The sequence below is a fragment of the Solea senegalensis genome, linkage group LG3, assembly GCF_019176455.1.
Source record: "Solea senegalensis isolate Sse05_10M linkage group LG3, IFAPA_SoseM_1, whole genome shotgun sequence".
Classification (NCBI taxonomy): Eukaryota; Metazoa; Chordata; class Actinopteri; order Pleuronectiformes; family Soleidae; genus Solea; species Solea senegalensis.
The window spans coordinates 28,515,854-28,641,885 of NC_058023.1; the positions used below are offsets into that span (position 1 = coordinate 28,515,854).

The following is a 126,032-nucleotide window of genomic DNA, read 5'->3' on the forward strand; positions in this document are numbered from 1 at the left end:
AAAAAATAGAATGATTTTTTGAATATACAGTTTATTTTTTACTGAACCATTCAACACATCCTGCAGTTCCATTTTCCACAACAAGAGCAAACTCTAACCTGTTCTTTATACATGTACAAATATTGCATTTATGCCTTATTCCAGATTTTTTTAATACATCTGATTCTTTAAAGTCATCCACTTTACAGTTACACTCTTCTCACTTAGTCAAACATAGCCCAAAACACTGCAGATCCTGATATTCATGATGTATAGACAACAGCATATCAACACAAAACTGGAAAACTATGGTAAAAACACACTGTACCTCATGTCCTTCAGAGGAAGCCGGGGAACAAGAGTGTCCTCCTTACGCGAGCGACGCTGTCTGATATATAGGTGCAGGGAGGAGAGACGCCAACAAGGATGCATTTTTGCCCTCACTTGTTTTTGTCATAAAGAAAAAAAAACGGTCTTGTTTTGTTTCCCATGTGCCAGGTTTGACTTGGAGCAGAGGAGGGAGGCACACCTGGGTGTGAATGTGCACTGTCTCCATCCAGCAGCAAATAACGTTGACAGCAGTTGTGAGCGACTGTCGGTGCTGGTGCCTGTCATCGAGAACGGGACGCTAAAATGTCATGTGATATTTGAATAAAATGACGTGCAATGTCTTTATTTAAGATTGAGGAGCGTGTACATTGTACAATTCTGTGGATTGATAATTAAAAACAATGCAAATGGTTAGAAATTGCTTGAGTCCATATATACAGGCTGCTTTTCAGATAAATCTCCAACAAGGTTAATTAAAATCCCAGGAGAGTATGTCGTGGCATCACCTCTATTTGTTCAAAACAGAATTCTTTTGTGAAATGTCGTCTTTTTCTGACTCCTTATACAATGTTACACCTGGAATACCAACGTAGAGGCAAAAAATGTTGCCTCTAAAATGGTATGTAATAGTATGTAACTGTAATATGGCAGATATTGGATGGGAGCCCATCTTTTGATCTCAATGGGACCAACCTGGTTAAATAAAGGTCAGCCGTGGCTGCGGCGTCAAAGGTGATGTCCTCAGATTTCTTGTTCGAATGTCGGGCAACCACAATTCCTTCCACTCTTCCCCAACGTTTAGGAGACAGCACAGTCTGACACCCACGTGGGAAGAGAGGACTGAGGTGGCATTAATAACAACAGTGCTTCTTGTCTCTTGTGATGGCATCATGATGCAGAGAATGAGATGAGATGCTTTTTAGAGACTAAAATAAGTGAAAGTAGAACAAATAGATGCATTTTCTCCTCCTAATGTTGCAAAAACAGTGTCTGGAGACGTGTGTTGACCCTGCACGTGTTTACTGTATGTGTGTCTGGTCAGGGACATGTAATACCAAATGGTGGTGATTTCACAGGTAAGTGGCATATAGTGTGAACAGTGGGGCAGTGACTTCTGACCCTGCTACATGACTTGTGGTGTATTTTCTTAGTAAATCCATTTTAGATAAGCATCATTAGATCGTATCTACGTCCCATGATGAGTCCAAAGATGACAAATCTACTACAAATTGACAGTGTTTTCATGTCGGTTAAGGGGAGAATTGTGTTGCAATCTCCTGCTCCCTCATGGATCAGTGAGCCAGTTAATTGTTTTTAGCAAGTTGTACATGTTTTGTTTGTTTTATGATTTGGTTAACCTAACAATAAACTGCTTTATAGTCATTGAATTTAACATGAATTTAAGGCGAGCCCCTCATTTACATAATTGGAGTTGTAACAGCTTGCATAGCCTTAATTAGATTCAATTAGATTACATTAGACACATTTTAGTCGCTGTTTTTTGGCTCCGTACTTTAAAAGGCCTGCTTACATCCAAGGTTTGATACTAAAAACTCATTCTCTCATTGATTCAGACATTCTCTGTAAATGCTTCGCACAGATACATGAGGATGCATTGTCTGTCTTTCCAAACAATGACACTGCAACATCACATCCTACATCTGTCAGCCCTTAACTCCAACAGCAGATGAGAGGGAGTGACTCTTTTGACTATTTTGAATGTGTGATGACATCAGCCTGCTGGAGTGTGGATTGTGTGTTTTGGTACGCGCACACGTCGGTTGAATGTAATTTGAAACGTTATACAAATGTGCTTGGTGCAGCCTGCAGCGAACAGCTACACGCAGTGCAGTTTGATGCTGCCACCTTGTGGTGTTTGCCTTTACAGTGCTGTATTGACACAGAATGACTCAAAGTGCATCACAATAGAGCAAATGATGAAGTCCTGGAGCATGCAAAGCATCTCATTATACCTCTGTATATGCCTGTAAAAGTATGTTTAAAATCTACAATTGATCTATTTATTGTTTAAATTATGTTTCATTTCATTTGTATAGATTTCTCTGTATTATAGCGTTGGAAAATTAAAATATGTGAATGCTGAAGTATTTTCCACCATAAAAAAGATATATAATATTGTATAAGTGACACTTTTTCACAAAGGGATCATGTTCATTTATCTTATATCAGTATACACCGCAACACAATCCTTCCCTGTTCAAATATATCTCTGTTTACGTGTCATTATTTGTCCAAAATCCACCCTGAGGAGCATGCTGAGGAGATGCGGAAGGTCCAGCTTTATTAAATATTCATACTTAAGCCTGTGGGGGGGATGTCCTCCTCCAGAATCCAAAATATAATATTCATGTTGTCCTCTTCCCTTTCCTTCTCCCGTAACCTCAATTCTCTTTTGTTGTTGGAAAGTGGGTCAAGTGAAGGTCTCGCAGGGAGCGACCCCGCAAGCTCGGCCTGTGCTTGTGCAAATAACCTTTCAAAACAATTGCACCATAAACACCCATGAGGGTGTCCCGCTCGCTATATGCAAAGCACAACATCCCAAACAGATAAACACACATCCACAATGTCAAATTATTGTCGTCAGCATTGTTCAGGCGAGTCGCTGAGGTGTCACGATCACTCAGTTTCTGTTTTTGGGGCATCTGTATCCCTGAATGGATGCGTGGGACTCCCTTTCTTTTACATAATTGCTCAGTCACTTTGTTGACAAGCATTTTGAAAAAAGAAATCAAAAATGTGGTTTTACGCATCAGACTGAAAGCGCCAAACACTCGAGGAAAGAAGAAGTTTAGAAACCATTTTCATGAAATAAAGGGGAACTGAGCCCGACTATGTTCTCTTATATTCGCAATAAAATAGGGAAGATTGTCTTTGTATTATGGGCATTTTGTAGCATGATGATGAAAAGTAACAAAGTCATTATTAAGGTAATGGAGTGGAATGGTGGTAAAGGAGTAATGTTCATGGAGAAACTCTATTTTTAAATGATCCTATTTCACTCTCCCCCCACATATTCCATTTTCTCCCATTCCACTGTACATTATTAATAAAACAAAAGTCCTTATTGGAAGGACGACTTTGTTACGATGACTTATTGGAGACACATCCATTCATGTTAACGCATCTAATTAAACTAAAGGTGGAGCAGGGCGAAGTTTCACAAGGTGTTTCCTTGCCTGTCGGTCAGGTTTTTCAAGTTCCACCAGACTCTGCAGAACAGCAGGCCGCAGGTTGGAACCAGGTGGAAGTACATGGAAGTGAGCGTAGAAGAGAACGCACAGGACGCTTTGACCTTGTGTATAAACGTCACGTTTATGGAATTGTAGGTGGCACTGTTTTTAGCTGTATGAGTGCAGTATTGTGTCCTTTCTTCAAACATTAGCGCCTCATGTGTTGGATTCTTTATTTTTAAACACATTGCCAGAGACTATTTCCTACGTTTAACACCATTCTTGCCGTGTTTGGTGAATGTGGAGAGATTTTCACAACAGGTGTATAGCTGTGACCTTTGAAGATCAACAGGAAAAACATTTTTTACCCCCTCACTGCAAGGACCCCCAGCAAGAGAAGGAAACGTGCTGTAATGCATGCAGTTTGTTATTCGATTTGTGAGGTTATGGGAGAGATTATTTCATTTTAAACTCCTCAATATGCAAATAAACTGACAAAAATGACTTGCTGGTAGAATAACATACTGTATCATACACATAACGTCTGATTCATTACACCTGATTCAAGTGATTTTGACTCTGATTCGAAACACACTTTGCATGTAAAAGGGATGAAACTGTTTCAGTCTATGATGAAAGAATGTATTTTAAGTTTAAAATGTGTTCAAAAGGCGACATTACTTCTGTCCTGGTGAGCATTTGCAACAAACGTCTTTTTATCCCTTGTTAAAGACTGCTATCCTGCAAACAACACCCATTTATGAGCCTGACTGAGCATGTCACCGTATTGCAAAATGCCTTTGGGCAAATTATTACAATATATACAGTCCCATGCATGTTTGAGGCTACTTATACTAGTGTCTAAATATGCACATTTCATAATTATTGAGCTCTATTTGTTGTAAAGTGTAAAATAATGAAGTCTATGGCTGGAAATAGCTGCACACTGTCATATAATAACAATAATAGGGTTTTATTTTGCAAACACAGGGATTCCTGTGACACATGATTGCAAATGTTCACTTTTTAGTAAAGGTCAGACATGAATCCCTGATGTTATAATAACAATCTTAATGTCACTTCACTTTATTTTTAGTTTTAAGTTTACATGTTAGATTATTTACATGTAACTTGTTTGAATGAACTAAAATACACGTCTAATATATTAATTCAGTGATATAGTTAATTAGTTGGTTCTGGTAATTTTTCACTTTTTAAACATTTATATAATGTGATATATGTTGGAAATGGAACAAAAAACAAATTTGTATTGCAATTAATGTGTTTTTTTTTTAAAGTTCATATGTTGATTTGAGTGTAGACTTAGTTTTGCATTAATTTTCAGTTCAATAATTCCTCTCTCATGGAGCAGAAGTGAATGAATTTGGCAACTTGCACCTTTAGTTCTTATCTCCTCCCATTCTGCACTCGCACACATTCCTGTCATAAAAGCCACGGGCGGAAAGGACCGAACCATCTGCTTGGAGTCTGTCCATGTAACTGGAATTTTACTAAGCAGAATTCACTCACTTCACTTCCCACGAAAATGCATCTGAATATGTGACTTCAATTTATAAAATATTCTCACCGTATACCGTGTCAAGAATCACTCTTGGTAACTGTGTGTGTAAAAGTTGCGGGAACGCGTGCCCCCGTTCCTAGAGAAAATGGTCTCGCCCTGACACTGCCATGTTGGATGGAACTGGCTCTGAGCACTTTAGCGGTCGGACTTCCCAGGAAAGTTTTTAGCATTTTCTGTCCCCGTTCAGTCGCTGCATAACTGGGCTTAATTTAAAGTGGAGCGGGAAGTCGCACGGGTCCCACACGATATAGCTTTTCCCTTTGACACGCGAGTCTTTGCGGACTCCCCGGGATAAAACCATACCGGTGTGAGCGGGGGTCGTAAGAAGGCCACGGATGATCGAGGGATTGTTTATGTATCATTTCGGCTCCAGCATAACGAGTTAAGAGTCGGTGCGTTCTTTATTAATTGACCAATAATGAGTGGACATCTGCCGCAACGGCGGCAAACAAATGTCGGGTCCATACTACTGACACCGCAGGAAAATGAATGCATCTTCAACCACCTTGGCAGGAAATGCATGGTAAGTTTTTCACCCTCCTCAAACTGTTGTATTTTTTTTCTTTGGTTGGCAGCTAATACACCGCCGTGTTTCCTGCCCTGAGTCGGGAGAGCAGCGCTAGCTAGGAGTTAGTTGTCGCTTCGTGTTTGCGGCATTCTGTTGTGATTTCGGAGCGAACGATAACGTTTTTTCTCAAGATGAAGTTGTGACAGAACAGGTCGCGGTTGTTTTGACAGCGAGGGCGACCAGGCAGGGCTCTCTGGGGTTCGAGCACATTAGCTGTGCTGAACGGAACGTCCTGTTTGGGACAGTGACATTTGGGCAACAGCAGAAGTTTCACTCCTGCCCCAGGCCTCCTCCACTGGCACGCCTTTAACTCACAGCCTGACACACCTGAAATCACTAAGGAAGTCCTGACATTCCTCTGTCACCCACCTCAGTGTGGTTCCTGAACAGGAAAAATATCAAAACATGGCAAAAGTTATGCAAGAACGTGTTGACAGATAAACAAATATGTATAAGGTGTCAATGTCTTTCTGCACTGTGTTGGTTACTAACATAGAACCAGAGACAGGTAATAACCCATGCAGTCACTCCCAGAAATACCAACAAAATGGTTTTATTGATAAAAACTGACCATCTTTATGCCCCCAAAACTTCATTTAAGCACTACTTGAATCCAACTCCCAATGTCTCTCATTGCAATTGTCAAATATAATTCTCTTATGAGGTATGAGGGGGTGTTTTAGTAGAAAAATGTTTGTTTTGCGTCCTATATTGAAATAAAATGTAACCATATAATAAAACATGAAGTACTTCACCAAACAAGTACTACAGGAGGAACAGCTGGCATTATTATTATTATAGTACATCTTTAATATATTGTACGTCGTTAGTACTTTCCCTAACTTTCTTTTGAGGGTGCTGAATTTATACAGTTGCATACTTTGTACGTCTGTGACCAGGTTATTTAGCTGTCTCTGTGAATGCTGCAGGTGCTCATGTCTGCACACTCTTCTTCTCACAATGATTTCTTGCAGGCTGTACACTGAGAGGTGTAATTCTGCCCTTCACAGTTTGTTGTAACTTCTTTGTCACACTCTGTCGTTCCTGTAGATTATTAAATGTTGAGTCCTCTATAGTTTAAATATACAAGTTACTACATCCTTAAAATCAAGAGGACTTTGTGACCTCCCATGGAGGTCTGAGGTCTGGAGGTCTGACCTAGCCTAACCAAAGTAAGTCCACAGCATGCTAATGCTAGTAGGGGTTTTGAGGGCTGTTAAATCCATCAGCATGAAGCAGGGCTGGACAATGATGTTGTTTTTTTTCCTTTTGCACTGGCATTACATAACTCTTATGAACCTTGGTTGTTATCGGGAAGTGCGTCCACTGAGTGGAATGTGCCGAGCACACTTGGCTGAGGACGGCGTTGACTAGCCAAACGTCTTCCTTGTGCAGGACCTGCCAGTCCCACGACACGGTTTGATGTGGAGCAGTCTGCTGTACCAGTGAAACTACAGTGCTGCAGCATCATGACACAATATTGTCCCATATAGTCTGATGTGACATAAAACCTACACATATTTTGTCTCATGTCCTCATTTTGGTAGTCTATAGCGGAACAGTAGAGGAAACTGGTCCTCATGTTGGGTTTATCTTCCCTCTGGCTGGCAAAATAAAGTATTCATGAATCATTTCAGAAAGAAATGACAGTATTTTAATTCATTATTAGTATCTAATTAATGTTTGTTGTTTCAACACTCGCAGTGTAGATTTAATATAATAATGTTCGTGAGTGCCTGCCGTCTCGTGTAGCATAAGCGGTTGTCTCTCACTTGTTGTTTTGAGTAATTTACATTCAGCAGACAGACGGGTCATTACCCTTTGTCTCATGTTATGAATTCTATGTCGTGTGCACTATCACCACCTTTAAATCAGCAACACACTTGCCAAATGTAAGGTGTTCATGTATAAGGGATGTTGCTTCATCAGCCCATGTTCCTCAAGGGAGTTTCAGACTGGCATTAAAGCATGTTTCACTTTCAAGTCTCATTTGGAAATGAGGTCACTTTTCCTTCTAATGTTTGCCTGATACCTGTCCTTGCCCTCTTGTCTGGCAAACATCACACAGTAATATCGGTTGCGTTGAAGATCGCCACACCCTCACCTGTTACTGATTACCTTAACTACATAGAATGGGGTTTAAAGTTTAAAGCCGTGTCTGGTTTTTCTGCAAGCATACACTGTAGGTCCGTGCACGTTAGACGAATATTTGCAGATAATTGGAATGTTGGAAAGTTACTTCCCCATTGTGATCATAATGTACATTTTAATGGTACCTTGTAAAGGTGGTGTGATCATGCTCTTGATACTTGTGAGGTATCAGTATGTCCATGCATGTTTTTGGAAAGACTCATATCCTGTCCCATGACACAGTATGTCAGGCCTGTGTGCAGTCATGTGGTTCGATGTCCTGCCTCCCCCTTTGACACCTAACGCATACAGGTCTCTGACTTGTGTCCTCCTACACCTCTGTAACCTGTTTTAAAAATCCTCTGACGACACTTCTCTGGCATTCAGGCAATTGTGTCACGCCGACATGTGACAGAGACGAGGAAACTGGAACATTCCTCGCAGTCCCACGCTTTACACATCTTTGCATGCAGAGTGAGTTTAGGAGACAGTTAATGTGTGTGTTTGAGAGAGAGGGAGAGAGAGGGAGGGGCCACTGAAGGAGGAGAAAATTGGAAGAGCTGGACATTGTGTGTCTCCCTGACCGGTCTAATTAGAATGCCCATCAGTGATTCAGTGGCTTACTGAGTGATTGTGTGTTATGTAATGTTCTCATTATGAGTGTAAGAATCATGGAGTCACCCTCTGTCATTTATTTTCTCTGCTTTCTCTGACGCAAAGTTCTCTTTGTGCAGATGAATTGGACTTAGCTGTAAAAAAGCCTAGTCTTTAAAAGTAACGGACCTCTTTTTTACCATACTTCAGTAGCTGTATTGAGAAGCATGCACTTAATGCAGATTTTCGGACATACTCACATACAGTATGTCACCCTACATTCAACATGTGTGTGAATGTAGGGTAAAATGAGAGATTCACACAGATATTTGCACAGTGGCCTTTGCTCATTGGTTTCACATCATTGGTATTCCTTACACTGTTTTCACCATCAGCAACCGCAACAGCGACTGACTGGGCAGAAGGTGGAAGAGATCCAGTTCACAGTATGTGTGTGTGTGTGTACAGACTGCCTGATCAGCAGTCCTGTTCTACAGGAAGTCCCGTGGTCGGCCTCCTCTGGTGATTTGTGCTGGAGAAGTGGAACATGACTCCTCTTTTCCTGCACTTCTCCTCTTTTCTAAATTTCTCTCCTTCCACTGTACATTTGAAGTCTCACCTTGGCTCTTTTTGTACAATCTGCCACCCCCCTCCTGTCACTCATTGCCCTTCAGCCCATCTTCAGCCCTGTTGTGCTTGTACATCACTTCTCTCTTTTCTCCCACCACTATTTCTTTTTCCTGCTCAGCTTTCTTTGTGTCAGCCAGTTATCCAGCGTTGTGTTCCTGCCCACTTTGACTTGCTTCCTCTCCAGGAGATCCTGTGAAGACGTGTTATGATGTTTATTTGTGCCAGGATGGAACAGCTTGACAAAATGGTTGATCGGTGATGAGAGACGTTCATATTTCATCAAGGATATAAGGCTAACATTATATTTCTATTCCTTCTTTTGGTGTCTCACTCAATGTTGTCCCTTTTAAAATAAACAATTAATGCCCTATGAAGTATTTAGTAGACCCATACACATCCATGACGTAGCATTGTTTTTCATCAAATCAAGGCAGATAAATTATTTTTTGGCTCATTCACCCATCTTTGCATTGTCATGTTTTGGTCCAAAATAAACTTTAAAAATTAACCAATGTATGTATATATGCTCCCGTAAATGGAATATATGACGTTTAACTTGTGGCTCCTATGTAAACTGTAGGTTCTTCTAAACAATTAGCATCTTACCTTTTGTGTTGAGGTAACTATAAACCTGCTTAAATATCAAATATCACTTCCTTATTTCTATGTCAGTAAAAAACAAAGAACACTATCTTTATATTCTTGTGTATTTCCTGAACATGTGATTGCGTCCTCACTACAAATCATTAATACAGATATAGAGACATGGGTGTGGGTGCACTGTAGAAAGAGTATTTGTTCTCGAGAGAGTGTATATGTAGGTCATTTTAGACAATTTGATGATGCCATAGACTGAGCTCCGCTTCCTGCTGCTTTTGTCCCTTTTATGAATGATCAGCGCTCCAGGAGCAGATTAAACCCTAGGGCCTCATTGCTGTTACACCTGCTGATACAGAGAAATTAATGTTATCCTTTTGATACTGGTATTTTTGATATAAATACAAATTTAATGAGCTACCAAGAGAACTAACATACACGCATCATCATGCCTTCTGTACAAGTGCTCACATGCTTCCTTCATCTCACATAGTCCCATAGATGTGCTCATTGCTCATTGTGACTGTGCAACCAGTTGAGCTTAAAATGAACTTATATAACGAGCCATGCTGCACATAGAATTGAGGAGAATGCACACTTTCTTCACTCTAGTGAGATCATTTCAATTGAAGATTTGTTTGTTCCCTGAAATCAGTATTTTAAAAATAATGGTGCAGATGTAGGGTTTAAGATCGTCATTACTTTTCCCACAAAGTGTAATAAAACCCTTCCATTTGATGTTTCTTTCCAAGTCAACCAAACCCTAAATTCGCTAACACCCTCTTTGTTTGTTGTTGTTTTTTTTGGGGGGGATTTTTCAGCATTTAGCCTGCTGCAGTGGCTGTATTATCCTAGGGGTCAAGAGTCAACAAGTGGTCTGTTTTATCTGCAGGTGTTTTATTTCCTCTAGCAGTTAGCTTCTCGTATGTGGGGTTGTCTCTCAGCAAGCTTAAACCGAAAGATTAACCGCTGGCTTACAGTCTTTAACATGATTAGATTTGGGCCTTGTCTAAGGTATGTCTTCTGAGGGCCCTTCTAACGTGTACCTATGTACATAGCAGAATTCTGCTGCCAGTATGACCTTTATAACCAAGAACAGAAACTCCTCTAAATGTTTTAACAACTTCAGCTGATTTATGTTGCTCGGGTAAAGAAAGTAGAACAACAGTGTTGATAAAGAAATCACCAGGTATTTGGCCTTATGGTGTTTGTTTGTTTGTGGTAATGACTGTGAAGGTCGGCCCCTCGGTGTGAGGAAACCCTTGGAGCAACATGTAAAACCAGTGGGAGCCTGATCTGCTCTTGTGATCATAGATGTGTCCTTGTGCTTGCTGCAGGGCAGGTATGTTTACCGGAGGTTGACCAATTGTGGATTTTTTTAAAAAATGGAATAATTTGAAGCATGAAAGAGCCAATAGTTGATGATGAATCAACTGTTTGCCCACTACCCCCCATTCACAAAAGAAAAAATAGCTGTCAGTGTTATGATATTCCACGGAAAAGGGACACAAAAGAGAGTAATGATTGCAGTGATAAAAAAGGAAGTGTATTTCAGACTTCTCCAGTGACCAAATGACTGCTAATTAGTAGTGCATGTGTTTCCACAGCAGCAAGCATTTGATTAGTGGACTACATGTGTGTTTGCAGAAGAACTGGAATTTCTGTGGGTCACTGAATGCACCTCATAGCTGCTCCTTTTAAACTCATCAGTCTGTGGACTTTGCATTACTCTCACAAGCTCTCATCAGAAGAAAATCAATTTGTGTGTGTGTGTATACACATTTTCAGTAATATTAGCCTTTAAATATAGCCATTGTTCCATAATTTGTGCCAAGCCTGCTTCTAGCCAAGACTGTGGGGCTTCCATGCAGAGCGGTGAGTCACCATATGACAGGTGGAGGCTATCGGGCACTATCAGAGCCAGGGTCCATCAATACCGATATATGGATTTAAATGTTTAATCGGCGCTGATTCATTAGCTGAAGGGAGGGTATGTGCTTATATATTATATACATATTGGTAGGGGGCTCATATTTAATTGCTTGCAACCATAGTCGAGGGTGGTTAGTCCTCGCTGACTTCCTGGACAATGTTCGATTGCATATTTCCTGTCAACTGAGTCAAATATGACGTACTATAACTTCAAAGCAGATGTTGCAGTAGCTCTCACGGCTTTGCGTCAGTGCAGAGGATGTGTCCTTTCTAATTTCCACATTTCTGTGTTGTTGTTTGCCAAATGTTTTTAGACACGTTTTGATTGTGGCTCTCCTTTTTCAGTGTCACTCAGTCTGTGGTCAGTGTGGTTATTACACTTTTTATGCAGCTCATGAAATGGAGGAAAATAATTCTTGTGACTCTTTTCTCTCTTGTCTCTTGTCCTCCCTCTCCCTAGACATTGTCTTCAGCAGTGGTCCAGGTTTTCACATCTGATAGGAACTCCAGTTGGAACAAGAGATGCTGCGGAGTGGCCTGTCTGGTCAAAGACAACCCGCAGCGGTCGTATTTCATCAGAGTCCTCGACGTCAGGGTAGGTGAACGCGCGGCAGATCAGAACTTTGATCATGAAAACAGTATGAACAGCTGTGGTGAACCATATATCCATCATGAACTCGTCTGGATTGCAATACAGTAGAGTCAATTAATTGTATTCTCTTTTGTTTGAGCTCACGTTTTAAATTTTTAATTCACATTTCTGTCTTTCTTCAGGATGGTAAGATGACATTTGAACAGGAGCTGTACAATAACTTCAGCATCTACGTCCCCAAACCCTACTTCATCACATTTGCTGGAGATGTGAGTTACCTGCCGTATAACTTTTCACATTTCTCATCTTTATTCACTAATTTTTCTGTATGTTGTCGTATATAAGCCTCAACATTATTTGCTCATCTCTGATTGTCACATTAGAGTCAGAACTTGAGTGATTTCCTTAAGATATTCCCACTTTTTGCAATGACTCCTCTGTCCTTTAGTGTCACTTGTACCATAAAGTAAGTTTTAAACTCGTCTCTCAAGGTTTGCCTCCATTCCTTTGAGCAACACTGTCTGGAAACAAAGGGCTTGTGTTCTTTTCAACAAACTAAGTTCTGGCAGGAGATCAGTTTCTCAGATTCTCAACCAAGTAAAACCTTTTATTTTGTTGGCATAACAACGCTCAACATAACATGACATTTCAGACACTGATGACATCTGTTCTCATCATGTAAGTCAGTATCGATTTCTAATCTGAAGCCCTAACCCATGATAGGGACCCCTGTTTTATTTGTTGCGTAAGCATCTTCGCTAGAGCGTGCAGTGGCTCAGACTCAGCAGACCATGAGGTATGTGGTGGTGCTGCTGTTGACGAAGCCTGGATTGTTAGGAAATAAGGATTGTAAATTCAAACACGGCAACCGAAATAGGTAGTTTTTGGCAGTTGTTGATAAACAACCAGACTTTACAAATGTACGCATGTTTCAGTGTTTCGTGTGTTTGTGTGTTTACAGACATGCCAAGTGGGTCTGAACTTTGCCAGCGAGGAGGAGACCAAGCGTTTCCACGGCCATCTGACAGAGCTCGTGGGAAGACGACAGAGGAAAACTGGTACCAATCTAAGTCTTGCCGCTGACCTAATCTTCAAACCCACCCGCCGTCTTAATACGACTATGTAAAAGTGACTTGTTTGGTTAGATATTAGTCTTGTGTTAAGCCATAACATAATATCACTGAGGTGCCGTATGAGGTTTTTGGCTTGAAATCATCTGGGTTGAGCACAAGATTAAATAAAGGTCTAAACCTGTCACTTTTACATTCTGCTTCCACACAGAACTGGGCAAAAGAGATTGGAATCTCAATACATAAAGCAAATGTATTCAATTGAGGCACTCCAGTCGATATGCTGGAGCGTAGACCACTGAAAAGGGGCTTATGTTAAATTTATTTGCCTGGTTTATTGATTTGATTTTTACTACTCCCTCTTCCTCCTGCCAGTTTTCAAAACTCTCCCTCAGCTGAGTTCTTACCTCTAATGACAAACCATACCGTCACTATTCAGAATCATTTTAACCCAGCTCTGACACTGTGAATCAGTATTTTAATAATAATCTGGAATACTGGAACTGTACCTGCATAAACCTGAGATATATGACGATGATGATTGCACTCTTTTGTGCACATACTTTGACATTTAGCGTGTACTTTGTTTTACTGTATGAAGGCACTCTGCAGCTCTAATAGGTGATTTTAAGTTCCCACTTTGAGACAAAACAAAACTGTTTCCTCTTCCGCCTTCTATCTTATCTGTCCATCTAAGGAAATGAGCTGTGAATGTCCTCAACGTAATCTGTTGAAAACGCGTAATGCTATGCAAAATCACACCTCTCACTCCTTGCCACTCTTTCCTTAACTTTTATCATCACCTGCTTGATTCCGAGCGTCCGTCTTCCTTCTTCCTCCTCTGCGGATCATTTCCTGACCTTTTCACATGGATGGTTCTCTGTCATCTTTTCCTCTTCAGTCCTCTGCGCTGGGTCACATCTTCTCGACGAGGCTTCTTTCCTTTTGACCGTCGTCGTATCGTAATTGTTCTCTGGACAGTGTTTTTCATCACAGACGTAATTAAACATTATGTGTGTGTGTGTGTGTGAATGAATGAAAGAACCAAATGTGTTTTGCATTACATGAATGCATTAACAGAACTTCTTTGCTTGGCCATTTTCTCTCCGTAACTTTCCGTCCTCCCGGCGTTCTCTCTTCTGTACGTCTGTGCTCTCGTGCACATTCTCTCCTCACTAACCTAACTCACAACCGAGTGCGGGTTTGTAACGGTTCATCTTTTTTTTGTCTTGTGTGTTTACAGAGAAGAGACGCGACCCTCTAAATGGTACGTTTGACAATATTTCCTGACATTAACTTCAGATGTGAACAGAGGAGGCATGAAAAACCCGATACAGAGAAATCTCTGTGTGTCATTGTGTTGGTATGTCTGATGGGTGGAGTTCAAGGATCATTCAGATTTTTGTATCATTGGCAACATTGGTCTGTTATTGTAGAAACGGTGCACCGTATGTAGGAAACACCTTCTGCCTGGCATCCATCAAAAAGCACTTGTACACCAGCAGTTTATAATTAAATTAAGTGAATAAACTCTTAAAAACTAAATGTTGCTGTATGCTATATGAGTTGCTCTTTCACAATGGAGTGACACAAATGAAATGGACGAGCAGGCGAGGAAATGCACAGCAATCAATCAACTGTGGACACGAGCAGGTTTCATATACTTAATCTACAAATCCATTCATTCGGAGAGTCTTAATCTCTGAGTTGCATGCCCGTGAAGGCCCCTGACTCTGTCACTCAGGAGCTTAAAGAGCCAGAAAACATTTTTTCTTTTCTTGGCATGATGGTGCAAGATGATGCAGTCTAGTTACAGGAAGAGCGGAGCAGCAGATGAACCAGTTTTGCAAAGAAGCGGCATCGTTTGACATAGCTCGCTTGGGGTGTGCGTGTATTCCAGGTATTACTCATATCTTGGGGACACAGTCACATTATGGAGACGTTTGTCAAAAAAACAAGAAAATGATTATATTTAAAGTGAAGACATGTTGTACGGTTAGGGTTAGGCCAGTTGTGGTTATGGTTTATGTGGTCATGACATGCTTAGCCAATAGATATTTGGTGAAAATGAAAAAAGACAGGTGTTTTTACACCAGATTGTGTCCTGCATTAGTCATGCGTGGATTCAGCTTCTCTACAAGTCCATGTTGGCCTGTGAATTTGTTAAATTCCAAAGGAAATCATCCTCGTAGTCTCACGGGGATATCTTCTCTTCTCTTCTCGTCTTGGTCCGTCACATTTCCATTACTGCGTCACACTGTCATCAACTCTATTCTTAGCTGTCCTTCTCTTCTGCTCTTTTCTCTTTCTGCCCTTTCACCTCACCCCCATCTCGTCATTTGTACCCGTTCACCCTCTGCTTCTCATTTAATCTGTCTTAATTTCCCTCTTTTCTCTGTCTTTCTCTCTCTCTCTCTTTCTGTTGCTCTGCTGTTCTCACCCTTCATTTCACCCCGCAGATTCATCATGTTTCAGGAACCACTGAGATTATCGTGGGATTATGCCATGGGTAGATTGTCATGGTTACGTAATAAAAAATAAAAAAAAAACACCCAGTGCTAAAGCCAGGACACAACTTGCTGGGATTAGATCCTGTTTATGTGTGTTGCAGGGAGTGGGAGGGGATAATAGTGGAGCTGGGTGGAGAAATGATTATGGCGAGCCGGTTCGATCATGATAATCTAATCGTGCAACATGCTGAGATGGAGAGCCAGGGGGATAGCAAATGATTGCAGGGGAAGATATAAAATATTCAGAACTCAGACACACTCTGATACAGCAGCGAAACGGAGACAGGGAGAGCCGGCGACAGAGAAATTAATGGAAGGAATGTAAGAGGAAGAGTGAAGCTCGGGCCGTTGGCTGGCAAAGTGTTGGCTGTCTCTTTTCTCCTCAGATGGCATTGCTGGACGTCTGCCTTCGCAGCTCAGACAGTGTGTGTTTCAACTACGCCAGATGTCCCAAGATGTTAATTCAGTGACTGCTGAGTGCTGCACCAAGTCCATCACATTCTGGCTTATTTTCTCATGTAGGAAACAGTGGAGAACGTCTTTTTTGGGGGGTGTCGGCGCAGTGAAGAAACCTTTTTAACCAAAAAATACTGGATTTAAAATTTATCCACTCAGGATTTGTTTTCGAGGACATTTTTCTTTTATGAAGCAGTCTGACTGAGGACTTTCTGCACATTTCTTTTGCATGAGACAAAAGACCTTGGACCCACTCAAACCGCTTATGCCCAGCCATCAGCAACAATGATGTTCTGCACCACCTTCCTGTCTGCTCCCTCTGAAGATCTTAATTGTGAGGGTGGTGGTGGAGGAGCAGCAGCAGCAGTCGTCGGAGGTGTAAGTTCAGGCAGCTGTCTGACTTCCCTACACTGCCTCATACTCCCGCAGGACGACTTGTACCCGTCTCTCTCCGACCAAACCGCCCGCCTTTCGATTTGCGCCGAAGAGCAAACTCGCAACCTGATGGACAAAATGCTCCTCGATGCCGGCGCGACCACCTGCGCGGCGAGAGGCGAGGGCAGGTGTATTTGGGACAGGGTGAGAAGGAGGCGCAGTCGGTCAGCCTCGCCTTTGCCCAGCAAAACTCCCAAAAGTCCTTGTAGTCAGAGAGTCAAAGGTATGTGTTTTTTTTGAGTGAGGTGCAGTCTCAGAATCTAAAATACGGACGGGTATGGACATATTTGTCTGCACGTGCTTGGTTGCAGGTCACAAGTGTGTTGGCACATGAGACCCCTGAGGTATTTGTGTTGTCACTTTGGTGTTGGATTGTTTTTCTGCCGTTCATGCCGGGGCCCTGGTGTGAAACAGTTAAATGAGTGTAGCACTGTCTTTTTCCTTTATTTACAGAGCTGATTTGTTTCGTATGAATGTTTGAAACACGACGCCATCTGTAAATGAGAACTTTAATGAGGTTGACAGACAGTCTTTGTTAAGTATATTGGGTTACCGAACTGACAGAACGAGTTTCTCAACTCATTTACAGTCCTTTTATATCCCAGAGATATTTGCCAATGTTTTGTTTATAATTTCGTTCACTCATTCTGTGTCAATACCCCGAGTGGCAGTAATGAGATAATCCCGCAAAGACTCGGCCACTTTCACACCATTAAATCCAAATAGTTCCATTTCTAGTTGAGCCAAACAGTCTGTAATAGCCAGTAAATAATTGGTTATATAATTGACTGGACACAGCTGGCCCGATGAATTCCAAACTCTTCTTTCTTCTTTAAAAAGCAGTATTATTTTTTATGTTTTATGACTTGTTACCACTTTATTGTCCTCACTATAAGCCACACTTTAATGTGGCGAGATATCTGTAGTCGATGTTTTGAATTGCACGCGTTGTGTTCTATAAACTCTTAACTGTACCGCGGCCTCTGTCGCTCTCGCAGGTCCCACATTGCCCATGGCCACGGTGGACATCAAAAACCCGGAGATCAACAGCATTCATCGCTTTCACAACAACTCTCAGGTGAACAACCTTGTGCACTCGTCCTTCCCCAAGAGGGAGAAGAAAGTCAAGGGGAAGAAGAAGAAGCTGACCAAGGCAGACATCGGCACGCCGAGCAACTTCCAGTGAGTCAAGTGTGGTTGCGTTAGTCATGAGTTTAGTACATTTATTTACACCATTTTAATCTCAAGTGTTTGGAAAACCGTGTTCAACAAAGCCCTTACTCTCCCTTATGATATTGGCGGTAGTATTTTATCAGTGTTACGAGAAAAGAACGGGTCCTGAACGTCGCTAAACATTCTCATCTCTTCTTTTTATCGCCGGATAACAATCTTGATTTTGTTCCCGTGAACTGACATGACATCAGTGTGTGTGTGTGTGTGTGTATTTGAATAAAGCGGAAGGGAAGCCAGATCCAATCTCTTGTGGTCAGAAGAGCTGCAGGACACGTGTTTTATACCAGGCGTGAACAGTCCTACTTAACACTGTGTCTACATGAGACCAAATCTCCCAGGATGGGCGTAAATACCAGGTCTGAATGAGGCACAGGGCAGCTCATCCCTGTGTGCATTTAAAGTGCTGCAGAATCTGTGCGCGATATTAATCCAGGCCGCTGTTCCTCACAAGTTAATCCTATAGAATATATGAAAGATTATTAATATAGACCAATCCATGATGTGCTTTCAGGAACGATGTCAGCTTATGTTTTGTTTTTTGTTTTTTTTGTTTCTTTCATCATAATATTAGAAGGTCATCACTGCATGGTACCACATGTTCTACTTCTTAACCTTACGTGATCTCACGTCCGCTCTTGTTTTTGTTTTTGTTTTTTGTTTTTTTCTCCCCCTCACAGGCACATTGGACACGTGGGATGGGATCCAAACACAGGCTTTGATGTAAGCAGAATTCACATAATCTAACATCGGCACTTGTTTGCGTGCGAGTCGACACACGTCTCAGTATGTGACCCTTTTTGATTTTTGTTTTTGTTTTAAAACCTAAAAGCCCCTGAGCTTCTCTGTTTGTCAGACACCATCACCACCACCACCACCCACTTCCTTCTCTTCCAGACAGATTTTTTTTAAATTTAGTAACGGCTATAAAATATTAAGCCAAGCTGCGCGGTCAAGTCGCCATGAGCGTTACACAAGGAGATTTTGTTGTTGTTGTTGTTGATCTGCATAATCCATAGAGTTGTTCCAAAGAAGCCTCATCAGCAGTGATGCTGGATGCAGGAGTTTGAGATCCCACAGGTCAGAGGACTTAACTCTGTTCATGAATGAATGAAAAATATAATTCAGGTGATAAGGTAATGCTTGCAAGGGCAAGGTCAGTGGAACAAAGACAGTTTCTCACCTCTCAAATCCCCGTCAGGTTCAAAGCATTCACAGGGGTAGATTTTGCTTTGTCAAACCTTTTTATATTAAGTATTTTAAAGAGATAATCAAACACCAATTTGGATTCACGACATGTTCTCATGCACCACCGCACAGCTGAGCTAAAGGTTAATCTCTCAACTTGTGCACTGGAATGGCCGGACCTGTTCTGACATGTGTTCAGATCCAGGTCAGTGAAAATATGTCTTTTCCCAGCGAGCCGAGATGTCACGTCACTTGTACCACTAGGTGGCAGCATCGTAGCTCAAATTCTATATTTATATAATGAGTGCAGCAGGTCTGATGAGGTTGAAAATTGTTTAATTTTAAAGGACTAACACTAGTGCGGTCATTAAAATGGTGCCAGTTTAAATGCAGCGGAGGAAAAATGAATAATAATCTGAAGGTGTTTTGGGCCCTAATGTAATTCATATTGCAGTATTATTATTATAGAGTCTGTTTGTCTTTGTACTTCATTATCACTGCCTGACTGTATTTACCGAACGTCACGTCTTCCTCCTGTGTTTACCCTGCAGCTGAATAACTTAGACCCCGAGCTGAAACACCTCTTTGACATGTGTGGCATCTCCGAGGCCGAGCTGAAGGACAAGGAGACCTCAAAGGTCATCTATGACTTCATTGAGAAGAAAGGAGGTGTAGAAGCTGTGAAAAATGAGCTACGGCGACAAGGTGAGGCACATGTGGATTTATATTGTGACAATTCCAACTCCCCCTGATCAATAAATCCATTTCACGAAGGAGAGGATCTCCATCTGCCAGTGGTGCATTTCAGTTCGGTGTTGAAGAAAATGTGTTGTTATAAAAGACATGAATGGTTTGAACAGGTTGATTGTCAAGCTAACGGGTGCGATGGTTTTTATCTGCAGGTCCACCCCGGTGGTGCGGTAGGTTTCTATGCATGACCTGCTATGACAGCTCATGACTGACTGCATGTGGAGTGTGACTGATATGTGACCTAGAAATGAAATAATACTGTGAGACTTTGCAGTTCATCACGTTTTGGACTTTAACTGAGTTGGATATGCCTTTTTTTATATGTATACACATATATATATATATATATATATATATATATATATATATATATATATATATGACCTGACTGTCATAAATGCAGCGTTTCTCTGCCACACTGCTTCAGTTTTGGGCCGAGTTATGAAGTAATGGTCATGCGTCTGTTACCTGTCTGCTGTGCAACTCCTCTCTCAAGTGGCTGAACCACACCTATAAAACTCTTCTCATGGTTTGCTCTACTGTAAACACTTTGCATGTGAACTGACACCTTTTTTTTTTATTAACCAGCTGTCGGACTCAGTCAGAGGACACTGGAACCAAAATACTTTATATTATATTATATATATATATATATACACAGTAATATGTTGAATATTAAAGTTTCAGCTCATTAATGTTTAATTTTTGTTGTTGAAAGTAGGAGTTGAGGCATTTATTTTGTTTCCCTGGCAGATTAACATTACACAGGAGAAGGCTGCCCCCCTGTGGCTTAATTATTTAACTGCATGGCTTGATACATGCAAGATTTGGGGAAACTGACGAGCATTTTTGGACAGATGTGCTGTCACGTCTCCCATCTTCTCCTCACTGAAGTCAGTTTTATATGAATATAAACCAGAAGAGTAAACTTTAAACTTCCTCCAGGCTTCAGTCTGAGCTCAGTGTTCCTCTCTGTGTTTGCTGATCATTGATTTCTGTTCAAACTTTTAAATATTTGTCCATTTTGTTTTTTTCCTCTGTCCCTCAGCCCCTCCACCTCCTCCATCTAGAGGTGGCCCTCCTCCGCCACCCCCTCACCACAGTTCTGCACCTCCGCCCCCTCCCCCTGCGCGAGGACGAGGTGCCCCGCCGCCGCCCCCTCCCTCCCGAGCTCCGGTCTCTTCACACCCTCCTCCCCCTCCGACTCGGCCGGGCATGTCCGCTCCACCTCCGCCTCCGCCAAGCAGAGGCTCCCTCCCGCCCCCACCTCCGCCAGCTCATGCCTCCATTCCCGTGGCGCCGCCCCCGCCGCCGCCTCCTCCTCCCATGTCCGGTGGCGGTGCACCGCCTCCTCCACCTCCTCCTCCACCACCACCTGGCCCTCCACCTCCCGCTCCGCCGATGTCCACAGACGCTAACGGGGGCGACGGCAGCCTGTCCTCAGGTGGAGGCAAGTCTGCGCTCCTGAGTCAGATCAGAGAGGGCACAAACCTGAAGAAGGTGGACCAGAAAGAGAGGCCAGTGTCCAGCAGCACTGGCGGCGGCAGAGATGCACTTCTGGACCAAATCCGGCAAGGAATCCAACTTAAAGCGGTCAGTTTTCATTCATCACACGTGTTACCTTTGAGTTGAACTGAATCCGCTTCTGTAATTGTGGCTGATGGAGCTGTTTTTGTTTATTTGCAGAGAGAGGACAATATCGAATCTTCTCCTACCACCGCGGCCCCCTCAGCGGGCATTGTAGGGGCCCTGATGGAGGTGATGCAGAAAAGAAGCAAGGCTATTCACTCTTCAGGTGCGTACAAAAACAAAAAAAACTCACCTGCTGCTGAGCTCACACAGCATACATAATATTATATTAATATTATCAGAATCGATTTATCTGTTGATTGTTTTCGCGATTAATCGAGTAATCGCTTGGTCCATAAAACTTTAAAAAATGTTGAAACCATCTTGTTTCAATCATGAAAAAGGCTTCAAACTGATTAATCGAAATAAATAGATTCATTTAGTAAACGATCAATTGAGTAATTGTTTCAGCTCTATACCTGAAATCAGTTTTTTTCTGGATTTGACCAGTATTTTTTCCAGTAACTGAATATTTATATGAACAAAAGAAAGTAATTTGTCCATTCTCTATAACCTAACACTGTTATTTCCAAAAGATAAACACATTTCAATGTAATATTATTCATGTTCTCATGTGAAAAAAAAGAAATCTCACACCATAATCTCCTGTCACCCATCTCTCGCTCTCATAGAGCACAGGACGAATGACCTCTTTAAATCTCATCCCATTGTACATTCACAGTTCTTGTCCAGTCCACTAGATGTCACAGGAGACTCAAAACAAACAGAACTGAGAGCATGTTTCCACCTGCAGAGCCAGCACAATTGAAACGATGTGAAAGAACTAATAAACTGAATAACGTGATAAATCAGATTTGAATAAGCAAATGACGGCAGTCGACTATGGCGGCTGTAAACCCAACAAACGGAGCAGTACTTCTACTACTTGATTCTTTCTGTGATGTACTTAAGTGAAATACAATACCTGAAGTTCTATTTTCCTACTTCCTCTCCGGCTTTTGCTGAATTTACGTGGCTCTGCCGCGCGTATCCACTCCGACCTTCTGGAACTGAGCGAACCCAACACGCATCCGTTACGCAGACGTTCACGACCGGTGAAGTTTGACACGTTGACTAGGACGTATCGGCTCCGACGCTGGATCAGCGACATGACGCGACCGTTCCGCAGCCAGTCTATTTTGGGGAGTCGGACTGTAATGGAAAAAGACGCAATTGCAGTAAAAACCAGGCCTTTGTCTCATTAAGTGTGTGTCAGATGACGCTTTCTTTCCAAAATACAAATCAGACTTTCATCACTTCCTCATCAGTCTCAAACGTCCTTGTGATTTTTCTATTTTTAAGCCTCAGACAAAATAAAAAAAAAAAAGTTCCCTTCCTCGTTCGAATGCAGTTATGTCACTTAAAAAAGTCACGGGAGACGTTTGAAAGTGAAGGTCGACGACCTCTGTGCATCTCCTGCTGTTTCAGTTTATCGTAACGAGTGTCAATGTTGTCTTTCCTTCCACAGACGAGGACGACGACGATGAAGACGATGAGGACTTTGAGGATGATGATGAATGGGAAGACTAGTGATTTTTTTTTTTTCTTTTTTTCCCTGCCCTGTCCTAACTCCTGGATGATTACGACACTAAAAAAAAAATTGTCTTTTTAAATTGTTCTATCAATTTGCTGTATATTTTTGTTGCCTTTATGCTTTTTTTTTATGATTAATCTGTGCAATACCTCATTTAATCTGTAAATGTTTGTCACTTTCATATCTTAGGTTGAATGTTCTTCTCCTTTCTCTGTCTGTCTGTGCGTCATTTCTGTCTTTCGCTAGCAAAATGTCTCATCTGTCATTTTATCTTTGTCCAGCTTTTTTTCCATCTCTTTGTATCGCCCTCTCTTCCTCCCACGTCCCCTGCGCTTTGATGTTAATCACCTCCATCTGTCGGTTCAGCCTCTCATCGCACATGTCCCTCCCCGTCGCTGTCCTGCAGCGTCCATATCAACATGTGCAATTTCACAATCTCTTCGGTCTTAGAAAATTAATGTTTTTTTGTTTGTTTATTTTCATCGATTGAGGGGCTTAAAAAAATGCGGGTGGCCACATAGAAATCACGCCTTCATCACGGGAAGAAAGGCAAAAGTGAACTATTTTCATACCCTGTTGCTCTGTAGTTTATTTTTACTTATTCAAGAGGATCCTAGTTTAGCGCTCATATTTTCTTATGACAAAGAAGAAGGGTGAAAAGAAAAAAGAAAACGCTCTCGTTAGCTTCATTCTGTCAACTGTAAATTTGAGAGTTGTTATATTTTTGCACAGATTGAAAGTGGAGACTCATTATGAATATGCTTTAAGTAAATGAGGCAAAGTAGACTTTTAACCGTTAAACACGCCCACACTACGTACAGTAAACACATTGTTGGCCGGCGATCTATTTGAATGTTAGTTCATTTTCTTTTGTTATTGTCACACATTTTTTTTTTTTAACAGTAGCGTATTGGGAATCAGGTTATAATATACATCGTGTAAATCTTGAGGAATAAAGACATTTCTTTTTTTAGTCTCACACCTGATGCTTATACTGGGTGTTTTGTGGTTATGGCTGCGCTGCTGAGCAGAAACGGTGGCACAAAATGTGGAGTTCTTCCTCCTTTTAGACGCTGAGGTGTTGACAAATGACGGGGTCAAGTCATGGCATTATCCAACGAGTGCATTAAGGTGTGTTACATAGTTAATCCCTACAAAGCCCAATAGATTGTGCTTTTTTAAAAATGGCATAAATAAAGATTCATCAGGGAGTTGTTAAACTCAAAAAAGGTTAAAATATTGTTGTTTTTTTAGCAGTTCCTTTATGTGGAGACTCTGCACTTAAATAACCAATCTGCATTTTCTCTTTTAAAGAAAGCAAAAACAGCAGCTTCTGCAGCCGTTCATTCTAAAGTCTGCTGGAACAGCAGCTGGACCTGAAAGAACACGTACACATTTAGTGTGAGAGGTAACCAGAACAGGAAATAAAAGACGGGATTGTGTGCTGAAATGTCTTTTTTTTTTGTTTGTTTTTATATTGTTTTATAATTGACATTTTTGGTCTCCGAAAGACAAGTTGCCACTAGTTTGATGTAAGAACTGACCCTGTGTTGTCAAATATATTCTTTTTCAAGGGGAAAAGGAACACCTGGGCCATGTTTTCGCAGATGTTCATGTCTTGAGGTAACTCGGTTATAATAAGGTGTTCTGGACGCCGAGCCTTTTTCTCAAACAGGCTTGACAAACTCATACATTATACACTCCAATAAAAGGTTGACATTTACACACTTTAGTGTTTGTTCTTCTTTTTTATTGTGGGATTGTTTGTTCAACTTCTGTTAAATTGTCAGGGTGTAAAAATGGAGCAGGGCCTCCTTGCTCCAACACACCTGATTCCAATAAACGGGTCGTTATCAGGCTTCTGCAGAGCTTCCTAACGAGCTGATCATTTGAATCAGGTGTGTTGGAGCAGGGAAACATCTAAAACATGGTGGGTCCACAGGATCAGGATTAAGAAACACTGCAGTCGGTGTTAAGTGAGTGTGGTTATTGCTGTATCCATGCAGATTTGAGGCATCCTGTGTCCAACATGGAAATTAGGCTTCAGCATATGGGTGTGTGTGTGTGTGTGTGTGTGTGCGTGCATAGGAATGACTGGAAGTGGGCCTCATCCCCTGCCGTAGACGGCGGTGAGACGGGTGCTGGGACGGAATCTGGCAGCAGCTGAGCAGAGGATTGTCACACATGAGTCAAGAAGAAGGGAAGAAAAGAAAAGTGGGTGAGTAAGAAGGAAAACAAAAGCGCAGTTAGTTTGTCACAACCTTGTCATGTAATGCTTGTGATTCATTGTGCGCACAGTATAATGCCACGTACAGTGGTTCCCAAAGGCCGGGTTGGGACCCGCAAACGGGTCGCGGGTGATTTATTTGGGTCCCCAAACAGATTTGCAGAATTTCCATATATATGGATTATTTTTTCAAACTGTCTGTATGTCTGTCTCTTTTTTTGCTTATTTTAACCATAAAATATGGCCAGAAAATGTCCTGTGAGCATTTTTCCAGAATGACGTTCAATATCTGACAGTTAATTACAATTTACTGCATGTTAAAATAGTGTATTAACAATTTAATATGAAGAAAAACAATTAGTTTTATACATGAATACCAGATTTTGCGTGTTTATTTTTAAATTGTAACAGTATAAAACATATTTAAAATTTTAAACAAGGCGTTTCTTCCACTTTTTCCCTCTCTGGTGACAAAGACAACAATTTGCCGGCTGCATGCAGCAGCGCAAGTGAAATTACCGTAATAACCACACGTTGGCTTTGACGTGGAACTACTCAGCTTCCAGAAACCGTTGGAATTTTTTTACCGTAATTATGGTAATGTAAAGTGCGCTTGCGCGAACATGTCGTCTGCGATACATTCTGTGTTAAAGGGTTAAATTAAGTGTTAAAGATTTCTTAAAATTGCTGATTCACTCATTTAAAAATAATTCACAGACATGGCTGTACAGTAAGTTCTCGTCCTGATTTGTATATCGATTTTAGGTCACGATAGTTTGCCATTTTTAAGAAGAGGGTTTCCATAGAGACAGTTTGGGAAACAAAGGGTTATCACATAGTAAATCATAGTGTGTTATAATGCATTATAGTGTGTTGTAATGCATTGTAGCACATGTAACGCCTCAAAAACACAGCAATAATGCAGTTGCACTGTTGAATATGATGTAGACTATTAAAATAACACTGCAGCAACAACATTAGACGGCCGGAGGAAAATACAGAAGCCAGTTTTTAACATTACTTGTTAAATTATAATAACAACAACAGCAACAACAACCCCCATGTCTGCGTGATTTATTTTTAGTTCATGTCCACACCATCTGACCGAGCCTGTATCAGTTCCCTGCTGCAGAGCTTATGAAGGGGATTAGAGCTAGGTATGGGACTTTCCACTCGTGTCACACCACTGTACACAGAAAGACAAAAAAAACAATTACATTACATTTACAATACATGACATTTAGCAGACGCTTTTATCCAAAGCGCATTCCAACATCTGGGTACAAACAAGCGCAGAAGTAAGTAACAACAAAATGCATGCAGCCAGTTTTTTAAAACCTTTTACATTAGTATATTAACAATGTGGTAATAGTATGCCAGTATTAGAGTAGTAATATTGAGATCATACCATCTATTACAACAGTAATCACTAAGTAATAGCTTGGTAGTGCAATGAAAAGGATTGTTGATTGTAGTCGTGTCTTTTGTTGCTGAAGGTGAAAATGTGTTAAGTGTAAACTCTCACGTGCTGAAACCCCCCACGTCGGCTCCCTGACAAATGCTGTTGCTGTTGCTGTGGTCGGAGGCCGGCGTTGCATTTCCCGACATTTTCCCAACAGACCACAAACACCTCTGTCCATCTCGATAATGCAGTGACCACCACCCTGAGTGCACAGGCCCCATTTACAGCAGGAAGTGGCTACATTTTATGGTCCCGCTGACAGCACCGGCGGATATGACAAAGTGCATGCGCTTGAGTAGAGGAAGCTTTATTCTTAGACACTTAGCCCGAGGAGAGCGGTGTGGATAGTGAGCTGCTGCGTCCGTGTCTCTGAGCAGACCGCTGCGGGGAGTGTTCCCCGCATAGGCGTTTAACTTAGTTTAACTCCAAGCCTTTCACGAAATCTGGTTTGAGGTTAAGCGTTAATAATAAATCAAGCAATGCATCAGCATATGTGATATGGAGGTAGCAGTAATGTCAAAAAATCTATATGCTTAAATTTAAAACTCTTGTGCTCTGTGCCTTTCATTATTATTAATATTGTTCATATGTAATAAGTACTGAATTCAAGTAGTAAGTAAAATAGAAAATATTGTAAACCAGCACAAACAAAATCTTATTTTTATTGTTTTGTTTTGAGTGTTGAATGTATTGTACTATATTGTTGTCACTGATTGGGACAGTCTATCTATCTATCAACTGGACTTTGCTTTTAAAAATTGCCAAGATTTAAGAAAGTGCTGGTCCTGACACTGGTTTTGTGCCTTGTTCAAGCCTCCAACCACTAGTTAGCAGCAGTTTCTTTTTTTTACTAAATATTTACTTATTTAATTATTTATTTACTTTCACACTAAGGTTCATGCATGGGATGTCTAGAATCTACAAAAATCTAAGAGAAATTAGAGCCCTGTTGGGGGAAGTTTGTGTCTGTAAACGTGTCTCTTGTGTCACGTATGAAGTTTCAAGGCGATCGGTCAATGCCTGGTTAAGTTATAGGGCACTTCCTGTTTGGCGAATGGTCAAAATGTGCCAAACGTCCGACAGTTACCCTTGTGAAGCCGCAAAAACGTTCTGTGTCCAGTACAAATTGTTATGTTGGTACGATACAAGACCAGTTTGTCCATTTACGAAGACGTACGGCAAATTCAAAATGGCCGACTACCTGTTGTGTTGAGGCCGTGGTCCCGATTTACTTTTTTGTTCGTCTTGGGCTATAACATGTTCCCACCAAGTTTTGTGAAATTGGGTGCAACTGCATTTTGGTTTGCTCCATCCACGTTTTCACCTTAGGGGGGTGCTATAGAGCCCTGGTGCAGTGCACGGGTCTGACCACTATGACAATATCGCTTTTCCGCCACACCTGACCTCCACGCCAAGTTTCCAAGAGTTCTTATGCATGTTAACCCCCTCAAAAATAATACAGATATAATAATAATCTGAAGCTAAAGGTAAACAATAGGTTCCTCGCACCGTGCCAGGAGTCATTTTGGCCCCTAGCATTCATGCTCGGGCCCTCATCGTTGCCAACCTGGAGTCGCTGCCTTTTTTCGCCTGTGAACTGCAGCACCGTGGATGTAGGAGTGAGAAAGCACTTCCATTAACAACTGCAGATGCAGGATTAGGCCGATCGCTTCTTCCAACCTTAATCCACTCCCTCAAATCCCGACCAGTTTATGTCTAACTTTTCTTTTATCTAATCTGTCTCTCTCGACCAAGAATTCACATGGTATTTGGAAAAATAAACAATTCCACTGACCCAGTAGCAGCTACTACTCATAATCTCTGATTAGATCCCGTAATGATGTGGTGGATGCCCCGTTGTTGTGTTGCAACCGTGTCAAAGTTTACACCAGAGTGGGCAGACAAAAGGAAAACATAGTAAGTGGTGCAGGAAACACCAAAAATCTATATTTATATGTAGACATTAATGTAATCCAACCAACAACAGATCATATGTACAATTTGACAGAAAAAAAACACTGAATTCAACTCATTTTATAATACAGTTTTCTCAATTAAAAAAAAAAAAATCAATACAGTGTAAAGCTATTACCGCAGTGCAAATTTCCAGTATATGTTTCTAATGAGTAAGAAATAAAACTGTGCCTCCTCGGACGTCTCAGCACGCCATGGACCTCTTGTATCATCGCAGATGATGCGGGACGTCCACCTGAAAGACGACGACAGTGTGTCAAAGAGGGACAAAAAGCATGATGGGCGACAGCAGCGATTGAGAGTCTGTGGGCAATTTTTTTAATTGACACAGACCACAGTGTTATGTAAGCGGCGTGAACAGTTAGTGTTTTGTTGGTGCCGCTTTGTTTGTTGCGGGGCTGTGGTTAGCATGGATGTCTTTATCAAAGCCCCAGTGAACCGTTTCTATTAATATCTGCGCTAAGTGGCAGGAATTTCACAGCTACGAGGACCCCTCCATCTGAGGGCAGAGCTGATTTTCCATTCTAACAATACAACGAGCTGCTCCAAAAGCTTTAACCAAGGTAATGGTTGTCTCTCTTCACAGAGAGCAACGAGGGCCAACACTCAAAATAACAATATTGGAACGCTCGGCTCTCTGTACTGGTACACGTTCTTCTTGTGTTTATTCTGTGTTTATTTCTATTACTTTTTTACGTCTTTTAGAGTGAAATGACTTGATTGTCTGACTGTATTATTTGACAGTATGTTTTGTTCTTTAAATCTCTCTCTCTTACTCTCTGGCTGTAAAAGTATTGTAGTCATACCACAGCACAATGCTGGCTGTTGGTAAGCAGGCTATTGTCTGCCTGTGTAGACACAGAGATGACTCACAAACCACTGACTTTGTGTCATCCTCATCTATATTCAACTTCTTTCCCGTTTGCCTATAGAGGGACAATGTTTTATTGAGTACATTGTTATTGAACATAAACATGTATTTACATCAGTTTCTAAAGGCACATTTGTCAACTAGGTTAGAAAATTTTTTAATTAAATTAAAACTTTTTAAAACTTAAATTAAAAGCCATAGTGTGTCATTTTTAAAAATATGTTTGTTCACACAATATTCCGCTTATGAACTTTAAATATAAAGTCAATGTACAGGCGTGAGTAGATTGTATTTTGTGCTATCGACATGACGTGGCAGTTGCTCCAACACTCAACTTTGGCGAAGAATCGCAACGACCAATCAGCTTAGAGATTCTCCTGATGACGTCACATGGAGGAGATACTTTTGTGTGTGGGCTTTAGGACACAAGTTATCTTGTTCCACAACACCACCCGGAGCTGGACACAAGTAGGCGAGTTTTACAGTTTACTTTCGGGAGCTCCATATGGATGAGAACCTTGCAAGCTCGTACTGAGGTCAGGTCAGGATTCGCCAGAGTGATACCAACTACAGGTGTTTAGTCCCAGTTTCGTCATACAAAAGTTTCACTGGAAGTAATTCTGGACACGTTTGGTGTGAACGCAGCATTAGACCACTGATGAAAAAGTTCACACAATGCTAATGAGTCCTATCAGCTCCACGCAACTCTCTCCGCGCTTTTCAGCGCACTGCGTTTAGATCTTGTGTCGTCCTGTGACATTGGCGCACCGCACAAGGAGGTGAGTCATTGTAGGTCAAGAGGGATGGAGGCAACCAACATTGCTCTAGTAAAGCAAAATAGCTTCAAAACACAAAGATGCACCCAAGAAAATTTAAAAGTAAATTCTACTGCTCAAAGTACTTTTTTTTTTCAACAGTTTGTTGGGATAAACGCTCAGCAGGGTCTGATAGTTTTGCTTAGCATACTAAGGAAGCAGCATACAAATAATGTTACATCGTCTTTGTTCATGAAGACCCAGCTGAGGCATAGTAATCTCATCAATAACAAATCAAATACTTCCACTCACCCGTCTAAGGCTGCGGACACTGCTGTTGCGGATGGACTCCATCAGCTGGTCATGGCATGACCTCAGTGGCGTGGATGGCCGGCTACTCTCCTCCCCTCTCCGCTCCACCGACACGGGCCTCAGTGCGTTCTTGAGCTCCTTCAGGATGCCACTCGTTTCATCTTTCCGCAAATCCTTCTCCCTGACCTTCTTGCCCTTCTTCCCTTTTGTCTTCGTCGACTTCTTGCCACCGGCCTCGTGTGCCTTGATGACTTCTGCAATCATCCTGGTGGGCTTCTTCTTCTCCTGCTGTGGAGGGGGCAGAGGTGGTGGTGGAGGTGGCGGAGGAGGTGGTGGTGGAGGAGGTGGAGGTGGAGCAGGAGGAGTTTGCTTTTTATGCGCATCACTCCGGGGGAGTTTAGGCGAGGACCAAGGAGAGGCTCTGGGTGAATTGTAAGGTGATGGACTTGGTGTTCCTCGCTGTAGAAACAGGGAAATGGACACATGATCATACAGAATATCATCATATCAGTGGGACACCATCCAGTCTGCCCAGTCTCTAAATCATCAATCGTTATGGAGCAAGGTTACATACCAGTGCAGTGGTTCTGGGGTTGCCAGGTCCCTCTGTTGCTCCTTGTTGGCCCAGCAGTTGCTGCTGTTGCCTCTGCTCCTGCATCCGTTTCTGCCTCTGGCGATCCTGGTTCCTGGTAAGGATCCCTGTCATGCTCATCCTGGGACCAGGGAGGTTGAATTGGTAGCCTAACTTGATCAGGGTGTGATTTTCCCTCAGAATCTTAACCATCTCCATCTCTACCTGCGAAACAAAGTGTGAGGAAGGAAAACTGGTTTAAGCCTCACCAACCCAAGGAGAAAAGGTCTAATCTGAAGAATTGTTTTGGGTGGAGACAGGTGAGCCGAGAGAAGAGAACAAACCTGTGCTCCACACATGTGTCTCTGGTTGTGAAATCGAAGCTCAGTCAGTGTTTGGTTTCCTGGAAGTGCTTGAACCAGAGCCATTACACCCTTTCCAGTCACATAGTTGGACTCTATATTCAGACTGATGATGGACGAGTTCTCCCTCAACATCTTAGCAACGGCCAGAGCCACGGGGTCGTCAGCTCGGGTGTTCGCCAGACTAAAGACCCGAACATGTGTGTTGGACCTCAGTGCTTCAGCAAATTGGCTTAGGGTTTCCTAATATGTGAACAAGAACACATTTGTTTTATTTGACACGTGAGGACATGGAATGTGATTTGACTAACTAACTAAATCAATCGTCAGTAGCTTATAACTGATAACTGGTTCTTCCCCAGGACTACCAAATGAAGGTTGTGGGGTTAGCATTGAAGATAGTTTACAAGCTAGCTTGCAAGGCAGTCCTTCCTTTTTGTAAAACCACACAGTACTAAATTGTTCAAATGAAGCGAGGCTACTGACAGAAAACAGAAATCTTCCATTCAGACTAAGTGTTTAAGTGTATTTGTAAGTATGCCCTCATTATATACCCATCATGCATTGTTCTCAAAGTAGTTGAAACCAAGAGTTACTCAAAAGCTACGACCGCGCTAGCAAGTTGGAAGCTAACTGATATTTACCTTTGGAAAAACACTTATATAATGATAGCAGTGTAAAAAGTAGAGCTTGAACCTTGTATGTACAACTTTTAACTTCTTATAAAATGCATTGTACTTTGGGGATGTGTATTCATTTAATTAAAAAGCTAAGCTAATGTAGCTATTGACATAATTCCAAAAAAGCAAATAATCATAAATCTTATTGGACGATACAATTCAAGTGTTGCCAAAAATCAAAGAACCCCAATCAGTTTTACATAATTTTTTCCTTTTTTTGTCATTTTATTGTAAAAGGCTCACTGGTCTTTACTCGTACCTGCGAGATGTCGTCGATATTGTTAAGGTTAACCTCTGTGAGTTCTGGGTCGTCATTAAGAACTCGCTGGAGAGCGTCGTCGACAACAGTTGGATTTCCGGTCGCGTTGCTGTCAACAGCTGGAGGGGGAGGAGTCAGCCTGATAGGCTCCACCCTCTGTGGTTTTAGAAGTTTCGGGGTGTCTGCTTGTAATATTCCACAATTATTTGGGGGTTGGGGTGTTGATTTGTGATTTTGCTCTTCCTCCTCCTCCTCCTCATCCTCCTCCTCTGTTATAGGTTCCTCCTCCTCCTCAGTATCCTCATCTTCTTCCTCCTCTTCTTCTTCTTCTGCTTCATCCTCACTTTCTTCTTCCTCTTCCTCCTTCCTTTCACACTTGTTTGATTCTTTCTCATTTTCCTCATCTTTCTCGTCCTCTGCTTCACTGCTTTCCTCTGTTACACACTCCTCTTGTTCTTCATCCTGCATTTCAGAAATGAAACATAGTACTTACAAATATTCGGGGTTTCATATCTTAAACTGATGTAACCTGGGTTGTAAAAGTACAATAACAGATGTTTTAAGGCAGTTGTAGCTTTTTTTGTCTACCTTCTAGTACTCTAGGCAACTTCTTTCAAGTAATTTGTCCTGAGTTGCATCTGATAAAACTTCAAACAAGCCGTTATTGCCTCTGGCACATTTTACAAATGCCAAACTAATCTAATAAAACGCCATAACTAACCAGTTTTGGGCTCCCTCCACCTATCTCGTCCTCCAGCAATCTCTGTGTCTCAGTTTCCCAGTACTTCATGAGGGCCTCTCTGCTGAAGGTGCCTGTCGGGGTCTTGTCCGTCTGGTCTCTCTGTCTGAGTCCTATGGGCACGTTGGCATCAGGATCAATGTCCACCAGCTCCTTTTCCAACTCAGCCAGCTCCTCGGGGCTGAGAGAGGCCAAAAGCTCATCCTCATCGACGTCTTCGTACTTACTCAGCTCTCGTCTGTACCCAAAGCAGCTCATGGCCAAGGCGTGAAAAAGCACAGACCAGTCAGAATCAGTGTGAACCTACACAGACAGAACAGCTCTTGAGTCGCATATGACCTTGTGAAGACCCAAAAATGTTAAAGAGTCCACAAAATGCTGCGCTTCACCGTGAGGTAGCTGGAGATCCAAAGACATAAGTCCAATAAATGAAGCCAGAGAGGTTTTACTTGTGTCTAGTTGTGAAAATGAGGGTCTAGTCCCATCTGAACCAGAACCTGTCCTGGCTGGCTGTGTCACTGTGAGGAAGAGTCGACGTGTGTCACTGTTCTCTCCACTCTAATCTCCCCAGCTGCCGTGTGGGCCTTAAGAGAGGGATCAGAGCGGAACGTAGCAGCAAAGCGCGGGGCCCATGATGCAGCGTCTTTTTTTGGGAGGCAGTCCTCTGAGAGAGAGAGCCACAAAAAGCATGTGAGCTCAGATACCGCATGGCCTGTCAACGTAGCAGTCTGTCATTCCTGGGCCTGAGTGCCTTTGTTCATGGCTAAAAAAGACCTACTGCACCCATCGGACACACAGAACAAGAAAGTCGAGCAGAGATAACGTAACACCCAAGTAATGTCACAGGCTCCATCTCTACATGTGCATCCATTCATACCGTCAGCTGCTCGAGACGAAAGTAAATCTCATATGTCATCTCATATTAAAGAGAGGCAGGGAAGTGGTGACTGATTTCTTTCCCCAATATAGATTACCTTAAAGGAATGAGTGATTAGTTGGCTTTCTGGGATGAATCAACACGCTCAAACCTATGGTCAGTGCTTGGTTCCTTGAATCCCAATCATTTTGTCATGGGGTTTTAACCTTTACAGCTTAAGGCAACAGTTGCCATTTGGTCGTTCCACCACTTTGACCAGACTAAATTGTCCTGACAACAATTAGACGAATTGCCGTGAGGTTTTGTTATCCCAAGAGACTACATTTTAGTGGCTGGTGGGGTTTTTGGACTTTAAATCTAGCACCACATTTGTGGCTTTAAGTGAAATGTCTCAGCAACTCTTTACTGGGTTGTCATTAAACTTGGTACACACGCACACATACACACACTGCTTATTTGGCCGTACAAATAGTGTCATCTTATTCAAATGTTTAAATTCCAGTATGTCATGCCAGTGCCAAAGACGTTTTAATGGACTGATCTAAATGTAAATTGATTGCAAATGTCACAAAGCAGCCAATAAATTAATTTAAAGTGCTTCTAATTTAGTGATAATTAACAGCCATGAATACAATACAGAATAGTTGTATTAACACATGCTGCTTTGGTTATTTCAGCTTCTACCAGCCCAAAAGATCCACAAATTATAGATTGAAAACGTTGTTTTTATTATGTAATACAATTCCATATTGATAATATACAAAGTGTGCAAAAATAATTGCGAGTTGACCACTTCTATTTTACTTTAGACATGGTATATGACAAGCTTGGATCCTTAAATAAAAGAGACATTCACTGAAAGAGACAAGACGCTTCTAAAGTGACGTTAAAAAAACGTTCAAACAGGTAAATTTGTCTCATGAACACAAAAAAACATGATCCTGCAACAACATGTGACGTGGGTCATACTCTGTAGGTCAGGTAGTTCTTCAGCGTGGGGGGAAAAGGAACCGCAGCCATGGCTTTTGGGTCATTCAGCACCCTGAGGCTCATATGACCTCTGATTACCAGTCGACAGAAGTGCTGCAGAGGCCGTGGCCTGCCTGGGGACACACATACACACACACACGGACATATGAGAACTCAAGGGTCATCTTCAACATCATCTTGTGTTCCGTCTAAAGCGAACGAGTTTGAAGATTTACTCAGTATGTCAGACAGCTCATCCCACTCTGGCGTCTTCTCCAGGAGGCGACGGAGGTTGTGACAGATGTTGACATGGTTGACGTAGTCCAGGAGCAGCCTCACCACACTCCCCACCAGGTGTTCCAGCCACGACACCGACACAAACTCACAGAACTGAGGGAAACAAAGAAAAAAATCAGGGATGTGCTGTTGAATTAATTCAGATTATTTAATCTCTTTAATGTGTACTTATGTATAAAACCATACCGAGACAACATCCGGCTGACAGTAGATGTGGTAGGCTTGGTTATGGATGTCTATCCAAGTACTGTCCGTTTCTTCACTGTCGCCATGGCAACACTGGAAACACCTAGCAGAAATGAGTAGTTTATGTACTATATACTGTAGGAATTTCCTTCTTTACTTTACTCTGCGTACTTGTAAGCTCGGTATCCACGGTTGAGCAGCAGTCGCAGCATTTCAGGGTCCCTGAGACAGTACTGTAAGGCCGTGGGAAACACCGTGTTACTGATCACTCTGAAGTAACAGTTCACATCCGCTCCATAGGACAGCAGCAGCTGCACCAGCTCGTACCTGAAGAGAGATGTCATAGTTTTCTTTTTTCCCTTTAATAATGAATAAATACATGTATGCCACGCACCTTTCAGCCCGTATAGCCACTAGGATGCATCGCAGTGGGTCCAGTTCAGTTCTTGCTCCAGCCTCCAGTAACATCTCAGCACAGGTCAGGTCACCGTTGGAAACAGCAAAGTAAAGGGCAGTTTTCCTCAGGTCCCCGTAGTTCTCTGTCACCAGATTTACAAAAGATCACATGACAAATTGCTTAAAGGTCCATTGTTTTAACATTTACGAGGACTTATTGGGTAGAAACTGAATAATAGTATATTTTAAAGCAACTCCACCTTCAAATAATGTTTCTAAGATTATTTTGATGATGCATCAACATAAAATGGGGTGAATGTCACCTCTGTCAAAGGTCTGATACAGGTGCTAAGAAACTTCTGGTTTCAGGTCCGTTCCAGAAAAATAACGACAATATTTTACTTCATAGTCATGCGTCAAGTGATAAATACAATGAGCAATCGGTTATATATATATATATATATATATATATATATATATATATATATATATATATATATATATATATATATATATATTCCGCATCGACTTCAAAATCCTCCTGTTTACGTTCAAGGCCATCCACAACCTTTCCCCTCCTTATCTGTCCGAACTCCTCCACATTGCCACCCCTTCCCGTTCCCTCAGATCTGCCTCCTCTGTCCACCTCGTTGTCCCTCCCGCCCGCCTCGTCACCATGGGGAGCAGGGCTTTCAGCCGCTCTGCCCCCCAACTCTGGAACGCACTCCCACCGGACCTCAGGAACTTGGACTCTCTCACACTCTTCAAAACAAGACTAAAAACTCACCTATTCCGAACTGCCTTCCCCACTTAACTATCTACATCGTCGTTTCTTATTTTACTTTTATATATTTTTATTTAATTTTTTTTCTCGCTTAGTGTTTTTATTTATGTATTGTACGGTGTCCTCGAGTGCCCAGAGAGGCGCCTCCAAATAAAATGTATTATTATTATTATTATTATATAATATAAGCCAGGTGGAAAATGAAAGCTACGCAAACTAAAGCTCTAGTGTTCTTTTCTATTTCTAATATGTTAAAAAAATAAAACAATGGAATGATATTGTATAAAATGCTATAACATAGGCTTCTGCACCTGGTCTGAAAATAGGGTGGATCCTGCTTCAAAGTTGAGTCAACAAATTCACACGACACCACTTAGGACAGTTGTAGCAAGCAATACCGTTTACCAACTGTGGGGGGAACCCAAGAGCAAATCCTACATTGTGTTACTTTAAATTAAGTTTGTAAGAGTGTAAAATTGTCTGTCTGTCTGTCTATCTCCATCTAATATATCACTGTGTACAAGTCTGTACAGAAGTATTGCACATCCAGCACCGCCATACCAGAAATGTGCATGTGGAGGAGGGTGTTGACATCATATCCTTTCTGTAAAAGTAGCTTCAGACACTCAACCTGTCCTCCATCAGCTGCTGAGTGGACAGGACTATGGCCTGCGAGACGGATTGCTCTCTTTGCGGTGATGGGGATTAGAGTCCTGAGGGCTCTACACAGAGAGAACGAGAGTGAGGGACAGAAACAGTGAACATGCTTGGAGGAGGAAAACAGGGCAGAGAGGAAAAAAAAGAGCGTTCATTAGGGTTTTTACAGTGTTATTCAGTGGTGGAACTGGAAACAGAAGGCTCTTTGTGAAAAAGCCTGTAGTGACAACAAAGCACAGCTGTGAGGTAGATGTTAAGTAATCGCAAAAATAGATGGAAATGACAGTTAATTTGTTTTGAGCAATTTCTTTTTCGTATTTCTGGACAATATTCGGCTTTTCTCTGCATCGGAATATTGCCCACATCAGATGTGTCAACATGACTGTTTGTTCCTGTTGGTCAAATGGCGTCAGAGAATGAAGGTTAACTTGCAGTATGTGTCCTTCATACGCAGCTCTATGGATGGGCAGCTGGCAGGCGTAGCTAGCCACATTCGGGTTGGCTCCGTGCTGCAGGAGCAGCTTGACACAGTCCAGGTTTCCAGATCCTGACGCATCATACAGGACTGAGTCTCCGTTGCTGGCCTGGGCGTTCACATCACCACCTAGTGGAGGACAGGGATAACACACCACAACACAGGGAAAACTGTGTTATATCGTATATACTGTTCAAAATATCAATTTGGTGATACATTGCCTTCATTCCTCATCCAATACGAATATTGATATTTTAATTAACAAATTAAGGCACTATAAAAAAGTCCCTGCCAGTTTCACTCGCCAGGCGTCGCTACTTCCTGCCTCCTTGCGGTGGCGCTGCTCAAATTAATGAGGGAAACTTGGACGGAAATCACCTGGCTGAAGAAGAGGGAGTTTACAGTGAGATAATAGCGTAGAAAGCTACGTTAAGAGATGCCCGATCCACGTTCAACACATAGATTTTATGCACTTTGTTCTTCACGTTTGAATAAATAGAGAAATCCTGCACCACTTTTAACTTTTCACAGACATTTTGTTTTCTTCAGTCATTCAGATATCGCGATGTGTCGCTTTATGAGTGTCTTGCAATATATCGGTTATCACAGAATTGTTGTATCCATATATTTTTGGCATCGTGGACCGCGTATTACGTAACGTATCATATTGTTTCTCACCATGTTCTATGAGTATATCCAAAGCCTCAGTGTTGCCATATTCAGCGGCGATCCCCAGAGGCGTCACCCCATGTTTGCCTCGAGCAGTGACTTTGGCTCCATGTTGAAGCAGCAGCATCATGATGGCCGGACACCCCACCTGGTGTGGAAGAGACGAGCGAGCAGGCAGCATGAGACATGATCACACGTTGAGTTCCGACTCTTTCGTGCTGCACTAGACATATGTAATGCCTCGCTGTTCACCTTTGCAGCTTCATGGATGGCCGTCCACTTAGAGAGACACACCTGCTCCACAAAGGCTCCGCCCATGATGAGGGATAAAGCCATGTCGTATGACTTCTTTCTCACTGCTGAAAAATGTAGAAAATATTTCTGAACAACCATTCACTATCCCATTCACACCTACAGCCAAGTGTCCAATTAACCTAATCCCCAGTCTGCATGTCATTGGACTGTAGGAGGACGCAGGAATACCCGGAGACAACCACCACACGGAAAGTACATGCAAACTCCACACAGGAAGGCTCGGTTCAACCGGGATTCAAACTGGTAACCCTCTAGTTGTGAGGCAACAGTGCCAGCCACTGCAGCACCTTTCATTTCACCCCAGGGAAAACTTTATGAACCCAATTATTGATGAAGACAATGAGGCTTCAGCCATGCTAGGCTTTTTTTGTATGGTTTTGCTAAGAGCTAAAGCCAAATCACTACATGCTAACATCTATGCTACAATGCCAACGTTGCTAGCATATTTACAGACTTATTTTAGTGTAGTATGCTAACATTTGATAATTAGAACATTTTAATTGTTTGTAAATTAATACTAATGCCCTACTTTAATGAAATATATAATAAATCACTCGGCTAGATAATTAGTACATAGCTATGTTGGTCAGAAATTGATAATAACAAGTAATGCTAGTTATGAGGCACTGAGTGATTGAGAGTTGGTGCTGTGTGTGTCTGTGTGTCCTGCTATATTCACTGACCTTGTCAGGACCAGTAACTGGAACCAAAACCTGGTCCTCATTAGGCAGGAGCTCAAGAAGCGGGTAAGTTTAGGCAAGATTTAAGATTTGAATTTAGGTTGGGCTAAGGTCAGGGTCAGACATTAACTGGATGAATGAAGTGTCCTAAGAAGAACAGCTGTGCGAGTGTGTGAGTGTGTGACTGTGTTTTTGTATGGCTATCGTGTGAGGACGCTTTGGGAAGGTGTGAAAATTTTGGTTGGTCCTCACGTTCCGTCACCCTTTTGAAAAGGCTTTTTGAGGGTGAAGGTCAGGGTAAGGGGCTAGGGAATGCATTATGTCTGTGAATGTCCTCACTACAAATGCTGGGCAAACATGTGTGTGTTCTTGTGTATCTTTGTGAGGACCAAACCATAGGGAGTGAGGAAATTTTGTCTGTTTCTTACATTCTGTCACACCTTAAAATGACTTTTTGAGAGTTAAGACTTGTTTTTTGGGCATTTAGTTGAGGTCAGGGCAAGGAGTTAGGGAATGCATTTTGGTCTACCTGTGTGTGTGTGTGTGTGTGTGTGTGTTACCAATGAGCAGAGGGGATTCGTTCCTGCTGTTTGTACTGTGTGGGGAAGCGCCGTGCTGCAGCAGCATCTTGACATTTTCCACCAGACCGGCCTCCGCTGCCAGAGTCAGAGGAGTTTCTCCATCCTCCGTCTGCTCCTCCAGGGTCAACTCTGTGGACGTCACCACCACTACAAACACACCAGTAAGTTAAAGTGCCACACAATGCAGTACACGCACACCCAGCCTTTTGCACTGAGCCCTCACCTTGCAGGACCACATGCAGGATCTCCCGCAGAGGCTGCACCGCTGCTGCATGCAGAGGCAGCCGGGCCCTGCTGTCACTCTCTCTGAAGGCCGACACACACGCTGACAGCTCCTGCAGGGCGCACACATCGCCTGTGGAGAGCAGACAAATCACCGTACACGGAGGAATGTGTCACATTCAACTGTGATTGAATGCTTTTCTGCCTCATGCCACGACAACAACATCAGAGTTAAATAGGTATCTCTACCTGTTTGAATGGCCGACATTATTTTGTTGAAGTCTTCACTGTTTGTTTGTTTCCTGATAAGAAAGTAAAGATTTTACTCTACAATCACTCACTTGTGCAGGACATTTAGACGTTTGGACTCTGGTACCTGTTTGTGTGTAATGAACAAGGCAGCTTGTAGGCGTCTTGCATGCTCTCACGAATGGCAAATTCAATCAGCTCCTCATTTATTCCCTCTTGTTCAAAGTCATCCATTTCTGTGCTAAGGGTGAAATGATAATCATGGCTCACTGTGTAAACACAGAGCTTCCTGGATGTTTTTTATATGTCGTCGTTGTTGTTGTTGTTGTCAAAAGGTCATGCTTGATTAGTAGTATACATCTGTCAAATCTGAGCGGATGCGTGGTATTTTAATGTTAGTCTGACGGTTTGCTCTCACCTGTCGATCTGAAACGTTACTGTTGACCGATCCTGCTCGCAGGCTGTGTGTTTTTGTTTTTGCGGCGTCCTACACTGTCTGGGTTATATTTAGACGTGACCTGCTCTGAGTAGGCCTGACTCAGCTCAGCGAGTGCCCGTCGCAATTTTACTTCCAGCTGCCGGATTGGTGTGCCGTGATGTCATTCAAAACTGTGTCATTTCTCCATCTGCAAACAAAAAACTCACATTACCTGTTTGTGGGTAAAGGTCTCACTGTATTTGCAGAGTGTGACATTTTACAGGGACAAAAAAAGCGTTGCTCTGTTCCCACAGTTACTGTTTGTTTCCCAAATATATCCTTTTGATATGATAATGTAAATCAATTTGAGATAATTGTTTGTACTTGGTTTCACTTTATCTATGCAAGTCATGAGGGGATTATGCAACAAAATTTCTGCATGTCTACACACACACAGCTTTGTGCAAGTATTCTTGTAAGGACACTGCACTGTGCACAGACCAAACCTTAACCTTATTAATAACATCAGAAATAAGCTTTATTAGAAGTGGGCTTTTGCTTTAGGAAACAAAATAGGACACAGAAATGCACACGCACATGTCAGTTATTGACTGTCATTTGTCATGACTCATTACAGCTCATTAGCTATTCGCTAACGCCACTTTGCAACTTGTGTGCCGAATACAGGATGTAGCCCTAAAATATGTCATTTATCATATAAAGTGCTTAAAACATTTATTAGAGCACCTGTCATAAAAGTGAGATAACATAAATATTGAGTATATCTTTTCTAAAACGTGTTTTAGGCTTCTCTGAGAAGTCAGAAATCACATCAACATCAAGCAAGCACTAAATCTAATGTTTCTGTTAAGGAATGCAAATAAATAACTATAATTTGACATCTTAATCAAGAAATAATAACGTGCTTTACTATTTCTTTCTTTTTATTTTGTAAAACAGGGTTTTAAGTATATTTTAGCTTCTACATACTACAGCATAAAACACTAAACACTAAAGAAAATTATGTATGTAAACTTGTAAACATAATATGTATGTAAACTAAGCCGGATAACTTGTTAAACATCAGCATTTTAGCAGTGTGAGAGCAGAAAAACGGCAAAAATGTGTCCAACATGTGGCCAAATCATGTTCCATGACAATTCCCTTTTGAAAAAGAGATGAATTGTAAAAGTGAAAAGTGTGTTTTTTTTGGGAGGGTTAACCAGCTATTTATCAAAATACCTCTGTCATTATCTTACTTTCATTTTCAACAGCTGCTGGAATAACCTTGACATGTTCTAAGTGAAAAATTCCCTTGAGAGAACAAGCACCCACTTTCTCCTGATGAGCAAATTGATATGTGGGAGTTTATGGGAGGGGGTTAAAACCCTCACTCTCTCTCTCTTTCTCTCAGACAGCGTCAGTGTGTGTGTGACACAGTGACTCAGCCTGTAGGCGGCCTCTCTCCACCACGTCGAAAGACTTCACCAATCTGTCTGGAGTAAAAACAGACTGCCAGCCCACCAAGTTTCACTACATGTTTGAACATCACACACACACAGCAGAGGAAGCAGGAGAGATGAGCTCTGTCCTCGGACCAGGAAAACTAGTTTTCATGCACTGGATTTAAGCAGCCACAGATTCTTGCTCCATATGAGGAAGAAAGTAAGTAAAGTACTTTCTATTTTTTGTGCTAAAATACATAGATACAGCTATTGAACTTCAGTTTTATTATTATTTCAGTGTGTAGAGTTGGTCTACTTGTGTACTTGAATTTAAGACATTATTATTATGCAATATTTTCAAACTACTCATAATGTACGCCACTTCTGACCTGATGCTACTGTAATATCCCGGTAGAATTTTTATTATTATTAAAAATAAATGGGAATATTTTCCCCTTACATTCCCTCACGAGAGAGTGTGTTTAATGTGTTAAAATCCCATAATGCTCGTGCTGCACCATTTTAAAAAGGCAGTAACGTGAATGGGCGCACGCAGTTTACTTCCAGTCAATATACAGTATTGAGTAGTGGGCCAGTGTGTATCCCTCCCATCCCCCCTTTATTCTGCTCGGAAGCAAACACTGTGCTGCTTGTCGCACCAGCAACCTCCTTGTGTGCAAAATTGAAATATTGATTCTCTCTTGGTTGTGAATTTGGACCCTTTCACAATAAAAGGAGTAAAATGCCTCCTTTGATTAACAGTTTCGCTGTTAAATAATCATTTTTCTTGTTGTTTTCATGTTTTGTTATGTTAACAAACTGCACAGGGTGATGTTTGCTGTTTTATGTAGTTAATAGTTTAAAATCTAAACATATTAAATCATTTAAATATATCGACCCCGAACACAAGTAATCTGGAAGCCTGGAGCCAGATCATTTTTGGGGCTCATTTGACTTATGACTTATGATTATCTAAGAATTACAGTTCCTACTTTGGTGTAATTATTGAGTTACTTGTGGAGGAAATCTGATATTCAGCATAAAACTGAGCCCTTGGTGCTCTTCGATATAATTGGAAATGTATATATCGTGCTTGACGACATGCATTCTTATTTTCTTGCTTTATTGTTTCATTCAATATTCTTTTACCCAGCATGACCCTCGTTCTTTTCCCCTCACAACACAGTAAATACACAGAAAGCGTAAGTCAATAACTAGTCTGGAAAACATTTGACTCAATGCATCAGATCTTATTCTACCTTGGTGAGGAAAGTACAGTAATTGTAGCCTTGAGCAAGGGTGTAAGTGTGAATTTGATTTTCTGGTGTGAAGTGGATTAACGTGGATGTCTGTAGAAAAATATAATCCTCACCTCATGTACAAAATACACTGTAATCGTTCCCCCCTCAGATCTTGAAAGCACCTTGTCTCTTCTTGAGTCTGTTCACGAGTTTGAATCTCTGCTCTGGGAAATTTGGGACGCCGATAACTGATGATGTGAGCAAGCTGTCGCTACTGGTGAGTTCAGGACACCGACACACACTACGCAGAGTGTATACTCCATGCTATGATGTCAATAAAGTGTGAATTATGAGTAAAAACTCTTCTCTGTTTCTATTACAGAAGCAGAATATCCCCTCAGATTATGAAATTCCTATTAGTTACATTCCCAAAGAAGTGGTAGGTATGAAGCTGTGAGTGCAGGAAATATGAGATGGCACTTTTGTATGTGTATGTTTGTTCGTTCATTCATTAATCCCTGCATCTTCAGGCTGGCACGTGCTGGGTGGTGTTAAATATCTATCCTTTAGAGCAGAGTCTCCGGAAGCTGGCCACCATGTTTGGCGTCATCTCCTCCAACAAAGAGAACATAATTGTCTTCATTGCTATGCTGAAGAGTTTACGCTTCACCTTTGATCATGAGGAACTGGTGAGTATCTATCTGAGACGAGTGTCGCACATACAGTACATAATATTTTTGAAATTGTAGATCGAGTTGCCTTGACGATGAGTTATGTCACCGCTGCTTGCGTTGCGTGATCCCACAGGAAACGGCGATGCAGGTCTTCCAGTGTCACTACCGGGAAGGGAGTTTAATATCTGGCCTTTACTTCGACTACATCAAAGATGTCCTACAGGCTGCGACTGAAGAAACATCCAACTTCTCGTGCCAGCCACCACCGTGCCTTAATACTCAACAAACACCAGGTACATCAGCCTCGAGAACAGAAAACTGTTACGGAAGGAGCTACATTTCTGGGGAAAACAAAATGTAGCCTGAAACCATTTATGGAACCCACAAACAAACATACAGTATGTAGTTAATAGAAATCCATGATTGAAAACGAGTTTCATGCTGTCAGTACGTGACAGAGGCTTCATGCTAATTGAAATAATGTCAATAAGAAACTACTTGAACTGGTCCGACGAGAATTCCCTCAAGTGGTTCAATACATAAACATCAAGAGGGTTGAACTACGCGGTATCAGATATCCAAGATGTAACTCTGTCTTCTGTAACATCGCCAATAATATTTGGTTTCCCCAGGGGGTCTGGAGGATGGTCATAATTACAGCTGGTCTTCGAGAACGCCCATGCTTCTGGCTCTCATCCCCTTCATAGCCTGTGTTGTTCTTATCGCGTGGCTGGTGAGTGCGTTGACCGTCTATTTTACGTGTTTGTGTATCATGTCCTGGTGGGAAAACGTGACGAGATTTGAAAAATAAGCAATATGTGCGGATTAGAGAGACAAAGAGTCGACTTTTTAACATAGGAAACAACACGTATGCAAATACCTGAAAAATTTGACTGATATCCGAGATGCTGATATATCAGGATGACCACTGATAACCGATACTGATACTGATACCGATATATACATCCTTTGTTAGGTCATTTAGTCTCTTCTGTAGTGAAATTAACAAAATATTTTTCATACTTTTTCAGCCTACTCTCTTAGTCATATCGGCAGATGTGCCGTGTGTGCCGATATCCGATATATACTGTATACATTTTGAAGCCAATATCCGCCCATACGGATATCTATGCCGATGATATCGTGTATCCCCAGTTGTTTGTTAGAAAATCCTAAATTTTGAAGGTGATGATAAGCTACTTTTAGTTACTCTTTGTATTTATACAGGCCTTGAAATAAGTGTCTATCCTGACTTTTACAGGTCTATATATGATCCATGTATAAGTGGCATAATGAATAAATGATTAATCCCTCATTAATGTGTCAGAGAGCCAGTAGAGGCTCTATCATTTAATTTGATTAACAACAACAAAAATAATAACAATCATTTTACACCAATTATTTTTTGGAGACAATCCAAATTTCTATCAGACATTTAAAAAGTCCTGTACGTCGTATAAATACATAAAACAAACATGAAATGTAAACTAAAAGCAGTATCTAATATGGCATAATATCAATATAAGGGTATGGACAGCATTGTTGCCTCGCAGCAAGAAGGTCGCCGGTTCAAATCCCAGTCTGACCGAGGACCTTTCTATGTAGAGTTTGCATGTTCTGCCCATGTGTGTGTGGATTCTCTCTGAGACCCACAGTCCAAAAACATGCTCAAGACACTAATTGGACTCTAAATCCGGTGTGAAATGTGACCTGTCCAGGGTGTGGAGGATAAAGTGGTAGACAATGAGTAAAATACTGTGTGAATACGCGTTACGGAATATCTTTGTTGTCTAAATTCTCCAGTACAATGAAGTTAAAGGGAGGCTTCGCTCTCCATTTGAAGATAAATAAATACACATGTAGGGAATTATAGACACAAATGTTGTTAAAAGAAAAAGGTAGCAAATCAGTAATAAAAACAGAAATAGCAGCATTTTTAGTTCAGAAAAGATGCAGCCCTGGTTTAACAGTACATCATGCACTGTATATTCACTAAGTTAGTCCTTGCCTCTTGTATTACTCCGCATAGCCTTCTATCGACCGCATTGAATCCTGTGCTGTTGGGTCTCTGTGGGTAAATCTTATAAAACCTGAATGATAATGTGCCCTTGTTTTAGTGACCACTTCCAGGAAGTCAATGACTGTAAAGTTAATAACTGCTCATCAAATATTCAGAAGTACTTTGAGGCCGCGTCCGTTATGAGCTCATGTAATGATGTTTTGCCTTTGGAGATGTACAGTATCACGTCCATCATAGAGGAGAGGATGGAGGAACACGGTAAAGGCTCTGAGAATCATTTTCAATCATTCTTTTTTTCTTTTTTTCTTTTTTTACTTCTAGGTCAAGTCTGGAAGACGTTTACCAGTGTGCAACACTGGAAATAACCAAGCACCTTCTGATGCGATCCCAAGTGTGTCTGTCTCCATCCCACTTCAGACACTCGCCCACGCTGCTGACACTCAGCCAGCGGGGGAAGCAATCCCTGAGCATGAGAGTGGATGAAGCACAAAATTACATTATGGAGAGAAGGAAAACTCAGACAGCAGTTTAACAACTCAATGTCCCGACTGTCCTGTTGTTTGGTGGAATCCTGCTGGATTACCAAGTCAGGTCTGCCACTATTCTGCTTTTGTGGACACCTGCTATGAAGAAGGGTGTGTCACACAAACTTATCAGGCTTTTCTAACACCTAACCACGCGATGGAGCAGAAGAGGACACCAACTGATTATCTGCCAAAATAGCTGACATAGTATATAAATCGTCAGCTGCCTTGGACAGTGTTTAAGAGCATTTTTGCTGGCCTGTTGTGAGCGGACCTTGTCTTCTCTGTCGTCCTGTCTCCAGTTTTGAACTGCAGTCAAAAGTATTTATGGTGCCACAGATCAAAACGACATCACGCTCTTTGGAGGACATCATTTCATCCTGAGATGGGGACCTCCGTGTCATTAACTCGTCAACCGTGTTCTGGCAGTTACACAGACCGAACCCCGTCCGGCGCCTGTCTAACGGCTCCGACAGATAAAAGCATTATGGGTTTGCATAAAACAACTGCGATTCAACAGGGGCTCGGTCTTGTACTCGTGGTCGAAATTGTTGTGATCTGTGATCCGTCACGAATTGTGAACCTGCTCGTCACAAACAACATGCCAAGCAGCTCAACAAGTGTCCTACATTGTGTATCAAAGATCTGACCAGATGGCAGATAGCCATCGCCAGAGGCACTTTGAATCCTGTCATTGTGTTCCAAAGCTGCTGCCCAGTGATCCATAGCTGCTACTCAGCCTCAGTGAGTGTGTTTTGCGTTTTTAATGTCTCATTCACTGAGTCAATCACGGCCAGTCATGGGAACATGACTCCCTGGTTGTGTAGCTCATGTACTGTATGTGTCAGAGAGAGGGGGAGCGAGAGACAGGACAGTCAGGATGAGAGAAAGTGAGGGAGATTAGGATAGATGGATGGATGGATGCATGGATGAGCTCAGTGAGAAGCATAAGGGGGGCTTGTTCTCGTCACAAAAGAGCTGCCCGTAGGCTGGAGGAAATGCCAGTTACAAACACGACTGATGTCGACAGATCCTTATGAATCAACAGGCAAAGAATCTTTCCAGACCGCAGGCGTTTTAGCCTCATCTGCAGAGGAAGGTTAGTATTTCAATAACAACTTTCCGTCTTCAAATGATTTATTTCGAGAAAACGCATCGAGGACATGTGGAAATATGCGCGTATATTCAAATGTGCTCCTGTTGTGGACAACGCCTACGCGTTATCCTGACGTTTTAGTGAACAGTGTGTATAATTTTTTCATTTTTTTATGTCGTGAAAATGTGCATTTGTACTTATATGAAATATTTAACTTATTTTGCTACAAGATAAACCACTTACTATGTGTAATTAACATTTACAGAATAATGTAAAGGAGGTAGACAAAATAGTGTGAACACTCAGGGAAAATAAAAACGTTACCATGAGGTAACTGAGGTATGTAAATCATCAGGGCAAGTGTATTTCTGCAGCAGTGGGTTATATGAGCTTGAATAGATGCATTGATCCCCACAATATACACTCATTTCTTTGCTGGATCATATTATTGTGAGAACTATTTAAAGGTCCATTGTGTAAGAATTTCTGACATCTAATGGTGAGATTTCAACAAATAGAGGAGCCCTCTCCCCACTAACCCCTTTTCCTAAGCGCCTCAAGGAACCACACATACCAGAATGTGTGTTGTTTGTATTTGTCGGTTGCTGTAGAAACATGTTGGTGCAAGATGTCAGCCTCCATAAAGCAAGGCCTTTGCCTAAAATGCATTTAATCGGTTTAATTTGTTACAAAAACTGTAAGTTTTTATACGGTTATACACTTGTACAAACATACTTATTGGTATTATATTCAACTTCTGCAAATAAACCCTCCGAGATGTTACACACCAGACCGTCAATGGCAGGCTATTTGCATTTTTATTGATGATCAGCAGTTTATAACAATGATTTCAACAATATTGTATTTTTTATGAAAGTAAACATTATTTTGTCTACTCCCTGCAGGGTCCCTATAAGCGAAATTATTTTGTCAGTGTTGTGTGCTCTGATAGTATTTGTCAATAATAATGTAAAGATGTATAATAGTTAGTGTTGTTGCTATTGTAAAAACGGTGCCACACATAAAGTCTGAATGTTTCCTAGAGAGTGATGAATATAAAAACATTTCAAATTCTGAAAGTAAGAAGAGAAAAAAATGGCTTTTGTTTTTTTTTTACACAGAACCCATATTCATGCAGAATGTTGATAAGTCAGAACTTCCTGACCTTAAAAGGGATCAAAAAGAGGTTAGTTTTTTTGATGACACTGTTATTGATTACACAAATAACGACATGAATGAAATGTTTGGTGATTACGTTTGTATTAATAAAAAACTATTTGTTTCCATGTATCACAAAAGCACTGCTTTTCACCTGACCTTGTATTATTAATAAATAATACATAAATTATTTATTATTAAAAATAAATTTCATAATCATTCACATGACTATTTTATTTGTGTTTTTGTTCATTCACTTCAATCATTCAAAAGACTGGTGCTTTTATTTTGTACAGTTACATCCGCCGGAAACACGCAGACTTTTGTTTTGGAAAGCCGCTGCTCAGCAGCCGCCATTATTCTTCCTGGCTTGACGCTACTGGAAAAGACGATTAAATAGTTTAAAACTATATAATTCTGAGTAAACGGGGCCACTGGAGATCTATTTGGTGCCGTCTGCTGATTGATATGTGCAAGTAGCACAAACTGAGCACAATGGAGAGACGGTCCGACACCACTGGTAAGTTGCTAAGCTAACGTTAGCAAGCTACCTGCAGCTGCCGCCGTGATCGGCTGCCCAGGAAGTAGCACCCAAATTGTGCCATTTGTAGCGGAACCACGACTGCTTCTAATCTATGTATCTGTTTTTGCGTGCTTGCGGCCACATCCCTTCGACTACATTTGGGCTAAGTGTGGTGTTAGCACGCTAACTAGCTCCTGCGACGCTGCTCGGTGTCACAATGAATTCTCCCATTTTCTGGACGCAACGGTCAGCCTCAGCCGGGGTTTGAATCGTCAAACGTCAAACTACGATACCGCCAATTAGTAGTAGCAGCAGCAGCTTAGCGCCCTGCTGCATCTGCACAAAGTTGGACTCTATCGCTTTGCTGTTTGGCGCTTAATCTCGTCTCTTCAACTTAGCACATGCACACGCATCGTGACGTGCACGCGTGTTTCAAACCCTCTTTTCCACAGCCATAAAATACGTTGGTAGCTCAGCATCGCCCCCTACAGTAGCTAGACAAAGCTGCATGTAAAGACAATTACATGCATACCAAGATCTGAAGATGGTATTTATTTATTTGAAAATGACAAATAGATAACAAATACAATAACATAATTTATTAATAATAATAAAAGTTTCACACGAATAAGCAGATAAAAGCAAGCTTTCATGGGGACATAGGAAAACAAAATGTGTTTTTCTGAAACAAAATATTGAAATGGGATCACAAATCTACAGTCATTACAGCCTTTTGGTTTTCAGCTGAAGATATTGTCTTTAGGTATAATTCAAACTCAATTTTAAATTTTAATTTTCTTCATGGCGTATATTCAACAAGTGGAAACATTTTTCCTCAGATGTTCTGGTCCAAAGTGACATAACAGCATCACTCAGTAAATCTCGCATTCCACCAAATCTGAGAGGTTCTCCAGCATTCCCAGATTACTTCATAAAGGCTGCAGAGTTTATTTATTGAAAAATAAGGTGTAACAAAAATGTCTGTAAAATAGCCAAGTTGTGCCAGCCTATTATTCATTTTCAAGCTCACATTGACGCCGTGTTCTTAACAGGTGCTGGAGGCGCCCTTCCGCTCTCTTCTCTTCGTTTAATGGCTTCACCTCTGCAGCTGACATACTCGTACATGTGGCAGGTGATTCGACAGCGAAACGTGCAGCAGTATGGGAAGGTGGAGGAGTTTGTGAGCATGGTGACGCAAACTGTTCCTGAGCTCATGAATTCAAAGCAGACCGCCCAGCTCCTCCTGGGACTGAGAGCAAGGGTGAGTTTTATCTATTGTGTGTGTGTATATATGTGTGTGTGTGTGTGTGTGTGTGAACGTCTAACAGTCACTTATAAACTTCAGCTGTTGTCTGCCCTAACCCTGCAGCCACTAAACAGTTTTTTAAACACAGGTTGCTCAGATCATATTCGGCCTTTGATGCTGTTTAGCCTCCAGGCGTCCGAGAAGGCATTCATTCCACCAGATTTGGTTATTGACTTCACACATGTGTTGATGAGCTCCATATGTTTCGTATTATTACATGCATCAAGAACAAATGGAACACTTGTAATTACTGGTGCCTTGTAAATTTAAACCTGAAACCTCTTGTTAAGAAGGGAAGAGACAATATTGCTAGAAAAGAGAACATTTTGATGTGATATTTCTGCAGTTGCACTATTTGTTTTTAAACGAGGTTGTAATCTGTGTCTTGTGCTGTAGGTCATTTTGGAATTGCTTCATAAAGACGGCCCACCAGATTCCAGAGCTATTCAAACTTTAATCAACAGATTGAAAGTCTCTCCTTCTTTAGCGGTGAGATTATATTTTTCTTCTTCTTCTTTTACTATCTGAGAAACTTGATGCCTTTGTGACAAGTCTGACAGTTGATCCCTGCGTTTTAGAAGGACTCAGAAGTGGAGAAATCTCAAACTAACTTCATGGTGCTGGTCCAGAATCTGCTGAAAAATCCTGCTGAAAGGAAGCGATTCTTCCAGGTATCCCTCCATATCTGCCGTAACATGGCATTTGTCAGTCATTGCAGACTAATGTAGATTTGATGACAGCATGCATCTCGTTGGATTTACTAAGTTACTAAGTGTTTGACCCTTATTTTCACTCCTTTATATCTCATTCATATTTCTCTCTCTACAGGAAGTGTTTCCTGTTCAGTATGGCGCAAAGTTTGACGTAGCGCTGCAGACTCTAACTGCAGGTCTGGTGTGCAAACTGGAGCAGCTTCTTCCTGTTCCCAATCTGTCCCAGGTATACTGTCACTTTTCATATTATTTATTTATTTTTTTATTGACACAATAATAATTGCACCGCAAATGTAGTTGTAATTCAAATAACTCTCCTCTCCTCAGCTCGGTGCCATGATCTCAAGTGAGGCCACTGTCCTGGAGGCATGTGGGGGTTTTATCCCCGATCCCAGGGATCTGAGGACTCTCCTCCTTCACCAGCAGGCCAAAGGACTTCTCGGTGTTAAAGGTACACTTTAGGTGGTTTTGTATAAAGCTATAATTGAATGTATAGAGATAGATGAAAGAAGAAACAGTCAAATGTCTTTGTTTCGGTTTGTGATGTCAGTATTGGACAGAACTTAAGATGCTTTAAAAAAAAAAGACATTTACAGATTTTTGTTTTTGTGCAGCCACCATCTCATCATCAGTGGGCGACTGTGTACTCTCTTCGCTTGCCTTTCGGCGCAAACCAGTAGAACCACCACCACCACCACCACCAGAATCACCAAAACAATTAGAGGTTACCCTCACGGAAACAGGTCCAACCTCCCTTAGTGACACCGAAGACTTGGGAGCGATGTCCGATGACTCAGACAGCGCGGCGACTGCCACTGCCCAACCGCAACAAGAAGCGCAAAACAGCGATAAAGCGGGCGACGGCGGCAGCACTGTGAAGGAAACAAGTGTCACAAAACCAGCCCAGAATCAGAATCTGGAGCAGGAGAAGAGTTTGGAACAGGTACAGTCTCCCACGGCCTCACAAACTACAGAAGAAGATGGAACAACAGCAACACCAGAGAAATCCGATGTGCAGTGCTTGCCCTTAAAATCAATCCCTTTCAGAGTAGTTCAGGTGCCCGTCAAAGCTTCCTCCGCTGCACAGAGCGCAGGCGGAAATAAAGAAGTTAATAAGTCCCAGACTCAGAGGGTCACGCTGCATCAGTGGGTGTCGCACATCGCCACTAACTCGCTCTCACTTCCAGCCTTGCCGCCACTTCCTCCAGCCAGCCTGAGTGATGGATATGGCATTAGGCCAAGCGTGAGGAGAAAAAAGCAAGTCCGGCCTCCAGCTGACAGATACACATGCAGAGTGTGCGACAAAAGTTTCCCGTATCAGTCCAAGTTAATGGATCACGAGCGCATTCACACGGGGGAGAAGCCGTTCGTGTGCACAGCGTGCAACAAAAGTTTCCGGACCCAGGCGTTCCTCAACAACCACCTGAAGACCCACAGCACGGTGCGGCCTTTCGCGTGCGGCCAGTGCGGCAAGTGTTTCACCAAAATGCAGAGCCTGACGAAACACATGCTCGCCCACAGCGGGCAAAAGCCCTTCTACTGCAACATCTGCAACAAGGGCTTCACGCAGTCCACATACTTCAAAAGACACATGGAGTGCCACACGAGCGAGGTGACGTTTCCCTGCAAGCACTGCAACAAAAGCTTCCCCACGGCTTTCAAGCTGTCCAACCACGAGCGCTGGCACACTAGAGATCGCCCGCACATGTGCGAACGCTGCGGGAAGAGATTCCTTGTCCCCAGCTTGTTGAAGAGACACATGGGCTACCACATTGGTGACCGCCAGTATCTCTGCTCCCAGTGCGGAAAGACCTTCGTCTATTTGTCTGACCTGAAGCGGCACCAGCAGGACCACGTGCCCAAAGCGAAGATCCCGTGCCCCATCTGCCAAAAGAAGTTCTCCAGCAAGTACTGCCTGAGGGTTCACCTGAGGATCCACACCAGCGAGAGGCCCTACCGATGCTCCATATGCGAGAAAACTTTCACTCAGGTGGGGAACCTGAAGGTTCACATCCGGCTACACACCAACGAGCGCCCTTTCAGCTGCGACGTGTGCGGGAAAACCTACAAGCTGGCGTCCCACCTGAACGTCCACAAAAGGACTCACACGTGCAAGAAGCCGTGGACGTGTGAGACGTGCGGGAAGGGTTTCTCCGTCCCCGGGCTTCTGAAGAAGCACCAGGGCTTGCATTTGAGGGATGATAACCCCGACTTCGCTGGCAAACGGAGGCACAGGGCCAAACACAAGAAGCACTCGCTCAAGAGGAAGTTTGACGAGGAAGAAGAGGCCAGTGATGATTATTAATTTAAGAAATCGATTTTGTAACAGACAGCTGTGATCAGGGCTGATGGTCATCACTGAAGTAAATAAAACAGGCTTGTTCAGGCATTTGCAAAGAGGAATTATTACTTGCATTTCAAGAGTGATGAGCCTGATTTCTGCTTTGGGTCACAACACTTCAGAGAGTCAGAAAAGACACATTTTGGACAGAGCTCATGTTGCACATGTGTAGAATATTTAGCAAAATTAACACCATGTGCTATCGGAGAAGACCTCAAACTAGCGATCGAGACGATTAACTCTTTTTAGGAAAATGTATAAAGGTTTTATAAATCAAACGTTGTAGCCTCATTTTCCCATAGACCTGTTCAGACAATTATTTTTGCAACCAGCTGGGTCGCCCCCTGGTGGCTAACTGCTACGTCTGGCCATCTTCCTGGGGTTTACTTTTCAAGGTAGAAGATAACATTGATGATTGATTTATTATCAGTGTTCTCTTTATTATACAGTCTGTGGCTTCAACAGACGCACTTACCACCTCTGTTTCTTGCACACTGTTCTCCTCAATTATATCAACATACTGACCTGAAAGGAGGAGGACAGTGTGGTCACTGCAGGGGTCACTGTAACCTTTCTCTAAAGCAGAAAATAGTACAACTTCATGTTTTGTCGAGCAACAATTATCAAAAACGTTGAGCTGTGTGGGGTATAAATCAGACCATACACTGAAGCTGGAGCAGCTCAATTCATTTGGTGTACATTGACATTTTATCATCATCATGTACTTGGATGATTAAACAAAATCAAATAAGGGGATATTACCTATAGCTTTCACGTTTGGAGGAAAAAAAGATAGCAATCAGGCATTTTGATGATCGTTTTTCTTGTCCATTTTAAAGGATTGTTCATTTTTATGACAAAGAAAGTGATGGGTGTTGGGTGACGCTTGTTTTTGTTTCTCTCACGTGCTAATCAAGTTGTAAACAAAAAAGTATTTTAATGCATGTGACTGTAGATAATGTATGTGACGCGTAATAAAAGGTTGTAGTGTCACTCGGAAAAAAAAACAAGTCAACGAACGTTACGCGCTCCTTGTGGACTGTAGTGCTTCTTTCACGTTTACTTCTACACGTAACCTTGAACTGTAACCATGAGAATTACTCTGTGCTTTTATTTTAGGTCAAAAAAAAATTTGTGTTTTGTTCAGCAGTAGATGCAGGTTTGTTGATCTAAAGTGATTTTTAATTTTTTTATAGGTTGAGCACAGAATCATGTAACATTATGCATATGAGTGAGGAGATTACGTTGTGAATCAAAGTGTGTGCTATCGTGAACAGCCTTGTATACGCGTAGTCATCTTCCTGTTGACAGTATTTTTTTTTCTCCTTTTGATGTTTTACAGAAAAAAATAAAAAAATACTTTAAGCAAAGAGCTATACTGTACATTGTCCATTGTATTTGTAACCTAACTTTCCAAATCTTAAGCCTTGAAACAGGAGTTTGCTTTGTGTTTAATGCAGGATTGAAAAGCATTAAATAATCAAAAATGACCTGAATGTAACTCAGGTAACTCAATGCAACTATTATTATTCTAATATATTATTAGTGAAATCACTGTATATTCAAAATTCTGTTATAAAATTTCAAAGAATTCAACTTAAATGAATGAATTAAGAACAGTAATTTACTTATGAAATTATGTAAATTTACAGGCATGTTTCCTGGCTTTGCTTTTTACCATTTAAATATTTGATTTTGGCTGTTTTGATTAGAGAACGATAATATTCTCCTTCCCAATTTCCACACACATAAAGGTGAACATTATGTGAAAGGAAATACTCAAAATCTTGATGTGGTGTTTCACAGAAGAGAAGTGTTTTCCTTGTTTATGGTTATGCTTATTTAGTTTAATGAGAAATAGATACAAAAAAACAAATCAAAAACTCTTTTGGAGACGGCCTCTGTTTATTTTCTGACAGAACAAATGAACTTCTTCCACGTTTGCTTGCGCAGTCACACAGTCATTGTAGAAAATAGATTTTTATTACAATGGCGGTTGCTAATTTACACATTTCCTTTCATAGTTTTACACACAGTACTACTAGAGTATAACGTAGGTACAGACACCATAATTGTCATTTATGTATGCTTAATGACATTAATAAAAAATAGTACGTAATGGCAGCAGCTCATTAGCATAATAATATACATTTTATTACCATGTACCTCTCAACTATGAATCACGTGACACTCCTAAAATGCAAGTACAGGGCAAGTTAATTTCAGCACACCTTAATTTTTTAAAAAGTTATTCCCCAGAAATAAATAGAGTCTATGTCACAAATAAACCCATTTTACATACGATAAAAGCATTTGTGCTGAGAAAAATCCTAATATTTCTCCTGTTCTTCGTTGCTTTCCTGGGAAATAAGGCGCTGTTCTTTACAGGGCCAATCATCTTTTACCAAATCTGGTGCCATGATTTGTAGGGTTGTGTCCACTTCAGTATCACATGTTCTTTTCAGCAGCCTCTTCTGAGACAGCCACACAGTCACGCGTGACACCAGGAAATTAATCCCAATATTCAAGAGCATGATCGCCGTGCGAAAAGGGAACAATCGGTACCGGTGACCGTCCTCCTGGATCTTGTCCCATGGCAGAGGCAACACGTCGGGAAGGCCGAGCAAGGTCTCCCCGACCAGAACTCTGAGCAGTATTGCCACAACAAAGCCAGAACAAGCCCCAAACTCGTTCACCCACTCTTTGAAGAAAAACGTGCAAATCACCTGTGGAGCCATCATGGAATATAGGACATCTGCACTGATGATCCAGAACAGGTGAATCGAGCTTGATGTCATGGCGAGGGCTGCTCCGATACTTCCACACAGGAAGATTGACACCTTAACCACTATCAGAATCTGTTTTTCTGATGCCTATAATAGAGGAAACAGTTTTGTAAGTCAACTGATTACTTTCAACCAAGGCTGGGATCACATTCTATAAGATAAAGAAAATGTGGGTGACATAGGGCGAAAGGCAGGATACACCATAAACACGACACCAGTCCATCACAGGGCCACAAACAACCATTCACACTCCCATCTGCAGTCAATTTAGGGGGTCCAATTTGCCTTAAACCCCAAATCTGTATGTTTTTGGACTGTGAACATGCAAACTCCGTGCAGAAAGGCCCTTCTTCTGACCGGGTCATAAACCCGGGTATTCTTGCTTCAAGCTTACTAACCATTGTAACAAATGTATGCCCCAAATGTACCCCTAAAACCCAAAAGCCTTTAAAAGTCCAAAATACTGTTTTAACTTTACTTTTTAATGCTTTTTTTGTTTTTTAAAGCACCAGATTTCCTTGTTACATGGTGCTCTGCAGATTTCTGTACAAGCTGAACATACTGACGCTTTTAAAAGTGTTTGAGTGTCAGTCCTGCCATCAAACAACTTGTCTGGAATAACCATTTCAGATATCTATGACGTCATTTTTGACTCGTAAAAACTGAATTACAGATATCTGTAGTTTTGGCGAGCCAAAATGACGTCACAGATATGTGTCACGGCAATTCCAGACAGTCAAACCTGGCGATTCAAATGTTAAAACGGTTTGCCATAAGCGTCACACTATACTGACCTAGGATCATTAAGAATCGACCTCCAGCCTACTCATCAACACCAGGCGATGTCTAATCACTGTTCTGAGGTCAGCGGGGAACCTATAATGCGTGACGTCCTTACGTCACTCATGTGACGTGCACGCGCGTGCTAGTAGCAGTCACCGTCGGTTAGCGGAATAGTTAATTGAGCTAGTCGAGATTTGCTATGGATACATTTGTTTTAGGAACGTCTAACAGTCACTTGGCCATGTTGTCCTTCAACAAACTAAGGCCAAAGGCTTTGGGTGTCCAGCGCATCATTGACATGTTTGCCTCCAGTCACAAAAACCGATGGATTATTACCTAAATGGTGAGTTTAAATTATAATTATTATTATTTTTAATTGTTATTTTTTGAAACTTGTGTTTTGTATATTGTCTGCTTCATGCTCTGCGGTCAAACTATCTGAAACTTGTTTCTCCTTGGTCAAATAAACACATTTTAACGCCCTCCTTACAACGGCTTTTACGGTAAGTAGCCTGCGAGCCAACGACTCAGGCGGAGTTGTAAGGACATTAACATCCGGTTTTCAAAATAAAACCCTCAGAACACTGGTCTCTGAGTGCACGTTTGAAAGCACATCTTTGAATTGGAAAGAATTGTGAAAATCCTCACATCTTTGTTTTACAAACCTGAAAACTGGACTTTGAACAACTGTATGAAGAGTTCTCTAAAAGTTGAAAAAGTGTGTATTCAGCATGTTGTGAAAAAGTTGTACTCAGCACATTGGTATCTGCTAGTGTATCAGACATTTTGAGAGAAATCTCAGGTTAAATGTCCCTTATTCACACTTTTTAATCAAAAACTATATCAACTTTGATATGTAATGAAAACAAAAAATGCCATAAGTTCTGACCAGGACTGTCTTGGTTGTGTTCAGGACATCTACTAGCATACTGTAAATCAGATATTTACTGTACAGTTTTAGAGAAATTAGTTAAATGTCCCATATTCACATTTTTAATCAAAAACATTTTCAACTGTGAGATGTAATGAACACACAAGGGCGTCTTTAAATATAGGTTATGCTCTATTTTATCACAACAAAAACATAGTCAGTAATAGTTAAAGGAGTCTGCTGCCATTGCTATATAAAGTGTCTCTCACCTGTTTGTAGATGATGTTCTTGAAGAAGTTTCGACCAACTTGGGAGGCAGCAGACAGAAGTGCAGAATCAATCGATGACATGACCGATGCAGCGAGTGCTCCCACACCAATCACAGAGATGTAGCTGGGGCAGAGATTATGAAGGGCAATTGGCAAGATCATACCAGCTTTCCCTCCTTCATATGGGCTGGGAGTACCATACGTGGTCTGGTTCCAGTCTGAGAAACATTGGGCAGATGTTATTACAAACAAACCCATGGATGTAAGTTGCTAAACTGACAAAATACCAGGGCCCCAGAGACTATGTGATTAGTAGTAGGATTATTCCAAGTATGATCGAGAACTAGAAGACAAGGACAAGACTATGTACTCGTAGATGCTGCAACCGCCCCTATGATGAGTGATGGAATGCCAAGAATTGGGCAAAGCACTGCTGCAACATAGCAGGTCATCTTAGCTTGGGTATCAGTGGCAGTGGAGAGGACTCTCTGGTAGAAAGCCTGGTAGCAGATTCCTCCAATGGACTTGAAATGAAGACATTATTAATTATTTAGGAGACTGCAAGCGCCATTGATAAAACATAGTAAAATCTGATAACGGTAATGACATTTGGTGTAATTTACCACTAGCAGTATGTCATCAGTCCAACGGCCTGCATTTTCCAGCTCTAACTTGCCGATCCACGGCTCCTGGTACAGGTGAGTAACTGCGGCAAGGGTGAAATTGGCAGCAGGCGGACTTGTCAGGATAAAAGGCACACAGAGCCACTGAAATAAGAGCAGGTACAGAGTTATAATAATGACACAAGTCATAAATAAAGTGGGTTGCGAGGGTCCATTTAGTGCTTTTTTGTTATATATTTTACTATTTTGAATTCTATTGTTTTTCAACTGTCATAGTCATAAATTCATAATCTCTCCTCAACTATGTGGACAACTTCATTCATTATATAAATCGGGCATGAGAACTTTAAATGTCCCTAAAAGTTTCATCTTATTACCAAGCCAAAGAACATAAAGCTCAGCTGGATGACATCAGTATAGGCCACAGAGTACAGTCCTCCCATTAATGTGTAGATGATCGCAACAGCAGCAGAGATGCTCATAGCCAGTGAAGAGGAGATATCCATCACCACACTTATTGTCCCTCCTGCAAAAATGAGTGAGATATTAACAACTTTTACATTCTCTTGAATTCATATGCTGAAGCAAGTGTCATTTTCCCTGTGTTAAAAAGATGCATTGGTCTTCTGCACCTTGAAGACGTTGCACTACAGTATTTACTAAATAGCCTATTAGAATGCCAACCTAATTGAATATGTTTTTTTTAATGTATTCCTAATAATAACGTCCCACTCATTCATGAAATTGTGTCCGACTTACCCAGTGCACCAAGAATACACGCTATCCAAAAAATGTCTGCAAGGAGACCAGGAAGGAAGAGGATGGCAGCGACAGTGTTGCCATATTTCTCTTGAAATGGGTCCATGAGGGTGACGTAACTCTTTGACCGAATAGGTTTGACCAAGAACAGCCCACCTAAGGTCATACAGACAAGACAGAAATATTTCAATTTTAAACATCAGTTTTCTTTGACATTTCAGTATGTTTCTTCTGTCACCATGACACTGCTGGTGTTGCTACCGCCCTCCCCCCCCCATAAAAATAGCTGAGCAGTGAATGAAGGTAATTTCTAAGTGGTTTAGCTCAAAAACAAGCAGCTGTTAGTAAAAACAGACATTCACTTAATTTTTTGCAGTGAGTGACACAGGCAGTGATATCAGACTCCTCAAATGAGCTTGCAGACCTCTCTAAAAGGACTACTTTATGTCCATATCCCTGTCATTTGCAGCCATCTAACCATCTTGCTGTATGAGTGTTCCCTGCCGTCAGTTGTGACGTAAAGAGAACATTTGTGACATTATGGCAGTGACTTTTCCTGTGTGTCTTGGTAAAGTCACAATTGAGGTTTGTCATCTAACCAGTGGTGTTGAATCCACTTACCTATAATCATGTTCAAAGTAAAAGCAATTGGCCCAGTTGCCCAGACCAGTCCCTTTGTTGGGTTGTAGACCACTTCAGCATTACCCAGAATATAACCTCCTCCAACCCAAGTGGCTGCAAAACAGCAGAACATAATGTTAGATTGTTGAAGTTAAGTGGATTACTTTTTTTTTTTTTAAAGAATCTTACTTCTAAATAGATTACCCTTCAAGGAAATGTTTTTTTTTTCAAATGAGTGTGTAAAAGGTGCTCACTAATACACATGGTGTGACATATTTTTAATTTATTCAATATTTTCTTCAAAATCTTGTGTTCTAGTGCTGTTCAAGTTAAGTATGGATTCTAACATGATAACAGTGTGTCCCTGTTTACGTCAATACAACAGCAGTGCATTGAATGCTACACAAAAGTTGGTCAAAACAACAAAACAAAACAAAAAACAGACATACTCCTTCAATATATTCTTCAATATATGACGGAGTGCCAAACTGAAGAATTTTTTATTTTAGAAATATTTCCAGAATAAAGTCGTAATATCATGAGAATAAAGTCATAATTATTATTCATGTAAAAAAGTTACATTTAATAATACTTAAATACTGTACAGAATAATAATACCAATAATACATTCAATTGAATAATGATAAAAATCTCTATAATCTTTATTGTCATAATATTATGACTTTATTCTCAAGATGAACACTTTTTTTTCTCTTGAGCTTGGCCCTAACATCATCACCACAAGTTTAGGCCACGATAGACGGTCTGCAGCCAGCGCAACAATAGTGTCCTTCCATGTCCCCCAACAGGTCAGACTATTATTACCTGTCATAGTAAAAATGCTGACCCAGATTTGGAGGTTGCGTCCTCCAACCATTGCAATCTCACTTCGGTTCCCAGTACATTTCTTCTCCTCACGTTTGGACTTCCTGGATGCCCAGATGCCAGTGCCCAGTACAACAATGTAAAACCCGGCCATGGACAGCAGCCCCAGCCAGTTTCCTGCCATCTTCAAATTATGTCTGAAAAGGACACCAACTGTTAAAATTGTCCCACCTGAAATACCATGTACAGTACCATGAAATTCCTGTTTCTGGATTGGCAAGTCTCGTCACAAGACTGAAAACTGTCACACACTCCTTTTCGAGAAATCAAAACGATGTATTCTGTCGTCTACTCACGTCTGCCTTTTTTATGTACTGTGTGCTGTTAAGTGTAGTTTTTTTACACTTAAAATACAAGGAAAAAAAGTGAAAAAAAACAGTCACTCAGATCAATTATTCACATGTTAATATTCGGATCTTTCACTACAAGACATTACAAATAAAATAAAATGTATTTAGTAAATAATAACCTGGGGAGAGCTCCTCAAAGTTGACAAGCACATTTAAAAACAACAGCAGTTGACCAGAATGCATACAAATAATCAGACGTAAAACAAAAAAAAAAACAGCGCACATGTAGACAATGACATCTTACCCAGAGAGTGCAGAACAGCAGACTCACTCTGTCTCAAATGTAAAGCACGAGAGGTGTGTCTAAGTGTGTATAAGAGACATAAAATTAGACAGTGAAGGGGCCGGCTTAATGGCAGTCCCGTTCCACAACTTAGGGGATGCAACTGCAAAAGCCGATCCCCTCTGGGCTTCAACTGTGATTTAGGTGACCAGCTACGATATCTGTCTAGCTAAAGATATCAAAAACGTTAAAAGTGCAGTATTTCTCGAGGTGACATCAAGTAGCGATGTCCGGTGTATGAATGTGGCAGGGACTGTCGACTTGCTTTGCGCTTTGATTGTTAATAAATATATCTATATTTGCACTGGCGTGTCGATTATCGTATTACACGTGAAAGGACGACGATATATCACGAAATCGTTATTTTGACCCACCCCTAGATTCCTTTTAAAAAGGAGAGGTGGGGACACAGGCTTAAACTGACCGAAGGCAGTAGATCAGAAATGGATGGATCATATAACGTAGGTGAAATAAGAGCTCAAGTTGAAACAAAACCAAAAAAGTAAAGAAAACTCTCACAAAGCTCACAGGAAGTGACTGCCTGATTCTGGTACATTTAGAATTGAGTTAATGGTGCTGAGGAGGACACGGGGCTTGTGACAGTGCATGAAGTGGGAATAGTACTCCCCAGGGTATGAGGTGTGTGTGTTTGTTGGTATTACTAAATCATTAACACGAGATGATGTCCATCCTCAGCAGAGTCTGTGTCAGAACACTTGGGGCATTGTGGGAAGTAACCACAGGGCAGGTTTGTGAACCGTTTCGTAAGATATGGATTTGTTACTAATGACGTGTTTCCACCGGCTCGACTTTGGACTTTTTAGGGTTATGGTTAAAGACAGAGCCAAATAAGTGGTTATATACATAACATATTTACATGCAATGCATGATAACATTAACCAAACTCACAGCTTACCTTTTAGAAGGTATGCAGGCTCCTATATGAACTAAAAAATGTTCTTGCCTACTTTTTTTTTTAGATCGTACTCGTAGGACAGGCCAATCCGGTGTTTTGATCACTACAGCAATTATTTGTATTGTAATATACTTATCAAAATATTGCATGGTCAAATACCAAACTAAATACTAAACAAATATAAAAGAGAGAGCAGTCCTCCCGCCCTTCTCAAGCAAAGTCACCAGTCACAAAGGAAGAATTTACATGGTCCACACAATACCCATACTTGAACAAGCATCTTTCCCATGGCTCGGTTCATTCTGAGAAACAACACAACACTATACTTGGGAAGTACAGTGTTGCTAAGTGAACATATGAAATACTTTTAATAAATGCATATATATTGTTATTACTTTTAAATATTTAACTTAATTTATTAATTTATGTTTGTAAATGTACAGTACCATGTGGAAAATAGATTACAGCAGTGTAGAGTAATATATATGTGTGTATGTATATATATATTATGTATGTGTATATATGTATGTATGTGTGTTCACAATACTTTTTCAAACACTGTTTGAAGCTAAATGTGGCAAAACGTTGATGTTATTTTCAGCTTCAGACACTTTACAAACCAATAATGACAAACATGTGTTTTTTATTATAATTACTCGAATTCAATTTAATATGATGAATTAATTCATAAAATAGAAAATGTGGTACCCCGCCCTGGTGTAAAGGCAAGGTTTCAACAGTCAAACACACAGTGTTTCTCAATCCTGGTCCCATGCCCTCCATGTTTTACGTGATTCTGCTCCAACACACCTGATTCAAATGGTCATCAAGCTCTGCAAATAACCTGATAATGACCCATTCCTTTGAATCTGGTGTATTTGAGCAGGGCATGGGGTCCCCGAGGACCAGGATTGAGAGCCACATGTATGCACTGAGAGTTTGAACGACTACAGAAATGATTTGCCTGACCTGTGACATGAAGTCATAATAACTAGGGATGCACCGATATGACTATTTCCGCCGATACCGATATCCGATATTAATATTGCTGCTATGGCCGATAACCGATAACTACCGATATCGATATATGTTTTACAAAAAAAGTTTCTGAGATGATAAAAGTTTGTACAGAATGAAAATCATGCAAGCTGAATTTTTGAATGTCTTCCTTTATTTTCTAAACATGTTTTACCTCCAAATAACAAGGTCACATAAGACACAAGTAACCAACTACTACTAAAGGTTTTTAGAAACCTTTACCCCTTGTAGCAAGTGTGTAACTAAATTAAAGTACAGTTTAACTCCCTCAACTCACTAAACTCCTGTGAGAAAGTTTGGATCATAAATTACAAACATGAACATAAATAAAACAACCGCGCCACTTCCCTTCACAATAAAACTACACAACAGATATGAGAAACAATACCTGACAAGCTCTACTAAGAGCTGCCATAATAAAAGAAAACATGTTAAAATACTTTATCAAACTTGCCAGTATTCATGGCAACCAGATATTTATTCAATTGCAAAACATCGGAAAAGTAGCGCCGACTTGGCAGGTTGTTGCGGGGTTCAATATGCGCTATCAACCGTCGGAACCCTCGGCGAGAGCAATCATTTCCATTACCTTGATCGTTATTGCCCTGGCCAATGTCTTCCTTTGGTCGAGTCCCAGCTGCGCTGCTTTCTTTTTGTCTGCCGCCTAATGTTACTGGCGTCAGCTTCCTGCCGTTGTTTGTGTACTTCAGGGTGACGGTTTTTCAAATGACATAATCAAATTTGTGGTATTGAATGACTTGACGCGGAACCCTCCGCGCATTACCTCGACTTTGCAAGTGTTGCATAATGCTTTTCGCGTATCTTCTATTGACATCCTGAAAAATCGCCCACACCGCTGACATTCTCTCTCCTCAACACACACACGCACACGCACATCTGCGATTGCGTCACTGACACTGTCCCCTTCCCGACACACATACACAAACAGCAATTAGACGGGTATAAACATCGGTTGTTAAAATCGGCGCAGTTTTACTCATTGAACCGATGCCGATATGTAAAAAAATGACGAACATCGGCCGATAGCAATATTAATGCCGATATGTCGTGCATCCCTAATAATAACTGATAATTGTCTCGAGTAGCGTATCAGGTATCCTGGCAACCACCTCTGACTTGTCCGCTCTGAGGATCAGGTTCTGCCCGTGCATAAACAAACACTTTTCGCTGTCAAAGAGGAAGAGGAAACATCAGTGCCTTGCCGTGCACATATGCTGCCATTTTTAATATCTTTTCTCTTTAACGTCACAGGTGTTTGACTGGACAACAGAATGGGACAACTCACCGAAAAGAGACACTTTAGCCATCACTGGTAAAGACAGGCGTACTCAGCATTTGAAGGGGCGATGGGTTACCTCCCTGTCAAGCAGCACAGTACATTTAAACAAAAACCCCTGGACGTCTACCTTGGACTGCTGCTGCTGCTGCTGCTGAAGAATGTGATGCACAACCAAAGTTTAATGCCACATTGTCATGCGAGGACAGACGATGGCAGTTTTCCCAACTTCACATCTGACCCAGGATCTCCTTTCTTTTTCAAGGTCCCTTCTCCTGAAACCCTGGGACTCAAACAGCACTATCAGGTGAAACATGCATTTAAAACAGTTGCAGCGTAACCTCGGAATACAAACTGTGACATCTGTGACGGCCACACAACTACGTTACTCAGTATATTGGTGTTTAGATCTCTTTCCATTCCCATGTCGGGACAAACGGCGGCAACAGGAACATTGCGCGAGTGAAGTGAGACGCTGGAAGAAAATTCAGAATTGAATTTTACAGCTCAAAATAACCCAGCAGTTAGACTTGATCAATGCCACTGATAATATTGCTTAACAGAGCTAGATTTAGGTGAATTTGACATCATTTCTGTTTATAAAGACCAAACAGAGGCAGAATAATAACATGTACGTTATAAGAGTTTAAAAGGACACTTTTCTTTTCTTTCTTTTTTTAGATCTGGCATTATTTATTAAACACATAATTTGAATTTAACGTCTTTTCTTTATTTCCCCTCCCAGCTTACACTGGCGGATGGTGGCAGCACTTTGCCACACTGGATGGTTTTTAAGCAACAGAGTCACACTCTAGCTGGCTTAGCTCTGCTCGAGGACTGCGGGATGTACCACTTAAAAGTGTCTGTGACTGTTGAGCAGTGCGTTGGACACTTCTACCTGCACATCCTTAACAAAACCATGAGTGGTGAGAGCCAAGCCAGGTAAGACGGCATACAGTGGCCCGCCAGCATCTGTATCTGCCCCGGCAGATGATTTAACAAATCTGATCTTAAATTATTTCGTTAAAATTCAAATTTCGTATTGAGTTCAGAGCTTTTATTCTGAAAAACGTATTCAAATAGATTCTGCTGCGAGAATTGAAATTGAAACACCTGTAGCAAAATTAAAGTGTTTGAATTAGTTTATTTCTAGACCTTTTTATGTTATAAACAGAACTTGAATGTAATAGTACACGTTTGTCTCTGTGTTTAATAGAAATACTCTGTCCTGTCCTGAGGGGGAAATTACTACATGGGCTAACCTTCTCCTTCTGCTGAATCCCGTCACTCTTGACGCCAGCCAGCGTCTTTGTTTGGTCAGCACCTTGGCCGGACACCTCCACCTTCCTGTGGGCTCGGTTTTCCTGTTTTCAAGAAGAAGTTCCCTCAAACAACAACAAAACAAGCTTGGGGTTTGGGGACAAAGTGGGCTTGCTGAGATGTCTCCAGATGTCTCAGGAGATGTTGCTGAACTCCTGTGGCCTGTCTGCTGTCCAGGAGAGAGAAGACCTGATTTTACCCAAACACTGGAACACGGCATGAAGATGGAGGAGTTGGCAAGGCTGCTGGAAGCTACCATTTTGGAATGGAAGGGGGTTTGTGAAGAACAAATGCACACAGAGGGTTCAACAGGAAGTGCTGTAAACTATCAAAACGGGCAGCCTTTACTGCAGCCCTCAAACACACTGGCTGCTAGTTTCCCACTTGCATTGGAGAAGATTCTGGCATGGCATGCTTTTCAGACGCCGATCTACCACTCGGACGTAAACCCAGAGGTACCGGGAGTTACGAAAACAGATTATATGCAGGAAATACAAGGATCTTCAATCTGTGGTCATCCAAACTGGTTTCCACTTCACCGTTCAGAGCCAACTGGGTTTTCTGCCTCCAAAGCAGCAACTGGCTGTTGCGAGCAAGTAACGGCACATACTTCAGAGTATTTCTGGACCGCAGACTTTTCGTCACCACCATCTGTGGTCTTAACATCGTCCACACTGCACACTACTATTTACTCCTCACTGCCAGTGACCCCGGCCATTTACAGTGACACTTCCACTCTGACACATGAGGCCGTCGACGGGCCATCGCAGGCCACTTGTCTGACCTTTGGACCTCATCTGAAGGAAACCACCCGGTGGACTGAATACTACAGAGCCAGCCACACTGACTCAGAAAGACGGCCCACTGTGAGCTCACTGGGTAAGTCTGCTGCTGTTGACTCCTATATCACTGTGTGGGATTGTTCTGGGTGCTTAGTCATTCAGGTCATATGTTGGGATGACTTGACCTTGTTTGAAAGGGAGCCCACAGATGAATGTAGCTCAATGGATGCATGGATGAAGGAACATATGGCCCTAATGTAGTGATGGAAATATGTGAAGCACGGCTAACGTGGAAAACAAATGACTGTTTTATGACTGTATTTTATGTTCAAGGCTTAGAGCGTGAATAAAAAGTGAATACTGTCTTCCAGTTTCAAAACACACCTCAAGATTAGACAAAGCTGTTAATCACATGTTGTTTACTCAAAACTGACATGCTATTAAAGAAGACCTGAAACTAGCAATTTAGACCATTAACTCCTCAGGACAATGTTGACTGAATTAGGCTCATTTTCCCATAGACTTTCATTGAAATTAAATATGTTTTTACTTTTCGGTTAAACTTACCTTGCAAACCAGAAGGTTTTTTTTTTTGAGTGAATAAACAATATTGGCAGTATTGTTGGGACTACATTTGATGAGCTCTTCTTTTCTTCACTGTGCTGAATTGTTGTATTGTTTATTTTTTATTTTTTTAAAGGTCACTTCATCTTTAGCCAAGAACCTACAAAAGACCTCGACTCAGCGCTCCACATAATCCCGTCTGTTTCTCATCGGTCACCTCTGACAGAGAAACATAATGATGTCCTGCTGCTTGGCTCCAGATTAAAGACAACTCAGACACCACAGAGGACTCGGCTGTTTCCAAATGAGCAACTGTCGATACATCAGCGAACGGAGACGATTGAACATCTGCTGGCAGCTTCACCCGTGATGAGTCAGGACGCGATGTCAGCAACCACATTAACGCGTCACCTGACACTGTCTGGACAAATTGAACTGGAGTTTACACCAGCGGTACCTTCTGAACCTTTGAGTGGACGACTTGACACGTCATATACAACAAACCCACTATTTAGTGTCGAGTTTCTGAACTCATCACCATCTTTCGGCTCAGTGTTGCAGACCTCCACACGTTGTCACGACGCCTCTTCGAGTCTTCAAAGCAGAGATGTGATGGACTTTCAGTCGAACTCTGTCACAGACGTTAATTGTGAAACACAGACAGTCATTTCAGGCATTTCACCGACACCAGTAACACCAGCGCAAATGAGCTTCTCTTTTACCCCCCAAATAACTTCAATCCCATTGAGCACATTAAAGGGCCAGTCCTTTGAAGACCAAACATCTGTCAGATCCAGTCATGAAAGTATGCCATTCATGCCGTCATTGAAACAGACTACTGTGCCAACACTGCAGCTTGAGCAGTCCCAGCACATTCATAACTCCTCCAACATATTCTTTACTCGCGCAATAACAAGCAGCGTGTATTTAAATGCAACAACTACTAAAATAGACCCAAGCTTGATATTGCAGGATGATCCAACTCATCCTGCAGTATCCAAGAGCAATGGATCAGTGTCTGGGCTCAATTCTGGTCCAACTGCTCCCTCTACTGCTCAAGAGCCGTACCCTGCGTCTTCCATTCATTTATTACAGAGTCTGGAGCCTTCATTCCCATCGTGTGGCCAGGATCATGTGTATGTTAGTGATTGCACCCCACCTATTCCCAGCACCTACCTCGAGAGCTCATCGGATCATGTTCTTACCTTTACAGCAAGTTTCCCTCCAACTGAGATCTACCGGACTGCTTCTCCATCGCAGATTTTATCATTTGATTTAAATGGAAAAGTCTTTTCTACAATTCCAATGCCTACCACCAACCTCTTCTCAGATAGTAGCATCTCCATGATAACGTACACACCGTTAATTGGCGTTGGCCTTTCCTCAGCTACAAGACAAAGCTCAGTTGGGCCACCACAGTCTTCATCTTTTATGTCAGGTAAGTGCTTGCCAACTGTGAACATGTTATGAATCAGAGCAAAACATTAGAAGTAATATTTAAGCACCAGGATCAAGTGAGTTCTCTCTTCTTCACTGCAGTATGTACCCAGGCATTTATATTCTCTTTCCTTTTATTCAGGAAACTGTCTGAGCACCTGCTCTTTGTCCCAAGATGCAGACTCCACCTGTTTTTTTCTGGTCTTTATAGCTCGATTGTGTGTCAGTGGAAGTGCAAAGGTGTTTAATTAAACATTTTTCTGTTTTTCTGCAATAATTGAAACAATTTTTACTTTTCAGATTCCTTGAATCTTCCACCCAAAGTGCTGCAGTCCATTCCAGTGCTCATGGCCACTGTTGGCTTCCCCTTTCTCTACTCGATCCCTTCTAAAACCTTTCTAGATCCAGAAGATGGTGAAGCAGATGCACTCTCCCTGGAGATCAGACTGACTGACGGGCCTCCCCTCAGTGTTGGGACGTGGTTGGCTCTGGATGGTCTGGATCTTCACGGGGTTCCTCTGGAGGTGGACATGAAGTTTGCTCCACAGCACCTCCTCCTGGTTGCCCGGGACAGACAGGGTCTGAGCACCATGCTGCCAATGACTCTGGATCTGCAGCACAGGCCAGTTGAACCATGTCACTTTTTCACCATGACAGCAAAACGCAGCCTCCACTCCATCCTCCGTCATCGCCACCTTGTGGACGACCTGCTGTGGAAACTGTCTGGTTACTTTAACAGCTCCCACAGCCACCACCTTTCTGTTGTTTCCATGACTCCTGGGTCCACAGTGATTTCATGGTACAACCACACCTTTTGTGAAATGGGGCAAATCAAGAGAACACATTGCAATGTTGATCAAATAAACAGTATGTGGTTGGCAATGGTGTCTACAGGTGGATTGGTCAACCTTAAATTCAGAGAAGCAATGCTTCCAGAGTTTCCCATCACTAAAGTTGGACCTGTGAGCTACAGACAGGACTGTTTTACTGCATCTCCCCCTCCCACATTTGGCAGTTATACCACTGCTGACTACACCACTATGAATCCAGGTTCAGGCACCAATACTTCCCTCTGTCCCACCTCTAACTCATCTGCATCTACGTCCATCACCCCCAACTCACAGCAGACCAACTCTTATCAGTGGATGGCTGCTATGTTTACAGCTCTCCTCATCGTCTGCCTACTCATCCTAATCATCCTCCTCGTTGCCGTAGCTCTTTACTTCTGCAAAGGTTCTGGAAGGTCAAGAACAGTCACCACTTGGCCTTTAAACCGCCAGCTGTCGGTTCACAGCAGAGATCTAAGGGCCATTGGTCCAAGGCGGCCTCCACTGAGACTCTGGATCAATCTCACACAAGATGATGAGAGGCCACTGTCAGTTGAGAAAGGACCAAACATGCGCGACAAAGCCCTGCGGCCCCGTCCTCCATATTATGATTTCTCAGCTATATAGTCAAAACAAACGAAACAGAAAAATCCTCATGTTTGTACAAACAGAATCTCACTGTTCCAGTCCCGCAAATGCAAATGGTTGATATAGAATTATGCACTCAAGTGACCCAAAAATATCTTTCAACATAATTTATCCAAAAGCAAAAGTTCTCTACTGACGGCATTTATTGGTTAACACAACATGTGAGCAGATATATCTACAAATTCATGGGTAAAAAATAAAATTACAAATCCATTGTTTGAGTTCATCATTGTGTGGTCCTTTTTGTTTTGATGACGCAAGATGGCTCCGAAAGTCTGAAAAACACCGATCCACTGGTCTCGTTCTCGGTGTACTGTATCTGGGGGAGGTGCATCATCTGGTGGCCTTGCCATTTTCATGAACATCCATCCTGGAAACAAGGAACATGTCAAGTTTGATGCATAAACAAATTGTGTCCATCTACAGGCTTCATTCATGGGCTCACCCAAAGTAAGACGATGCACACATTACTGAACGTGACAGACAGTGACATGATATTTCACAGTTACTCACCCATTCTCTTCTTTCAGGTGCTGGTACAACTCAAACTTGTTGTTGACTGAGCTCACTCTTCCAACAAACTCTTGGTGCTTCCTGGAATTGGCCGTGGTGATGCGATTGGTCCACATGCTGAGGAGCGACACGGGACCTGCAGTGACATGGAGATGTAGCAGGTAAAAGATGCCCCAAGTGTGGCCACAATGACGTCATACCAGGTGATAACTGGTGCAGTTGTTCATATATAAAAAGAGTCTTTGACTAAATATACTGCATTACTTTCTATCAAGTAATACAGAAAACCTAAAAAAAGCAGTTTGAACTTGGGTTTTAAAAACTAAGCAGCCTACAAAGAATGCTCTTTGTACTAGATGTTACAATCAGTTACAACAATCAAAAATAGAATCATTGATTTACAAATTGCAAAGTCTGAAAGACATTGACCTAATATATGAGACCCTTTAGAAGTGTTTTCTGTTTTGAAGAGAGCCAGTCTGATAAGTATTTGTACCTTTTGCTCGCTCTGGAGGTTGAACCTCCTCAATCGAGAGGCGTGGTTTCTTGTTGAGTGGCTCTGGAGAGTCTGGAGAATCCTTGATCACTTCTGACTCCGGTTCTTCTTTATCCAGCAAACCCTTTAGCCTTTAGATTAGAAACAAGATAGTGTAACATTTATAAAAATGTCAACATTACATTCTGTTCAAAAGCAACAGATATTTCAGCTCAACAGCCCTCATCACCTCTCCGAGTCCTGCCAGCTTTTGTCTTCCGTGTCCTTGCTGCCATTTTTCTCTGTTCTGTCTTCCCTCTCCTCCCTCTTTCTCCCTCTCTTCTTTCGTTCCTCCTCTTCGGGAGGTTTGCTGCGGCAGGCGATGATGCAGTCCAGAACCCGCTGGTGTCTGTCGGTGGATCCGGCGTGAGTTTTCACTAATGTTTCCAGCTCATTCCACATAATACGATACTGTTCATCTCTGGAAATACCAACAGTGAAAAAAAAGTGAAAACTTATTCCTTCTCAAAAACACAGGATGGAGGAAGTCGAGCTTTATTTTTAATCTTTGTAATAAATACCTCTTGGGGCCTTTGCCTCTGGATCCCACAGTGGAGATAGGAAGTGGGTCGTTCTTCCTCTCCATGTCTACCAGGTTGTAAACCGTTTTCTGGCAGGTCAGAACATCGTCTTCAGTCAGAGTCTCCTTCACTATCAGGGTGGCTAGAGGAACCACCTAAGACAAAAAGAACATCTTAGCCAAAAAGGACATAACATGGACTAATGTGGAAAAAACACATTCTTTCACAATTCTTGAGATCATCAACGAACAAGACAAATATTTGAAAAATCCTTAGTGCTGCTTACTGCCTGCATGTTAAAAATTGTGGTCTGTGAGATGATCATGGGCCAGTATCGAGTGTGACGCTCCAGCTGTGCCTTGGCCCTCTCAGCTGGCAGCTTGCCCGCTGGATTGTGAGAAGCCTCTGAAAACGGAGTTAGCCGGTTCTCCCTCATGAATTCGCCAAAGTCCTGAGGGGGAGAGTGAGAGAAAATAAAAAGTCTCCATCAACAGGGTTCTGGTGAATATTTCAGCACAGACGAGGTGAGCTGGACTCACTGTGATTCTGTAGTCTGTCACTCGGCCTCCACAGCCCTCACTGATGGAGGGTGGATCCTCCAGAGTGGAGCGGTTGCTGTTGAGAACGTGTAGGAAGATCTCTCCACCGTGGCTGCTGAGCATGTGGCTGATCACTTTTGAGCCCGACTTCCTGGGCAGCTCCAGTAGCACTGATCGACCTGCATATGGTGAGAGAAGTAATTGCCAAACTACTCATACAGTTGGTGTACAGATCAGCACTGACACTGCTACAATACATAGTACAGAAGAATTCAAAATGCACATGCTCGTGGGTTTTAAAGTGCTTCTCAATCTCACCGTTGAGAAGAAAATTGGTCAAACATGACGAAGGACGACTGTTAACATCTGTGGGGGAGATGCGATAGGCTCCAGTACAGTAATGGAGTTCTAAGTTGGGGGGAAAAAAGGTACACGTAATGTCAAATATTCAACTTCTGAAAAATGTGTTACCCGATTAACTTATAGAGATAAGGATAATATAACGTTATTAAACCTGAGAACTTGCTGTGCCCACCTATGCTGTTGGTTCTTGGAGTGCACCATTTCAGTGTAACCGTCTCTTTGAGTCCATTTTCCCGAGTGCTGGTGCCGGCCATATGCAAGTCTCCTGCACAACCAGAAAGAAATGTCAATTTTTAAATTGCAATGATCAAATAATGATGTTATACAATAACATGTGTGTCTAAAGCGTATACATCTGATCTCTGAATCTATAACCTGCCTTGCTTCCATTTATATTTCACGTCTCAACAGAAATACCCACCGCTCCTAAAGAACTCCAGGTGAGCGTCTTTGTGATGCAGGAGCTCCACGTCATAGTTGGCTGATGTGTTGGCATGCTGCTCTTCCTGTCCATCCCCATGGAGAATAACAAATACAGGTCAGCATGACTTTGTGTAAACACAAATACACACTGGTATGCACACACACACACAAACACAAAAACGCACACTGCTGATTTCATGTTCCAAAAGATAAATGATAATGACAAAACAAAAAGGAAAATGCTCAAAGCTAAATATTTGCTTTCTTATATAAAAGAAACTTGTTTTTTAAGTAAAAGGCACAACATTGCTTCTGTTGAGCAGAAAGTATTTTGGCTGTGGCCTCAAAATGGGGGCAAATCACAAGCTTTAAACGACTGTTACAGGTAGAATCGTGTTAACACATATACAAGGATGGTCAGTTTAAAAAAACAAAAACTAGGAAGAGCACAATGAACCACACAAAGACACTAAAGGGAGAGTGAGTGGGATCTGATGAGGGAGACAAAAGATGTGAGGAAAGTTGAGGGAGAACTTTTTAAACACACTAACAGATTTGAATAACTCAGAAGAGGCAATGCTGGTCACAGATGTCTTGGAATTGTCAGAAGGTGAATAAAGCATTCACATTCTAATTAACAAACCAGTATCTCAAACAGAAATGTTTCAAGGAATTCAAATTATTTTAAAAGAAAATGGTGGATTAAAGTAATTACACAGTTTAACTGACCCAAAACTCTCAGATTGTCCACATGAGACCAGAGTTGCCTATTCATCACTGAAGCCTCACCAGCACATCTGTAAATAAACTAAACCTCTTTGCAACACTACAGCTGAAAATATATATATATATATATACTGAAACACTACATGATGTAACCTCTGCTCCTTCCTCACTTGCATGTGTGTGTGGTAACGTGTACTAACCTGTTCGCAAACATTTAATGTGGGCTAGCAAAACAGAAAATACAGCATGAAACCAGCAGCAGGTTCACAGTCATATCAACATGCAGATGAGTTAAATTAAAAGATAAAAGATACTGTAAATTATCAATGGTCATTTGAGTTGAGGAAGAGCTAACACATGAAGATTAAGCAAGCATGGAGAAAAACAGGAAAGCTGTGAGAGTTAAAATAACGAAAACAAAGCAATCCTCAAGTAAAAAGTGGCGAGCTGCATTCTGCACATGACAACATTGATATAGAAGAAACTTAAGAAAAAAGCATTAAAATGTATGTGAGTATCACTTATGATAAGGCATGTGCAAGGCCAGAGCAAAGGGCAGGAGCGCCGTTACCTTCATGGGAATGTTTGTTATGGTGGTCGAGGCCAAGTCAAAGTGCTGCTGGACGAGAATGTTGAGTTTGGTGGCGAGGTGCCGCCCGGCACGAACACTATGAACCTCACTGGTGAGCAGAGGAGAGATCTGTGACGGCAAGAGAAAACAAAAAAACTGTGTGACATGGTTCAATCATATGTGGTTTGGGGATAAAGACAAAAGCAACCCCATTTCATATTATTTATTTCCCCTGAGCTTCTTGTTAGCACTCACCTCTTTTTTTGGACGGTCAGACACCAGTGTGTCCTCACCTTGTGGGTAAATGTGCACTAAAACCAGATCACACTGCTGAATGGCCATCAGCCTGAAACACAAAATAATGAGTTAAATATAAGAAAACAAGTCTATGATGCAGTTCTCAAATCATTATAGATACTTATTGATACATTATTGATTTCAGCACATTTCTCCAATTAGAACAATATATGTCACTGACCTGTCTGAGCCTGCTGCCAGCTTGTTTTGTTCCATAATGGTTTCCTGGATGCAGTCTTCCAACATGCGCACATGAGTGTCACTGTAAGATTAAAACAAAAACAAGGCTTACATTATAACTTTCAAGTTACAGAATAATAGTGTCCTTTAGATAAGGTAGGAAACTGATAACTGTGAATATATTAGTTGTTGACTCCTTAAATGTTTAATGCGTAAAACAAATCCCCCAAAATTATTATTAGAGGTATTGGGCACAGCAACATCTGGCTGCTGTGGGTCTTCTGAGCGTGTTTACCTTTTCGCATTGGTGAGGCAGATAATGCGACCCCTGTTGGCAACTCTCTCTGCTGTGTCCATCAGAGCGATGCGCTTCTCGTGCTGCAACTCTGTGATCTTGCACAACGACTCCACCGCAGAAACAAGCCCATGGAGGATACTGCAACACTCTGGGTCCTCACGTGGGTTAGGTGGCCCTACAGCTGCCAAAGCTGCCATAAGCTGCCAGAGAGGGAAGGAAACCACACAATCATATTGCAAGTCCAGGTATGAAGAAGACTTCTGCAAAAATATGATCACTGATGTATTGGTGGCAATGTTGCACTTCTCCAAAATGTGAACAATCTGGAACTGCTGAACACAGTGTTTGAATACAGTTATAGAGTTTTACCAGACAGGGTTACCTCATGAATGCTCTGATCCTCCTGCCTCCAGGTGTTCAATATGTGAAACTCTGAATCACTCACAATGTAATTAACCTGTAAAAGGAAAGAGGTGGCAGACAATATTAATAAATTAGTGCTATTTAAATAAATAAAAAAATAATGAATACCAAGGATCTAACCAGTTTGTTCAGTGGATAAACATCATAGAGGATGCGACAGTACTCCATGGAACACTCCACGGCACAGGTCCACAGGGACTTGGACACGGGGGCCAAAGGAATGACACCTTGAGCTCGGCTCTTTGTCAGTACATCACACTCCACCTGCTGACGACTGGACTCGGCCATGTAGGGACAGTGGTCCACCACAAAGACCGTCTTGTGAGACACTGAGAACATCTTCATTTTGCCAATCTGCAATATGTGCTGACCTGTAAGAATGAGAATTATACAGCTATTTTCAGCTTTTGGTTAATGTGTCTTGCAGTTACATAATCATTATCATATTGTTAGCATAGTATTTTTCTAACATTTCCTGTCTATACTATTGTGACTAACATGTCATTCACAATATTTGTGTGATAGTTTTTTAGGCTCTTGAACGTTAATGGGCAGAGCCTTTGGTTTGTTTTTTTCAGTGAAATCATAGAAAATGTGCACAATATTGCAGACAGTCAGTGGAAACAGGTGAGCTACTGTTACAACAAATATTTTTAATTACTCACAATGTTAGAAATGTATATGTATGATATTTTAAGTTGAGTCTTATTGTTGTTTTGTTATTTAGCTGGTTCATGTTCCCCTCCCTCTTTGTGGCATACTTGTATCATTTGTTCTTGTTGATTGTGTTTTATTTTTGTTATTCTGCTGTTGGTTCATGTTCCCATCTTTTTAGGTATATTTTGTTTTCTCTCCCTTCTTTTTGTCCACCACCTCTGCTCAGTCCCCCATTTTCCTCACCCCCAAACTGACCGAGGCAGATGGCTGCACATCCCTGAGTCTTGTCAGAGATTTCTTCCTAAATCTTAAAATGTATTTATTTATTTATCTCCACTGTTGCTTAGGGTTTCCTAATTGTGTGAAATGTTAGGCTTCTTTCTCTCCTTGACTTACCAGACAAGACGTATTGTAATATTTGTATAGGCTTGATTGGTCTGTTAAGCACTTTTGTGATGAAAAGTGCTTTACAAATTACAAAAGCATTATTATTATTGTTGTTGTTATCAACAATCATGACATCCCATCTCCCTTGTGGAACTTTAAAATAACCACGAGGACTGTTTGTTGGCAACGTAGACAGCATTTTGAAGGCTCTCACGTGAAATACTGACAATTTTCCACATTTACGATTATCTTAATTAAGGAAATTCACCACGACCGAGTAATTGTGAGGTCGGTCTTTCATTTAATCCAAATGCACACTAATATCGAATGCTATAGCACCCCTACATGCAGTAACTACACGTCACTGCACTACTGTGTTTAGCGCAAACTACAGTTAACGTTCACTACACGAATAAACATACTCGCTGCTAAATATTCCCGTTGGTTTGTAAATATCAACTTACCCGGAGAAGACCGTGAACGCCGCACCGACTGGAATTGCTCTGAAAGTGTCTGAAACTGCCTCTACTTTCTTACGGTTACGTTAAAATTAATAAAAGAGATGTGTGCTCAGTCCACCGCTTTAGCCTGTTAGCTAATACGAGGCGGAATCGTTTGTTTGCTGATTCACTTTCATCACCGGCGACGCGAACATTCACCCATTATGGCATCTGTTAAAGCCTAACATTGTGTTTTACTATTTAATTCAATTTGAAGTAATATTTACTCTCAGTGTGTGAACACACTTGAACCAACTAACAAACAATACACTTGAAAGTCGATTGTTATTAGCAGATATGTCTACTAGTGTTCCGTCACCATATGTCTTCCCCCCTCTGTTTGGGCCGCACGAATAGACAGTTCCGAGTCTGCGCGAAAGTTTCATTACAGATTATAGATCACAAAAATTGTTCACACAGTAAACCCATTTGTAAATAATCTATCATCCGGATGCAGAGCAGTTTCAAGTCACTTAACTTCACAGTTTTAAATTTCACTTTGTGTTTAGTGTACTTTTTTCTTGATATATATTCAAACACTACAAAGCAAAATAAAATAGACAAACTCACAACTGTACATTCAAACAAGTATGTTTAAAAAAAACAAAAAAAACTACACCTCCTATATTGCCTCAAATATTAAGAAAACTATTGCAATTATGTCAGATGCCAACCAAATAAAATACATATTCAATAAGTGTGGATAATAGATAAATGAGTTGGTAAAAAGTTAGTTTGTAAGTGCAGACCAGCAACATCGACACTTGTGTATGTAATATTTTGTTACAATAATGAATAATTATTGACCAGAAATGTAAAGTTCTTATTTCTTAGACATACAAACATATAACATCACATACACAGTGGCGTGCACAAGGGCAGGGAGCCAGGGACGAACATTCAAATGGCACCTTCTGTGCACTGGTGGGGCAGACACCACTAGTATCTTTTTTCTTTTTCTTTTTTTTTTTTAAACAGTGTTTACCTTTTCAGGGACATCCTTTACAGCACATCACCACTTTTTATCACCATGATGGGCATTTTCTATACAGCACTGAATATATTTTTTTCTAAGGCCACATGGACACTGTCATGTAGAAACAGTAGCGAACTTCATAACGGCAACCCTTTTTGGTTGGAAGGACACCCATAGGAAACAAAGTTGCAAGGGCATCTTAAAGGACACTGTATCACTCCACTGTATGTCTCCACTAGAAAGACACTTCTCTAGAAACAATACCACTCTAGAGGGAACTGTATTGTGCATCTCGTGACTCAAGGGGGCACTTTAGTGCACGGCACACACCACTGCACATATATGAATTGATATTTTAAATTAAAAATTAAATTAAATTAATTAAAAAAAGACACATTTCCAATATATTTTTAATGTTTGTCCTGGTTGGCCCAGTATTTTCATATTTTACAGAACGATCCAAACAATCACGTGACATGAAGCTGTTTAAAACAACATACAGCAATACATATTGTAATTAATTATCAGAGGAAATACGATTTTCTAATATACTGTAGGTGTATGTATGTAATTAAGGCTAAAAAATAATAATAATTTGGCCCTAATCCTCTTCCGTATGTATGTGTCCTTGTGTATAAATATTTTTAATCAATTAACAGACAGACAAATTGATACTCCTTGTAGAGGCATTTTCTCACATTATTTTTTAGAGTGAAATCCAGACCACCTGGTCACGTGACATGAAGCTAGTAAACCCTTAAATATTTACATAAAAGTATACTGAATAAAGAAACAATATTTCTCCGGGCGCCATCATATTTTACGTTAACCACGTGACAGGAAAGCGGCTGACAGAAATGTAAACAGTGAACAAAACTACTTTTGGCACGAGCCGTTGGTTTGTTTTGGGTTTTGTTTTTTTGTTTTTGGGTGAGATTTTGTGTTGCAATGCTGTTGCTAATAATGTGAGCGGAGTGGAAGTGAATGCAGAGGTTTTTGGTATCACATACACACACAGCTTCTCTCTCTCTGCTTCTCCGCCTCCTCTCCAGCCCCACCCGAGTGTGGCAATGAGTTCTCCTGCTGTTGCTGCCACTGCCGCTTCTCTCAAGTCTCAACCTGAAGGAAACTTCATGAAGCGACTTTGAGAAATAAAAGGAGAATGCGCGGCGGGGGAAGAAGAATTTACCAAGCACTGTGGCTCCTCGTAACATTGTAAAGTTGTTGTTGTTTGGCTGCAACAAGGACAATGAGCGACAACGACATTTTGGAGATGGATTCTGTGTCCGAGACAGAAGAGATGGAGGCTGAACTGGGCATGATAGAAGAGGACATGGGTAAGAGAACTACTTTCTCTGTCGTAATAGTTGTTCTGCGTGTGTGTGTCCGTGTAATCCCTGAAATGCTCTCTTCTACTACAAATCCGTAATCTCACCACGACTCTGTTTGTACAGTATTGCTTTCAAAGTTTGTTTCCCTGTCTTCTTCCATTTCACGTTTAATTCCACTGCATGTATTTATGGGTGTTTTCGTCATCGATTCATTCTCTCGATTATTTTCTCGATTAATCGAGTACTTGACAGAACGTCTTGATCAGTGTTTACAAAAACCTGGGAATGATGACGTTTCTCAAATGTCTTTTCTTTCTATGTATTTGTTTTATGGGGCATATTCACATTAATTGTATAATTGATACTTAGCTGTTAACTTTCTGATAATCTGAAAATAAGGCATACTGTATAATCCTCATATGAGTATAGTACAGTTAGATTATATACAGTATACAACTACACATGGAGTCATGACATTGGGCTTCTGCGTGTCCAGTGGTTAAAATAATCCAATATAACAACATTTATAATATAACCCTACCATTGCACCACCCTGGCTCAATCCCAACTCAATCCCACTTTTTTCATACTTTTACTTTCACTTCTAAAACTTATTTTATATCAGAAAATTACTTTTGATGCTTAAGTATAGTAAATGTCATATACTTTTAAGTAATATAATAAAAAAGTGACTTCAACTTCTAGCAAAGTCATTTTCTGGTCAGATACTTCAAGTATCCCTTTTAGGTATGTTATACAAGAGTGCATAATACTTATATTATCAAACATGGGATTATTTCTATTCATTTCTGCCTTCATGAAAACATGATCTCTGTTAAATCGTAGTTAAAGTTGAAGTAGGTGAATAAACATGAAGCTGTCACTATTAGATGCTTCCTGCATGTGCACAACATCTGTGGAGGACTGGCTCACACACCTTTTAACAAAAACGGAACACACTTGTATCTGCAGCAGTGCTTGTAGGTATTCAATAGATAACACGACACGTGTCCAGTAACATTTCTGTTAAATTCATAGATGCTTTGTGGAAATTGGCAGCCGCAAGTGTTTTCATTCCTCCGTGATCCTTTGTCTCTTGCATGTCTCACATTCCCAGGTGTGAACTGAAACCGCAGCGTAGTTGCCCTTCCTTCGTAGCAAGTGAGAAGAGTCAGTGTTGGAGGTCTATGTATGTACAGACACTGTACGTCACTCTGTCTGTACAGTTGTCACTCCATAAATTCTTGTAACTTAAGTCTCTTTCAGTCCTTTGTGTGTGTGACTGTCCACAGTGGTGCACTGTCTTAATGTTGCGTCCATTTTAAATCACTCAAAGCTCAGTGAAATACTAACGGTCCCTTGGGTTAGAGTTCACTAATATGTAAAAGGCCCCGACTAAATGGAAAATAGTTGTGCCAGAATACACAATACTTTGATTAAAGGGATAGTTCATTTCTTTTTGAGACAGGGGTTTATGAAGGGTCAACAGCTTACAGAGAGGGAGACGGGGGAACTTGTTTTTATGTAAACGAGGACAGCAGAGAAAGCATGGTATGGACCCTACTGAGCAAAACAACCTCGTCCTAACCATACGCCATATTTCTCAATATGTTGAGGTTTACCATGTTGTCAGACAGCCCTTTTTCTTGTAGCACAATACAGTATATTCTCGACAAATTCTTACACCCACATTTCATATGGGAACGCTGTTTACTGTAACACGCTGATTCTGCCTTATATCGACCACTTCAAAATACCTGAACTATCCCTTTAATAAAAGGGGGTTGTACTGTACTGTATTTGAATTAATTCATGTTCTACCACTTTATCCTCCACATGTCTCCAGTCCATCACAGGGCCACACAGAGACAAACAAACGCTCACACCTACAGTCAATATAGAGTGTCCAATTTACCTAATCCCCTAATCTGTATGTTTTTTTGCACTGTGGGAGGAAACCAGAGAACCCGGAGAAAACCCACGCACACATGGGGAGAACATGTGAATACCATGCAGAAATGCCCTTATTTTGAAAAGGCCATGGACCCAGGTCTTCTGACTGCAAATGCAAGTGTCACTTCAATTCAATTCAAGTTTGATTTGTATAGCGCCAATTCATAACATACATTAACTCAGGGCAGTTTACATATTAAAACATGTTAAATTACCTTACATAGCCACATGTTGATTATATTCACATTTTAGTGCAAACTGTGAAAACAACAGGAAAACAATGAGACTCTTACGCCCCTTTTCCACTACATAGTCCTGGCTCGCCTCGCCACGGCTCGACTCTACACGGTTTTATTAGTTTTACATTACATATAATACCTCCTCAAAATGGACGAGTGACTAGTGACTTGTAAAGCAGTTGTTTTCGGTGTAACTGAATCATTAGAATCGGTTCATTATAAAGATTTGTTCAGTACTTACTGCGTGGCACTCTGACCAATCAGTGGCTGGCAGTCTGACGACGTCACGCATAGTATTCGCTCAGCTCGCTTGGAACATTGTCAGAGCAGGTACCTAAAAAAGTACCAGGTACTATTGTTAATGGAAAAGCAAAAAAAACAAAACATGCTGTGCTGTGTCGAGGAGAGGCGAGTTGTGCAGGGACCGTGTAGTGGGAAAGCGGCATTATAGTTACAATAGCGCAAAGACGGGCTAACTAAACATTGATGTTGACTGAAGGCTACATATGTTCACTAATAAATGTTGCTAAATGTTACACACTGTGCCTTGAATAATGTGCTCATGGTCATGCAGGGTGAAGTCAGTAAATGTAATGAAGGTCAGTGAAGGGGTTCCCCTGCTGTAACAAGTAGTGATTCATTTCAGTTGTTCCAGTGGACGCCATTTACACTGGAGTCAAACCAACTGTCATAAAATGTCCCCTTGCTTGACTCAGTAAAGAATTTCCTGTGTGATGGAATTTGCCTGAACTGAATTCAAATAAGACAGCGAATCGTGTATAATGTTGCAGGGGCGGGGTGGGAGGGTGGCAGGCGGCGGGACTTGACATAATTATATTGTTTCCTGTCTGTATATGTTCTGTTGTTGCAAAGAATGTGCTCTTGAGAGGAAGTGAGTCTTGGCAGAGTGGGTTGTAGCTTGAAAGCAGATTTTCACAGCTGGCAAACGTGTGGCTGACGACGGAGTGTCAGAGTCTGTGGATCGCTGTCGACCGCAGCGGTCTCGTCTTGGTGTTCCTGCTGCGATCACTGACTCAGTAGGTGGTGCACATTTTAATCACATGAGAGACTAAAGTGGTAACAGCAGAAAACAAAATACTTCAGGATGAGGCGTTCATTCATTTAGCAGGAAAAAAAAAAACGTCATAAAAACAAGGCCAAAGAGAATTTAGCTCTTAATGTGACTCACCAAAAGGAGAAATGTTAAAACCTAGAAAAGGGGAAAGCCTCACTTGATTAAGTTTAACCATGCGGTTTCTATGGTGAGTGTTTTGAAAACAACATCTGTCTTTGCTTAGTTTCCTCTGAATGTTCCGCTTTAAATGGAAATATTACAAGACATTCCTTAGTGGATCACTTATTGTGTGTTTTATTAAAAACAAAGAATAAAGGGGAAGATGATCACAGAGGACACAGTAGATGAGTTGATGTGGTCACTTGTGTGAAAACCTGATGCTGATTTCTAAATGAATTGTTCCAGAGGTCACGCTGCTGTTGGCTGCATTTGGCAGTGACCTATTTTTTTTTTCTACTGTGAAGTACACAACATTGTGGTGAGCGGGTTGTCGGTTACAAAGTTTGAGAAAACAAGCTTGTGAGACAATAGTCAAACCTCCAGTCTGTGTTTTTGCTAATGAGTAACAGAACTGCACTGCTCCAGTGAGCAGCAGGGACATAAAAGGTCCAGTGGGAGGGTCTATTATCAGAAATACAATATTATATTCATAGTAATGTATTTTTTAGTCTATAATCATTGAATTGAAGTTTGTTTTACATAATAACACTATTTTTATAATGTGCATTATAAGATAAATCACTCTTATTAAGCCAAAAATACTTTTATTGTGAAAGTCAGATGCTGCTGGATCAACAAGGAAAAAAAGACTGGTTCCATTACATTGTTTGAGGTGTTCTTTTGACTTTTTTTTTCTATTTTTTAGCATTTTGTGTTTGAAATTTGTCGTAAAAACGTGTGAGAAAAACTGAGGCTCGTCAGTATGAGTTTTTAATCACAGTTACAGGGTTTTATGAGGGTTAAGGGGTCGGGGTTCATTACGGAGTTTCACGGGTATGAGCAGGTGAAGGTTTTGATGAGAGGAACTTTTTCTTTAAGTCTAAGTAAAGTGGCACCCGGTCGTGATGTCACCCATAGGACTGTGAACTCTCATTTTGAAGCCTCATTTTCTTACTCCTCAAGAAATTGTTTACTGATATTATTAGTGACCCTGTTTGTGTCTCATATGTTTTTTTGTTTTTTTTTTCAGTTTATCCTGAGGAGTTTTTACCAACATATCATTCCATAAAGGAAGGAACGAATGTAACCAAAACACAACAGGTGAGTCAACTGCAATCTGTACGGCTCCTGGCACGAATTTGTGCAAGGGAGCTGTTGTTTTCCTTCAGATCATTATCATTATCATCATTATTATTATTATTATTATTATTATTATTTTTCCTGTGGCTTGAGGGGGGTTAACATGCATAAAAACCCTCGAAACTTTGCATATAAATGTGATATTGGCATAGTGCTAGAACACGTGTATATATACACCTATATACTATTATTATAACTTCAGTCATACAAGTAGTCACATGTCACATTATGCCTGTAAGGACATTAGAATCAGTTGTGCCACAAGTGAGAGAGAGAGGAAGTGAGAGAGAGAGAGACAATGGGCGGGAGTCATTATGTTTGTTGGCTCTTCCCATTTCTCCTGCATGCCCCACATCACGGCTTAAATAGGCTGGTTAAGGTGGATGTTTAACAGTTTCTCTGCAGCGACTCTCCACACTTCAAAATGTACGACATTATGGAGGAGGAGGAGTACGAGTTCCAGGCCGCCGATTTACCCGATGAGCCGTGTTTCTGTCCACAGGCAGAGTTCAACGACAAGCCCGAGTCCTTGTTCTTCAATGACGGCGTGAGGCGGATCGATTTCATCCTGGTCTACGAGGATGAAGACAAGAAGGAGTTTGAGAAGAGGCACACGTTCCAGAGACGAAAGGTATGGCTTGTTTCACAAGTTGTATGAATCATACTCACTCAGAGGGTTTTTGTCAATTTCTTTATTAAATGATACAGATGATAGAACACGTGAGGACAGAATAGTGGGCCATATGTATCCTTTTCACTGAAATGCCATTAAGAAAATAAAGTTATGAGTCCTACATTTGCATCCATTTTCTACGGTGGTCCCAGATGACATAGGGCAACAGGTGAGGTTCACCCTGGACAGTTAACCGGTCCTTCACAGGTCCAGTTTAACCTCTGCATGTTTCTGGACTGTGTGAGGAAGCCAGAGTAACAGCAGTTTTTTCCTTATCCATTACTTATGAAATATCTAATATAATATGCCTTGCATGCTTTAATACTCATGCACTGAACTGTGTTGAGTATTTGTAAAGGGTGTTTTATTTGCACCAGGATGGCATGACGTTCAATTCATCACTCATAGCCATCTGATAGCGCTCTACTTTAATCCACACAGTAACTATGACATGTTTTTTCTTCTTCACCTGGTCACGGCTCATCCAATCTGAGTTTAAACTCTAACTTTGTTATTTTGCACACATTTCCAAGAGTCCAGAAATCTTCTCATCGACTCGCTAAAACTTAACGGCATCACAATCAGTACTTTTCCCACACAATACAAACACACTCAGGTGTGTCGTTAGTTACTACCTGCATCTTTCACAATAGGTCTGCAGTGAGGGATGTGCAATGTAATGCTTTGGCAATACTGCTATTCCACAGACCGTAGTTACCTGCAGTGTTGCAACTGTAGCGACACTGAGGTGTTGTGTAAAATACAAATGTATTGAATTAAAGCAATATAAGATCCTGGCAGAAGATGTGTTTCTCAGGATGATGATGATTTAAAAAAATATGAGAGAGCAGCTTAATGGCATCTTTGCATGCCACAGCTCTCATGGGACTGAGGCAATTGTTTGTCCATAATCATCACAAGCTAAAATAAACCCAGAGAGGATCTGGGAGTTCAGCCGTCTCTGCCTGGCACACCTCGAAACAGCTGTTTCCAAACCCTCTCCTGCTGGGAGGGTATGGTGTTCAGATAGAGCAGGCTAAATCACTGGATTAAAACTGACGTCAAATTTACTTTAGAATATCCTGTCATGTTTGACGAAAATATCAGTGGAGCTGATGGTATTTTCAAGTGTGTAGTAAAAACAGGTTTGGCTAAAACAAACAATAAAGGTATTTGATTTCCACGTTGACTACAGAACAGCTCTGACAGAACAGGTGAAACTTTGCTCTCAAATAACAGATAATAATCTAAGTTGTTCATGTAGATTAATATAATACAGTAGATTTAAGTCATTGTTCTGTAATTTGCTTTCTTTTGGCCCAGGGGAAGTTACTGTCGTGAGTGGAACAGTCGTGATAAACCACCAAACCTGCTCAGACTCGCTGGTGGCATTTTCATTTGTGCACTTTATGTACAGTGTAAATAAAGACACGTTGCTATGGAATGGACGTGGAAAAATGTCAAAATAAACAAGCAGTTTACCCTAAAATTTGAACATTAATGAAATCCAATCATATAAAGCTTGTTTAGGGTGTCAGTGAGCAGATTATCTGTATAAAATGCCTTATTAGAATACTTTTCTGATGCTGTTGTGTTTTCCTGAAACACGTTGGCAGTCCAAACATAGATGCTCACAGTATTTACTCTCTTGGCTTGGCACACATATCATCTATATGCATCACATCTATGATATGTGTGTGATAGAATACCCAACCCTGACTCTTTATTTGATTGACAACACATTTTTACCAGGGGTGATGTCATTTAATCCTTTTCTGTGTTGTTCTCTGTAGAGACGGCGAGAATACTTTGAGGCCAGCTTGATGAAGATGGGAATGGAGCTGGAGGCCACAAAATCTGTACGTGTCGTTCGCGCACACACAAGGTGTTTTCCACCTCGACACTCTTTTAGCTCAGTGTTCCCTGTCCCGGGTTTTTCTGCAGGTCATAGATGCGAAATTGATGTTCGTCAAGGTCCACATGCCGTGGGACGTGCTGTGCACCTACGCCGAGGTCCTGCACATCAAGCTCCCCATCCAGCCCAATGACCTGGCGTCGCGCCCCTCGCCGTGGCGCTTCTTCACCTTCATCACAAAGCACTTTTACCCCAGTGAGGAGCTGATCGGCAAGGAGGCCGAGTTCTTCACCGCCCCCTTTGAGAAAGACCACCTGGAGTTGTTCCACATCAAGGACAAAGATAACTTCTTCACTCCGTCCATGAGGAGCAGGATGGTGAGTCACGTGGTGTTGAAGTCGGCACAGGATAGTCAAAAATCAAAAATCTAGTTCTCTTTTGTGGGTTAAGGAACTTTGTATGGACTTCTTCTGTATCTTGACAACACATGAGTGCATTTTTTGTTTTACTCTTTTCCCAGGCATATTACATCCTGAGTCGTGCCCCTTATGAAATAAGAGGGAGCGTGAAGAAGTTTGGCATCACTAAACTGCTGGATGGTGGAGTTTACAAAGCTGCCTATCCCCTCCATGACGTAAGTGCCATTGTTTTCTGTGTTCCTGTGAGGCTAAAAGAACGAAAGTAAGACACCGTTATTCAGCCTATAAGTCGAATTTGCCTTCCTCACTATTTCATGAAAAACATCAAACAACCCGAACATGACAAGAAAAAACATTAAGCCTATTTAAGGTGGCACTTCTATGGAAATAAGATGTGCTTATACATGGAATACCTAGCATGTGATCAAGGGAAAAAACACACACACATGCATAGTTGTGTATGTTTCTGTTTTATTTCTATAAACAATGAACCTATTTGGTTCATTTTCACGTGTCGGCATCAGACGGAGATTCAAAGTTTGTCTGCTTTAGAGCAGACAATAAAATAATAATATACACTGACAAAGTGAACTTCACCTTGCCTGAAGTTCCCTGTTTTACTTTCCTCTCTGACATGTCTTTTGCCACCTCCCTCACCTTTTTTATTCGTCTGTATTTACATGTATCTCCATTGCATCTGGTTGAGATGTTTTTGAGAGGTGGTGCAGAGGCTTTTTAGACTCCGTATTATTCAGTACTGTGCTGGCAAAGCATAAACTTGTATTTTGCGACTATACTTGAAGCTAATATTTAGATTTAAGATGTTTCCTTATTCTCTGATGACATATATGTCATTTTCTATCTTAATATAATACGTTTCTTACATATTGTACCTTTAAAACCTCATTCAAATCATTTTGACGGTGTTCGTTTCACAGTTATTTATGATAATCTTGATTATTTACAGGGCAGGTTCAACGTCATGTCCACAGAACCGGGCTCCCTCAACGAGAGATTTCTGCTCTATAAAGAATGGGCTCATCCCAAAAGCTTCTATAAGATGCAGCCACTCGACCTAATAAGGTGAAGATGAGCTTTAGATCAGTCTTTAAAAAACAGCGTTTAAATGAGCTCATGCACATTAGTCATTATTGTTGTTTTCCCCCCACAGGAAGTATTACGGAGAGAAGATTGGTATTTACTTTGCCTGGTTGGGTTTCTACACTGTAATGCTCGCTCTGGCTGCTGTTGTGGGCCTGGGTTGCTTCATTTATGGGTTCAAGACCCAAGAAACCAGCACCTGGAGGTACAGCACGTCTCCTCACGGGCCATTTTAACATACTGCATAATAGCGAGCTTTCAATCTAGAACATAGGAGAAATAGTTATTACTGTTATAACTCAGTGGAGTTTGATTGAAAAACAAATCAATATAGTTCAATCCACAGCATTCATTTGAGGTATTGTTTGGTCTTTGCTGCTTTGTTAACTGTTAACTGTTTATCTCTGTTCTGCAGCAAAGAAGTGTGCGACCCTGACATTGGAGGAAACATAGTGATGTGTCCTCAGTGTGACAAGTTCTGCAATTACTGGAGGTTGAACTCCACATGTGAGGCGTCAAAAGTGAGACACAGTTTATTTCACCTATATATTACTTCATTTGTCGTTGCTGATGATGTTATTCCACCCCGTTTGTGTCTTTGTGGACAGAAACTGTGTAACATTGGAACGTTTCACGGACGCTTTGTTGCGTTTTCAGCCGTCTTTACTAAAGCAACGCTGTTTTTAATGTCATAAGACGTCATTAAACTCACAGTGGACCCCCAAATGAAAGAAAACCATTTAATCGGTTTCTCTAACAGTCAAAGTAACGTCAACCAAAGTACAAGTGAAGAACATCAAAAATAAGCAAATTAAATTTTACTTTATGTTAAATTATCTCTTAGCCTTGTGGTTAAGTTTTAAATTTAAGTCTTATCTCCAGTGACACAGGAACAGTTCAGTTTGACCTGCTTTGCATTTTAAACTGGCAAAACTGTCCCTCTTGTTTTACAGAAACTTTGCATATTTGATAACTTTGGAACGCTGGTGTTCGCAGTTTTCATGTCTATCTGGGGTAAGTTAAATACAAGTACAGCTACATGTCAGTGTTCACCCTTTATGACATTTCTCCATGTCATTTTTTATCGTATACCCCTTTTGTATTTATGATGTGTTCATTTGACTTTTTTTTTTTTTTTAATGTTGTCATCATCATTTCCGTTGTCTCACTGTTTCCCTGCTCCATCTGTCAGTGACGTTGTTCCTGGAGTTTTGGAAGCGTTACCAGGCAGAGCTGGAGTACGAGTGGGACACAGTGGAGTTTCTGGAGCAGGAGCAGCCGCCTCGTCCAGAGTACGAGGCCAAATGTATCTATGAGAGGAAAAATCCCATCACAGGGGTAAATCACACACACACAGACTTTTTTTTTCCTAATTTAATCATAGTCAGAATATTCCCTCGTGGTAAAAGGAAAGAGATTAATATTTCATCATGTTTGCTTGTGATTGTAGGTGAAAGAAAAAGTTCCTTACACAACCTGTGGACGGTGTGTCAGGGTGTCGATTGGAATAGGGACCGTCCTGTTCTGGGTAATGTCAATTAATGCATTTTTATTTCCAATCCGCTTTTTATTTTTGCCAGTGTATAATTCCAGTTTCCCCATTAGGTTTCTCTCAACAAATATTAGTAAATGTGTATATTATATCTGAAAGAGAAAGGTGTTTTTAATTAACTATAAATATACTAATTTTGTATTTAAAACCTTATATGATGAATTTAATGTAGATAAATGACATATTCTTGCATGTTTAATTCAAAAACTTAGTGTTTCTTAACTGGAAATGTCTGAATAATACTCAAATACTGATCCTCTCTTTGTCCTTTCAGATTCTCTTGATTCTGGCCTCCATCGTGGCCATCATTGTCTATCGCCTGGCCGTCTTCTTTTCCTTCTCAACGCGATTCAGGAATCAGGAGCTGAAGGAGCTGGAGCCGCTGAAGGAGTACGTGACGCCGCAGATGGCCACCGCCGTCACCGCGTCGCTCATCAGCTTTGTCGTGATCATGATCCTCAACATGCTCTATGAGCGCGTCGCCATCTGGATCACTGACTTTGGTGAGTTTGAACTGTACACAGGCCTTTTGTCTTACCTGTACGCGGTTTAATCCTTTCAACCTTTTCTCGTCTGACACGCAACGACAGAACTCCCGCGGACTAAGACGGACTACGAGAATAGCTTAACCCTGAAGATGTTCCTCTTTCAGTTTGTAAACTATTACTCCTCGTGCTTCTACATCGCCTTTGCTAAAGGGAAAGCAGTCAGTTATCCAGGGCAGCCCGTTTACCTCTTGGGGAAGTACAGGAACGAGGAGGTAAACCCGTCTAGCTGTTGCATAACGATTAACAGCTGTAATGTGTGTCTTAATCTGTGTCTCGTGGTTGCAGTGTGATCCCGGTGGTTGTCTGATCGAGCTGACGACTCAGCTGTCTATCATCATGGGGGGGAAAGCCATCTGGAACAACATCCAGGAAGTCTTGCTACCGTACGTCATCAGAATTTTAGACTTATTTATTGAAGCTTTTGGTGATTTTGTTGTTGATGATGTTGTTGATGAACAATGTATTACTAGGGCTGCAAACACAGCACCACCCATGCATGTCAGGGTGTGGTGACCCTAGAGAGAGGCCACCAATTATTTATGTTAGAGGATCGCAAATGTAGACAACACCCTGAAAGCATCCATCCATCCATCTTCTACCGATTTATCCTGCACATGAGGGTCACGTGGGACGGCAGGGTTCACCCTGGATAAGTTGCTGGTCCATCACAGGGCCACATATAGAGACAAACAACCATTAACACTCATGGTTGATCAGCTTAATTAATTGATCAGGCATTGTGTGAACTCGTTTGACAGAAGTTTGAATCGTGTTCAAATTCAAACGTTGCACAATACAGTTTGTTGTGTAATGATCTCATCCAACCCTCCGCAGGTGGGTGAAGAATTTGATTTCCCGCTATTGCACCCGCGTGGCGTCCGAGAAGGTGATTCCTCGCTGGGAGCAGGACTATCAGCTGCAGCCCATTTCAAAACTGGGCCTGTTCTACGAATATCTTGAAATGGGTGAGAATCTTTTCGATAACGATCTTTTGGATCACTTTTAGGAATGTTTCCAAATGATTTTATGCAATGTTCTGGAAGTAAACCGGTTGTGTGAGTTATGTGAGATGAGGAAATTGAGAGTGAGTCACATTTTCTTCTGTATCGTCCTCATTATGATGAACTAAGAATACCTGGTGCACTGATAGTGACAGAATGTAGAGTATTGAGATTTCACTGCTCACTAGGTCTTGATATCTCATTTGAAGATGGTTTTTAAAATGGAATAAGGTGTTTTAATTATTTTTATAGTGTTTTAGTTTCTGTATGAATACCTCAAATAGTAATGTATATGCAGATTCCTCAAAATCAGGATCTTGTCCTGGATTCTGGGAGTTACATTTGCAAAAACATAACCAGGATACACTCGTAAGACAGGCCAAGCTTTTTGATATATGATATCAATTAAATGTATTAGTGTCTTTATTTTTCATATCTTGTCTTCTCACAGTCATCCAGTTTGGCTTTGTGACCTTGTTCGTGGCCTCCTTCCCGCTGGCTCCAGTCCTCGCGCTGGTCAACAACCTGTTTGAGATCCGGGTGGATGCTTGGAAAATCACCACTCAGTTTCGTCGCGTCCAGCCAGAGAAGGCTCAGGATATCGGGGCCTGGCAGCCCATTCTTCAGGGCATCGCCATCTTGGCTGTTGCCACAAATGTTAGTCACTGTTTACACCTAGTTATGAGTTAAAATCGGATTTTAAAGCGTAATGTGACAGACAGTTTTTGGACAGACGTATGAACTCATATGAAACTACATGGACTGATACTGTGACAGTAATTGTCCTTATCTGCTTTCACCACATTTACTGTGTGTGTCAACAGGCCATGATCATTGCTTTTACATCAGACATGATCCCGCGGCTGGTCTACTACTGGTCATTCTCCGTGTACCCGTATGGAGAGCACTCCAATAACACCATGGAGGGCTACATCAACAGCTCGCTGTCCATATTCAAAACCAGTGATTTCTCCAACTACAGCAGGCCCCTCATGGATAGCGGCATGTCCATCACATCCTGCAGGTACAGGGTTTGAGTCTTTGTTTTAGCCATCATCCAGTAGAATTTATTATTTTAAGTCACTATGCGTGTGCTCTGAGGGAAACTATTAAACTTTTCATTTCATAGGTATCGAGATTTCCGTTATCCTCCAGGACATCCCAGACAGTATGAACACAACGTCTACTACTGGCACGTAGTCGCGGCAAAAATGGCTTTTATAATTGTTTTAGAGGTGGGTAAAAAAAACAACAAAAAAAACGGCAAAATCTCCCCGACTCTAAAATATGATAACTGATAAAGGTCGTCTTCTTCTTTTTTTTTTGTCCTCACAGCACATCGTTTACCTCACCAAGTTCATCCTCTCCTACGTGATCCCGGACGTCCCGTACGCCGTCAAAGAGCAGATCAAGCGAGAGAAGTACCTGACCCAGGTTATACTCCACGAGACCAACCTCAAGCTGGTGACCAAACGCTTGAAACCGGCCGACGACGGCACTCGCAAACGGACAGAAGTGAAAGATGGGAAAGAAGAACTGGAGCTTGATTTCTGACAAGACTTCGCGGGACGTCTGTTAAAATACTGACAAAGCCCCTTGGGAACCAGTGACAAACTGAACTTCATTATGGTAAATAAATGTGGAGATAACGATAAGACAGAAAAAAACATTTAATGGAGAAACCACTTCTGACTCATCCCTAAAACCTTGTCCTCATGCTGTGCACTCCCTCGGTGTGTTTGGCTCATGTCAAGCCAATTTCACCCATGACACTTGTGATGTCTGGAATGTGTTTAAAGCTTAAACGGTGTGGTTGAAAGCTCGGGAAAAGGCATGTAAGTAGCCTTTCTGTTGGGGTTTTTCTTGTTGTTCATTAAATCCAAAACATTCACAAAAATATGCAGTATCTCTGGAATATGAGGCCTTAGCACTGACACCACTGGTGTCTTAATCCGTCCTTTCTCCAATTTTCACCCAGTTGCCCTAAAATATCAGTATTAATCTTTACAAAATTCAGTAGGTTAAACCTTTGTTATGTTAAAAATTTACCTTTTTTTTACACTCCCACCCCTGTAACTTGTATAAAATAGTAGTAATCTGTCAAGACAACTCAAAGAGCCCCATCTTGGCAATCCTGGCACAAAGCTACAACAAAGAACATGTTGCTGGAAACGGATGCACATATCCTTTTTTCCTGTCAGCACACATGTCGTTGAATGGCACACACACCATGGGCACTGATGAGTGTGTTGGTCTTAAACATGGGGTGTGGTGAGGAGCATTGTTGGTGCCATTGTTATTGTGTTGCAGTGGGAAATCATTGTGCTTTTATGAAACTGTTTCCTCAGCAGTGAAATGTCCTGGCCAATATCAAGACACTAGGTTACCAATACATGTAAGACAGTTTTATCACTTTTGCAAAATGCAGTTCAGTTTGGCCTTCTTCACCTTTATGAGTTAGGACAGAGAAATGTGAAAAGAGGAAGACCCAGGTCACTGCAGGCTCTACCAAATGAGCTATCCATGGCCCGAGTCTGCATTTTCATAAAAACAGAATGATCTCAGCTAAGTGGTTGAGTTGATGTAAGTGAAGTCCACTGTTATGTTATTATTGTTGCACTTCCAGTCCTGTGTAAGGATGAACCATCTGGGGAGAAGAACTAATTGTGATTTTTGTGATCATGATTTTAATTGTGGTATAATTATTTTAAGTCAATTATGTACAAAATGTGATGGAGCCTATGTGATACTATCAAAATATTGACTATTATAGTCTAGTTTTAAGAAGGAGAACTTTTATATTACATTTTTTGTAATTGGCATAAAACAAAGAACAATCAAACATAAAAATAATTACATTGCAACCACTTGGATTTGCTTATTGCCTTGTTTCAAATTGCAATTTTTTTTATTTGATAAATTGTTCCGTCCAAGTCCTGTGCCACTGACCACTACTCTTTACATCCTGTGATACAGTACTTTGGTGGCATGTCGTGACGTTTACATGCTACTGCTACCTCTTAGAAAGAAGAGTGTAAGTACATTTTACATTGAATAGTTTCCGCACACGTTTGTGCTGATTTATAATCATGTGTATTATTCATAACTTAATCTCAAAACGGTGTAGATCTAGAGAACTATCGCCTCTACTTCAGCATCGTTCTAAACCTCGACAGTCGCGTGAATTGTCATTGTTTTGTCTATTTTTAGCTTGAACTGGTCAAGCAAAGTTTGCCCTGCTTGTTGTGACGACATGCCACTGCAGGAATTTATTCTTCTCCTGTGTCATTGCTGATCTCTAAGATCAAAACCACTGTTGTATTACTGCGTGGCCTTTTGATTTTGAACAACTGTCTGTACTACAAAAAAAACGTGTATGTAAGCAGTATACCAGTATGCCATATGTCTGCTTTTATTTTGTTGTATTTTACAGTGTCATTAAATTGTTTTTATAAAAAAATGTTTTTCATCATTTTCATCTAAAAGATTAAAAACTATCCGAAGTACTGTTATGTGTCGTTTAAGTTTAATGCTCTACCATTGCAACTGTACTACAGACATCAGTCCTACTGGAATCCCAATGCCTATCCAATGCAGACTTTACACAGTTCTTTCTTTCAATAAACCCAGTTTGTCAAGTTTAAAAGCACTTTGTTATGAACACAGGTTTAAGAACTACTGGTTTCCTGATAAAGGAGACTTTATGAAGTTCTATTCTTCCTTCTTCTGTTCTTCCTGCTGGAGCAGCATTTCTAAATCTCTATATTTTAATGCACTTTTTGGTCCTTCACATTATGTGATGTGAGTATTTCCTTGCATTTTTTATTTTTTAATTCCAGCCTCAAGCAGTTATGTCTCATCTTTGACCATATCTCAGTCCAAGGCTTGATGTTATGGCGGCCCATGGCCAAGAGGAAAGGAATAGTGCTCATAGCTGGAAGGTTGTTGGTTCAATTCTGGGGTGACCAAAGGCTGAGTGCCCCTGAGCAAGGCACCAAATCATCCCTTGCTAAGGATGGGAGGACAAATTCACTAATTGGTGTGTGTGTGCAGAAATGACTCATTCTAAATGTGTAGTACAGACTTCTTTGACAGATCACTGAGTGATTGATTCACCAGCTCTAATGCAATTGTTTATTCAGTGTTTGTGATTAATCATTATTTCAATTGTTGTAACTTAGTGGTTCCCCACACTTTTATAATCTTATGATTTATGTGTTGCACCTAAATTAGATACACACCAATAGTTTTGTGAATTAATACTATTGTGAACATGAAAGACAGTATCTCTGTTGTTCTTTTGCTGTTGTTAATTGCACTTGTTAGTGGAGTAGCCTCTACTACATTTTTGGTCAGGCAGATTTTTCAGTGCTCTCTCAACGTCATCTACGTGCGACGCAGAGCCAAGTCTCGTACACTCACATGTACGCCCACAGTGCGCGTGTCTGACTTTAAAGCGTTAAGAAAAGTTACGCAGACATATTTATTGCGTTTTGACAAATCGCATATTGTATTCTCCAGGATGAGCTCCCAGATCACTTGTGTCGGGTGGGTGAAGAGAGGCGTTGCCAAGGAAAGCCCGGACAAAGTGAGTTTACGTGTTCAGCAAGCTAATGATGTTAGCCTGAGGCTAATGTGTCAACATGGCATGTTCACTGTTGCCCTGCGAGTTTTAAAAGCTTAAATTCTGAGATTGTATGGCTGTAATTTACATTAACACGTGTAGAAAATGATTCACTCTCACTTGACAACTGTCAAGTACATAATTATTAATTTTTAACATTCAACTGCCAAGTTTGTCTGGAATTACCGTTACAAATACCTGTGATGTTGTTTACTAGTATGCAGATATCTGTGATGTCATTCTTACTCTTCAAAACTACTGTTTCAGATATATGCAAATTTAGCTTTTACTGTTCAAAATGACGTCACCTTTTCTATTTAATTGATTATTAATCTATATCTAAATTATTTTTTGGACAAAATAAATCTATATCTTGTGAAAATAATCAACAGATTAATCAACTATGAAAATGATTATTAGTTGCAGCCTTACGTCTGTGTGTAGTATGAGGTAACATGTTTTAAGTGACTAAATTCATAGATTTCTAATGGGATCTCAAAGCATTCATGTTAATCAATATAAATAATATAAAGTGCTCAGGAAAGTTAATATATTTTTCATTAAAAAGGCCTCTGCTTCCTTGTCAAATATTCAAATGCTAAAAAAGACACTTTTATTCCACTTAAGGTTGAGTTGAGCCAGGAGGAGCTTCAACGCATTATTACTGAAGCAAAAGACGAGTTGGGGTAAGTAAGAGAACAGTCTGCTAATGAATTGATAATTAAGATCAAGGACTGTTGTCTCTACATAGCCAAACACCCTGAGACTTTATTATTTTTAAATCAGAGAATTAGCAGCTGAGGAGGAAGAGGAGGAGGATGAAGGAATAGCCCCAGATTCAAATCCAGACACTACCGCTGATTTTGCTGAGGTTCCAAAGGACGAGAATGAAGCTGGAAATGAGGAAGATGAGCTGGCAGAGTACGGCCTGGATAAATATGACGAAGAAGACACAGGTGAGCCTATGTGTATTTGTTCTTTGTTAATCTCTCCTCATTGTATGTAGTAACAAACCCTTTCTGAGTGTCTACTTCTATTATCTACTGTTTGTCTCTTGTCAACCTAGTGACGGCTAGTCTTGGTGACAGTCTGGCTGGACTCACAGTATTCAGCTGTAATGAGGAAGATCCTTACATCACCATCAAAGATACAGTGAGTGTCGTCAGTGCTCGTGTGCAGACAAATTCAGCTAAATTACTCGTGGTATATTTCATGGTTTCCCTGAGCTGGATACGTATTCCACATTGCTTACTGTTAATTGGACACCCGAAATTGACCGCAGCCACAAGGTGACCAGTGTACTCCTAGTGCCAGGCCCAGGTTAAGGGGAGGATTGTGTCAGGAGGGGCATTCAGCATAGAAATGTCTGCCAGATAAAATATGCACATCATTCTGCTGTGTTGACCACTAAAGACGGAGAAATTGAAAGAAAAAAACAAAATTTCCAGTGTGGAATGGTTGTTAACTCATGTCAATTGTAGTTGATTGTACTTTTTAATTGGGAAAAACATCCTTTAAGAATCAAACTCTATATTAGCAGTGTATCCTTCTATCCTCCAGGACCACTATGAGCGAGAAGACTTCCAAATCAAGTCCAGTGACAATCTGATCCTGTCAGGAAAGGCAGAGAAGGACTGTTGTAACTTGGACATCTATGGTAAATATATCCACATAGTGAATGTCCAAAACATTACAATATCATCTGTTGTGTCTTACAATATAAGATAAATATATGAATTGCCTTGCCAAATGGCTTCTTACTTTACAGTTTATAACTCCGAAGAGGAATCTCTGTATGTTCATCATGATATTCTACTGCCAGCCTATCCACTGTGTGTGGAGTGGCTGAACTTTGACCCAACCCCTGGAGAAGGATCAGGTGAGAAAAGCCTTCCACTGTTTCTTTCCAGGTCATAATAGTTTGGATATACTTCCCCTGCAAAATATGTTGTATCTGTTTGTTTTTTTATCTTTTTTCCCCCCCTTAAAAACAGTCTGCTGTGTGACCTTTTTTTCGCAGCTAACTATGCTGCTGTGGGCAACATGACTCCTCAGATTGATGTGTGGGACCTTGACGTGGTGGACTGTTTAGAGCCAGTCTTCTCTCTGGGGAGCAAAAAGGCCTCAAAGAAGAAGAAAAAGAACAAGAAGGTAGGTGTCTGTCTGTAGAGTGAGAGTTCTCACTGGTTCAAAATCATAATAGGAACATTTTCAACGGATTTTTTTTTTTGCAAGGATTTGTTGACAAAGTAAGTTTAGGACTTTTAATAGATAAGTTTGTTTGTGATACATTGCTTAAGACTGAGTTATTCTTGAAATTATCTAGTTTTTACTGTGACTGCACCAGAGGGTGAAAGTGTTTGTCAAAGCTTCACATAATTACACTTAAAAGGTGGAGGGATGATAAGATTTTTTTATTTTTTATAATGAAAACCACATGTTTATGTGTACAGACTTGTATAACTGGCAGCGTAAGCTGGAAGCTAATGGATAGCCAGGATGCAGAAAAGGGATCTTTTCTTATCAAGATTTGAATCATGACATTCTTTGTTTGATACCAGGGAGCAGCGGCAGAGCCTGTGGATGGTCACACAGATGCTGTGCTGGATTTGTCCTGGAACAAACTGGCCAGGTCAGTGATCTGAGGCTATGAAACGTTCACCGATGCATTTTAAGCCTCAAATGAAAGAATATACTGTACTTTAATAAGATTTATTTGGGATTTCTCTTACTCAGGAATGTCTTGGCCAGTGGATCAGCAGATGACACTGTTGTCTTGTGGGATCTTTCTCAAGGCAAACCAGCCACCACTCTGCGCAGACACACTGATAAGGTATTAAATAAAAAACTAAACAGCATTGCTAATGTGATGCAGTGTGATTATTGACTGTTTCAGCCCCAGAATTTGAAGGCTTCATCTTCTATAAATAATAAATCTTTCAGGTTCAGACGTTGTCATTCCACCCGTTTGAGGCACAGACACTGATATCAGGATCGTATGACAAGTAAGTGTCGTTGAGAGTTGTCAGAAGTTCACTGTAAATACTGTAAATAAAGTTCCCGACTCACAATTGATTCAAAACATTCAACGGCATTTTCTTTTTTTTCCTCAGGACAGCTGTTCTTTACGACTGCCGCAGTCCAGACACCAGCTATCGGACCTGGAGGTTTAGTGGTCAAGTGGAGCGTCTGGTCTGGAACCATTTCTCACCCTGTAACTTCTTGGTGTGTATTTTAAAATGACACAATTCGCAAGTTTAAATAGGTGTTTTTGATCTTATATGCTGCTAAGGAGGAATTGCCACTAAATGTAATTGTGTTTCATTAACAATAGAAGGAAAAGAAAAATAAGAAGTCGTTGAAAAGGGTGGTTGTATATGAAGATTATTGAAATCATAATAGCTTTTGTCTTCAAGATTTTTAACATTTTTTCATCATGCCTAGATAGCAACAGTAATTAAAAAGGTAATGGTTGCAGCACTGGTCTTCGGGCTACAGAACTTGCTCCTCCTGGTCTCTGGTCTCTTTGACCAGCTCAGTGGTTAATGTAACGCTGAGTGTGTTTGTGTTTCAGGCCAGTACAGACGATGGTTTTGTCTACTGTCTGGACGCTCGCGCAGATAAGCCTGTTTTCACACTGAGGGCACATGATGAAGAAGTTTCAGGTAGGTAGTATGGATGGTCATTATTATTCGATTATTCACTTATTCACTTGATTTATTTTAATGTGACCATTCGGAATCACATTTAAAGTGATACAAACGGATAAAAGCTTTATCAGTGATTGCATTGAGTTCTTTCAACACCATTGACTACCTAATATATGATGCATGTATTTTAAATGAAACCTCACAAATACTTTGGCATGTTGATGAGTCACCATGGTGGCAAACTCATGGGCAATTTGCAGCCACAAATTTGGGAAAAAAATGCGTAGAATTTGATCTTACGTTTTTGACGTTTCTGCAGGTTTGGTCCTTAGCAGCCAGATTAAAGGATGCATGGTCACCTCGTCGTCTGACAAACATGTTAAAATCTGGGACATATTGGGGAACAAACCCAACCTGGTGCATTCAAGGGATATGAAAATGGTAAGAGCTTATACGTCATGTGATCTCTATCACTCAGGTTGCAGTCTGTGAGCAATATTAATGTAACCATGTAGGTATAAGGGTGAAAATGTGAAATTGTATTATGAGTTTGTTTCTTTTCCTGAATGTTTTGTCATTGCTAAATAGATTGGATGTTTTATTTCTTTTTCATGTGAATCACACAGGGTTTCTTTGTGATGAAATGTGCTCTATAAATTAATGTGGCTTGCCTTGTTGAAGAGATATTTTGATGAGCTGATAAACTGATGTACTTCCTCTCTTGTGAACAGGGAGTACTGTTCTGTGCATCCTGTTGCCCTGATCTACCCTTCGTCTATGCTTTTGGAGGGCAGAAGGACGGCTTGAGAGTTTGGGATATAAGTGATGTCGCAGCAGGTACAGTTGACACTTAACTAATTTGTTTCTTAATTATTCAACACATTTATTCCACTTCTATTTGTTTATTTACATTGGTAAACTAATTTTCTGACTGTGTACTTATGAGGTTGGTTCTTAATTTTAAAATAATTCCATCTATTTGTCATTGTTTTCCCTCAGTGTCTGAGGTGTTTGGTAGTCGAGAGCGCTTGTTGGTGAACACGGGATCACAGGCATCGGGCAGCGCAGCCTCTGCTGAGATGGACGTCTCCCAGTGACTCTTTGAATGCAGCAACATCCTGTAAACTGATTTTCCATCAGAAAGTCATCCAGCTGCTCCTCTTGTAGCTGTATTTCTCATCGTGCAGCACTGCTGTTTCACCGGAAAAGGAGAAGACGCACTCGTGCAGCACTTCAAAGTGAAACTTAGAACCTTCAAAAGACTGAAGGTTGTTCAGTTTCCTTTGACAAATCGCAACAGAGGCTTTGCACACTGAGAGTGGACAAGAAGTAGAGTCTTTTATTCATACAACTGAATATTTCCAGCAATTTACTTTTTATAATTTAAGTGGAAACCCGCTTTCAAATGTATGGATTACTGTTGCTTTTCTGTTCAAATTTAATATTGTAAGACCATTTTCTCATAAAGTATACTTTAATACTGCTTTAACTTCTCATATTTCTCATGTGTTTGTTTGAAATTAAATAAACATATGTACACAAAATTATGTCATCAATAAATATGGTGTCCTTAATATCTAAATAACTTTATATCATAGTAATAATAACATTCACTTCCATCCAAAGCAAGGGTGACAGATTGTGTGAAGTCTGACATGAAGGGAGGTTGATTAATTATTTTTGTTCAATAAAAACTGTCATACTATTTGTAATAATTTGATACTGAACCCAAATAATATACTGTTTATCTTTAAAAAGTGATAATAGATATTTTGAATGTTTTAAATCAACAAAATGAGAAAAGTCATTTTAAAACAGAGACAGTATTTTTTCTTTATGAAATTAATAAGACTTAATTTAAATGTTTGCTGTGTCGAACATAATTCAACGATGCTGGTCTCTGACAAAGAGGAACTTATGCAGCCGAGTGTGTCGCACCGCAAACACGGACTTAATACAGCGACGGACATAGTATGAGCATGGCGTCGGCTAATTTGTGCAAACTTCATGGGCTCTTATCGCGGGTTTCACTGTGCCCCACACTGCGACATGTACAAAGTAAGTTTGTTTTTATGTGTATTTAAAAAGCAATTTATCGGAGATGGATTTAGTTTCAGTGCGAACAGCGTTTGTAACCTCGAACACTCAGTGTTAGCGGTAAATGCTAACAGGGGCTAACCTTGAGAGTAAATTCACTAGGTTAACACTTAATCTGTGTAAATTACTTGTCTTTCCTCTATTAAAACTATTTTATGTGTTGTTTTATATTTAAAAATCCAGTGGCAATACCTTAGTGAATGAGAGGAAACCGCAATCCGTTTCTTTTAGGTCCGTATATGACTTATTAGCAGGTGTCCTGACTACTTTGCTGTATAACAAGAATAACAAAACACGAGTTGCTGCGAAATTATTTGTGTTGAATCTCTGTGTTGCAGCGAGTTTGTTACCAGTTCGACATAATTCCAGTGACAGTGAACCTTCACCTATTGGCTCAAGCTGGTATATATTTATTTTTATTTTATTTTTTCTAACAAAAAGATTTTGACAAAGTTGCATTACTCTTGATCTGTTAATTTTAACTGTAGGAACACACTGGCAGTAGGGATGCACAATATCATCAGCACGATCAGTATTGGCAGATATTAGCTTTAAAATGTAATATCGGATATTGGCAAAAACACAACTATATCTGCCGATATGACTAATGACTACCAACAGCAGACTAAATAGGCTGTTACCTCCTTGACCTCTATGCTGGTGCCCTCTACAACTATTATGTTTTTAGGGTTTATTTATTTTGCTCAATGAAGAAAATATATATATCTACATAAGTGGGCAAACAATTATGTTACTTTCACTAGAGAAGAGACTAAAGGACATATACTGTATACTGGTATCAGTTATCGGCCCAAGCACTCCCTATATATAGGATATCAGCAGAAAGTCAAATATCGTGCATCCCTAACTGGCATTGCTGAGTTACAGATGATAAATGCACTTACCCTTAGGGTTTAAAACCTGAAACTGTGAGCAAATAAATGAAGACAAATATTTGGGGGGCATTTTAAATGTGAATGTTCAGGGTCTAGTTATTATCATTATTGTCTCACATTACTAGACATGGAGCAGTTAAAAAAATATAGTGTGCACTTTATTCACTGATTTAAACACATGCTTTTTTATAAAGATATATTGTGATGACGACGATAACCCTTCCATCTCTTGGATTTAGTAACGTGGACATCGGTGTGACTTCAGATGGGAAAACAATAGTGTGCTATCATCCCGCTGCTGACATTCCTTATGAATTCACACAAGTAAGAGACTGTTTTCTATCAAGCCTTATACATATTATGTGTCCATGTGCTGTCTGATATAACTATCTGATGTCTGTGACTTTTTAAACCAAAGTAAGAGACAGTGGTGTTTACTTTGTTTGTAGAAAATCCACCACTGAGGTTCACGTTTTTTTTGAAAAGTCAGTAGCTTGATATACTGAACAAACGGACACCTTTTGTCTGAATGTGAAATTTGTGTAAATAGTCACAGTCAAACTGATAAGTTATAATAAATGACATTACACCCTGTAATTAAAGGGTAATATGACAAGTAGTTGTCTGGATTAATTGTTTTTGTCACAAGATGAATCCACTACAACAGCAGCAAACTGCAAACATCCCTAAAATCAAAGTATGTGGACTGTGATTTGTATCACTGTGAACAATCCTTTCAAATAGATTGTTTATTTATTTAAATGGCATAATGGTTTGAGAAAAGTTAGAGGAATCTGTGCTCATGATGTAATATCTTTGCAGCCTATCGAACGACCAGACCCTGTGACCAACACAGTTGAGACCCACGACCAGGTCTTAAAGGCCCAGCTTAGCAAGGAGGTGCTGAAGGGCAAGAAGGGGCCCACTATCGAGGAGCTGAGCAAGATGTTTTTCACCACCAAACACCGGTGGTATCCAGTAGGAGAGTAAGTACACAAATAATGCCTCTGTGTAGAGAACACTTGTCTTCTTGGTACAGAAAGTGACCCGCAAAAAGACCAACGAGCCTACCTTATGCGGTTGCATTATTTTGTTGGAAAAGACACCAGATCTCCTTATTTGCCATGAGCGTTTCCCCTGAAATCAAAACTTGGCAAGGAGAAGAAGCAGGTTATTCATATGCAAGAATTGTTAAGTGAGATGATCCGCTCAGGAATATGTTCAGGCTTGTCACAATGGGAACATTTCAAGCCAAATAGATTTTTTTTCATTTCCCTCTGGATTAATCAACAAATATTCATGACTTCAGTGCATGAGAATTAGTAAAAGTAGTACAGGGTTCACAGCATGTTGAGCTAAAGGGAACAGCTAACAATATGCTTCAAATGACCCTTGTAAATTGTATCTCTTCTGCTGAATCTACAACAAATTAAGCTTAGAAAAGAACCTTCAAGATGCAGTCAAGATTAATGTTGATAAAGTGAGAAGCTGCGAGCGATGTTTTTTTCCACCAATTTTGTAGCTTTTCAGTGTAATTGTGAATAGGCACATTAACTGATCAACATTTTGTAATGATGTAAAGTGAATAATGGAATATTCATGCCCATCCCTAGTTGGGACATTTGAAAATCTCTCAGAAAATGTTTTTGTTTAGTTACATACTGTACCTTTGAGTGTGACAACTCAACGAAAATGTCACATTATTAAAATTTTCCCTGTAGATACTGGTACAAAATGAATTTGCCTCTGTTTTCCTGTTCACAGGTACCACAGGAGACGTGTAAAGAAGGATCCACCAAAGGACAGATAACTGAAGGCCAGAATTACAAACCTGCAAATGTTTATGTTATTGTCACAAGGATGTATAATAAACTGTTAAATATTGACTTGTCACGAGTCTGTTGGTCACTGCAAACCTTAAATCTGTTTAATCTAGTTTCATGTGATCTATACTCAATATAATTTTGAACCTGTTGTATAACAAATTTACCTTTGCAACCAGAGAGCTGAAAAAAATTAAATGTAGTAAAATGTTTTGCTACATGTATAGTAGCATCCAGGGGAAATCAGAGGAGTGTAAGTAATGACCATTAGTGTGAGATATGAATTAAATGCATCATTAATAATTAACAATGGATGCAATGTAAGTGCATCCTACATGTTGTTATAATCCTGAGAGCCATTTGATGTAAAAGGAGAACACGAGGCAGTGAAGCCTGCTCAAGGTCATTCACAGTTGCAACATAACAAAATGCTTAAAGGTTTAAAACAGTCACATTTCTGGGACAATGTTCCTCTCTTTCTCTATTCCTATGGCCCATGCACATATATGACACAATTTAACCCAGGCAAAATAATTTTTTCTCTCAGTAAAAAATGTGAGCGAGACAAGGTGAAGACATATTTTTTACAAGTGAAAACTTTGACACACTAAAAACTGTAGAGTAAAAATATGCATTCACTTTTGAATGAAAAGTTATAAAGCAAAAGTAAAGAAGTTGTCACATGGCATCTGGCTGCAACAATTATCCAATTCATCAATTACTCGGTTTTAGAGGGCTTTTTTAAATAATTAAATAGATTTATGATTTTTCATCATCTCAAATTGGAATATTTTCTGGTTTCATTGCTCCATTTGACAAAAAAAAAACAAAACATTACAACTAATTTCATCTGAGAACATCATCACTTTGAGGTTTGGGAAACATTAACATTTACTGATATTTTATGGACAAAATAAATACTTGATTAATAGAGAAAATAATCGAAGATGAATTATTGTAAAAAAAACATAATCGTTAACTGCAGCTCTATCATGGTGTCTGACAATGCTTTACATTGTGTTTATAATACTAAGAAATCGGCTTTGAGGGTGTCGCCTGTATTTATATTTGAGAATGTTATATTTAAAACTAATTGTAATCTAGAGACAGTTTATATAGTGCCATTCACAGAGCATTGGCTATATTTTTACATAAGACAGCAGCCCTGCGTTTTCAGAAGCCACCGGAAGAGTGAGTTCTCTGTCCCCGCCCCGGCAGCTCAGTCACTCCAACCTGAAGAGAAGGAGAGTCCACGGCTAAAAATATAATAGCTAACACAAGATGGCCGGTTTGCCTCGTAGGATTATAAAGGTACACTTGTTTTTATACCGTACTCTGTCCGTATATGTTAATCAGCCGCGCGTTTGTACCATAAAGACAAATGAAGGCTAATGCGGACGTGGAGTCGCTGCTATCCAGCGTGTAGCCTGACGTTAGCGCGGCTAGCGCAATTAGCTCTTATCTAGCTAGTTATCAAGCTAGCTCGCCACTCCGCGTCCTGCAAGTGTTTTGTTTGCCACTTCCGTTTTCTCTGTCTGGGGTTGAATTTTTAGCACAAGCAGACACGCTATCTTGATTTAAATGTAATTGTAATGCATAATCTGCGGCACAAAGCCAACTAAGAATGACGAGTTGTTCCAGTCGACATATGAATGGATTGGCTAAGTAAGCTAGGCTAGCAGGCAGGCAGCTCTAGATATGCTGATTGGTACACATGTCTGTCGCTGATGTGGAACGCCACCATTTATTTAAATAACCAAGGCCTAGCAAGCACATTCGTATTGCTTATTTTGTGAGAAAAATGTCAATCAATAATAAGCGTATTTGCGAGGCCTGTTGCGCTGCGGTTTCCTCCTCAATTCTATCGCGACTTCCCTTCACTGGGCCAGGCCCGGTAGTGGGCGCGATCCACCTTTTTCCGCCACATCGAGCAGCGATTTTTCGGTGAGCCGGTTTTAGCAGTCAGTGACTCAACGCTGTCAAAGTCAAAACAGGGAAAGCGTAATTTGCTTGTTCTCGGATCGACACCGAAGTATTTGTTTTTATACGACAATAAGCCAATTTCCGTTTTGTTGACTGCGGATGTGCACCTGTTTTAATGAAACGCAACTAAAATAAAAAAAATGTTCCACTTCCGCCTTTTCGAAACCTTATAATGTTAATGTACAGTAAACCAAGTCCACAAAGACACGAATCACCCAAACTATAATCTTATTTGAACTAAATTACTGTAATTAAGTGTGTACTGCAAGTTAGGCATTTAACTTGGGCAGAACAACAAATTGTTTTTAAATCGAAATCACAATTGGCTAGTTGCAAATGCTGCAGTGTAATTTTTTTTCCCATCATCTACATCCGTTTCAAACATTAATGTAATGTTGGAAAGAATTTATACCTCTAAGATTTCACCCATGTATTATTTGTGTATATATTTTCAGTGTACCTTGTGTTCATATTCCATCAGTTTATTAATAATAATAATAATAATAATAATTATTATTATTATTATTATTATTATACAGTGAATAATAAAGTGAAGTTTGACTTTTATAAAAAGCTTTATTTGAAAACTATATTGTTGTTGTTGTTGTTGATTTTTCTGACAGACTATTCTGTCAGAACATCACAATTAGGTTTTTCTCAGGCCCTTTTTAAAACTGCATGAGTCAATTGGTATCTTTAATTCTGTTGACAGAAAACTGCACAAGTATTGATGAATCCTTTGAATCGGGCACACATGTTTAGCTGCTAGGGTTAAAGCATGACCTGTAATGAAAATAATTTGTAGTTGCAACCCTATAGTATATTGTTATTATAGAAAGCAGATGTATGTAGTGTGAAGTTATTTGAGCATTTTAGCCTTTATTGTGATTATAAGACAAACTTGGTATTGTATGTGAGAAGCTGCACAGTTTTCAGTTGCCTTTTCTGTGTCAAACAAATTATGGAATTTTTGTGTGCATGAGTGACATCTATGCAAATTCAGACAAAATGATCAAACAATGGTCTTGTGTGTTTTTCCGTTCTCGCCATATTCAGGAGACACAGCGGTTGATGGCAGAGCCTGTCCCAGGGATCACGGCTACACCTGACGAAGCGAACGCACGTTACTTCCATGTGGTCATTGCGGGGCCTCAAGACTCTCCTTTTGAAGGGGGCACATTTAAACTTGAACTATTTCTTCCAGAAGAGTATCCCATGGCAGCTCCCAAAGTGCGATTCATGACCAAAATCTACCACCCCAATGTTGACAAACTGGGAAGAATATGTTTAGACATTTTGAAAGGTAAGAAACATGAGCAAAACACACAAATATACATATTTATTTTTATGTATACATGATGGAATTTCCTTTAGTAAACACTGGTTTGAAACCACACTGGCAGCATATAACAGAACTTTTTATTTACTCTTCTATCAAGTGAGGATTTTTATATATATATATATATTATAACAAATGTATTGTGTTCAAATCAAGAAGAAATGTGTGCTTTTATTTCTCTTTCTCCACCGAACACCTTTGCTGCTTGTTTTATGAGGCAGGTATCCAACACCAGGCTCATGAATCAAAGCACTTAAGGGGTGAAGTCAATTCTCAGTGGCTTTGGTTGTACCGTCAACCCTACGAAATTACAAAGAGCCAATAAAGTTAATGTTTATGTCAAACGTGTCTTTAAGTTGAAGGTACATGTAGAATGTAGAATGTAGAATATAGTAATTGTTGGCTAGGATTCACAGATTTATGACCAGTTTTTGGCAGCAGATCTGCAATTACATTGTCATGTTATGAGAGAAAAGTAGATGGTTCCCCTCAGGAACCTGACTTGCTTACGACCATCAATCAACTTTTGCAGTTGAATAAACTTGGGTAATTTACTTGGCAAGAGCAGCGCAGACCCAGACATATGAGTTTTTAAACATTAAAGAAACTTGCAGCACACGTGTTTTTTCCCACACCTTTAGGAGAAGGTGGATCTCTGTGCAATTTGCTGGTATCCTTATTTATTAGGATTAGTGCTGTTCAGAGTCTCTTGTCACTGGTTGCATGTTTTGGTTGCTTGGACGTTGTTACTCGTTAATAGCAGGGAGTTGTCATCCTGAAGTTTTCCCCCATTTTCCACTATTAACTGTCATTGTTGTCTCTGGCATCTCCCCAACTTTTCCTCTTGCAGATAAGTGGTCTCCAGCCCTGCAGATCCGTACAGTGTTGCTATCGATCCAGGCATTATTAAGTGCTCCCAATCCAGATGATCCCCTGGCAAATGACGTCGCAGAGCAGTGGAAGAAAAATGAAAGCCATGCCATTGAGACAGGTGAGTAGCAGATACCTCGACCAATAGCTCAACCAACCCACTGTTTGATACCTACCTGCCACATTATGAGGGGTTGTAACAAAATATTTCAGTCATTTGTTGCCTTTGTAATGTTTTTCTGGATAGAGTGATGTAAAAAACAACAGCCTATGGGTCAGCCATTGTTGGTTATGTAATCCCACTCCAAATGTTGCAGTGAGCATTAAAAATGGATGCATTTTGCAAGCCTGTCAATCATAATCAAGTGGTCGTTGAAGAACAGTATAAATCGGCACATTACAGTTCTTTTTTTCATATTTTATGAACCTGAGAAATCAGAAAACTTAATCCATTCAAAGGGCTAACAAAAAATTAATATTAAAAAATAGACGCAGCCCTCCTATTTATCTGGGCTTGGGTCCAGCACTTGGAGTGCCCTCGATGTGCACGCCTTGTTTAACAGCACAAAACATTTCACTGAATTATTTCTTAGCCCTCGTGAAAAACCTGGGACTTTGCTCTTATCATGGAAAACCTGTTGTGCTGGAACTTTGCTCAGTCAGTCTCATCTGTCTCTGAACCACCGTCCCGCACCCTCCTCCACATTACTCCCCCACCCTCCACAACATTTTTATCTTTCTGTGTCTCCCCTTCAGCCCGAACATGGACCAGGCTCCACGCGAGCAACACTGAAGTATAGAAGAAGCGAGACGAGGCGTCTGAATGTGATCCACAAAAATGTACTCCTATTCTGTCAAAATTTGAATTTAATGGACACAAAAAAAAAGAGAAGAGAAAAAAAGATTATAAGTCCAAATCTATCTGAAAGAAATGACAAGATTCACTGCTGCAGACCTCTGGGTGACTTACTTTCCTCTCTAAGACGCGTTAAATGTGTGTTAGTCATTTCTTTTTCTCCCCGTGTTGCTATTTAAAATGCATGGACAGAGGACGGCACCCTCCCCACTACAGTCTTAAAAATAACATTATATATGTTGTCCTGAACTTAGGCACATACTGGTACGTTTGCAAACTATACATTAAAGCTGCCCTTCTTTTAACACATGCATCATTTGTCAACACATCTGTATGTCTTCTTGTGAGAGGTGACAGGATTTTTGTTATTTCAACGCTTGCAGAATGTACGGCTGTGCCACCACACTGTTGACTCGCAGGAGGAAAAAAACAATATGAATGATGATGTTTCCCCCTTTACTCTTTTTAGGGAATACCATGACTTTTTTTTAATGACGTGAGCCCGTACGTTCAACAAACGGAAAATGAAAAAGGTTAGTTGAATTCCCACACATTTGTGCCTGTGCCCACCCAACAATTTAGCAACACGGAGTAAGTAGATGGTGGTGCAGCTGCTGTAGTTTAGTGTCATCACAAATACTCAACACTGGTGAAACGTATTATTAGTATAACAAAATATAAAGTATTTAACTTCGGGAAGTTAGTTAAAAAAAACATTTAAGCGGCCATAATGAGGGACTTGTTCAGCTGAAGAAAGAGATGTAAGAGGTGTTTTCATCTAGAGGCGGGGGGGGGTGGTGGTGAATCTTGTATACCTGCCAAATCTGCTGGTAGAATTTACATAGTATGTGGGGTAAAAAAACAGATTTCATTTTACAGCATTTAGTCAGCGGCTAGGATCGATTTCTGTCTCCAACAGGTGGGATTTCATATAATTTACACGAAATACATTTGATTGTATTATTGTTAGTACACATCTGAGTCCAAGCATGTATAATAATCCACAATCTACTGGTTTAAATGTAAGCTTTTGTTCAGCAGAATATTAAATGGAATTAGACGTGAGAAGCTCGGGGTTGTAACGTTTGCGGTTTTTATCCTCTGCGATCAGTTTTCCCCTCATCTATATGATTTAATGTGGAGACTTTGCAGCCTCTGTCGGACAGTGTGGGGAGGGCGAGCGAATCACTTCCACTCACTTTAAAAAAAAAAGAAAAGAAAAAAAGCCATTTTCAACAAATCTAGAAAGGGAGCAGAGTATAAGGATGTGTGGAAAATGTCGGGGTTTTTTTGTTTTGTTTTTTTTTCAAAGAGAGGTGTGTGAGCTGTTTTATTTTTGTTTGTTTTTTTTAAATGTCTGTTCGTGCTATATGCGTTTGCTTGTTCTCTATTTTATTTACAGTGTTAATTTAAAAAAAAAAGGCATGTACTATAAACACACTGTTTTCAAGTTTCCTTCAGGGTTGTTGTTGGAGTGGAGGTGCTTCCTTTTTAAAGGGAGAGTTGAGGCTTTTTTGAACGTCTTCTGCTTTCTTCGATATACAGATCTGTGATTATGCAAATGAATTAAATCGATTCCAGTGGAGAGCCTGGATTTCTGTAGTGGACAAAAAAAGGCCTTCGTTTTGCTGTTACAGACTTAGAAAAATTAGAGTTCCTTCAGTTCTGCACATGTGAAATCTTGCATCGAATTCTGGTTTTGAGATTTGTCACTGACCCGTAAAAAAAAGACGCTTTCTAAAAAAAAAAAAAAAAAACCTGAAACTTTTCCTTTTAACAATACTGTACTCGTGGGTTTGAGGGATCAGTGTGACTTTAGTGGGCGTAGACTCTTCACAATCACGTCGCTTCTGTATCTGAAGGAGTACTGACACGTTTTGTTGTAGTTATACTATTTTATTTTTGTTCAGCGTTTCTCCTTACTTGCTCTTTATTCGACGTACCGCAGGCTTGGTGTTGCTTAGATTCGTTTGTGTCCTCTCCTCGCTCCCAGAAGTATTAACCAATAACTCGATCCGCCGCATTCACTCAAGTCCGTAAGATGGAGCACGGCTTAAGACCACGGTTAATTTATTGTCTCGCTGAGGAACTTGACGGTAGTCTTAAAAAAAAACGAGAAGCAGTCACTCACTGGATTTTTGAAGCATCTAGATCAAAATATTGAGATCAAACTCATCATTATTATGATTAATCAGCTCCCCATGTGTAAAGTAAAAGAAGAGTTCTGTCGTGATTTCAGTACATTTGCATACATGGCTCTTCAAATACTCTGTAAATAAACTGAGTTGAGTAAGTACGCACAGGCTCGTCTGGTTTCTGTTGTGTTGAATCTTGTGTTCCCCCCCTTACATGCACAGCGCTTCCGATTTAATTTATGTAGCGGTAATGGAGTGTGACAAATCTCAGCTCATTTGAGGCTTGCGAGGACGCTCTCTAGCCTCTTAAATGCACCGCCATTTGGGTACGTTTTGAATTTGCATTTTCTATTTAAGGTGCATGTGGTTGGTCGGTGCTCTGTAAAGCCATAATCGGAGCATGGACATAAAAAAATTCTCCACCGGGAGGGGGGGGAAGGAAGCTGTGAAACATGTGGCATGTGGAGTAAAGCAGTGACTTCACACAGGGTTCCCGTGCATCCTTACAAGTCTTAAATGTTAACACATAGGAAGCAGGATTTTATGGTTCTTTTCTGTAATTGAAAATCTCAAAATAATTGGTAACAGTTATTTAATAATAAAAAAAAAACATAATTTACCTAATGATGGCGGAACCACCAGGATGTCACAATACCAACACCTGGAAGTTGATGTTTTAACTTTTTGTACTGGACCGAAACGTCATGTTTTATGTTGAAATAAACACTCGGGCAAAGTTGTCCCTTACAAATGTGTTTTGGGCGACTTTGTTGTTTTTGTGTATTGTAAAATGGGTCTTAAATTTTGCTCCAAGTGGCATTCAAAACGTCTTGAATTCAACTTTTGGACCCCTGTAACATGTGCTAATAGTCACTGTTGTGACTCATTCAGGCAACTTTAATAATCCCAAGAAGAGCTTGATTTACAGCATGCCTCAAATCAAAATTGCAATTTGAAACATCACAACGCTTGCATTTAATGATATATACCATGTAGAACATCTGATTTAGGGTTTATATTTAAATAAAATTATGTTTTCATACCTCATAGTTCACCCTTGCTGTAGAAGCTTGGCCTTCAAATACCTGGCAGGAAGATTGTTATTACACATTTACCCCCAAATCCTTCAGCCCAGCAAAACTTTCCAGCAACACAATACAAAACAAGAAGCAACTATAAACAATAATCATCTTTTTTTTAAAGCATAACATTACATGTATTGTAAAAGATGGCCTCCGTCTGGGGTAAGATGCCGGATAGCAGGAACGAACGTTTTGTTCTTGTATGGAACACATTATAAAGCCACCCAGAAGGCATCACAGTGCATAATACAGTGGAGACAAAAAAACATGGACAGACTGGACTTATTTTTGTTTTTTGTAGCCACAGACATCCCGAGTCTCAGCTGTGCAATAGTTAGGCTTTTCCAGTTTTCAACTAGAATATCTAGCATACTTGCCCTCTGGACAAATCTCCACTATCCATAGTGTGTACTTCTATCATTTAAAATATTCTAACATTAGGTACTACAGCTTCTGGATTACATTCATTCATAATATAAATAGTTCCACCCGTGCTTCTCCTGCTCTTGTCATGTCAAAAATGTCCCACGCCTCTTCTCCTGCTGTTCCATATAGTACCACATGATGGCGCTTCCCTTCACATGAAGCTGCACCAGATTGTCTTTGGTAGCTCTGTTGCTTTTCTTTCATCCCTCTTTGGGACATTTTTCGACCCCTGCTGGATCTTTACAAACTTTATCTTCCCAGTCATGGAGTATGGACCCATCTTTTCACTTTTTGCTGGATATATTATCATATTATCTGCTTGCCTGCCTGCCTGCTCTTCCAGCAGGAGGCACCTGTCGCCTCCTAAGAGGCCCCCCCACACCGTGTTCTTCACATGTCCTCAACACAAACAGACATTTCACAATGTTTTATGATCACGGCTGGGTTTATATGGCAACAGTGAGTCACCCGGGGCTGGTATGCGGCCGTCCTTTGAGTGGAATTGCAGGAAACGATTCCCTCTCATTATCTGAAATATCTGACCAAACATTAACCAGTCACAGAGGCCGTCTTCTCTGGAAAGGGCTTTGTTGTTATTGAAGCGTCCATCCTCAGAAAGACTCTGGCTCAAGGGAGTTATTTTTAGTCTCAGGTCAGTGAGAAGAACGTTCAACATTGCCATGTGGGCTTTTATAAAGAATATTCCTTTTTTTTTGGTAATGAGTTCATTAAAGGAACTGCACTAAAATGAAAGTCCATTTTATAATTTTAAAAATGTCTTCTCTTTCCTATTTATCTAAGAGCTGAACCGTCCATCTGCCTCTCTGTGTATCCACACCTTTTTTATGGCTATTAACACTATGTTTTATTTAGTTCTACTTTCTTTTGTCTTCAGTTACTAACAAACGGGAAATTCTGACAAAAAACACAGTGACATCAAGGAATTTTAGAAATATTAAGGCCGACACCTCCTTTCAAGTTACTTCATCTGTTAGGTTCACTATATACATATATTGATTATTAAGTATGTATTAGCTTTTATTTAACTCGGGTAGATCAATGAAATGAGTAAAAGTTAGAAAACATTGAACACTTAAACATAATCGTCACCAGAGCTTTAAACTTGTTCGGGGTTGTTATTATTGAAATGATCTGATGCCAGAAACCTAAAAGCCTACATTTCCAATTCAGTTTGACCTTTAGGAAGAACAAAAAGGGAAGATAAATACTTTTGTTATACTGAATGTTGTACACAATAAAACAAGTACATGTTTATATTTTATTGATCACAATATGCAGTAAAAATATGTAACATTGGTCTCCAGGTCAACAAAAACTAGTGTCGTCAAAATAAGTCAAATAAAATGAGGGGGAAATCTGTTTTTAAGGATACAACAACTTCAACATGTGATGATTTTTTATTTTTTTTTTAATGACAGCTTAAGGTGTATTAAACTTTAGATTAACACCGAGGGCGTGTTTACTTTGCCGCACGAGGAAGTCATTTGACGCTTGTAAAAGTTTAAAACATGCAGTGGCAGGTTGTTGGTTTTTTTTTTAACTCTGCAGCTGATGAACACATTAAACAAACACCGTTATAACATGTGATGGGTGACAGGCTGCTGCTGGCTGTGCAACAACAGTATTGTAAAAAAAAAATTAAAGGTCCAGTGTGTAATCATTCGCTGTGGCCGGTTTGTTCATTCCGGCCAAAAAAATAAAAAAATATTGAGGCTTGGGTGTTAAAGGGTTACCATGCAAAATCTGGCGTTCATGTACATCTGCAGTGGGTTTATTTTTGTTCTTTAATTTAAATTGTTAATACACTATTTTAACATGCAGTGAGTTGTGAATAACTGCCAGATTTTGTTTGAAAGTTATTCTGGAAAACTGGGCAAAAGCACATTTTCTGACTCAAAAGTGACATTTTGAGGCTTAGTTGTTAAAGGGTTAATGCATGTTTTTTTCAGGATTTTTTTTAACTGATCTACAGTTCGGCATTGTTCAGTTTCGATTCCTGTGTCGGAGGTCTCGCTCATGACTCTTCCAGAGACGACGCTCAGTCTGTCGATGTCAGGTACTATTGCTCATGGGACACACGGGATCTTTAACGTGTCTTCAGAGACAAGTCAAGGTTACACCTGTAGTGCATCAGCAACGCGGCTTATGTAAGAATATGTGTCCTCTTTCCGGCCTTCGAAACGCGGCGTAAATTCATACACGTGATGACAAGCGCATGACAATGCAGGGCCATCACAACCACAGCGATGACCACCAGAGAGGGCGCAGTGCCAGTGTCCTAAACATAGCCCTGCTCCTCCTCCTCCTCTGACACAGCAGATCATCTCTCACCACGATTGCTGACTCGCAGGTGAAAACATTCTCATCACATGCTGGAGATGTTGACGCTGACAGGTGATGACAGACGTCCTCTTTTTGGCCCGTCGCGTGTCATCGGCGTCAGCACCTATTTGACACCCAACGCTGGCGCTGCAGGCCCCCGAGATGGAGATGGCTTTTCTGGACGGAGTCTGTGTTGACGCCGTTTGTTTCTGCTTCATCTTTTTCCATTTTCCCCTCATTTTCTTTACCCCACCCCCCCACCACCTCTGTCTTTATTGCTTCCCTAACACTGCACTTTAGTTGTACCTCGTTTCTCTCACCTTCCCTCCATTGTCAACTGACTCACTGCAGATGGAGTTAAAGAGGGCGTGCTGCAGTGAAACCCTCTACGTTACGTAACGCTCGATATTAAACTGTCATGTGGCAAGAACAAAAAAAAAAAAGCCAACCAGCGAAAAAGGGAATCCCTGCTTTTTCGACCACAGCAGGTATCTGGAATCTCTCCAGCTCAGCTGTTATGCAAGTCGAATTACAGCTGAATCGTTTGTGGTGGGAACATCTTGAACCTGATGTACATGTTTTGTTTTTATTTTTTTCAGGGAAGGTGGGACTATTCGGAAGTATCGGAGCTTGTCCGGTAGATGTTGCTATACACTGTGTCTCAAAACACAAATAGAGAGCTGAAAACGATATCTATAGATGTATCTTGACACGTCCATATCCCTGCGCTCGCTCTCTCTATTTATATATGCAGAGAAAAGCATCCGAGGACTCCGAAATGTAAGGGAACGGCACTTTTTACTAAAAATAACCAAGAGAGAGAGAGAGAGAGACCCCGTTTGGTGCCGTCACCTTGGCCTTCCTTACTTCAATTGTGGTTTTTGAAATTCCAGTGACTTTTCGCTCCTCTGCTCACGCGCACCAGGAAACTGTGGTGGCCTTCGCATACCAGACAGGACCACGTTATTCCCGAGTGACGACTTAATCTGAACTCCGCCGCTTTTGAAGCTACAAGATTTTTACGAATTGACCAGAAATTCACAGATGTCACCTGCCGCTAGACTCCTGTTGTCAATCCCACTCGTACTGTATGCACCAATGGGAAGATCATTTAAAATTGGACGTCATGTTCTCTTGATGAAGACCTGAACCTTGAGCTTGACACCATGAACTTCTCAGGAAAATGTACTGATGTTATTAATTAAGTAAGAAGTCGGCTCATTTCCTCAGAGACTTACTTTCAAATTGACTTTTTTTTTTTTTCTTTTTGCAACCAGAGGAGTTAAGATTACTGTCTTGTTTGTAAGTCCTCATTTGCGTAACAAGTTTTCTCTTCAAAACAGGAAACGCACACTTAGTGTGTGTGTGTGTGCAGAAACAGCACAACAACCACTCCATGTTCTTCAACAAAAAGTGTAGGAGTAGTGTATTGAATATCACGACTTCTTCTTCTTCTTCTTCTTCTTCTTTATTCCTCACCCTTTCAGCTCATCCATGCCAACACAAACACTCCCGAGTTCTGCCTGGACTCGTTCCTCACGTATATGAATACCTGGACGGCACATGTTTGATTGGCACGGCACAGATTGAAATGTGTCCGTGGATTCTACAAGTTCACGGTAGTTCTTCACCGACGATAGGTCTTTTTAATGAATGACTCCGAGGGTTAATGAGGCAAACTAATCAAGACTGACGTCGAAAACCACAGTGTTTTGTTTGGATCAGTGTTCGCACACTGGCAAAAAAAACAAAACAAAAAAACGACGTCTGAGGCGTGGTCTTGTCACACACACACAGGTTTGCACAGCTATTCTTCTAAGGACACTGCAGTCTTGTATACAGTACATTAAAGGGATACTTAAGTACAAGTACCATTACCAGAAAATGACTTTGGTAGAAGTTAAAGTCACTTTTTATTTTCTTAAAGTTTATGACATTTATGCTACTTAAGTATCAAAAGGTCATTTTCTGGGAGGAGTTAGGATTGAGCCATGGCGAGTTGTCTTTCAACTGGAAGGTTGTGGGTTCAATTCCTGGCTCTGCTAGTCTATATGTGTCCTTAAGCAAAGACATGTGAAGCGTGTGAATGGCAGAACTGTAGTGTAAAGCAGCTCATTAAGACTAGGAAAGCTCTATATAAATACAGACCATAATAACAACTCTTCTTCTGATTTTATTTGGTAGTAATGAGTAACAAAGATAGACAGAGGAAATGCAGTGGAGTAAAAGTAAAAGTTGCTCGAAATATACCATAGTAAAGTACAGATACGTGAATTTTGTACTCAAGTACAGCAACAAAGTATTTAGACTTTAGTACATTAACAACCCTTTTTTTTCCTTCATTTCAAATTGTTAATGCGCTACTTTAACGTAATGACCGGATATTGAAAGTTATTCTGGAAAACTGAGCAAAAGCACTTACTCACAGCACATTTTCTGGCCCTTTTATGGTTAAAATAAACAAAACAAAAAAGTCCAGACGGACATTTTGAGGCTTAGGTGTTAAAATGTGGCCTATATGGGCCACAAGTTTGAGACCTCTGCCCTAAACAAAACTATTAAAAGTTAATGCCTAACCCTAACCTTAACCTAACCACAATTCAAACTTAACACCTCCTCAGGAATGAGGTTCTGCCTCACCAGGACCAGGTTTTGGTCTCTATGAGGACCAAACATTGTTTATGCCAGAGAAAGGTAACAAATACAGGATCACACACACACACACACACAGACACAGGCTGCAGTACAGTTGTCAGGGACACTGCGGTTGTCTCGCCCAGCAGCGTTCCGCGTAAATAATTAACTCTTCGTCTCTTGGTGGGTATAAATCACCACCACTGACACGTTCCTGAGATCAGAGGGAGTCACAACAGTGCGGCGCGTCACGCTGCCGATCAATAACCAGTCAAACAGTGCGCTGCTGATAAGTGAGGCTGCGGCCTGCGCTCGCCGTCCTCTAACGCGGCCTCTCCGCTTTGACCCACTTGTGTGCTTGAGCGTGTTTGAAAGGACAGATAAGACGAACACAGAGTGAAAACTTGATTTAGAGGAGATCGTTTGTGTGATTTAAAGTTTCACGCGTGTGTGTGGGCACAGCGGGAGTGAAGATCGTTTGTTATCAAGTCATTTTGACCCTTGATCTTTCATTTCCATGCAGAGTGAGGCAGATGCGGAGCGGTATTTCTTCTTTGTTTGTTTATTAAAAGCTTCACAGTGTGACCTTTGATGATATTTGTGGTCGCTGACGTTATTATTCCGCCTGTGTTTGGTCTTTGTGGTCAGACATAATGTTGTGTTCTTCACCCTCTGTTAAGAAATGCTTTGTTTTTGTGTACACACAGGTGGAGTCAACAAGTGTTTATGAAACCTTTCGTAGACGCGTCTTTGTGTTTCCAGTCACACGGCATTTACGTTGCTTTACTAGCGCAAGGCTGCTGTGGCCTCCATCTGGTCTTGAACCACAGAAAGAGTGACGTGGAGCTGATCGATTTGACTTTTCATTTATATTTAATAGTTAAGGAAACTGTAGTTTTAACACGTTGCCTATTGCTGACCTAAATGACCGACATTATGAAGAGAAATCTGACTAATTATTGCACCGATTGCTTCACATTCTCCACCCTTAACAGTTGTGCGGAGACGACGCCCAACCTAGTGACACACATACATGGGACAGATATGGAGAGTGGGATGGGTCAAAGGTTACAAAGCAGGCGTGACGGGGGCTAAACTGCTGTTCGAAAAAGTAAATGGTATAAAACTAAACGTGAACTCATACTGTATCTGTGGACAGAGGGAGAAAGAAAAACGACATACAGAACATCTGTATGTTTATTTTACGTGTTTTTTACAGATTTACTTAACTGAGATGCGCCCAAAACCTTAATTAGTCATTTATTTTTTTCTTCTGCTTCGTTAAATGAGCTGGTCGTGTTTTTGTTTTTGTCAAACTTTATCTTCTTTTGCTTCTTATTGCACGTTACCTGCCTATGTTTCACTTTTTTGGTGATTTTAAAAGAAAGATGTAGGAGTGGATTTACTTTCACGTGCCGTGTCCTCGGTGTGTCCACAGAATCAGAGATTATACTCCTCTTTAATATCCTGATGAACGCAAAGTAAACTCATTTTATCGCGACGGCGTTAATAATAATAAAAGGTAATAGACAGAGGTGATGTCATCCCGTCGTCTCATCAGTCCGAATCCAGGTCACCCGATTCTTGCACACACAAGTGCTCATTCATGAAACAGCTGTGTGAGATGTACAGAAAACGTCTGCACACGGGGAGAGGATTTTTACTGCAGTGTGAACGCTCTCTGGTCACATTAGGTCACATCAAGCCATGGTGCAATGTACTCACTGTAACTTAGTTGTTGCTTGACTCGTTTGTGCTGTTTCAATTCCTCAATCAGCAAAGCGAGGAAGAGTCATGTAAAGGGATCGCACGTTTATTTCCACTTACTGTACGTCCAGGTTACATGTCCATCCACATATCCAATCCATCTTTATTTATAAAGCACATTTAAAATCTGTGCGTACATAGTGCGCACATAAAATAGACATAAAAACACCCAGAGTTCAACTCATGAGAAGGATCCAAAATTCAAAAGGATTATTTAGGAAATTAATTTACAAAGATGAAAACAAAGCACAATTTTAGTTAGTTTTATAAACTAACAGTTAACAAAATACTTTTTGTTATTTTGTTAGTTTTCACGAACTATAATAACCTTGCTCTAAACTAAATTAACTCAATACTGGATCCTACGATTCATTTACTACAGTAGGTCGAGGTAATAGACGTTACCCATTTATAAACATCTTCAAAACTGAAAGGTAAGACCCAACCCCAAAATTTCACTTCAAAATAAAATGCCACATTTGGCTGCTGTTTGGACTTTTTTATTTTTATTTTTACTAATTACACTGATCGGAGAAAGAGATGCTTCAGAATCTCGGTTCACATTTGGGTGAAAGCCCATTTCTGACATTTTCTCACCATCGCCGTAGATTTTAAGGATCACACATTTCAAATTAAAAGTGCTCACCCGGTGACATCTGCTTTCTCTGTCGTTCCCATAATTCCGAGCTTCAGTGTGAAGACAAAACAAAACAAGTCTTGTTGTCGGATCACTTATTGTTGAGCGGCAGAATTGCTGATCGTTTCCAGACCCCGAGTTTGTCCTTTGATGGTTTTTCTGTGCCAGAAGAATCAGCCTGAACATGCTCCAAAGTCTCAAACACGTTTTATGTTTACTTTTATTTTTACATCTCTGTCACTCATAAGCTCTTCAGTGTTTGTTCTCTCGAGGTCAAACTTTGTCTCCCAAGAGCCCTGCAGTCAAAATAAACCTGTGAGCTGCAGCTTTTCATTTTTGATTAAATACAAACACACAGTCATGGTCATATTTAGAGTTGTAGACAACCTGTTTGAGGGGAATGAATCATTTTCTGCCCGCATGTGTGTGTGTGTGTGTGTGTGTGTGTGTGTGTGCTGAGTGCCATCGTCACCGTGTGGTTTCGTTTCAGACTTTCCCACATTCTGGCAATCACACTGTCACTGTCTGGGTTTGTTTATGCCCCTTAAAACCCAATGTTCACCTGATTATAGTGTGTGTGTGTGTGTGTGTGTGTGTGTTTTTGTGCAACCTCAAGGAGACAGAGGCGTCATTGTGAGAGGAGCTTGTGTACGCAGGTAGCCTGCAGTTAATGTAGAGTGAGTAGTTTTGTCATCATGTCAAACACAAATATATTATACATACTGAATGTTTTCCGATGTATCTGCTGACAACGGCATCGTTTACGGTTGCACCGTATCTCGCCTTCACCAGATAATTCATCCCTAATTGATGTTTACCCTGTTGAGTCTATTTCATGCTCGGCTGCCGTAATGACAGGTTTTACTTACGGGAAAAACAGGCCGCCATTGTGTGTCGTTTAGCCCTCACAAGCAACTTATTGTCAGCGGTAGCCTTGAGTCACCTGTATTTATTCACTTGTAGGCCGTAAAAGTGTTAGGAGACGTGTTGATGTGACCCGTTTTACCACCGTGATCTCACGGCGTGCTGACTCTGCCTCTAAGATTAATATTTCGTATTTCAGTTTAGTGAACATGGTTTCTATTTGTACGTATGCTACAGTGGTGCTGCTAACTCTACAGGTACGTAATAAGCCATCAACCAGCTTCGTCGATGTTCATTTGCAGATTTCTTTGAACGAAAGTGAGTGTCGGCGTCTTCTTTGTTGATTTTATTAGGTGAGCTGTGACATAACACTATTTACATAGTTGGCACATATTATCCAGCCCCGAACACTCTGCGATGGAAACGCCAGTCAAGATTAGTGTGAAACTGTTCCAAACGTCATCGGAGTGAGCTGAGTTTCAATGTTCAAGAATCAGGCTCAGCAAGTTCAAGGGTAATACGGACTTGACTTAAAAAAGCCGTGTTTTGGAACGGTTCGGTTCTGTTTCCGTTAGGTACAGTACCAAAATAACCTGCCCCAATGGTTCCATTTTTTGGGTAAAGACCAGAGTAAAGGCCCTGACATACTACAATGGTGTCGCTTTAATTAAAGAGGACGTAGATGTGTTTCCAGAGACGTCACTGCCTGTCTCTCCGCGCCGTGTTCAACAGTGACAGCGGCTCACGTCCATCTGAGCAGCCTTGGCAGCTCAGTTTTTGGACGAGCTCCATTCAGTGAAGACCTTGGCCTCACCTTTAATGCCTCCAAACAATTGTGTGAATATATATATATATAAATATATATATATATATATATATATATATATATATATACATATACGGGAAGATTGAGTTTGCTGAAGCTTAATTTTAAATCAAAGTGTCTTATAATGGAGACCTCAGAGGATAACAGATGGCCCCGTCTAAAATTAGCACAAACTCCATGATACCCACGGGCTATTTTTATGTGACGGGCCGCGATGCCTTATTGTTGCTATCTTACACATTTACGTCTTTATTGTCTGAAGTCGATTCGGTTTGCTGCGGCTCTAGTTTTCCACATTTGGCGGGTCGCCGTTCCCTCACATGCCTCGTGTCTGATAGCTCGGCGCCGAGGTCAGAGAAGAGACTTAAGCGTGAGCTAATCAGCTCAGGATTTTATCAGCAGAAAAGAGTTTGCACTCAGTGGCGAACCGAGAGGCCGATTAGGCTCCATGTTAAGAGCGAGGAGATCTAGTATCTCTGGCAATACACCACATGTGTACTGAAAAAGTGTGATATATGCTTTTATGTACCCGTGTCACTGTTTCCATGTAATCCATCCATGAATGGTGTCAGCTCCCCTTGTCGTCACACGGCAGATGTCCTCTGTCTCTGAGTGAGAACGGGTGATTCGGAGACGCTCACTTCTGGCTTCTTTGTCCCCCCCCACCCCCATCTGTCCCGACGTGAGCCAGGAGAAACTGAATCCTCTATTCCCCACACACCTTGGCTAAAAACAGGACCTCGTTATTGCCTGTTATTGCTAAGCAAGAAGATGACGGACCACTTGGAGTAGCTCGATGACAGGGCGATTTATTTTCACCTGATGAAAGTCACCTGGTGACTGATGCCATTAGGATGATGACGTGACTGAGTATCTGCACGAGCGCAAACAACGTTATAAATTATAGCAGGGAGGGAAAAACAAAGACATACATAAAACATGTATTAGCTTCACGTGACGGTTTTTGACCACGAAAGATAGATAGATAGATAGATAGATAGATAGATAGATAGATAGATAGATAGATAGTGCTGCTACAATGGTACTAATCCTGTATTATTCTCCAAAATTCAATTCAGACTCACTTATATAATCTCACTTTTTTGGATAATCTCTTAATCCACAAACCACATAAATGTATTATTTATTATCAGAACAATTACGTTGTCCTTCCATTTGTAATGTTGCTGCCATAGTAATCAGATTATAACCAGAACAGTGTAATAAGACTAAAATGACACAATGATGCGGGCGGACTCTGACCTTTTGTAACACGATGACCTGAAGCTTATTGGATTTCCGTCAGATCCGGATGACCGCTGCAACTGAAATGATAACATGACATGTGCATGTAGTGTAATAATCACCTCAGAGGAATTTCTGCTTAGAGTTATCTGCTGAGTGCAACCAGAGAGCAATCTCAGTGAAGAGGGAGATATTTGGGCGGTTAATATTAAAACCATGGAGTTGACTGAGTTTCAGCCGCTGTGACGCTGAAGAGACAAAAATGCAGTCTTGTATAAAGTGAAGTATCTTTACCAGAAAATGACTTTGGTAGAAGTTGAAGTCACTTTTTTTTATAATATTACTGAAGTAAAAGTCTTAAAGTATATGACATTTACTGTACTTAAGTAGATTAAAAAAGGGGAAAGTTGGGATTGAGCCATGGTAGCGTGAGTTGTCTTTCACATGGAAGGTTGTGGGTTCAATTCCTGACTCTGCTAGTCTATATGTGTCCTTGAGCAAGACACTTAACCCCATGTTGAAGCGTGAATGAGAATGATAGTTGTGTGAATGGCAAAACTGTAGTGTAAAGCAGCTCATCAAGACTAGAAAGTCTCTCTATTCAAATACAGACCATTACCAACTCTTCTTCTGAGTTTATTTGGTAGTAATGAGTAAAAACTATAGTTAGACAAAATCTCTTACAACTACTAGAGAGTAGAAGAGAATTATGATCCTCCTTGTTGTCATTTGTTTGCTTTTAAATTCACTGCAGTCTCAGTCAAATGAGATAAACATCTCTGGCAAATACGCACACTTACTTGATTAACTTCAAAACAACAAGGGGAAGCCTTTGACCCACTTTGATCAGTCTTATTTCTTTGATTTGATTTGGTGATCTTATCTCAGGATCCTCCTTAACTTGCGGGTCAAAGGTATCCACTCATCCCCTCACTTTATTAGGTACACCTGTTCAACTGCTTGTCAACATACGTATCCAGTATCCAGTCGCATGGCAGCGACTCACTACATCAAGGATGAAGAAGGAAAAACAGCAACAGCAACTCAAAAAAACACTAATTACAATCTGAGATATGATGGTTATGATCACCTCTGCGTCGAACCTTGCAGCCGATGAGCTACAGCAGCATAAAACCACACCAGGTGCCTCTCCTGCCACTTTCTTAGGTGTCCAGTGTACCTAATAAAGTGGCTCTTAAGTGTAAAGTTCATGTGTGCTGTGTGTCATGGTTATCTCATGCAGTGAGTACATTTGATGAATTTATCAGTGACTAAACGACAGCCACCTTCAGTGCAAAGGCACTTTTAAAAACCCGAGTACTTGCAGAGGGAAGGAAACACATTATTCATTCACCATTACATAATAATGTGTTAAACATGAACAGTCACAACATGGGAGTGTCGTCAGAATTTACTCCAATGTGTTTAGGAAGGAGTGGCGCACATCCACAGAGAGAACTGCCACCCTGAACGCATCGCATTACGACACAAAGACCTTCCACCTGGAGTGGAGACATTTTTCTTTATAGGCCTGAAATATTTCAGTCAATATACCTTTAACCGTGTCGTTATCTCATTGTGTAAATACCGCTTCCCTATTTTGTTCACATTGATTTCACTGTCAATAAACTCAGGCATGATGTAAGTTTAGCGAAAGACAGGAGTCACGGTCCAACTATTTTCTGGACGTGATTGTGTGCACAATTTTTTACCAAAAAGGAACAATGACGTGCTCAACTTCTGGCAAAAGGGAACGACACAAACATGTTTATATTTCAGGTGGAGCTTGAAACATCATGAAACTCCTGTTATAAAAGACAAAAAAACTGCCATAAAAGTGCAATTAAAATGCCATGTTTTTCTGTCTCTTGACAAATGCACACGGTTATATAAGAGGGTTTGTTTTCTTCCGTGAACACTGACTGACCTAAGTGTAAGGCTTACATTTAAGGAGAAGTTGCTCAAT

At 40.8% G+C, this 126,032-nt stretch overlaps 12 protein-coding genes across 22 annotated transcripts; 8 read left to right on the plus strand and 4 right to left on the minus strand.

The window, feature by feature from the left end:
- Positions 1-5,204: 5,204 nt before the first annotated feature.
- Positions 5,205-24,650, plus strand: waslb (WASP like actin nucleation promoting factor b). Of its 4 annotated transcripts, XM_044021780.1 has the most exons (12): positions 5,205-5,605; positions 11,994-12,128; positions 12,308-12,394; positions 13,087-13,183; positions 14,439-14,462; positions 17,595-17,778; positions 18,507-18,549; positions 19,566-19,719; positions 19,917-19,934; positions 20,813-21,357; positions 21,451-21,559; positions 22,862-24,650. In XM_044021780.1, exons 1-12 carry the CDS (start codon positions 5,501-5,503, stop codon positions 22,921-22,923), a joined length of 1,563 nt encoding a protein of 520 aa, XP_043877715.1. In that variant the 5' UTR covers positions 5,205-5,500; the 3' UTR covers positions 22,924-24,650. The 4 variants fall into 4 exon arrangements, with proteins under 4 accessions (XP_043877715.1, XP_043877716.1, XP_043877717.1 ...); XM_044021781.1 differs by lacking the exon at positions 19,917-19,934; XM_044021782.1 differs by lacking the exon at positions 14,439-14,462.
- A 2,600-nt stretch (positions 24,651-27,250) lies between these two features.
- Positions 27,251-33,757, minus strand: lmod2b (leiomodin 2 (cardiac) b). Its single transcript, XM_044020596.1, has 6 exons — positions 33,122-33,757; positions 32,401-32,862; positions 31,444-31,704; positions 31,103-31,324; positions 30,529-30,987; positions 27,251-28,825 (listed from the first exon to the last, which is right to left on the minus strand). The coding sequence occupies exons 1-6, from the start codon at positions 33,395-33,397 to the stop codon at positions 28,799-28,801; spliced, it is 1,707 nt and encodes a 568-aa protein (XP_043876531.1). The 5' UTR covers positions 33,398-33,757; the 3' UTR covers positions 27,251-28,798.
- A 980-nt stretch (positions 33,758-34,737) lies between these two features.
- On the minus strand, positions 34,738-40,988 carry asb15b (ankyrin repeat and SOCS box containing 15b). 3 transcript variants are annotated; one of them, XM_044022631.1, is made up of 14 exons: positions 40,915-40,988; positions 40,624-40,737; positions 40,497-40,534; positions 40,249-40,380; positions 40,005-40,172; positions 38,702-38,808; positions 38,459-38,597; positions 37,738-37,909; positions 37,210-37,370; positions 35,863-36,007; positions 35,640-35,795; positions 35,469-35,571; positions 35,222-35,375; positions 34,738-35,119 (listed from the first exon to the last, which is right to left on the minus strand). In XM_044022631.1, exons 2-14 carry the CDS (start codon positions 40,728-40,730, stop codon positions 34,980-34,982), a joined length of 1,722 nt encoding a protein of 573 aa, XP_043878566.1. In that variant the 5' UTR covers positions 40,731-40,737; positions 40,915-40,988; the 3' UTR covers positions 34,738-34,979. The 3 variants fall into 3 exon arrangements, with proteins under 3 accessions (XP_043878566.1, XP_043878567.1, XP_043878568.1); XM_044022632.1 differs by having other exon boundaries at positions 37,756-37,909; positions 40,497-40,549; XM_044022633.1 differs by lacking the exons at positions 40,497-40,534; positions 40,624-40,737; positions 40,915-40,988 and adding an exon at positions 40,589-40,608.
- On the plus strand, positions 40,141-48,985 carry LOC122767218. The gene is made up of 8 exons (XM_044022634.1): positions 40,141-40,186; positions 42,329-42,579; positions 43,770-43,877; positions 43,983-44,039; positions 44,131-44,289; positions 44,408-44,567; positions 44,907-45,007; positions 46,616-48,985. Exons 2-8 carry the CDS (start codon positions 42,568-42,570, stop codon positions 46,775-46,777), a joined length of 759 nt encoding a protein of 252 aa, XP_043878569.1. The 5' UTR covers positions 40,141-40,186; positions 42,329-42,567; the 3' UTR covers positions 46,778-48,985.
- A 394-nt stretch (positions 48,986-49,379) lies between these two features.
- On the plus strand, positions 49,380-55,235 carry si:dkey-14d8.1 (zinc finger protein 3 homolog). Of its 2 annotated transcripts, none has more exons than XM_044022757.1 (7): positions 49,380-49,592; positions 50,648-50,856; positions 51,298-51,390; positions 51,480-51,572; positions 51,730-51,840; positions 51,942-52,065; positions 52,229-55,235. In XM_044022757.1, exons 1-7 carry the CDS (start codon positions 49,568-49,570, stop codon positions 53,917-53,919), a joined length of 2,346 nt encoding a protein of 781 aa, XP_043878692.1. In that variant the 5' UTR covers positions 49,380-49,567; the 3' UTR covers positions 53,920-55,235. The 2 variants fall into 2 exon arrangements, with proteins under 2 accessions (XP_043878692.1, XP_043878693.1); XM_044022758.1 differs by having other exon boundaries at positions 51,483-51,572.
- A 604-nt stretch (positions 55,236-55,839) lies between these two features.
- On the minus strand, positions 55,840-64,760 carry LOC122765834 (high-affinity choline transporter 1-like). Of its 2 annotated transcripts, XM_044020272.1 has the most exons (9): positions 64,729-64,760; positions 61,493-61,689; positions 60,668-60,781; positions 60,047-60,202; positions 59,665-59,813; positions 59,288-59,431; positions 59,035-59,188; positions 58,665-58,882; positions 55,840-56,828 (listed from the first exon to the last, which is right to left on the minus strand). In XM_044020272.1, exons 2-9 carry the CDS (start codon positions 61,674-61,676, stop codon positions 56,286-56,288), a joined length of 1,662 nt encoding a protein of 553 aa, XP_043876207.1. In that variant the 5' UTR covers positions 61,677-61,689; positions 64,729-64,760; the 3' UTR covers positions 55,840-56,285. The 2 variants fall into 2 exon arrangements, with proteins under 2 accessions (XP_043876207.1, XP_043876208.1); XM_044020273.1 differs by lacking the exon at positions 64,729-64,760 and having other exon boundaries at positions 61,515-61,574.
- A 746-nt stretch (positions 64,761-65,506) lies between these two features.
- On the plus strand, positions 65,507-71,146 carry LOC122766238. The gene is made up of 5 exons (XM_044020940.1): positions 65,507-65,743; positions 66,182-66,378; positions 66,653-67,635; positions 68,239-69,540; positions 69,840-71,146. The coding sequence occupies exons 1-5, from the start codon at positions 65,507-65,509 to the stop codon at positions 70,991-70,993; spliced, it is 3,873 nt and encodes a 1,290-aa protein (XP_043876875.1). The 3' UTR covers positions 70,994-71,146.
- ints13 (integrator complex subunit 13) lies at positions 71,140-78,282 on the minus strand. Of its 4 annotated transcripts, none has more exons than XM_044022440.1 (18): positions 77,912-78,282; positions 76,524-76,774; positions 76,363-76,437; positions 75,978-76,180; positions 75,684-75,764; positions 75,461-75,551; positions 75,206-75,334; positions 74,835-74,858; positions 73,907-73,991; positions 73,658-73,750; positions 73,441-73,530; positions 73,123-73,301; positions 72,870-73,034; positions 72,584-72,738; positions 72,253-72,483; positions 72,024-72,154; positions 71,528-71,663; positions 71,140-71,384 (listed from the first exon to the last, which is right to left on the minus strand). In XM_044022440.1, the coding sequence occupies exons 2-18, from the start codon at positions 76,746-76,748 to the stop codon at positions 71,348-71,350; spliced, it is 2,130 nt and encodes a 709-aa protein (XP_043878375.1). In that variant the 5' UTR covers positions 76,749-76,774; positions 77,912-78,282; the 3' UTR covers positions 71,140-71,347. The 4 variants fall into 4 exon arrangements, with proteins under 4 accessions (XP_043878375.1, XP_043878373.1, XP_043878376.1 ...); XM_044022438.1 differs by having other exon boundaries at positions 73,637-73,750; XM_044022441.1 differs by lacking the exon at positions 74,835-74,858 and having other exon boundaries at positions 73,637-73,750.
- A 1,524-nt stretch (positions 78,283-79,806) lies between these two features.
- Positions 79,807-95,475, plus strand: ano6 (anoctamin 6). The gene is made up of 20 exons (XM_044021618.1): positions 79,807-80,260; positions 84,711-84,781; positions 85,323-85,451; positions 87,287-87,352; positions 87,438-87,725; positions 87,869-87,982; positions 88,735-88,850; positions 88,939-89,073; positions 89,284-89,389; positions 89,822-89,882; positions 90,061-90,206; positions 90,319-90,396; positions 90,695-90,923; positions 91,011-91,180; positions 91,254-91,351; positions 91,803-91,933; positions 92,421-92,626; positions 92,794-92,993; positions 93,099-93,204; positions 93,305-95,475. The coding sequence occupies exons 1-20, from the start codon at positions 80,173-80,175 to the stop codon at positions 93,521-93,523; spliced, it is 2,757 nt and encodes a 918-aa protein (XP_043877553.1). The 5' UTR covers positions 79,807-80,172; the 3' UTR covers positions 93,524-95,475.
- Positions 95,476-96,371: 896 nt separating this feature from the next.
- pwp1 (PWP1 homolog, endonuclein) lies at positions 96,372-101,803 on the plus strand. The gene is made up of 15 exons (XM_044021619.1): positions 96,372-96,557; positions 97,221-97,279; positions 97,380-97,549; positions 97,660-97,745; positions 98,154-98,250; positions 98,362-98,472; positions 98,614-98,744; positions 99,155-99,225; positions 99,330-99,426; positions 99,537-99,598; positions 99,707-99,818; positions 100,168-100,258; positions 100,563-100,684; positions 100,975-101,080; positions 101,243-101,803. Exons 1-15 carry the CDS (start codon positions 96,492-96,494, stop codon positions 101,338-101,340), a joined length of 1,479 nt encoding a protein of 492 aa, XP_043877554.1. The 5' UTR covers positions 96,372-96,491; the 3' UTR covers positions 101,341-101,803.
- A 375-nt stretch (positions 101,804-102,178) lies between these two features.
- mrpl42 (mitochondrial ribosomal protein L42) lies at positions 102,179-105,122 on the plus strand. Its single transcript, XM_044020655.1, has 5 exons — positions 102,179-102,301; positions 102,679-102,742; positions 103,476-103,560; positions 104,059-104,222; positions 105,001-105,122. Exons 1-5 carry the CDS (start codon positions 102,217-102,219, stop codon positions 105,044-105,046), a joined length of 444 nt encoding a protein of 147 aa, XP_043876590.1. The 5' UTR covers positions 102,179-102,216; the 3' UTR covers positions 105,047-105,122.
- A 1,127-nt stretch (positions 105,123-106,249) lies between these two features.
- Positions 106,250-112,403, plus strand: ube2nb (ubiquitin-conjugating enzyme E2Nb). The gene is made up of 4 exons (XM_044021983.1): positions 106,250-106,370; positions 108,099-108,345; positions 109,232-109,372; positions 110,008-112,403. The coding sequence occupies exons 1-4, from the start codon at positions 106,341-106,343 to the stop codon at positions 110,049-110,051; spliced, it is 462 nt and encodes a 153-aa protein (XP_043877918.1). The 5' UTR covers positions 106,250-106,340; the 3' UTR covers positions 110,052-112,403.
- Positions 112,404-126,032: the final 13,629 nt, after the last annotated feature.

Excerpts from the sequence above, each read along its gene's own strand:
- waslb (XM_044021780.1), top strand. The coding sequence starts at position 5,501 with ATGAGTGGACATCTGCCGCAACGGCGGCAAACAAATGTCGGGTCCATA. Across the intron at positions 12,395-13,086 it reads TCATCACATTTGCTGGAGAT|ACATGCCAAGTGGGTCTGAA; the intron begins GTGAGTTACCTG and ends GTGTGTTTACAG. Across the intron at positions 14,463-17,594 it reads GAGACGCGACCCTCTAAATG|GTCCCACATTGCCCATGGCC; the intron begins GTACGTTTGACA and ends TCGCTCTCGCAG.
- lmod2b (XM_044020596.1), bottom strand. The coding sequence starts at position 33,397 with ATGAGCTGCTTTGGGTACAGACGAGAGCTGAGTAAGTACGAAGACGTC. Across the intron at positions 31,705-32,400 it reads ATATCGACGACATCTCGCAG|GAAACCCTAAGCCAATTTGC; the intron begins GTACGAGTAAAG and ends TTCACATATTAG. Across the intron at positions 30,988-31,102 it reads ACCCCAGAACCACTGCACTG|CGAGGAACACCAAGTCCATC; the intron begins GTATGTAACCTT and ends CTGTTTCTACAG.
- asb15b (XM_044022631.1), bottom strand. The coding sequence starts at position 40,730 with ATGGATGACTTTGAACAAGAGGGAATAAATGAGGAGCTGATTGAATTT. Across the intron at positions 37,371-37,737 it reads GCGTATGAAGGACACATACT|AGCCCTCAGGACTCTAATCC; the intron begins GCAAGTTAACCT and ends CTCTCTGTGTAG. Across the intron at positions 35,796-35,862 it reads GTGGCTATACGGGCTGAAAG|GTACGAGCTGGTGCAGCTGC; the intron begins GTGCGTGGCATA and ends ATCTCTCTTCAG.
- LOC122767218 (XM_044022634.1), top strand. Across the intron at positions 43,878-43,982 it reads TGAGCAAGCTGTCGCTACTG|AAGCAGAATATCCCCTCAGA; the intron begins GTGAGTTCAGGA and ends TTTCTATTACAG. Across the intron at positions 44,290-44,407 it reads CCTTTGATCATGAGGAACTG|GAAACGGCGATGCAGGTCTT; the intron begins GTGAGTATCTAT and ends GTGATCCCACAG.
- si:dkey-14d8.1 (XM_044022757.1), top strand. The coding sequence starts at position 49,568 with ATGGAGAGACGGTCCGACACCACTG. Across the intron at positions 51,841-51,941 it reads CTGTTCCCAATCTGTCCCAG|CTCGGTGCCATGATCTCAAG; the intron begins GTATACTGTCAC and ends TCCTCTCCTCAG. Across the intron at positions 52,066-52,228 it reads AGGACTTCTCGGTGTTAAAG|CCACCATCTCATCATCAGTG; the intron begins GTACACTTTAGG and ends GTTTTTGTGCAG.
- LOC122765834 (XM_044020272.1), bottom strand. The coding sequence starts at position 61,676 with ATGGCAGGAAACTGGCTGGGGCTGCTGTCCATGGCCGGGTTTTACATT. Across the intron at positions 60,203-60,667 it reads TACTTTGAACATGATTATAG|GTGGGCTGTTCTTGGTCAAA; the intron begins GTAAGTGGATTC and ends GTATGACCTTAG. Across the intron at positions 59,189-59,287 it reads CTGATGACATACTGCTAGTG|TCCATTGGAGGAATCTGCTA; the intron begins GTAAATTACACC and ends CTTCATTTCAAG.
- LOC122766238 (XM_044020940.1), top strand. The coding sequence starts at position 65,507 with ATGGGTTACCTCCCTGTCAAGCAGCACAGTACATTTAAACAAAAACCC. Across the intron at positions 65,744-66,181 it reads GACTCAAACAGCACTATCAG|CTTACACTGGCGGATGGTGG; the intron begins GTGAAACATGCA and ends TTCCCCTCCCAG. Across the intron at positions 67,636-68,238 it reads GCCCACTGTGAGCTCACTGG|GTCACTTCATCTTTAGCCAA; the intron begins GTAAGTCTGCTG and ends ATTTTTTTAAAG.
- ints13 (XM_044022438.1), bottom strand. The coding sequence starts at position 76,748 with ATGAAGATGTTCTCAGTGTCTCACAAGACGGTCTTTGTGGTGGACCAC. Across the intron at positions 74,859-75,205 it reads TAACAAACATTCCCATGAAG|CCCACATTAAATGTTTGCGA; the intron begins GTAACGGCGCTC and ends CTGTTTTGCTAG. Across the intron at positions 71,664-72,023 it reads ACCTCCAGAGCGAGCAAAAG|GTCCCGTGTCGCTCCTCAGC; the intron begins GTACAAATACTT and ends ATGTCACTGCAG.
- ano6 (XM_044021618.1), top strand. The coding sequence starts at position 80,173 with ATGAGCGACAACGACATTTTGGAGATGGATTCTGTGTCCGAGACAGAA. Across the intron at positions 88,851-88,938 it reads CAGCCACTCGACCTAATAAG|GAAGTATTACGGAGAGAAGA; the intron begins GTGAAGATGAGC and ends TTCCCCCCACAG. Across the intron at positions 91,352-91,802 it reads ATCCAGGAAGTCTTGCTACC|GTGGGTGAAGAATTTGATTT; the intron begins GTACGTCATCAG and ends AACCCTCCGCAG.
- pwp1 (XM_044021619.1), top strand. The coding sequence starts at position 96,492 with ATGAGCTCCCAGATCACTTGTGTCGGGTGGGTGAAGAGAGGCGTTGCC. Across the intron at positions 97,746-98,153 it reads ACATCACCATCAAAGATACA|GACCACTATGAGCGAGAAGA; the intron begins GTGAGTGTCGTC and ends TCTATCCTCCAG. Across the intron at positions 99,427-99,536 it reads TGCGCAGACACACTGATAAG|GTTCAGACGTTGTCATTCCA; the intron begins GTATTAAATAAA and ends TAAATCTTTCAG.
- mrpl42 (XM_044020655.1), top strand. The coding sequence starts at position 102,217 with ATGAGCATGGCGTCGGCTAATTTGTGCAAACTTCATGGGCTCTTATCG. Across the intron at positions 102,302-102,678 it reads CACACTGCGACATGTACAAA|CGAGTTTGTTACCAGTTCGA; the intron begins GTAAGTTTGTTT and ends TCTGTGTTGCAG. Across the intron at positions 104,223-105,000 it reads CGGTGGTATCCAGTAGGAGA|GTACCACAGGAGACGTGTAA; the intron begins GTAAGTACACAA and ends TCCTGTTCACAG.
- ube2nb (XM_044021983.1), top strand. The coding sequence starts at position 106,341 with ATGGCCGGTTTGCCTCGTAGGATTATAAAG. Across the intron at positions 108,346-109,231 it reads ATGTTTAGACATTTTGAAAG|ATAAGTGGTCTCCAGCCCTG; the intron begins GTAAGAAACATG and ends TTCCTCTTGCAG. Across the intron at positions 109,373-110,007 it reads AAGCCATGCCATTGAGACAG|CCCGAACATGGACCAGGCTC; the intron begins GTGAGTAGCAGA and ends TCTCCCCTTCAG.